We start from the raw sequence: 117,241 nt of genomic DNA, 5'->3' as shown, positions 1-117,241 counted from the left end.
ACTAATGTAACATATGAAATGCGTGAACTTGAAGAAGAAATGATAAAGATTAGGTGTGATGTAGAAACTGGTTAGGAGGAGTTTCCTTACCAATCAGACACAGCCACCTCAGTCTCATTTCAGAAGCCTGCACGTTACAGCAAAACATTTTAGTGCTCCGGACTTTTAATCTCGTGTTTTTTTTTTTTTTTTTTTTGAACTAATGGGGGTACCGTGGTACCACCGGTTACCCCAGTGCGCACGCCACTAATAATCGCCATCATCCGGTGGGGAAACAAAGCGATAAAATTCTCTAGTGGTAATGGGGATCCATTGATAGTGTGCCAGTGCTGAGGCTGAACAAATGCATTTGGGGGAACTCGCATTGGGGTTTGAGGGGAAGAAGAGACTCATCGAAAGGAAATGTGGTTGTGAACCAAATTACACCACTCTTTTCATACTTTTTACTGTAACAAAACTAAACCTTTCGGGGCATGGATCATGGCGTCAAACTTCCCCAACTATAGCACCGGTTGTGTCACAAAAAGGAACGGATGCCAGCCCTTGGAGAAAAAAATAGTTCTTCAAATGTTGAGGAGCCAATACGCAGTTCAATTACAAACAAACGAACTTTTGTACAGAAAAATATCTCGGCATATAACTTGCGGTCTGTGCAGTAACGGTCACTTTACGCAAAATATAAAATTAATATTATACATGAAGTACATGTACTTATGTACTAGATAAATCTTATCTGAGAACTTCTGAACTAGTATGATCTTTCTGAACTAGTATGAAAAGGAATTTATGCATCAAATACACTTTATACTAAGGGCACTGATCCAGCCTCGTTTTAAAGGAGGTTATCATTAAAGTATGAGCGCTCAAATTGGGAACTGGAGGGGGTCATAAAAAGAATATTCGGGTCGGGTACAAATATGGTGCTTGGGACTCTGCCCCGCAATTTTTTGAAGTTGAAATTCCCAAAATCTTTGGTTGCTCTAAGGAGGTCACTACCCACCTCTATATCCGATATTTTCGACCCTGGACTTGAAGAGCGGATACTGGCAGGTAGAGATACACCCTGATGACCGAGAAAAGACGGCGTTTACAACTGGACAAGGTTTATAGCAGTTCAAAGTAATGCCCTTCGTCTTTTGCAATGCACCAGCCATGTTCGAGCGTCTTATGGAGACAGTGTTAAGAGGGCTGTCCTACGAATCCTGTCTGGTCTACTTAGACAATGTCATCATCATGGGATGCAGTTTCGAAGAACATTTGGCTAGAGAGGTGCTGCAAAAACTCAAGGAAGTCAACCTGAAGTTAAGCCCGTCCAAATGTAACTTATTTCGCAGTATCGCAGTGAGGTGGGCGACCTTGGCCACACAATCTCTGCAGGTGTACAAACAGATCCAGAAAAAGTATCTGCAGTCAAGAGTTGGAGTCGTCTCGAAAACATCCATCAGCTGCGAAGTTTCTTGGGACTCTGCACGTACAACGGGAAGTTTGTGAAGGGTTTTTCCAACATTGCAGGACCTTTGCATAAGCTGACGGAGAGCAAGCAAAAGTTTGAATGGTCCAAAGAATGCGAAGATGCATTTCTACGATTGAAGGAGGCTTTAAGATCAACGCCTATCCTCTCATACCCTCAGACCGAAAAATCCTTCATACTTGACACTGATGCGAGCCACGAGGGCATCGGAATTGTTTTATCCCAAGAAATAGACGGCAACGAATATGTCATCGCTTACTAAAGCAAATGCTTATCAAAGTCGGAGCGAAATTATTGCGTCTACAGAAAGGAGTTGCTGGCAATAGTTAAAGCTGTAGAACACTTCCATGATTACCTCTACGGCCGAAAGTTTCTGCTTCGGACAGATCATGCCTCGTTGACTTGACTTTTGACCGTCAAAAATAGCCAGATAGACCGTCAAAAATAGCCACCAACGCATAAAAAAAGTCGCCTACAACTGTATTTTTACGATTTAATTTCCTTTTGTTTTCCCAAGAGGAGAGTCCCTGAACCCTCTCTTCAATTGCCAATGTCATTGAAGATCGTCAAAAATTTTGAACTTTTGAAATTTCAATTTCGAAAAAAATGCCGGGGAAGATTCCTTCAATCCACATTTCCGGGCAGTGGCGCATCCAGAAAAAAATTTCTATGAGGGGTTTTCAAAATCGAAAAATATTTTATAATTTCTTTCTCCTTCATTTTCAATACGAAAATATTTTTTACATTTATTCAAGCAGTTTCTGTGGCTTACTATTTATTCATTTATTTTATTTGTTTAAAAGTTATTTCTAACTCGTATACTGGTATTACAATTGTTATGAAACGAAGAAAGGGGGGGGGATACATGAACAAGCACAATACATTTTTGATGTATTGTGCTTGTGGATCCGCCACTGCATCCAGGTGGCAGTTACTACTTCCCCGATCAAGGATTTCAGATGTTCTGAAAGAACTACGTAGTAGTGCATTTGGAGGACATTTTGGTGTCTTGAAAACCCTCAATAAAGTTCGAGAGCGCTTCTTCTGTGGAGCAAGGCGAAGGATGACGTGGAGAAGTGGCGCTATTCTTGTGACGCCTGTGCAGCCCGTAAAGGACCAAAGAAAACAAGTCGAGGCAAGTTACATCTGTACAACATTGGAGCAGCTTCCGAACGAATCGGGATCAACATCCTAAGTCCTCTACCAAGAACTGCTGACGGGAACAAATACATCCTTGTTTCCATTGACTATTTCTCCAAATGGCCGGAAGCATATCCCATTCCAGATCAAGAAGCTACCACTGCAGCAGAGACTCTAGTCCAGCATTGGATCTCGAGATATGGAACACCTTTGCAGATTCATTCCAATCAAGGAAGGAATTTCATCTCTGCTGTGTTTAAGAGCCTATGTCGAATTCTCAAAATTGAGAAAACTAAGACAACATCCCTACACCTACACCCGCAATCGGACGGCATGGTGGAGACATTTAACCGCACAATCTTAAATAATCTCTCGCTTATGGTCTCCAGAAATCAACAGGATTGGGACAAGAAGCTACCTTTGTTCCTGCTGGCCTACCGCAGTGCTGTCCACGGGGCTACAGGATTTGCCACATCTCAGATGTTCTTCGGAGGAGAGTTTCGGCTACCTTGTGATCTCGTCTTCGGTCGTCCTCCGGATGTGCCTTCATCGGCTGAGGAGTACATCCAGGACCTCCAGGCTCGGCAGGAAGACGTTCATAACTTCGCACGAGAGCGGATCAACATCGCGGCGGAGAACATAAATACCCGTTACGACACAAGGTTCACTGCACATGAATTCCAAGAAAGTGACAAGTTTTGGTTATGGAATTCTATCCGACGGAAAGGTCTTTCTCCCACATTGCAGTCGCATTGAGATGGACCCAATAAAGTCCTTAACCGATTTAATGACGTCGTAGGGAGGATCCAAAAATCACCTAATGCAAAACCTAGGATTGTACATTATGATCGGCTAGCCCCATACTATGGCCATAGTTCATGAGAAATTACGTAAATAACCATGGTCGATGATCTAAAAGCTGTACATAATTTTTGCTTATAATGTTTAAGAAAATATTTCTTGTTATTTTTGTGTTTTCTGTGTCTGATTGGTTATTATTTAATGTGTGTATTTGTAAACTTGTGACATAAGTTTGGCATCCTTTTTGGGGATTGTACTATCCGGGACGTGCAGTCCTTGGGAAGGGGGCAATGTTACGAATTTTGTAAATAGTAATTGTTTTAATGATTAATTTGTTGCAATCTAGTTAAATTTGGCGTTTATTCCATTATTTTTCATCTAAAATTACCTTAGTCACGTAACCTGTAAATAGTTTCGTGTAATGTACATACAACCCCCTAACATTCGACTGAAGTATACGGTCCCCCCCCATTTCTGAATGATATGATTTGTAAAGGGAATAAAAAGAAAATATGAGAAATTGGTAGAACATTGTAGGATTTTCTGGATATTTCTTTGCTGGGTACAAAACGCCGAGCGTCTTGTGAATGGAGAGCTATGATGGAGAGGAGAGTTAGTTTGCTTTCTAACAGTTTAGTTTCGTTTTTCCCTGCTGTCTGTGAATATATTAGCGCTTACGCTGTGATTTTCTTATTACTATCCTACGAACCGAAGGATATTCTGGAACCTTCCAAACAACGGATCATCTTCATTTGGCAATAAGAACGATTGCTGAAAACTTAGAGGCAAATAATCAGAAATAAGTTTCTAAAAAACTGATGGAAACTATTGTTATAAGTATGAAGTAATGAAAATAACAACTCATGGTTTTATTTTTCTTCCCTTTTCCGCAGTTTTTCATATTATCTGAATATTAAAATACTATTTTAATAAAAATGTTTTCTGGCCCACGAGATTCATGTTAAAGCTTGACCACGGAGAGATGGCAGATGACCTTAAAGCGGAAATATTATTTGTGTTATTTATAATAAGTTGTCTGTTATTATATAGTAATAGATAGGATCAGCGACAACTCACCTGTTACTACTCGGTGCTTTCTGGCTGATTCTACCTATTACAATTGATACAAATCATGTTTCCGCTTCAAGGTCATCCGCCATCTGTGTGGTCAAGCTTTAGCATGGGGTGTGACCCTCTGATAAAAAAGGTTGGTACAACACCGCATTAGACTAGTTGTATACCAACCTTTTTCTGAATGAGGGCGGTGATTTATGTTAAAATCATTTTCGCCAGCAAAAACACATACGATCGGCTCCGCTTAATCGAATATTGTCGGTTCTAAGAAATATTATTCGATTAAGCGGGGTATTTGATAAAGCGGGAAAATTTTCTTTACCTTTCTAAATTGACAATATTTGACTTAAAACTTAATAATTATAAATCAATAGCTTTATAAAGGAAACTAGTGGTACCCGTACGGCTTTGCCCGTAATAGAAAAATTAAAAGGTCTTTTGGTTCGCCTGTATATTTACAAATAATGTATGGTGAATTTTCTATCCAATTGGCTTGTACCCATGTTACGGTTCCACGTTATGATAATTTCGTATCTCGCCAATTGGCTGGTGCCCATGTTACGGTTCCACGTTATGATACTTTCGTAATTTACTCGTCCATCTTACGAAAATTTTGTTCTTAAAATTGGAATAGAAAAAGAACCACATCGAATTTTAGAAAAACCGCTTCGAGGTGCACACCCCCATGCTACAAACTAACTTTGTGCCAAATTTCATGAAAATCGGCCGAACGGTCTAGGCGCTATGCGCGTCACAGAGATCTTACAGACATCCAGACTTCCTCCGGACATTCAGACTGAGAGACTTTCAGCTTTATTATTAGTAAAGAAGATAAAGATAAAGATTATAGTACGTTTGAAAATTATCTTTCACGTTGAGTTATGAAATGTTTGTCTTAGCACCTTATTTCAGCACAATATTTTTGAAACAAATTAAATATTAACAAAATAGTGAATTGCTTGCTCCAAGATCATATGGGAACACTTTGCAATAGTTCAGTCAATGAACACATTGTAGCGTGCATGGAATATGCGATAATTTTTGACTTTTGAATATTGTTAGGTGTAGTTAGTAAGTAAACATACTAAAAGTGCACGACTCTGGGGGGGGGAGAGAGCTAAAGGTGGGAGGGAGGGGTGAAGAAAATTCCGGGTTTTTTGAGAAAATGTCGGAAACGGTGGAAAAAATGCTTTTAAAATAAAAATTCAAGCTAAATAAAGTTACTATGAAACTGTTTCTACACATATTTGTCATATTTCCAATAATTTTCTGGGTATATGTTATAAAAAATCGATAATTTTCGGAAAAATTCTCTCTTTTTGTCAAACATTTGCTCCTAGTGCTTTCCAGGATCAGTACTCATGTAACTTGTCAGTGGCAAAGTTGTAGAGCTTTAAATTTCCCTCAATTTGATATGCTATTTTGCTATATTTTATTCAACCAATCAAAAGTTACAGAATTTCAAACACGCACTCTCATGGCAAAAAAATGGAGCACTTGCCATTCACAAATTTCAAACTTACTCGGAAGGATCGCGCACTTCCTCTTTCTTCAATTAATTCGACAATCCTGATGAACAATAAAGAAGTATTTGTGGATTTTACTACAACACAAATGATGTTTAAGGTGTGGGGGAGGGGGGGATCGTGAAATTGCGACTTTATGATGAGGGGGAAGGAAAGAGTAAGAAGTGTGACATCAAGCTTTTTTTTATTATTACGAAAATGTGTATGAAAAGCAGTTTGTAAAACGAACTTTGTGACCAAGAGACGGGGGAGGTGGGTAGAGGGTTAAAAATGTTGAAAAAAAATTTGACATTATTTATATGGACAGCCCTTTACCTAGGAATCGGACGAAGATTTGCAAAATTAAGTATATGCAGTATGAATTGGTGAACTGAGGACGTGCAGAAAATCAGCACTTGAATACTGTTTAAGGAATTTGATGACGACATTGATTTAATTAAATATGAATTGTTGTTATTGAGGATACCTAGTCTACAAAACTGTTAGGCAAAAAGAGACGACTGTATAAACTATATGGACATGAACGTCAGTTAAACGACGGTCAAACAAGAAGGTTTCTGTCCAACTTTCATAATAACAGCTGACAAATCCGCTAATGAGGAAGCCAGTGGCGCCGACTCCATAGGGTTTGAGGGGGCCAGAGCCCCCTCAATAGTTTGTTTTGGGGGGCAGAGCCCCCTCAATAATTTAGGAACATTATTTGTCATATTATGATTTTTAAAATCACAAAATTATGTTGGTATTTTTTACTTTCTTTGTTTGGAAGATAGTTACATAGCAAAATACATTCAGTAATGAGCTAAAACAAATAACTATTGCGGTAGTAAGCAGGTTAATTGAAAACGAGTGGTGTGAATAATGATAGTGTTACGGTGCTGAGAGCACTCATCGAATTTGTCCCAGTGCGTGAACCTTCGAGTGAAATCTGTCGCCGGCGGCGCTCTCATCTAATTGTTGCTGATCTGGAAAAAATGTATTAGGGTTTGATTTGTATATTAAATGGTTTTCTTCTATTATTAGAGTTAATAAAGTAATCTGTATTAACTTTTTAACTCTATTAAAGCATTAATTTTGAGACATTATTTTTATTTAATGAACTCTGAGCCTTATTCAAAGCAAGCTTAAATTAGTTATTTCACTTATAGCAATCAAAGTGCGACAACAATCTTTTATGCTTTATTCTTTTAATGATAGTTTAGATTTATTTAAATATCATTTCAATCTTTTCAGAGCTATATATTCACTGCTTTGTAATAGATTAAAAGCATAATTATTACTGTAAATTAAACTACATTTTAACGAAAATGCCATGCGTGTTTTTTTTTTTTTTTTCAAAGCCAAAAAATGTGTCCGCTTGTCGAGTTTCTCAGAGTGTTGATTTACCGAGAGTCGAGTTTTTGGGGTTCTAATGTTGATCATATGACTCTAAAATGCTTTAAAAACTTTAAAACTCACTATTTTTTTATCTCAAATTTAGAAAATTTCCCCTGGCAAGGCCCCCGTTATGGCACCCTTCCCCCAATAGTTGTTATGAATCGGTGCCACTGGGAGTGCTTTCCATGCAAGTCAAGTGCACTACCTTGTATAGTGCTGTAGCCTAGCTATGGCACTGCACGGCTCCCTACAAAATGGAACTGTAAAATTGTCCCTCACTTAAGGCAAGTGACATGATCTAATTGAAGCAGAAAATTTGTGTACCAATTTTTAGATTGTTTTACTTTGGAAACGCCATGTCACATATTGTTTGTATAAATTATACACACCAGAAAATATGTAAGTTGGCATTTTCAAGGCACTAAAATCTGAATGTTTTTCGGGGGAGGGGGGGGGCTCTGTGCTTTAACATACTCCCTAGACCCCGGTGACATCCGGCCTCCCCAATAATTTTTCCAAGTCGGCGCCCCTGGATGAAGCTGCTGAAAAACGAGACAAATACGCTCCGAGCTTTAGGTGATGTTTACGTTGATATTGCGAAGACAGCTATCATCAGATGGCAAAATTCTTTTCTCAGCTATCATTTGAGAGGAAGTCCTCCTGGTTGTCCTCTTGATAGCTAAATCCTCAACTGATCACAACATTCTGCCAGAAATCTAAAATCATACAACATGTATCTAAGGTATATATCAACAGTTCTTCTTCCCCTGAATCCTTGAGGCTGCTGGGGTCATATCTATCTCTCATGGTATGGTGCTCTAGCCACAGAAAAGTCCCTCAATGCGTTCCGTTACAGATCATTTATCAAAGTAGCTACAAACATCAAGACTGATCTCTAACTCTGCCGTACTACCAAGTTAACCTTAACCTATCGGGTTTGGGAAAAGAGGAATGACTACAACTCGTGCTGAAACTCTCGGAATCAGATGTTGCTCCTGACGGAATCTGGAAGATAATTTTGACAGATTGCTTTTCTACAAGTGACCATAAGGTCACTTGTAGAAAATCATCGTTAGACTACTCTGTCGCAAGCTTGCATTGCAAGGGCAGTTGCAAAACAACAGAATCAAAATAGTTATCCAGGACGAAGGGAACGTCGATGACATCAATACATTACCAATTTCAAAGAACAACTTTTCCACTGCTGGTAACATGACCCTTCCGCCTCAAAATAGAACCAAGATGTCACCTTAAAGACGAAATTTTCATTTTCTAATTACTGTCGGTTCATGTTCCAAATAAACACTTTCAAAATATGATTAATAATAATGTAATAAAAACTATAATTACAAAAAGGTGCTGCCATTCAGCTACATTTACCTTATTTCTATTGTTACAAATTCTGTAAATAGTAATTATTTTTGTGATTAATTTGTCGTAATCTAGCTAAATTTGGCGTTTATTAAATTATCTTTCATCTAAAATTATTGTAATAACGTAACCTGTAAATAGTTTCTTGTAATGAATATACAGCCCCCGTACATTCGGCTGAAGTATACGGTCCTCTCATTGCTGAATGATAAAATTTGTGAATAGAAAGAAATAAGATAACAGTCTACGATTTTCGAGAATCTTGTGGAATATTTGAGAGTTTTCTTTCGATGTCTATAAATAGCCGTCCCGCATGAGAAAAAGTCAGTCTCGAGTTAGTATTTACTTGTGAATCGTTGCAGCGGTACGCTGGAGAGCATGTATTTTCTCTGTTTTGTGAAGCCTTTTGAGCTGTATTTCTTCGCATTTGGCTGAAAATACGTGTGTAACCATTGGGTTTACGGTGTTGATTGATATTTGCTTAATTGCTGATGATTAATTCAGCAGTTGTTAACGATCTTTCCGGTAGATAGTGTAAATAAATCTCCTGTGTTTTTCTCAAGAACTGTGTCGTCTTTTCAAGAAAGTTTGAAGCTGCACCGGAACCTTTAACACTATTATTAAAATTTTCATTATCCTGCTATAGCGTCACATATTCATTTCAATAGTTGAGAGTAATAGTTTTAGAGTAACGAAATTGAGTACATGCTAGAACTTCATAGTTTTTGATTGCTTATCAGCTGGGTGTCGCTGTGATTGGACATAGGCTTCGTATTTCTTTGGTATCAGGTTTGAATCTGCAGTTCAAGTGTTCAGCCAGTGGATTTTCAAGACACAGAAAACGGTCAGGGACCTTGTCACGTAATTGCTGCACAAGATCCCTTGAGCGCCTGCTTGGCACAGGCATCTAAGACAAAAAGAACGAGATAATTTTTTTTTCTCGAAAAGTATTGGTTTTCAAGGACGCGTGCCTAAAATAACACTGAAAATATGACATGTATGTATGAAAAAAATTTTACAATAAATTTAGTTAACTTTTACTTTTATTCGGAACACATATTTCCTGCCGTTTCCGAGATGCAATCGAAAACCACAAAATTTGGCTCCCCCTTCCCACCTTTAACGCCCCCCCCCCCCCAGCGTCGGGGACTTTCAGCATTTTTACTTATTAGTTACTTCTAAGAAATTTCTTACTGAGGAAATGCTGGCTTTCTGCACTTCCTCAGTTTACTTTCGTTAAATAATGCAATGGGTATGGGCCTAATTCATATTGCATAAACGCAGTTCTACAAATCTTCGTCCGATTTCTTGCTCAAGCACTATTTCTCAAAATTTTGTCCCCCTCCCCGTTTGTCACAAAGCATTTTCCATAAACTAATTTTATAAACATATTCGTATTAAAAAATGCTTGATGTCACACTTTTTACTCTTTCCCTCCCCCTTATCACAAAGTCACAATTTTACGACTCTCCCCCCCCCCCCCTCAACCCTTAAACATAATTTGAGTTGTAGTAATCCACAAATACTTCTTTATTGTTCATCAGCATTGTCGAATTCATTGAAGAAAGAGGAAGTGCGCGATCCTTTAGAGTCAGTTTGAAATTTGTGAATGGCAAGTGTTCTATTTTTTACCATGAAAGTGGGTATTTGAAATTCTGTAACGTTTTATTGGTTGAATAAAATATAGCAAAATAGCATATCAAATTGAGGGAAATTTAAAGCTCTACAACTTTGCCACTGACAAGTTACATGAGTACTGATCCTGGAAAGCACTAGGAGCAAATGTTTGACAAAAAGAGAGAATTTTTCCGAAAATCATCGATTTTTTATGACATATACCCAGAAAATTATTGGAAATTTGACACATATGTGTAGAAACAGTTTCATAGTAAATTTATTCGGCTTGAATTTTTATTTTAAACGCATTTTTTACACTGTTTCCGACAGTTTCTCGAAAAACCCAAATTTTTCTTCTTCCCCTTCCCCTTTAGCTCACCCCCCAGAGTCGGGGACTTTTAGTATGTTTACTTACTAACTACCCCTAACAATATTCTGAAGTCAAAAATTATCGCATATTCCATGCACGCTACACCCCTGTTTTGAGCACTCACTGACTGGACTGCAAGCCCTTTTCTCCCTTCTCGTCAGCCTGTTTCACATTTAATATATTTCAAATTATTTTCATCTGAAAAGCGTATAATTCATTGTGCTATTTAATTATCGACTGCGTTGTTTATTGATTTTTGTAATGGCAACGACAAAAGGAATTAGATATAATGGAGTAAATGTTTTGATGAAAAATAGAAGTTTTTTTCAAGCCCGTTGAAGACAAAAAATATTGTTTTATATTTTTACGTCAAGTATTGTTTTTACTTAACTTATTTCTAATTTATTCAAAAAATATATTTGCGAAAGCTGATCAATATTATTAGATTATTCAGGGAAATTATTCGATTAAGATCTTTAACATTGCGTCTATGGGGAAATATTCGATTCCGGGAGGTTTCATTCGTATAAGCGGGGTATTCGTTTATCCGTTACCCGATTAAGCGATGCTGACAGTATATAATTTCAAAATATTTAATTATATTCCAAATGAAATGGGAAACTATTTAAAAGGAAAGAAAAATACAAGTCAATAAGGGTTGTTGACAATGGGGTCGTTTCCAAAATTTTAAAAGTATTTTTTTCTGAAAGAGAACATAGGTTCTGGCCCATTTTTTAAATAATTTGTTTAAATTTAATATTTAAAAAAAAATTCCCTAAATCGTTGCGCTTTTATTGTTTACGCTTCTGCCGATGACCTCACAAATGATGAATTGCCATTCAGTGTTGCCATTCACAGAGCAATATATTTAATTCGCATCTTTACTCACGTGTATTGGCAACGATATGGTTGATAGCAAGCGTAGAGCGCAATTTTAATTCTAGATTATCATAACGTGGAAACACTGTAGAAAGATGCGCCAAAGAGCATCATTTGTTACGTCATCAAGACCCCGCCTTTTTTGCAAAATCGGACATTTTAAAAAATTAATTAAAAAAAATAACTGTTAGGAAAATAAAAGTATTTTCTGGGTCCATGTTCTTTTTTTTTTTTTTTTTTTGCTTATTCTATCAATTTCAGTGACAAAAAGTACTACTTTTGACTGAAGGAAACAACCCCATTGTGCTTTTTTTCGATTAGTAACATTAATCAAAACAACGGGCCCCACGGATCAGCTTCACGGGCCAGATATGGTCCACGGGTTGTAGGTTGGGCATTACTGCATTTGACCATTAGGGCATTATTCATCGGCACTCGAGCCCTCGAACAAATAGGAAAAGGTTGTGTTGTGTGAAATAATATTTTCGCAGACAGGAGTAATAGATACTTCCATGCAATTGTACTTTCTATCCACTTTTCCCTTACCTTTTCATATTTTTGAAAAACACATGAAATCCAAACGTACATAAACGCGTTTAATCTAGCATTGAACTTCTGCATTTATAGCAAAAACTTGCCATCGACAATGTAAAATAAATCACGTTTTACCGGTTTCGTATTATATGTAGAAATATATGCCACGAACATAAATTTTAATATGAGAAATTGAAAAGGAAAGATCTTTTTTTCAAGGAAGCTCCGAAATGCGCAATTTCAAGGGTAAAGGAGAGAGAAATTGAAAAACGTAAGAACGCGTAGCAAAATTGTAATAACTTAGTAACTGCATTACGATGATTTAAGTTTTAAGCAGGCGGTGAGGCGCAAAAATGCTGTTATCGAATATTACATCCACATTCTTTCCCATCACTCAAGCTTGTCGCGTTTCTCGTTTATGGTACTCTTTTGCATAATGACAAAGAAGTAAAAATCCAGCATGCATCATAAGAAAGTATGCCTTAGAGAAAAACGTGTTTTTTATGGTATTCCGAATCTATGCCAAAGTAGCAGCATTCATATTTGTTTGTGTTCCAAAATATTTTTTGTACAAACATTTGCGTCATAATTGAATAATTCATATCAAATATGTGAAGCCTGATCATCTAAATTTCCTTTACTGTTTTTTTATACCAGTAACAGGTTTACATTTTTGAGGACCCCTTTCTCTACATCACAGATAACTATGTAAAAAAAATTAGTCATTATATTTTTAAATCCCTCTTCGGGGCCCCGATGACCATCTGGGTAGCAGAATTTTATTTCAGCAATCTGCGAAGCGGATTGAAAAATCCCAAAAATAGTGTGCAAGGTGAAACATCATTTCATTAATCGTAACCATTGAGAAGGAATACTAATCCTTCTCAATGGTCGTAACATTTATCATCGCCAAGGAATGTCTAAAAATAAAATGCTAAATTTAAAAGCTTTATGACCAAAAGCTAGGCTAAAAAGTTTAAAAATAAAATGGAAAACAGAGGCGTATGTAGTTGCCGGAGAAGATGCTTTTAACCTCTTAGCAACCGAGGACTTCTGCATAGATTCAAGGCACATTGTTTTGTGTGTGCGCGTTCACTTTTTTCCTCTCTTTCACACTGAACTGTATTTTTCAATTTTAATTTCGGCTGATTCGTGCAAAAAAAAAAAAAAAAAAAAGAAAAAATCTAATTCTCACTTCCTCAAGAATCTGTGACGAATATCGTAGCGTCACGCTATTTTTGCTACCGGAATGATCATAAAGGCCCTTCGCAACTCTGACATGGTAAAACTGATTCATAGTTAATCCTTTCAGGCGGTCACAAACTGAATATATTACGGAACAGTAGGGTGGTTTAAAGAAACTTTTTTTTTCAGTTGAAGTCCAGGACAACCGGCCAGAGCCTGATTACCGCAGGAGCACGTGCCCCTTTTCTTAGATTTCAGGGGATCCCAAAACCCAAACTTAAAAAATAACCCAAATCTTAATGAGGCTGCAAAATCTTTGCAAAGTGATTATGCCGAAGATTTAGAACCAGATTTCCCTAATAATGGATTGTTGCAATTGAATAGTTTTATTGAATAGGAAAATAAAGTTATGGACATTTTGAAACAACTACAAGTTAATACATACCTCTCTTCAGGGTTTCCAAATGTTGAGACTATTATACCTATTTTTTTTAACAATGCCAATATTCAATTGCACTGCAAAACGATAATTTTTATTGTTGAAAAGCTTGAAATCTCCTTTGCGATCTTTTTTGCAGCAAGGAAAACTATCATCTTTAGCATTATTATACTTAAATAATGACTTTATTCGGAATCTAGAGTAGAATGTTATCATTGATATTTTTGCAAGTGCCAAGACAAAGAAAGAAACTCTTATTTGATGATAAAAATTCCCCTTGAAAATTTGATCTCTCTTGCAAATCCCAAAACCACTCCCAGTTTTGTTGTTTTTTCAGTTCAATGTATTTTTTTAACCCCTTTTCCCATGTGTATGAAGTTTGGGGGAGGGGGTTGAGCAGCCTCTTTCAGTTGAAATAGGAAGCTTAAACTCTTCCAGTATATTACTATCCACGAGTCTAAAAATATTGAGGGGTAGCCCGTAATCTAGGACAGGGCTTCGCAACCAGTGTGCCGCGGCACACTGGTGCGCCGCGACAAGGAACCCGGTGTGCCGCAGTATTTTCGTAGTTATATAAAAAGAAAGAGCCTGCCTTGATGTATTTTATTTTAAAGTTACGACCGAATAGCGTTTGTATCGTTCTGTAACTTCTCAATTCACCTTGTCGATCATGTGCAATGAGACTTACCTAACAAGGGGAGAGGCGGGATTTGCTGCCCCGATCCTTTTAAACTTCTTGTGATCTTATTACTTTCAGTTTATTAAAACAGGATTCTAATTTCCACGAAGTTTACTAATAACACAGAATTTTTTCTAAATCTTTCGCAAACGGATCGGGAGTATCGCCCCCTCCCCCAGGCAGGGATCGTACCCTCCCGCCCTGAATTTTAGCAGCTACTTTAGCTTTCCTTTTTTCCAGTTTCGATATTAATTTCATCTTATCGTAGTTTCTCAAAGCTCGATTCTGAGACTTTGCAAAGTAGAAATTAAAAGGAAACAAAAAATTAAACTGCAAAAAGATAATCTAGAACAAAAGAATATTTTCGGTTATTGCTGTTTGAACAATTTTGAGAGTAAAGCGAAGAGTGCAACTGTCTTTACTTCTACCTGTTGCATACGTTGGAGCCAACGATCAGACATGTATTAATTGCTTTTGAAGATTTTTTGTTGATCTATAAAAAGCATATCAGCAAAAAAGAAAAATATTTTTTTTTTCAAACTTATTTTCGCTATTGATTTTTTTATTATTATTTTTTATTCGGCTTATTTTAGACACAAATTATTCACGCTCAATTCACCAGCAATGACATTCTGGCTTGTCTTCATACGCTCAGTGTGTTTATTCGGATTGACGCAAAACGTCCACTGTAATTATGATTGTGACATGGAAAAATTCTTGGTTGGAGAAGGCTCACCAGCTGCTAAGTCTGCAACTGAATGTACAGATGCAGATGGACCTCCAAGTAAAAAGGCCGAGTCACCGAGTAGGCAGTACAAGGAAGGATACTTGGCTTTCGGTTTTTCGTGGTCGGAGATGTAAAATTACCAAGACCTGAGTGTCTGAATTGCGGGAGAAACTTTAAAATGAAGCGATGGTCCTTAGCAAATTAAAACGTTACCTGTCTACTAAACATCCTTTTAACCTCGGCAAAGGCATCGGTTACTTCAAGTGAATTGCTGGAAGAGAATTTGAAGCAAAGTTTCTTCGTGAAAGCCAGCGCAAAAGTTTCTGAAAGGGTTCAAGAGGTTAGCTATAAGGTTGCACAGTTAGTTGCTAAAACGAAAAATCCGGAATCCTTAAAACGCTTATTTTACCAGCGTGCAAAGAAATTGTACGGGGAATGCTAGAACCCGGAGCAGAGAAGGAGGTGGTTCGGGTGTCACTTTCTGACGACACTATCAGGAGACTAATTGATGACATGTCGGGTGACATAGAAGCAACATAGGTAGAGAAATTACAAGTAGATAGAAAATTTGCATTACAAGTTGATGAATCAATTGACATCGGAAGTTGTGCACGACTCATAGCCATTGTGCGCTTTGTTGATGAGGGACGCATTAAAGACCTTTATCTTTACTGCAAGAACTTCCTCAACGTGCAACCGGTGATGAGATATTCCCGCGTTACAGATGAATATCTGAAAAGGAACGGGATCCTTTGGCAAAATTGCAAAAGTGTTCGCACAGACGGAGCTGCTGCAATGACAGGACACAGGACCAGGGACTGATTTACGGCAGGGCATTCGGGGCCCAGGCCACCAAAGGAAAGGGGGTACCAAATTTATGTCTTCATTTTTTTTTCTTTCTTTTTTTAGGGACCAGTGTTTCGGGCCTCTAACTAAACGGAAAAAATATTTTTGTCATTTGACAATTTTTTTATTAAATGAAAGCATATATTACAGGCATCACCGCACTAACCATTGACGTCATCATCACGTCGTCAATCAAATAACCGGGTAAACTGGTAGCTCTATTCAAACACAAGCATCATCTGCAAATGCAGGTGAAAAAACGAAGTGAGCTAAAATAATTTTGTTGTGATCAGTGATCTCATGCTTTTCACTAAGATTCAGTGTCAGCCTATGATGGCATATTAAAGAAATTTTCTTGCTTATTTGAATGCGACAAGCAATATATTCGAGAAAGTGAAAAAGATCTTCAAAACTCTTTTACTCCTGTAATTTGGAGGAATATATTCCTGATGAATTTATTCATACTAATTCAATCATTGAAAAAGAAAGTTCAATCACGGAAAAGTTTTAAAAAATCCATAAACTTGGTATAATGGATACTTTTGCCAATGTAGGTACAGCCGACAGCGTTGAAATCGTTTTTGACTTTGCCAATCTCCAATTGTAGTGGAGAAGGATCATTTTCGTTATTGAAGAGAATTAAGTGTCCATTAGTAAATTATCTTCATTAGCTCTGTAATCAATAGAAGAGAGTTTGATCGCAAAACTTGATTATGAGGACATTATAGATGAATTTACTACAAGAAAACAAAGGAGAATATCCAGGGTGATTATAATTAAAGTTCCACTTTCAAAACGCTGTAAAAATTAAACCACTGGTCAGAATGACCTCAAATTTGAACGGAATATTATCGAAGACGGGGGAAAACGTATGGCAGAAGAAAAATAAATAGTTGGAAGTTTTAGCAATAGATGGCACTGAAAGTGTCAGAGTATATAAATCAAAACACCTGTCACGCGCATGACTCATTGAAGTTGTTATAAAAAACGCCAAATACATGTTTTTTTTTCCTCATTTCGCATCTGAGAAGTTCACTATGACTGTCTCAATGAAAGACCTGGCCGTCCCGATCACCTGATCTTAACCCGTGTGGCTTCTAGATATGGGGCTATCTGAAAGCTGTTGTGTTCAGTGCTCCGATTGCAAACTTCGCTGAGTTGAAGTCATGCATCGCGCAACACATTCTAAACGTGACCCGGAAACACTTCAATCAGTCGTAGAACATGCTGTTTCTCGATTTCAACTTGTTACAGAAAACGGAGAACATCATACTGAACATCTTTTACGCCAGTCTCAAGAAAATTAAAGACCGATTTGATTTTTACTGATGCTTTTTATGCAGTTTTCGGCCTCAGGACAATTAAAAACCTATTTTTCCTATCCGATGTGATATGACCTTGCCGTGTAGGATGGGCTTACTTAACTAACAGTATCACACCTGTACCCTCGTGCACGCTAATAGCACGGTGTTTTAACGTATAGTTTAAACCTTAGATAATATTTTATGATTTATTTGTCATTTGTAGTCGACCATTTTTAAATTATGATGTTTACAGCGCCATCTGTTGCTAAAAATTTTAACTATTTATTTTCTTCTGCCATCAAGTTCCTCCCTTCTTCGATAATATTCCGTTGAAGTTTGACGTCATTCTGACCAGTGGTTTTATTTTTACAGCGTTTTGAAAATGGAACTTTAATTATAATCACTCTGTATATAAAGAATCATTGATGCGCAGAAAACACATTTTGATTTTCCTTTACCATTTGTATAATAGTTTTTCCATCTGCGACTGTAAAAAAAATTCCAACATGAAAACCATAAACTCATTTTAGATTTATGTTAAATAATTTCTTTGTAAAAAGTCTTAATTATTAACTTTTTTCGTATGAAATCAATATTATAAAGTTTTCTTTCTATCAAAACAATATCCAACACTTACATTCATATTTTTTTTGTGTAGGGAGGCACCATATTTGTCAGTGCCCCGTGGCACCCAAGTATGTAAATCGGTCCCTGCACAGGACCTATCATAGGGTTCCTGTCGAATGTGGAAAATCGTAACCCAAGTTTTCAAAACCATACACTGTTTCCTCCATCGTGAAGCTCTTCATGGCAAAGAACTTACCAGATGAGCTGAAGTCAGCTTTGGCTGAAATCGTGAAAATCGTGAATTTCATAAAATCGAGGCCGCTTAATTATCGCCTTTTCTCCCTACTTTTGAATTGAGGGAAGAAGTACGACAGTTATTGATGTTAAAAAACGAAATGCAGTACGCCAGTTTGTTTCAAGACAAATATTGGCTGGCAAAACTAGCGTACATGCCTGACGTTTTTGAACACCTTAACGAATTGAATCGGAAAGTGCAAGGACAAGAAAAGAATTTGGTTACATGTATGGACAAGCTGAACGGGTTCAAATCAAAAATTCAGCTGTGAAGAGAAGTATAGCGCGGCTCATAGGACATGTTCAAACGGACCGTCAACATGGTATGTGAAATAAATGTCATGGGAGAAAAGCTGCTGAATGTGGTGACAGAACATTTAGTCATACTTCAGGACAAGTTTAAGCACTATTTCAAGAATACTAACATAGAACAGAATGACTGGATTCGCGATTCATTCTCTCCATCTGCGGGTACATCAGTTAAAGACCTTTCTTTGAAGGCGCGAGAAGAATTTATGGACCTCAAGAGCGAGCGTACTCTTTTAAACTTAAGTTGAAGCGAAGGGCCTCTGAACGAATTTTGGATGCTGGTTAAATACGCGTATCCCACCATCTCTTGTCTTGCTATTGATGTACTGCTGCAATTTTCAACTACATAGCTTTGTGAACTCAATTTCTCAGCCCTGACACTTACAAAAAACAGCAGGAGATCATCTTTAAACAGCCTGGATCTAGAACTTCGTGTAGCTCTTTCCAGCAGAGAGCCGAAGATCAAACGTCTTTGCTTCTCAAAGCAGGCTCAAGTGTCTCATTAGTGTCAAACGAAAGTAAGGTGCTTGGTTTTCACTTCTTGCTTGCTTCTTTCTTGAAACATTTTAGATACATTGTTTCACTGCAGTGAGCACTTTAATGACATGTTTGACAGAAATGCTTTGAATTATATCAAGTATAATTTTCTGTAAAGTCTGATTCAGTAAGTTACCCCCCTATAGCCAGGGCTAAGGCAGAAATACATGAAATACACCTCCAGCTCAGTCAATTCCAGCCGAGGACTGCAGTTTCGTGCTTATTAGCACTCATCAGCCCGGCATAGGACTAACTGAGCTGGAGGTGGATGTTTCGGTCACTCGTCTGGTTAGTGCTAATTCTATATTAGCTACCAGTTTGTTTGGCACTCTTGGCTTCCTTAAGAGGTTTTCCACCTGCAGCTCAGTTAGTCCTATGCCGGGCTGATGAGTGCTAATAAGCACGAAACTGCAGTCCTCGGCTGGAATTGACAGAGCTGGCGGTGTATTTCATGTCTGATATATGTAGTTTTGTTGTTCATATCAACCTCAATACATTCGAAATATTTCTACTTTCGCAAATCAAATTAAAACCGGAACTAAAGATTTTCTCTTTATAGCTCCTATTTTTCAGATAGCAGTTCTTCAAACTCCAACAGCCCAGTCAAATTCTAACTGTTTGTAGCCAGGTTAAAAAAAAATAAAAAATATGCATATATAGATAGAGGTGGGAGGGATTAATCACACTCAGTTGTCATCAATTCCAGTATCTGCGTTCTCCATCTCAAGCTTTTATTCTGAGCATGTGTTCACGTGTGTTTGTGACCCAGAATACGTTTCTGAATTCCTATTTTAAAAAAGAAAACTTAGTTGACAACATTTTTGCGCTATTTCTTATTATTATGCCTCCATGTGCTACAGTTAACCAATAAAGATATCCAATAAGAGGAAAAACACGACTAAGAAAGATCGTCAATTCGTTTATAAAAAGTAAAGCCCTTGAGAACAGACATCACTGCCACACATTTCTTGATCTGTAGTCTTGAATTCTCTGATTTATCGTTTTGGCAGGCGTCGAGTCTAAAAACGCGTCTCTTCATATTTGCAAATAAAACATCCTACTCATCGTATGGGCAAGTGTGGCAAGATTTCATCAACAAGAAGGCGTGAACCTATTTCTTACTTGTGTAATATTATGGTATCCACTGTTTGTGGGCTTCTCGCCCAAAAAAGAGGTAGAAGTGAGGGAGGTGTGTTTGAACAAAGAAGACAGTGATGTGCATTAAATCCATCTTGATTGTGGTTTATGATGTATTGTTCTCAGTTTCACATCAAACAGGGAGAATGGTTCGTGAGCATAATGAGGGTTATTGTCGAAACAAAACTGAATAAAATGGTTTTGGTTGATTATAACAGTTGTACAACAAATTCAATGGAAGTTTTGAAAATTGATAGTATATACTTGACAATTCTCTTCACAAATTCAATGAACTATGCTTGTGTGTTTTTTTTTTTTTTTGCTCTTTACTTGAAATATTCTTACCCAAACGTAGTAGAGCCAGTTGCTATCCATATATGAGAAATACGAAGAATCAAAAGTAAAAAAGTGAAATAAAAAATAAATGGAAAGAAATTTGATATTAATTTATTATTTCCTTGTTTGTTTCATCTGTTTGCTCTCTCGCTTGATATTCTTAACGAAGCTCAAAACCAGAGGCACTGATTCTCAAAACACTCCTCATTTGGCATATTTGGTATTGCAATACTAATATTTTAAACTAGTATGTTGTGGCTATCACGAAACTTTCTTCTATATTTTTTAACCGACTTCAAAAAGGAGGCGGTTATCAGTTCATACCGTATGTATGTTTTTTTTTTTTGTTTGTCCGCTCACAGCGTCTCACCTAGTGGACCGATTTTGATGATTCTTTTTTTAATGGATAGGGGATGGCTCAACTTAGGTCCCATTACTTTGTTTGGCCATATTTGTTCTTTAGAAAAAAAGTTATGGTCAAAAAACAGTAAATTTCATGCAATTTCCCTATTAAATGAGTAAACATAAAACCCATTGTTAGAAAAGTTTGGTGCCATACAACAGTAACATTAATAGTAATTGTAGTGATAATTTTGAATGAAGGCTTCTCTGAAGCAAGCATTAAGTATTTTCAGTGTCATTGCTCTATCGTGGGGGTAAACCTAACCTGGAAGCGAGGTAACGCAGTGATTAGGATCTGCTTAGCCTTCACAATGCTACTAGGTTAGTTTTGCCTCAACTATATATAGTAGTATTTTTATCGTTATTATCTATGCCAATAACAGATGATCTGAGCTAAGTAAGGAGATACAGGTTTGCATAAAAAGCAATTTGTATGCTGTGAAATTTAAATTAGTTACGGAAAACACAATATTGAAAGGGTTGCGATTAAATTAACACACAAATGAATTCCAGGGACAAAGATAAATTTTTAGTGTCAATCGCTTAAAGTTTTAAGCGTGTTTTTAGTTGGGTTTTTTTTTAATATGTAGCATTTTTATGAAAAAATAAGGTGAAGTTTCGTTATGGATAGTAACTTCTTAATATTTCTGAAATACATTTATACTAAAAAGAATGAAATAAAAAAATTTTGAAAAAAAATAGAACCGACTTCAAAATTGCTCTAAAAAGTGAAAAATAATTTTATCCTTTAAACACCAACGATAATACTTTTAAACGTAATTTTTGAAGTTGGCGCAAAAACGATAGATAAAATCAGCCAAAATTCACAGCCATAACTTAACTACAATTATAAATTTAACCAGGCCCAGTTTCTTCACTACCACATACATTATGATTGGTAACAGCATATTTGAGTAACGATATAAATGTTTCGTTCCTAACTTTGGATGATTTTCTGAAGAAAATATAAACGAAGCATGGTTACACTGGATTTTGTTCTTTGTTTTTGCGCCAACTTCAAAAATTACGTTTAAAAATATTATCGTTGGTGTTTAAAGGATAAAATTATTTTTCACTTTTTAGAGCAATTTTGAAGTCGGTTCTATTTTTTTTCAAAATTTTTTTATCTTTTTTCTGATCCCTCCCCATGCTTGACGAGGAAGCAATATTCCCAACAAAAACAAAATTGCACATGCAAAAACTTGACGACCATCCCAATGTCTGAATTATTGCAAAAGCAAAGCAAAGATCGAAAATTGAAAGTTATTTTAAAAGCCTTGCGTGAATTAATTACAAATATTTTATTTGTTAACAAACATAAGATGGCAACAGTTAAAAATTTTAAATCATTGAGATAATATTTCCATAGGCCGTGGTATATATAGGCCGTGGTAGCCTGATCGGTAGGAAAAATGCGATCGTAATCCCTATCCCCAAACCAAATGCTGACCTCTCACAGCCCATCAACTACAGGCCTATCAGCCTCCTCAGCTCCCTTTCTAAGCTCACTGAGCGGATCATCCTAAACCAGATAAAAAACCACATTACTCAGCACCAACTGATTCCTAAATTTCAATTTGGGTTTAAGGAAGCTCATGCCACTACCCACCAATTACTTAGGATGGTTAACTACATCACAAAAAATATGCAAGAAGGAAAAATCACCATCGGCATTTTCTTTGATATCAGTAAGGCATTCGATCGCGTATGGCACGAAGGTCTTATCTACAAACTCATTAAACTAAATTTCCCCAATTACATAATCCAAATTATTCACCACTATCTCCACAAACGCACGTTTCAAGTGCGCATTGGTGATTATCTCTCCAGCAAACACAACATCTTGGCCGGAGTGCCCCAGGGCTCTGCTATTGGCCCAACATTGTATAACATTTATATTAGCGATTTCCCCCATATTGATCCACACTTATTGCTTATTTGCTGATGACACCAGTCTCATGGCTAGTGACTGGAATAGGAACTTTGCCCAGTTAAGATTACAAAAATACGTAAATAATGTCACGTCTTATCTCAACAAATGGAGAATTGCTATCAATCCTAGTAAAACACAGGCCATTTATTTCTCCAAAAATGACCTCAATAATGCTCCCAAACCCCTCTCTGTCAACAATGAAAATATCAAGTACTCTAAATATGTAAAGTACTTGGGCGTGAGCCTAGACAGAAAACTCACTTTCAAATATCACATTCGTGATACCATTAAAAAAGCAAAAACAAAAATCGGCTACATGTACGGTCTATTAAGCAAGACCAACTCTCTAAGCACCAAGAACAAACTCGCCATATATACTACCATCATCCGCCCAGCAATGGTTTACAGCATCCCGGTTTGGGGGCATGCTGCTAAGACCAACATGATGGGGCTCCAAGTCATCCAAAACAAAATACTGAGAAAAGTCTTTAATGCACCTTGGTTTGTCTCCAATGATACGATCCATAATGATTCCCACATTGTGTATCTAACAGATTTCATTATTGACATCGCAACAAATTTCTTCACTCGACTCACCTACCACCCCAACCCACTGATACATGACCAAATACATTACACATATAATGAGGGAAATACAGGTTTCCCTTCGGACACAATGTTCATTACTTACCAACTCAAGGGGAAAAAGCGCCCCAGGCGCATTCCCCCTGCCGTCTCAGACGGCTAAATCTCTTCTCTGCCATTCCGGCAGATGGTTCGGCTCCCGAACCCTCCTTGCGGGTAGGACAGGCCTTACCCGCACTGATCTTCCATTGGATTTTCGATGTACATATTGTAAATAGTCCTTATTTATCCACTTATATTTATCCTTCGTTCTTCATACTTGTCTATTATTTCACATGTGCTTGTAAATATTGTATATACACAAGTGGCCCTGAAAAGATTCCTTTTTTTTTTTACATATTCTTCCCCCTCATACCTTCAATGATCTGTTCCATGCCATGACCCTATACCCTCACACCCGGCAAAAGAGCTCACGCTCTCCACCGAAGAAAAATCATGATCCGTATGATCCGTATCGGTAGGGCATTGGACTCGGGGCCGGAGGGGCTCGGGTTCGATCCCCGCTGGTCGAAGACCCACCGTCGTCATTAAAGGGGACTGGGCGACGTTAAATATGCTCGTGGTCTCAATGTCCTCCAAGTGAAACGATACCTCTGGGGGTGCTAGTACCAGGTAGCTATTAGCTCTTGAACTAGTTCTAAATTCTCATTAACTGTTCGATCCGGTGATGGTGCTGCCATCTATCGGTATATAAAATAATGGAGGCAAGGCACTAGTATGCAGACCTCGACATAAATACAGTTGTAGTCAGTTGTGACTCTTGAATAGAAATATTTCCATAGACTAATAATAAGAATAGACCGAGCTATGGCAACCCTTTTGCTGCTCATAAACCAAACCATGTTGGTGGATATCCTAGCAACAGCGAGCGTTGATCGTAGCAGACGATCAACGAGAAATAAAATAAATTGAATTGATGGAACACGGAATCTTTTATGGAGTCCGATTTGTAAATTTGTTATTCTAAGTTGTAAATATTTTGTTAATATAGTTAGTTTTTCGTTTAGATAGTATTGTGCATTTTCTTTAGTCAATTTCAATAACTCTCTAAGCAATTAAATATGCAAGTGCCCAAAAAGAATCGGCAAACGGTAAGATTTTTACCTACAATTTCAATTTAAGATACCGATTAGTACATTTTTGCGTTAACGCAAAACGTTTACGCCATTACGTTTACGCTAACACTGACGTAGTAGTTCCGAATGAAATAAAAGTTACTGAAAGCTGTGACCAAAAACTATTACTAATGTCAAAATAATGCATAACTAAAAAAAAAAGTTCAATCTCTGCACTTGGAACAAAATTTTTAATGAAAACACATTGTCTTAAAATACATGTCGAGTGTCAAACTATAGATAATGCTGCCATCTAGCAACCATGCTGCCAAAGTCTTCGCGAAGCCCTTCCACTAGTCACGTGATACATCTATGAACCAATTTTCTTCATCAGCAAGAATGAAAAAGCTCGGTCTACTCTTATTATTAGTCTATGAATATTTCCGATCATTTCCATTCAATTAAAATCACGAGAAATACGCAGACGACAATCTATTACGATTTATCTTTCTTATTGTTGCATTAATAAAGCTATTTTTATTCAAAAAAAAAAAAATCAACACCTCTTGGAGCGATTGGCGTCAAAATTGAACCAAAGCCTGTTTACATATGGATTCACATATATTCCAAATTTCAACCAGAACGTAGCATTACTTCTTGAGATAGGGCACTCACAATGGAAAAAAAGAACGGGCGATTGCGCTACCCCCCTTTTTAGCTGTTGACACCAAAATAAAATCAGCTCTTATACCCACTAAGGACTACTTGCCGATAAATTTTTCTTTCATTCCGTTCATTATTTCTTGAGATACAGCAGTCACAATTGACGACAAAAAACGTTCTATAGCTCAACCCCCGTTTGAGTTATTGACACCAAAATTGAATCAGCACCTGTTCCTGTTAGTGGCAACATATAGACCAAATTTTGTTTGATTCCGCCAGTTACTTCCTGAGGAATAGCAATCACGCGTAACTCAAAAAACGTCCCATTGCTCCACCCCTCTTGGAGGAATTCGCGCCAAAAACCAATGGGCACAAGTTCACATAGGGGCACATATGTGTACCAAATTTCGTTCGATTTCATACGGTAGTTTTTGCTGTAGAGCGGCCACAAAAAACTGGTCACACACAGACGTGACACACACACATACACACACACAGACAGACAGACATTTTCCAAAAATAGTCGAAATGGACTCAGCATAACTCAAAACGTTCGAACCCGTCAAAATTCGAAATTCGAAAATTTGCACGAATCCAATACTTTCTTCTATATATTAGATATACTAGAAGAAAGTAAAAACGATGTCTAATGCGTCTTCTCATTAGATGCAGGTAGAGTGAGGGTCAGGGGTGGGCGCAGGGGAGCGGTGGGAGAAGGGACACCTGTTGGCTTGGGCCCGAGATCTTTAAAATGAGGGGTGCAAATATTTGTAGGGACGTAGGGTAAACAATATGGAGGGGGAACCGTAAATGTCAATTGTGACTCCTCTGGTCAGTGCAACTTTGAAAAAGTATTTATTTCTCATTTTCTAGCACCAATTTCTACTATTCTTTTATCTTTTGAAACACCTTGCCTTTGGCAGTATTTTAGACGTCAACGAAGCATTGATATCTTAAAATGAACATTAATAGAATATAATAAGTTTTATGGCTGCTAATTTGCAGGGAGAAAAATATTTATTAATTTATATTATTAGTTTAGCTTATTTAACGGATAGAAGGTCACAACAAAAGGAATATCTGTTTTCTATTTAAAACTCCTTGCATCCTGAGAGCCCGATCATTCTGATTTTGGATATGGGGCACATTTCTGTTTCAAGGTCCGCCCCCCCCCCCCCCCGAACCCGACCAAGATGTTTGAAGACACTGGACACGACATTCCTTTTGCCTCTCCCCCCTATTCAAGCTCATTTTATATAATGAAGCAATAAATATTTCGGTACTTGCGGATTAACACAGCCATACTAAATTTAGTAGTACCTCAAACACAAGAAAGTATATACATTTAAAAAGTAGAAGATGTATAGTATATGATAATTATTTAAGATGTGGTTAAACTTTGCCCGTTGAAGTAAACCTTAAATATCAAAATTATCTATGATATAACTTATTTTTCCCTTGTCTTGGCATTTGCAAAAATATCAATGATATCATTGTATTCTAGATTCAGAGTGAAATCATCATTTTATTTTAATTATTATGATAAATTAAGGGGGATTTCGCCCCCCCCCCCCCCGAAATCTAAGAGGAGGGGTATGTGCTTCTGCGGTAATCAGGCTCTTTTGCATTCCCAAAGATAGTTTAAAACTTTAAAGACTTCGGTTGCAAATAATATCAGGACATCCCCCAACCTCACAAAATATAGCTTAAAATGGGGTTGGTTTGATTAAAACTTCGATTTCGAAAAATTTACATGATCGGTGCCCCTTATTTTCCTCCCCTTTAAGTCACTCAAATATAACCTAAAATAGCATCTTCAGCTGAAAAATGTTGGAGGAAGAACCCCCCCCCCCCCCCTTTTCTTCTGAATTCACTACAGATGATCTATCAAAATTACAGTTTCTGAATTTTTTCTGCAAAGGGAATAAATACCCCTGTTAACAGGACAGCCTAAAAGTGTTTAGATTTAAGTTTCGAAAATTTCTAGGGAGTTCTAGAATGCAGTCCCAGTTGAATCTAACAAGGATAGTTGAAAAAAAAAAAAAAAAATGGCGTTTTAATGCGACTTTAGCTTTAAAAAGCCACGCTTCAGCAGAGTGGGCCAAATTTGTGCTTTTGAAGACAAAAAGTTTCGGAATTTTTCTGGGAATTGAACAATATTTTACACTAGCAAAAATACCCGGCGTTGCCTGGGTCAGTAATAATTATTAGAAAAAATCGTTACTTGCTTTTGCTTTCTGTTTTAAGTGAAAGAATTTAAAACACATCTTTTTGACGTGATTAAAAATTGAGTTTTCTTCCTTACCCATAAAACTAAAATAGCAATAAGTATAAAGAACAAAGTAGTATTGATTTAGAAACGAAAGCACTATATTTAAGCATATACACAAATTTAAAAAACATGAAATTTATCTTCTCATGTTTAAAAAGATTAATCTGTTGATACTTTTTTTTTAACATGGAGTCTAAAACCTTCTCTGTATGGCTAATGAAGTACGAAGTGATTAAAAAAAAGTAGCTGCGCTCGTAATCCCCTTATACTTGCTTTAGTTATTTCGGGAAATTTCAATCATTGTGGCTCTTGGTGCGATTTTACCGAATTTGCGAAAGTCGTTTCGGGATACCTTCGATGATGCTCCCCCATTCTTTCCTTATTTTGTAAAACGATATATTAATTTTCGTTACAGAGATATCGTCGCCAGATGCTGAGATATTTTTGGTCACCATAAAATGGCGTTAAACAGTTTCATCCGAAATGTTACCGAAATAAGTAATAAAATTTGGTGATTGTTTGAAATTGTGCAAAAAGGAAAATTAATGGAAGTTTTTGTGATGTTTATGGATTTGCCTAATTTAGTTGCTGGATTATTTAATACAGTAAAAAAAGTCTTTTGAAAATTTTTTGATTGGCGATATTTTGTTTACATGGTGAAAGCTGAGAAACATTATGACGTAGTCTTCGGCTTCAAAAACAGCAACGTTGAAAAAACTGCCAAATGCATCAGCTACGGAAATCTTTCTGCAAATATTTTGGCGATCTGCTGGTTGTTTGGATAATGAGTAAGTGTTCAATCAGCATAAATAATAATAAAAACCATTAATTACATTAAAGTTCCGTTTAAATGGAAAATCATCAGCCAAATCATGTATTATTTGCCAATCTTGTACAAAAATCTTACTTCAAGATTTGACTTGAGAAAAGCCTTGAACAGTCACGAAAAGCAAAGATAGTCAACAATACAACAATTGTCGCTATCGACAGGGAGTTGAGATGATACACTAAATACTGTATTAAGTTGAGGAAAGCCTTCGAACATGGATCTAAAAAGCTCATAACTCGTTTTTTATTCTACTTAGAAATTTCGAACAGGTGCCATCATCAGCGGAAAAATCAGAGCTTTCGATGGACATATAATGTAAATATGTGCAAGTATTTTTTCATCCCAATATTAGAGAATTTATACAAAAATTGTGTTTTATTGCCCCCCTAAGGGGGTTTTGCCCCCCATAACGGGACGAAAACTACCCTATGTGTTATTCTGATGCATAAGCTATATTATTGTAAAGTTTCATCAAAATCCGTTCAGTAGTTTTTGCGTGAAAGAGTAACAAACATCCATACATCCATCCATACATCCATACATACATCCATACAGACAAACTTTCGCATATATAATATTAGTAAGATTACCAAAAACAGCCTAAAAGCATTAAGACTTTACGTAAAAAAAAATCCTCTAATGCAGCTTTGAAACACTTTCGGGGGGAGAATCCTTAAAGCCTTTCCTCTAGGTTCACTTAAGATAGCGTAGAAGTTTAAGACTAATTTCGAAAATCTTTGGAGGGGAAGTACAGTCACGTTTATATCATTAAAGGTAGCCCAAACTACCGTTTTTAACTCTTCAGCTGTGAAAAATTTTCGGAAGAGAAACATTTCTCCATGATTCATCAAAGATGGCCTAATTTTTTTTTTCAAGACTGAAGTTTAGAAAATATGTTTCAGTAGAGGAATTACCCACAGATATTTCTACCCCCCCCCCCTCCCCTTTTACATCAGCAAACATAGCCGAAAAGTTTTAAAACTTGAACGAAAATTTTTTCATGCCGGGCTTCTGAATATCTTAAGTCACCTGAAGATAAGCTTCAAGCAAAATGTTCGGGATGCTGATATTGCAATTTTGCAGCAAAGTGCTAAAGGTGAGAGAGGTGGAGAAGAGATAAAGATAATAATTAAACCAATGAAAAGGAATAATGCAGCATTTGATACTCTCTCAAAAAAATTCCAATGAGAGTCAAAAAGCTGGGATGTAAATCTAGACAAAGGTGTCGCTGCTACGAGAACAACCTATGTATTTGTGTTCTTCACACTAGAAACATTTTTAACTCAATTTTTTAAAATTAATTTAAATCTCATACGCAAATACACACAGAATTTTTTCACTAGAAATTTGTTTTTGAACTCTGCGACACCTGATAAAGGGACAAAAACATAGAAAATATAATCAAATTATAAAAAAAATTGCAAAAATAAGGGGAGGGGGAAAGACAAAATGGGAAACTTAAAGCACTGGATATATGCTAACCAGTTGTGCTGTATTATTTATTTGAATTCAGAACATAGAGACAGATATGTTCACATTTGCTCTATCAACACTATGCAGAAAGAAAAAAAAAAGAAAACTCTCAAAATGCTTTCAACCCCTTTCTTGCTGATTCTTATTTATGACCAGCGTTTTCCTCAATCATTCATTCCTTTTTTTTCTCAGTTTACTAGTTTCCAGCCCCGGCTCTAGGGGTAGGCGACCTAGGCGGGCCGCCTAGGGTAGCAGATTTTAGGAACGGCAAATTTCGAAACTGATTTTTTTTTTTTTTTTTTTAAGTTTTAATTTTTGTTTCCGTGCCATAAGATACACAGCTTTAATGTTAAAAAATAATAGTTTAGAGTTTGTACCAGAGCTTGAATGTGCAAAACATAGTTCGGAATTCAACTAGAAATTCAGTTTAATTTGAGGGGCGGCAAATTATGTGATTTAAAAGTCTTTTGAAAATATTAAAGGTGGCAAAATACTTGATTTGCTTATGTACTAGCTGCGTTGCTCGGCTTTGCACGGTCTATCTCGAAAATAAAGTTATGCCAAGTGACGTGTGTTCAATAATTGGGCTTAATTATAGAAAAAAAACTATAAAATGTCCCATCAAAATAATGTTTCCTTAATTTTGTTAACGGTAAATCTTTAAATCCTAAATAAATTAAACGCAACCCTCTATTAATACAACTAAGATCCTTAATTATCTTCTGCTGGCAGTACAAAAAAAGGGGGGTGGGGCAAAAAATATGTAAAAGGGGGACAATTTTACCTCAAAGCAAAAGCAAGAATTTTATTTGTTCACAGTCGTGAAAAAAAAGGGCACCAGATCAAAAATTATTTTATTCACATTAATTTAAGCTGAGCTCGAAGGCAAGCAATAAATTTCCGATTTGATATGGATGATCCATCGGTCTTAAAAATGCTTATAACTCTTTTCCCAGTGATTTCAGAGCCTTGGTTTTTTTTGAAATTCGAAGGAAGTAAATAAACTGAAGGAGTATTTTTCGCAGGCCTTCGAATGAGGCTTAAATCAAGAGAATTGGATAATTATTTCGAGTCGAAAGAGCCGGGCCCTAAAATTGAAATTCGAATGGTTTGGCATTTTCTTGGCGTACGACCCCCCCCCCCCCACTGGCATAGCTAAGGAGGAGCAAAGGGGGCAGTCTGTCCTGGGCAGCACTTTTCTAGGGGCGGCAAATTAACCCTTTTGATGTTTAAAAAAAAATTTTTTTTAAACGTATTTTCCATTATGGTTTTAATCTGTCACTGCAGGCAAAAAGAAAATCTTCGAAATGTACGACTTTTGGACCGACTACCAATTTAAAACTACTTTGATGCAAAACAAGAGTCTTTCTTGATAGCATATCAGTACAATTTTTTGTTTTTCTCTGAGGGGGCGGTAGTGGACAGTTTATGGGGTCAATGTGTTTTAGACTGTAGAAGTTAACTGCAAGAGGAAGAACACAATGAAGTTTTCCCAATTTTCGTTATAAGAAAAAGTTAACACTATATTTTAAGAGAGTTTTTTGGATACCTCCTCGTGAAAAAAAAAATCTTTTTTTTAAGTTTAGGAAAATGGCGACAACAGTAAGAAGGGGAGTAGGAGGTGTAAAAATTGAACACAAAACAATTTATTGATTATCACAAGGTAGCTTTATATATTACTGAGTTTGCTTTGATTTCTCATCAGTACAACATTACAGGACTTCTCTACTTTGGAAGAAATAAAAAGGATTTCTGTTTTCTCGCTTTTGAGAGTAGAAAATCGATCCGACAACTTTGTATCACATGTTAGTCTATTTCTTGTGATAGGTAAGCGAATTTCCTTTTTCAACATTTGGTTTGTTTCCTTAACTTGGCCAAACATAGTCTAATATTGCGTTTTAGCGTATAAATTTTCAAATAATTCCAGTTAGGAACCTCTCCCAACTCTACTCTGCAGTCTAGCATGGTGAAAGATATCTTCAAAATGTTTCTAGCAAAAGAGCTCTTGAATCTTTCATCCTTTTTCCTGATATCACCAAAGATAGCTTAGAAATACGTTTTTAGATCTCAATGTTGAAAAATTTCTAGGCAGAGCCCCGAACCCTGTCTTTTCCTCTAACGTAGCAAACACAGCCAAAAAGTACATATTTAGACCTTCAATTCTGAAAACTTTCCCGGATAAAACTCCCACCCTCCTTCTAAACTCTTAACATGTAGCCTAAAACTACGTTTTTGAATTTTTGACACTTCAATATCAATGTGTGAAAACAGTATTTCAACTTTGACTATCACAGATCTCCTAGCGTGATCAAAGATTGCCTAAAATATACGTTTTTAGGACTTCAATTTCGGAATTTTTTCATAAGAGATTCCTTAACCCCCCAATCTTCTATCCTCTTACCTGACGTCTCCAAAGGTTAAAACTGCATTTTGAAAACTTTCGAAGGAAAGAAAGACGAACTACTACTCACCCTTTTTCCTAACGTCATCAAAGATAGCTCAAAATTTCGTTCTTAGAAATTTGTGTTTGTGGGAGAGCTCGCTAACTCTTCCTTCTCAAAGATAGCCTAAAATGAACTCCAGCTGTAAGAAAGATTTTGGGGGTGACACCAGTGGCGGATTGGTTCAAGAAATCGGCCCTGGCATAAAGGACGTCGCAGTCCCATAGCTCCTAATACTAGTTTTTTACCAAACGAATGGGGAAACGATATCCCTTAAATATGAAGAAATCATTCGTAAAAATAAATTCCTAAAAAAAAAAAAATAACGGAACGAATCCTTTCTGTGTTTTAATGGTGCACAATTGATACAAGATAAGCTAAATCTTGGTTTGTAAAAAAAAGGGGGGGAGCGGGGTAAAATAATCTAAATGTTTTTAAATGATTGGAGCTTCATTGATTATTTCCGTAATATTATCTTCTAACATAACTTTTGTTAGAATAGAACGGTTTTTAGGGAGGCGGGATGACCCCTTAACTTTGTTAAACACATGTAGCAATACATAGAGAGAAAGAGAGTAGATTCATTTTCTTGCTTATGGGAGTCATTACATTAAATAATAGCAATATAATTCTAATTGTAAGTTTAACATTAGATCAGAAATAGGGGGGGGGGGGGCCGGGGATCTCTCCCCCGGAAATTTTTTTAAATTGTAGTTCTAAAAATGCAATTTTAGATTATCTCTGGTGATGTAGGGAGAGCGGAAGTTCGAAGACCCTCCTCTAGCAATTTTTTGGAAGTGAAACTCCAAAATTGAATTTTTTATAAGTTTCTCAATTATGTTAGGAAGATGGCCTTCAGGAAAATTTTCAAAATCTTAGCACTGAAAACGCGGTTTTAGAAGATTTTGAGCGATGTTAGTTAAAGGAGAGATTCGAGCGGCATCCACCAAGAATTTGCTTAAAATGAAGTCTTAAAAACGTAATTCTAAGCTTTCTTTGATAAAAACTAGAGCATAAAAAGTTGTGCAAAACTTAAGTTCCATTCGTTATTTCTTGAGATACAGCAATCACAATTGACGAAAAAAAACGTTCTATAACTCAACCCCTGTTTCAGCCAATGACACTAAAATTGAATCAGCACCTGTTCCTGTAAGGGGGTTACATATGGACCAAATTTTGTTTGGTTCCACCAGTTACTTCCTGGGTAATAGAAAGCATGCATCATGCTTAATATGAGGAGTGGCCAGAGGTAAAAATAAAAAAGGTTGGGCACTACTGATGTACAGCATCAATCTCAGTTCTATAGAACTTTTCCTGTTTTACTTTACTCACGATTTGGACTTGAATTTGAAGGGCAAGAACTTAAAATAATTTTTTTAAGGAAATTTTTTATTGACCCCCCCCCCCCCCCAAGCAGTTGGCCCAGTCGGGGATCCCCGACCAGTCGCCCTGGCCAGTCCGCCCCTGCTATAAGGTATTATTTGGGGTTAAGTGCAATAGTCCTCTGGACATGGTACTTGTTTCTATGGCCCTAAATACAATGTTTAATAATTACTAGCTGCATCCCTGGCTTTGCACGGTCAACCTCAAAAAAGTGAACACGTATTCAACAATCAGGCTTGAACAAAAAAAGAAAAAAAGCAGTGAAATTTTGAGGCAGATTGCGGAAAAAATAACCAAAACGGAAACATTTTAAATCCCCCGATTACAGGAAAAGCCTCAAAACAAAAGCCAGAATTTTATTTGTTCATGTTCAAGAAAAAAGTGGCAACAGATTTCTTTTCAACGATTTTCTTCACGCTACAAATTTTTAGTAAAAGCATTGTTACGGAAAGTTGAGATGAAGCACTGAAAAATAATTTGAATAGAGAAAAGCCTTCGAAAAATAGGGATTTTATGTTGAAATCTAAGTATCATAATTAATAGTTTCTAACTGATATCTCTGCCAATTATTATTGGAGGATTATGTTAAATAGCCAAACATAAAGACGGGAAAATTAAGAATCTATCGATACCTGGTTCGATGGTCAATTCACTGGCATTCAGAAGTAACTCGGACATAGATACATACTAGGTACATACGCTCAGTTTTTAATTATATAAGATTTTCAAATAGTGGTTTATGGACACTTTAACCAATAAGTCATAAAAATGCAGGAAGCTATAAAGGAGTTCATGTATGCATAAATGTACATACAAACTAAGCAGTTAAATAAGTTCATTTACAGAATACTATTCGCATTTTAGATGCAAGATGAAACTATACTCCAAATAAAACTACAAAATACAAGCGATAAAAATGTCCAAGAAGTGTAACAAAAAACTTTTATTTCACTATCTTTTCACAACCTGAATAAAAATAAAAGAATTCTCCCACAAAGAGCACATGTACGAACTAGTCTTATCACAAATGCAGGTCTATTTGCAGACTAGAATCATCATCAGATCTATAGACGTACGTGAACTGCATGAAAAGAAATGTAAATTTTTTTTTTTCTAAATGGCAAACGAGACAGTGTCCATCTTAATATGAACGAAGAGCCGGGGGGTACTTGCTTGCATTCATCAACATTTAAAGTATTATCGATGACAGGCCTGTACTGAAGTGTTACCTGCAAAAAATAAATGAGATTTTCATTGTTTAACACACTTACACACATACACACACACACTCTGATGTAACGATTAAACATACTTTTCCATTATTTTTATCAACCCAAGACAAAGTATGCTTCCGCCAATGTTCTTCTAAAGGTTTTCTTTTTTTGTCCTTCAACTGGTTTCGAATAATCATACTCATCCATTCGGTCCTAAAAAACAAAAATATCAAATTGAATGATAGTTTTGGTTTTTATTTATAAGTTTGTGTTATTTTGAAAAATCTACATAGTAAAATTTGAAGTTTATAGTACACCCCCCCCCCCCCGAAAAAAAAACAGTAAAGCTTAGAAATATAGAATTTGAAATGTAGTTTTGCACCTTGGAGTCAAAATTTTGACTATTTTTTTTTTATAAATATTATTTTATGATTTCGGTGAAAACAACTTTCTAATGCTATTATAGTGAATAGCTCCGATATTTTAGCCATCATATCAAGCAAAAGAGTCAGTTTGAATAATTTTGGGACACTTCAATATTCTTTACGAGTATATTTTAAAATTACAAACAACTGAAATCTTATTTTATGAACTAGCTAGTAAGAATGCATCACTGGTGCTTCCAGTTAATTTTTTTCTAAGTCAAAAAAATTTTTTAAAAATGAGATTTTGAAAACGTTATCTGTACTGGTTTAAAGAAATCCTGAATGGCAGTAATGGAAACATACATAAATCACTATTGTAACTACCTACTTATCTACATTCTTAGTTTTGTAAATAATATTGAAATTGTATTTTAAAATGTTATGTTCTTTAGCTTCCTCAGATAGTAGTTTTCTTCACACAGGTTAAAACCAATCAGCTATTCAAAAAAAAAAAAAAAAAAAACTTTCAAAACCCAAATTTTTAAGCTGGGAAACAAATCTTTTCGAAGTTATAAATTCAATTTTTTTTTTTTTTTTTTTTTTGTACACTTGTATAAACCAAAAAAGCTAATGAAAGCCAGGATAAGAGTGGAACTGTTATGTTATAATGTCATGGCTCATTTTCAAATTTTTAGCCAAACTGATCAAAACAACGAGATAATTAGCTCATCAAACATTGCCAAAATCAATATTGTTGAACATTAAAGATTTTATGTTTAGTTCTTAAATGAACCAAGAACCAATCCATTAAATAAAACTAATAGTTACATTAAAATAAAAGAAAAATCCACCAAAATGAACTAAGCCATTAAATATATCAACTTTGGATGCATCTTTAGGTCTGTAGATCTGTAACTACATAAGAATGGGGGAGGGGGATTATACTATGCGTGCAAGTTTGATGATGTGTTCAAGACGGATTTTTTTTTTTTTTTTTTTTTTTGAATTTTTTTCTAAATTGTTTTTATTTGCTTGCTACTTGTTTAAAACAAAGTACTTTCAACTTATTTTACTGTTTCTTTGAGGCCACATGTCATGCATATTAGCGTTTTGCTGAAATCGTGTAGCAATCTTCTTCTCCGCTTTTTTTTTACAATTCTTCTTTTTATTTTCTTACTAGCCGCATTGCGTTCTGCATTAAAAAAGTTGTAAAAAAAAAAAAAAAAAAAACTATTGCATATTTTTAAAAACTTTTTTCTTCTGAAGGGGGAGGAATGTTTTTACTATTACCAACTAAAATTTTAGAATTGAGGGTTCGATACTTTTTGCAGGATGGGTTTCAAACAGGGTTGGCCAGATTGGACCCAAAGGGTTTTTTTGAAAAAACCCATTTTAAAAAAACCCATTATTTAGCCCACTTTTGGGTTTTTTAAAATTTTCCGAGAAGTTTCCAAAAAAATTAATTAATTTAAATACTTTCACAATTTTAAACTTCTTTTTTATTTGTTCTTCACCACAGACAATGGACATAAAAAATGAATTTTGAACTTTAATAGTATTTCTTAACTCTAAATGACATTAAAAAAATATTTCAAAAATTTTAAATAAATATATTTAACTTTTTTCTTTAACTGGTCAATAAATAAATCAAATTATCTTGACTAAATCCTGTCACGTCTAGTTTTCTCAATGTTTGTAGATTGTACAGAGGAAACCACTCTAGCTAAAAGGCTTTCATTTGAATTCTTTTCTGCAAGCCAACACGTCACAAATTTCGAATAAACAAGGTATATTTTTTAGAAATTAACAGGTGTTACAAACGGTCGGAGAGAAAACAGAATAGGATGTACAGTATTTTCATTATCTTACGAAAAAGTTTAATATTTCTTACTCTGTACACAGAAATAGAAAAACGGGCAAATAAAATTCAGAGAAATGTCTTGATTAAGCGGGAATTCAGTAGAAAGGGATTTAAACTACTTGAGGTTCTACAGTAGTTTTGCATAACAAAATGAAATACAATAAAGTAGAATTCAAAAAAAAAAAGTGTAGTAATGAAAAACAAACTAACGAACAATAGATTTTATCACTCGAGAAGTAACTTTGCCTTAACTGCTGATAATCATGGAAACTAAAAAATCTGAAACTTCACCATTCTTGGGTTTTGTCGTCTTTCATACTTTTTTCAGAAAATGCTGAATTTTCGAGCTTTTTTTCTCCCCAAGACAATTTTTGTGCTTTGTTCATATACTTTCGCTACAATATATTACAAGTATCTATATTTTCCCTAAAAAAAGACAAAAAAAACCCACATTTCTTTTAAAAACCCAGCTTTAGTTGAGTTTTATTTTTAAAAATAACCTGGATCCATGGGCTTTTTAAAAACAACCCGGATTTTTGCCAACTCTGCTTGAGGTTCTACAGTAGTTTTGCATAACAAAATTAAATACAATAAAGCAAAACGCAAAAAAAAAAAAAAAAAAAAAAAATGTAGTAATTAAAAACGAACAATAGATTTTATCACTCAAGAAGTATTTTTGCCTTAACTGTTAATAAGCAGGGAAACAAAAAAATCTGAAACTTCACCATTCTTGGGTTTCATCGTCTTTTATACTTATCTTCAGAAAACGCTCAATTTTAAATAGTTTTCCAGCTTTTTTTACCCCAAGACATTTTTTGCGCTTTGTCCATATACTTACGCTACTATTAGGCTGTGGGACGAAGGCATAAAAGATGCTTAAAAACATGGTTTCGTTTGCCAACTTCGGGAAACTACGAAAAGTGCAGGGATAGAAGTGACATTTGCCAACAAAAATATAGGAAAATATAGGAATTTTCTGAAAAAAATATAGGAATTGGATAGAAAATATAGGAATTTTCTGAAAAAAATATAGGAATTCGATGGAAAATATAGGAATTTTTTGCAAACAATATAGGAATTTTTCGAAATAATATAGGAACATTTTGAAAATAAAAAAAAGAGGACATACAGGAATTTTTATAACGAGGCAGGCCAGTAGGACATTTTTTTTTTTTAATGCAATATAGTCGAACCTGTCTATCTCGAATTTTTACGGCACATAAGAAAAATTCGAGATATGGAGGCTTCGAGATACAGAAGTTTTGAAAAAAGTTCTAAAAATAAGTAATTGGAGCAATGACTCGAAAGTAAAACTTTGGGAGCAATTTTACTAATCAACAATGTCCCCTTCCTCTCAGTTTCAGAATGGATTTAATTGCTGGAAAACTTGCTTTTTGTACATAAAGTTTTAATTCTGGAGGATTATGTGACTGCTAATATTAAGAAAAGTGATTTCTGTCTCCAAATTCCAGTCAATAAAGATTGTTGTGGATGGAATTCAAGAAAGACACTTAAGTCGAAATTCGAGTTATGCAGGTTTTCAGAAAATTTCATTCAAGACAAACATGGGGGAAAACATTGAATTAATACTTTATGTGCAGGGAAAATGAAAAACTTCGACACAGAGAGGTTTTCGAGATAGGCAGGTTCGAGATAAACAGGTTCGACTGCACTACTATTTGATTAAATACATGTAATAACACTACCTGACATAAGTGCAATACATACGCATAAATAAGTCTAAAAATACAATTCTGCTTTGTTCTTAGAATTTTAAGCACTTAAGCATCTTGTCTGATTCCATCCCGTGAATGACCAAATATGGCGACTATGTTTCACACGTAGCTGCTGGTCCAATAGCTTTCCTGTTGGAAAAAAAAATGATAGCTCCAGATTTACCCTATTATGTTGTTTGTATATTTATTTTGTGAATGAGCTGCTTTTGAATGTGGAATTTTGTGAATGGGGCTGCTTTTACGATGCGTAAATTTGTGAAGGGGCCGCAAAGCGGACCCAATTTGTGTCTGGAACGACCCCAAAGTGTGCATGTCTTTCCGACTTCCTCAATTCTTTTAAAATTGAGAACAGCTTTGCGTATTCTTTTTTGAAAACTTGGCTGTGCGGCCTCTTCGGAGGCATTATTATTAAAATGAACGTTTAGTTGATACGCGAACAGCAGCACCTACATTCCACACAATTAAAACCAAAACAATCGAAGTTGAGATGAGCTATCCTGCAAGTAGCAATAATTGCAACCGTAGCCAAACGCAAAGTTCCGAAAAAAGAAAAAAATCGTGCGTGTGGAGACCTGAAACGGTAAGTGGCCGGAGAGCCCTTCCTAGAATGACATCATCAAAACCTACACAGCCCATGCGCCCATCATGATCGCCCAAGTTCATCGACGCCGAGTTCGAAAGTGAAGTTTTGAGGACTTGCGCAGGAGCTTCATGGGCTCAGAATTGAGCTGCAGAGACGAGCTAAAGTCAAACGCTGCTCCACTCAGGAAGAAACACGGTACAGGGCACTCAACACATTTTAGCTTTAGAAAAGGAAGGAGACCATTTTCAATTAAAAAGAGGACTAAAGAGGACCAGTTAGGATTAAAAAGATGACCTTGGGAGGACCATTCATTTGATTTCAAGGAAGCACCAAAAGGCAAATTAGCTGCCTGCTGCTAAATCCATGAAGATAATTTGTTAATTAACCATAATACTGAGATTTTTAATGATACAATTCCTTTATCTTCTGCACAACTGTTCTTTTTATCCATTGAATAATAATATTATTTACACAATCATTTGGATGGGAGGGGGGGGGTTGCTGGTAGTCCTACAGAAGGACAGATGAAGCTATGCTTCATCTTTTCCTTAGTTTAAAATTATTTTTGTGTTTTTCTGTCTTGTAATGCTTCTTAATAGCATTATACCCTCCACAAACCGATATGAATCTATCACACACCAAACAGATCTATTGTATTCAAAGTTTTCCTAAAAATGTCTGAAATGCTAAATCACAAAGGGAAGCAGATCACATGAGGCTCAATTTTGCAATTTTCATATTCAAAGTATATTTTTCAAGAATCATAAAGCTTACATTAAAAAAATTACTCCATGATTGCAGGGCCATGAGTGCTTTGAACTTTTATGGGGGGGGGGGGACAAATCCCCCCTTAGCAGGCATCATGCCGCCTGCCTTGTCTACTGGTCAGAGAAGTCTGACTGCGACAGGAAGGTCTGGGTTCGAATCCCGGCTCGGGCATGGACGTACTTTCTTTTGTCCTTTCTTTGTGTGAATCTAATGTTATGCTGTGAATAATTGCCTACCCTATACACTGTATCCTTATGACATGTGTGTACTGTGGAAGTCGGACTTCACACCAAATGACAGTGCGGTTGGAAAAATGAAGCAGCGCACCCCAAATTGCCAGCCTAGCTGGCACATGAGAACAACAGCAGGCATCATGACAATGAAATGATGTACACAAATTCAACTTGATGAAATTACATACTTCAACTTTGTTTCATATACAAATGCTACTTTAAAATGCTATGTACTCAATTATTTAAATTTAATATCCCCCCCCCCACACAAAAAACAGTAATAAACGAAAATAAAGCAAAGAATAATCAAAATTAAGTTTGAAAAACTAAATAAACTCGAATTAAACACAAAAATTATTAATTTTTTTAGTTATTTAAATAAAAATTAAAACGTATCATGTCAAAATAACTTCTAATTGTCATAAATATAAAAATATTTATAAGATGCAAAACTATTGAAAGCTCACAGAAGCATATTTTCACGAACCAAGTTCAATGTTGGCATGTTTCCCATAAAACATTTATTTTCTACTAAATTAAACATAAAACATGCTAATCAAAGGTGGCATATGGGAAAATAACATTCAATTGGGAAAAATATTTCAACATTTACATGATTCAAAAAGATTGAAATTTCAAACACAAAAAGCAATTTTCCACGAAGTCCGAGTAAGTTCAATGTTACCGTGGTTTCCACAATAATTCCTTCGTTAATTATTGAAATTAAATGAAAAATAAGCTAATCTAAAGTAGCATATGTCAAAATAACTTCCAATTGTGGAACACATCAAAATATTTATAAGATGCAAAAGGATTGAAATTTCAAACGCGAGATGCAATTTTCCGTGAAGTCCGAATAAGCTCAATGTTGTCATGGTTTCCAAATTTTTTCCTTCTTTAATTACCAAAATTAAACGAAAAATAAACTAAACTAAGGTAGCATATGTTAAAATAACTTCCAATTGTGGAACACATCAAAATATTTACAAGATGCAAAAGGATTGAAATTTCAAACGCGAGAAGCATTTTTCCGCGAAATCCGAGTAAGTTCAATGTTGCCATGGTTTCAAAAATAATTCCTTCATTAATTATTGAAATTAAAGGAAAAATAAGCTAAGCTGAGGTCATGTCAAAATCACTTTGGATTGTAAAAAGCATCAAAATATTAACAAGATGCAAAAGGATTGAAATTTCAAACGCGAGAAGCAATTTTCTGCAAAGTCCGAATAAGCTCAATGTTACCATGGTTTCCGAAGTAATTCCTTCGTTAATTATTGAAATTAAATGAAAAATAAGCTAATCTATAGCAGCATATGTCAAAATAACTTCCAATTGTCAAAAACATCAAAATGTTTACAAGATGCAAAAGGATTGAAATTTCAAACGCGAGAAGCAATTTTCCGCGAAGTCCGAATAAGCTCAATGTTACCGTGGTTTTTAAAATAATTCCTTCGTTAATTATTGAAATTAAACGAAAAATACGCTAAACTAACGTAGCATATGTCAAAATAACTTCCAATTGTGAAACACATTAAAATATTTACAAGATGCAAAAGGATTGAAATTTCAAACGCGAGAAGCATTTTTCCGCGAAATCCGAGTAAGTACAATGTTGCCATGGCTTCCAAAATAATTCCTCCGTTAATTATTGAAATTAAATGAAAAATAAGCTAATCTTTATCAGCATATGTCAAAATAACTTCCAATTGTCAAAAACATCAAAATGTTCACAAGATGCAAAAGGATTGAAATTTCAAACGCGAGATGCAATTTTCCGCGAAGTACAAATAAGTTCAATGTTGTCATGGTTTCCAAATTTTTCCCTTCTTTAATTACCAAAATTAAACGAAAAATAAACTAAACTAAGGTAGCATATGTCAAAATAACTTCCAATTGTCAAAAACATCAAAATGTTTACAAGATGCAAAAGGATTGAAATTTCAAACGCGAGAAGCAATTTTCCCGCGAAGTCCGAATAAGCTCAATGTTACCGTGGTTTCTAAAATAATTCCTTCGTTAATTATTGAAATTAAACGAAAAATACGCTAAACTAACGTAGCATATGTCAAAATAACTTCCAATTGTGAAACACATTAAAATATTTACAAGATGCAAAAGGATTGAAATTTCAAACGCGAGAAGCATTTTTTCCGCGAAATCCGAGTAAGTACAATGTTGCCATGGCTTCCAAAATAATTCCTCCGTTAATTATTGAAATTAAATGAAAAATAAGCTAATCTTTATCAGCATATGTCAAAATAACTTCCAATTGTCAAAAACATCAAAATGTTCACAAGATGCAAAAGGATTGAAATTTCAAACGCGAGATGCAATTTTCCGCGAAGTACAAATAAGTTCAATGTTGTCATGGTTTCCAAATTTTTCCCTTCTTTAATTACCAAAATTAAACGAAAAATAAACTAAACTAAGGTAGCATATGTTAAAATAACTTCCAATTGTGGAACACATCAAAATATTTACAAGATGCAAAAGGATTGAAATTTCAAACGCGAGAAGCATTTTTCCGCGAAATCCGAGTAAGTTCAATGTTGCCATAGTTTCCAAAATAATTCCTTCGTTAATTATTGAAATTAAACGAAAAATAAGCTAAGCTAAGGTCATGTCAAAATCACTTTGGATTGTAAAAACATCAAAATATTAACAAGATGCAAAGGGATTGAAACCTTAAACACGAAAGCAATTTTTCGCGATAAATCAAACCGAATATATATATGTTCAGAAAATTGCACTATTGAAACACAATCCAATGATTTTTGAAAGAATTCAAGCAATAAAGAAACTTTTCATACATTTTCAATTTTTTCAAGCACTAGAAAAAAAAAGACCTTTTTTTTCCAATAACCTTTCAAGGTTGTTTTAATGGGCGTACGAACTTGGTTTAACACGCGCTGCGGCGGCGTGTTTGGGTGTACAGTAACTTTTAACGAAATGAAAAAACTTTTAAAATGTGATATTTAAGTAAAAACTATGTAAAAGCGGACTAATCAGACTGAAATGTTAAAAAGCGGTCTAAAGCGGACTTTACCATAAAAAACGAACTTTGGCGGGAAAAGCGGACCATTTGGGAGCCCTGCTTAGATAAAATGGCGTCTGCGCGTCGATCGCGGAAATGCAGTAGCAAAAAGTCGGGGGAAAAGTAAAAAAAAAAAAAAAAAGGAAGCGGAAACTGAAAATATAGGAAAATATAGGAATTATAGGAAAATAGGAACCTTTTTCAGAAATATAGGAAAATATAGGAATATAGGAACGCTGCGATGCCTGAAAGTGATATTTTTCTGAATCCTTAGTGTCTACAGAAGAAAAAAACCTAATGTTCACAAAAAAATAGTGTCTCATAATTTTTTTACAGACCATTAAAGATACATGAAAAGGAGTGAAACTGTCAAGCAAGAGGCAGACAAATTTTAAATACATAAAAAATATTATACATGTACATTTAAAATATTATGCATGTACGTTTAAAACATTATGTATGTACATCAGAAAATAGTTTTTTTCAAGAAGCAAACTCTTTATTCTGAAGTATCATCGTCAGAATCACTGAATTCGTTTATCCAATTTTTGCGTATGGAGTTATTTTCCTCCTGAGAGTTTATACAGCTACAGTCACTAGAGGAAAATTATGTGCATGAACAATTTTACGTCTTGCATGTAGTACATCTCTTCGAAGAACACCGAGTTTTCGGGCATGTACAGGAGACTAGTTTTTGAACATTATCTGATGCAATGGAAATAGTGCTAAATTGTATTTCAATACTGCCCGCATTTATAGTCCATCCAATGTTTTGATGAACTGGGAGCATTGATTAAATCAGTGGTGCTCAACCTACAGCCCGCGGATCAAATGATGACCCATGTGCTCCGTCGTTGTATCAGTGTTAAAAAACGAAAAATATATTCTAAAACCTTCCAAAAATACTAGTAATCTTCTTTCAGTGTTATGAATTTTGAAGTCAAGTAGTCATAAATTGATTTCTGAAACACAGATGCAATAAAATAAGCATGTAGTAATTAAACTTAAATCATATAAATAAATTTGATATTTGTTCTGGTCCGCGAGATTCCTATTAATGTGAGTTGTCGCTCGCAGGTAAAAAAAAAAGGTTATTCACCACTGGATTAAATTATTCAAGCATCAGCAATGAATATTTGCTTGATAGTTAGTGCACAAACTAGGGGATAGGGTATAAGAGTCACAGTTCGGAATTGGTTCTTTTTCACTTCAGCTCCGCAGTCCTGGTAAAAACATTTGCGCTTTAAATTCATTTCATTTTGATTCAGTCATATTAATCTCTGACTTTCATCAATGTTAAGTCTATGAGATATGATATTTCTACATTTATTAATAACTTTCATTTTTATTTCTTGTCACCAAAAATTGAGAATGTATTCAGAATCTACTCCATTTTTTCAGTTTTTGGTGACATAAAATAATTTTTTGCATTGTCATTAATGTTTAAAAAAAAAATTTAATTGTCGAAAAATTGCCCTTAAATGGCTAATTAAAAAAAAATTTGTAAAAATATTCTCATCAAGAGCTTTTTCCAACAAAGTTTTTCTTAAACAAATCCGTCTTTAAGTTCGCATTTTATATTTGCCTTAAATTTTTCCCGCAAGCGCTAATATAAAGTGCTTTGAACTGTTCAAAATTGAACGAAAAAATATTCAAATCAAAAATGAAATACTGGAATGAGGTGTCATCGGGAAGATCTTTAAAAAAACGACTTCCTTTTACTCCAATTTAATGTAATTTTCCCATTATTGGCATTACTCTCTGAATATCACCAACAGTGGCGAAAGAAACCAGATTAAAAAAAACAAAAAATCGCCAAATTTGTAAACTTGGCGTCCAAAAGACTGGCGATATATTGCCAAGTGTCCTCCAAATTATAACACCACTTGAGTTTACATCGAAATTAACAATGATTTCCTCCAAAAAAAGTGGCAAAAGACCCCTTTAGAAACACCCGAATGCAACCAAAAGGGAAGGTGCACAACTAGACCCCACTAGGAGTCTACGTACCGAAGTTCAACTTTCTAGGACATACCGTTCTTGAGTTATGTGACATACATACGCACATCCGCACATACATACTACGGACGTCACGAGAAAACTCGCTGTAATTAACTTGGGAATCGTCAAAATGGGTGTCAAAATGGGTCGTGTGTCTAGGCACTTTCCACGTGAGGTAGAGTCGAAAAAAAAAAACTCAACATTCATTCGGGGCTGAGCAAAATGGAAATTGAGGTAATTTTTGAGTGAAAATTTTTTTCGCGAATACAATACTTCCTTTTTTGTAAAAGGAAGTAAAAAAGTTCGTTTGAATCGAACGATTTGTTAATTTTTTTTTTGGGGGGGGGAGGGCACATAGGTCGACCGACAGACACATATTTTCCCCATCTCAAACCCCTACTTTTGAATTTGATATTTATTTAATTATTTTATCTATTTCTTTGACTTATTTTGTGTACTAAGCAATATTTTTACGATACATTAACCTTAGCACAGTAAACCACCTTTTATGTCCTTTTTTATTTTATTTTACTTTGACGAGAAAGTAGGCTAAAAATGAGCTCAAAATATCGTCTGTAATCAAAAAGCAATATATTAAAAACGGAAAAGATAAAGCATCGTGATATGAAATATACTTTTTAGTTTTTAATTTATCGTCTGCTAATGTTTAATTTTATAATATTTTTAAACACCGATGGCATCTGTTAGAGATGTTTATGTTCTTAAGATTTTGTAGGTCAATTATTGCTATTCGGTGATTCATTAATATCTTTTTTGTGAAATAAAGTGCCTTCTAATTTTTGTACTTAACAATGTCTATGTGCGCTTGCTCTAGTGTAATAAACGAAATCTTGAAATGAAGATCATGCAGAGCTGCGGATTGATACAATTTTTGATTTCCTTTTAGTTACAAAATTACGAAGCGAAAGTAAGTAATTTAAAACGTATTAATATATTTTGCAACGAAAAACTGAGCAAAACAGTAAAATTTCGGTTGGAAAACTATTTATTAAATTTTTACATTATAACTATTGTGTTTAATAGCGCCATCTAGAGACAATTTTTTTTGTGTAAGTGCTAACAGTCCACGGAACCTAGTTCCTACTTCAATTACTAATTAAAACTTAATGAGACAATTGCAGCTTGTGAACATTGTATTTTTCTATTGAGTTCATCATTTATAATAGATTTTAAGCAAGTTCACGTAGTCCCTAAGATTGGTAAATGAACTTGAACGATATTTGCACTCGGCCCATAGACTATATATGCTACAAGTACCCCACATTTTCCTTAAAAAAATACAAAAAAAAACCACATTTCTTTTAAAAAACCCAGCTTTAGTTGGGTTTTATTTAAAAAAACCCAAAAAACCCTGGGTCCATGGGCTTTTTTAAAAAAACCCGGGTTTTTGCCAACCCTGGTTTCAAAAAAAACTAAATTCAGAAAAAAGTGCAAAATAAAGGTTTTTTCAAAAATTACTAAAAAATACAAAAATTGCTCTATCTTCAAAATTTTTTCATTCATCATATTTAAAATTAAATTTCCTACACTATAGTACAAAAATTATTTGTGTGTTGCGATTAGTTCCAGGTTTGAGAGGTAAAAAGTACTAAAAAGTGCAAAAAAAACACATAAAACATTAAATAACTTTTTTTCTAATTAAAATATCAAAAATCGAAGCCCGAGGTGCACATTTTCGGCAAAAACTGCACCTGTGTACCACATTTCATCTTTCTAGGCCTTACCGTTTTCCCAGGATGCATGCCACAAACACACACACACAAACATTTTATTTTATTATATGTATAGAATAAGTATGTAACACAAAACATATTGAACAAAGTACAAAGCCATTTTTTAGTATAAATATGATTAACTTGTTGCATTGATGGGCATACCATATAATGCATAATAACAAAAATCGACATCCGTCGATCATAGTCCGATGCCAATAATCATCAGTTTTTATTTTCTTTTGCAGATAAAGGATGCTTACATTTAAAAATTTTCTTTTCAATAAAATAATTTATTTTTAAAAATTCGTAATTAATTGCACATTTACTTTCAATAGTTTACATTGAGATAAACATCCAATTATGCTTTGTAAATTTATGTCTACTTCCATCATGCAAACGACCAAATATGGCGACAAAGTAAAAAATTTAAGATAATAAGTAGATTTTTGCATAAAAGTAAAATAATTAATAATTTTTAAAAACCTACAAAAACGCTTCAGTGAAGGAGATATATTTTAGAAACAACGTACACTTACCAATACTCATTAATTAAAAAAAGCAGTAGGGGGAGCTGAATACTCATCCCAGGGAGAGTCCTCAAATAACATCCCTCTTAAGGCACTCAAATATAGCCTAAAGTGGCGTTTTTAATATTTCAGCATTGAAAAATTTTCGGAACAGAACTATCAAACCTCTTCCTCTGAGTTCATCACAAATGTCCTAAATTTGAATTTTTAAGGCTTCAGTTTCTAAATTTCTTTTCTAGGAACAGTACCCTCCTTATCTATATACATGACTTATGACTGCCTAAAAGTTTTAATACTTTAATTTCGGAAACTTTTTGAAAGAAGCTTCCTGCACCCTTCCCCCTTAAGTCATCCAAACATAGCCCAAAACAGAGCTCTTAAAATTTCAGAAACGGAAATATTTTGGGTTAGGCGGCAGAATATCCCCCCTTCCTCCTCTCTTTGTGTTTACTAAAGGTAGTGTAAGTTTGTGCTTAAGATTTATTCTTCTATTGAAAGACAACTCAAAATTTTAAGACTTCAATTCTGAAAATGTTTCAAGAAATACCCTTGACAAATTCCCTAACTCTGAACTCACTCAAAAATAGCCCAAATACAATTTCAATACTTCAGCATGGAAAAATTTTCAAGGGAGAGAGTCCCCCCCCTGAACTCCTTCCCCTAAGTTCACTAAATTTAGCTTAAATTTGCGGTTCTCCCTTTTCATCACCGAAGTTTCAAGAATTTAAGTTCTAAAATTCATTGAGAGAAAGCTATCGCGCAAATTCCCTTTTCTTAAGTCCCCCAAAGATTACCTAAAGCTGAGTTCTGAATACTTCAGCTTTGAATATTTTTCCGGGAAGGGAGACCCCGAACCCAAGATGGTCTAAAGGCGCTTTTAAGACTCCAGTTTCGGAATTTCGCCTAAAGAGAGCCTATACCCCCCCCCCCTCTTGACACTGCCAAAGACAGCCTAAAAGTTTTAAGACTTCAATTACAAACACTTTTCGGGAGATTGTACCAAATTCCCTTTCTCTTAAGTAACTTAAATATAGCCTCTAGTTTTTAATACATCAGCTACAAAACATTTTCAGGTTAGAACACCAAAACCATCTCTCATAAATTCACTAAAGATTGCCTAAATTAGTGTTGTTAAATATTCCAGTTTCCCTTTTTTTTTTTTTTAAACCTTCCCCTCTTCACTTTTACATTATTAAAGACAGCCTAAACTTTTTCGACTTTTAAAGTTTAAAAGTTTGCAGAAGAAAAATCCTGAACCACTCCTAGCTTCAAAAATGGCTTTCAATTCAGTTTTTCAATATTTTATTCTGGAGCCCTTGAGTAGCCCCCCCCCCTCTCTTAGATTGTCCAAGATATAAACATTTCAAGACCTCAGTATCGTGGGTTAAATTGCGGATTTACCTTATTTGAAAGAGCAGCGTTTTTAAAAACACGTGCTGCCGTTATTTTTCTAGTTTCCTTTCTCCCCCCTCCCCCAAATTTCCATTCAAGCAAGTGTTAGATTGAATGACATTGGAATTTAGTGATTCCTCAAATCTTAGAATATTTTACCAGAAACATGTCAAGAATGCAGAAACAGTTGCCCATCGGTGTTTCAAACCAGCTTGAAAATTCCCCCCCATTCTATCCAAAATTCCCATTTTTACTAAAATCTTCAAGATCCCTGAATGTTTCCTGTTTTACCTGGTAGTGGACGCTCTTTGCAGTGGCGTAAACATTTCAACCCATCAGCAATCACTCTCATTCGGTGATTCAGATTCAACTCTAAGACATTTTAAAAGCTCTCATAATTTCCATTTATGCGTGTTAAGTTAGCAAAAAAAAAAAAACCCCCCGCAAATGGAAAAAAAAAAGAAAGAACGATCGAAAATAGTAAGCGAAAAGGCTAAATTTTCAATTAGAGATGATTGATTCGAAAAATCAGGGAGAATAGGGAGCAACTCCGTGATCTGCAATGCTAACAGAGCTACCTAAAAAAGTCGAACGGCGCCAGTTTAGAAGCCACTCCTCCAAAAACACGTAGCAAACAAAACAAGCACATGGCGGAAAAATCGAGAGAATGTCGATGTAAATTCGTGATTATGGAAAGGTCCAGTAATTAAAGCATACTTTTCAAACAATCAATTTTTCTTTTTTAAGTAAAAACTGAAGAAAGTCAACAAATTTCTTTCCGTCAAGACCTCCATCTAAAAAATTTTTGTCCAAGATGGAAATCCGTCCTGGGACAGAAGGTCTTGCACCCAAGGATTATACATCATCACCACAATCAAACCTTACATTTGAAATACTTTTCCATACACCTTTATTTATTCCAATATTTATAATTTAGAGAAAAAATGAATTTAACAATCTTAACCTTAAAATCTTCCCGAGCATGTGCTCCTCGACTTTCCTTCCTTGCTTCGGCAGAAACCATGGTTTGTACAGCATTTAACATTAAGTTTTGAAGTTCCAAAGTCTCAACAAGGTCTGAATTCCAAACCATTCCTCTGTCACAAACCTACACAAAATAAAGCATATAAAATATTTTAAAGAAGCAGGGTATATGAAAAGTATATTACACAATGGATTAACATTTAATAATTACGAAAAACATTGAAGCTACACTACCTAATATTGAAAATTATAACAATATACATTTAATGATTTAATTCAAAGTAATATGTCAATAATCTACAATATAACTTTTTGGGAGAAAAACCTGGTAGCATTACTAAATTAGCAAAGGAGTTGCTGAACACTGTTACTGTATTGCATAAAAACTTATAAATTGATAAAGATGGTAAAAATTCTCAAATTCTGTTGCAAAACTGCTAGTAATAAAGTCACAAATTTTAAACTTGAAAGCTAAAGATAAGATAAAGCTAAAGATAAAGATGATAAAAATCATAATAAAACATGTTAAAACATGCAAATGACTCGCATTAAGAACGGTAATAGTACTAAGTTTAGAACCTAAATTTCTATAAACAGGTTAAAGTTAATAGACATTAATAGTCATAGAATATATGACTTACTGCCTTACATTTCCTCCTCTATTTCAAAGGGGAAAGGTTTTTTTTTCTTTAACTTCAATCAATTGAAAAGAAATCATACACATAAAAAGAGAGAAAAAAGTAATAATAGTAAACAATTTAAAGAATTTACTTTAAGGTCTTCTTGGCCGCTGAAGCATTCAGTTATTCTCTTAACACCTTCTTTCAAGCTCTCACCAGTTCTGAAAACTGCAGCATGTGATTGCATTATCTATACAAATGATAAAGAAAACAGACTACTTTAACATATTTTCACTGTTTGTAACAATAATGTAAAAGAACCATTAAAAATAGAAGCAAATATAAAGCTTTTTATTTAAAATTTGGTTTAATTTTTAATTGAAAGCTTTGGATTTATATTTGCTGTAAATTTCCTTATAGGTGTTAATGTTAAATTTTCGAAATGTTCATTTAGAATAAGTTCTTCGTCAAGAGCTTTTTCCAACAAAGTTTGTTGGAAGCAAATCCACCTTTCAGTTCAGGATCTACATTTCATAAATTTACTTGAATATTCATATAATGGTTTTTAATAATTAGGTTTAGCTTATTAGTAAGTTTAAAATATGTTTTAACTTGAAGACAGTGATAAAACTACATACAAAATACCTGCTAAAACAAAGAAATTGTCACTACAGAAAAATAAACTGGATCATTGCTCTAAAAGTTTAGTTAAGAAGTAGAACTGGTACTTCCATTGTGTGAGAATTTCTCAAGATTTTTTGCTTGTCGTTATCCTAGTAAAACATACCATGTTCGCATCCTCCTCGAGCTCACATGTGGGCCCCCCTTTCCCATATATAAATAATATATTTCCCATATATATATATATATATATTTCCCATATATATATATGTGTATATATATATATATATATATATATATATATATATATATATATATTTCCCATATATATATATGTGTATATATATATATATATATATATATATATATATATATATATATATATATATATATCCCATATATATATATGTATATATATATATTTATATTTGTACCTTGTGTAATGTATAACAAGGTTAATTCGTTCCATGTAGTATCGAAACCGTGCATATAAATTTCCTTATAGGGGGTATTAATGTTAAATTTTAGAAATGTTCATTTAGAACAAGTTCTTCGTCAAGAGCTTTTTCCAACAAAGTTTGCTGGAAGCAAATCCACCTTTCAGTTCAGGATCTACATTTGCCTTGAATTTCCCTGTATACTCACTCTAATGTTCAGTTTTTTATAACTTTTAAAATTGAACAAAAAATGAAATATAGGAATGACTTGCCCTTGTCAAGGGTTTTGAACAAAACACATTTGTTAGAATCAGAGTATTCCCCCAAAAGTAATTACAGGTACACAATAGACAGACCAACAGACAAAAACTTTCTCCAGCTCAGAACTATATTTTCCAATTTTTAATTTTTCAATATTTATTTAACTATTTCACTTATTTTTGATTTTTTTTTTTTTTTTTTGCTATCTTGGATGTTTTTATGGTGTAACATGTCACCTTTCATGTCTTTATTCCTTTTATAAAAACATTTATGGGGAAGTAAGCTTAAAAGAGGGCTTAAAAAATCTATTGAGCACTGGTTGAAAATTAGTTTTCAAGCCCATATTTTATCGTTTCTTACGCTGATTCAATTCTACTGAAACTGCATCAAATAATAACATTTTTTGACCCACAAATGCTACCACACAAGCAGCACAGCACAGGCTTCGAAACATAGGATCTGACCACTTTTTAAATAATTTATTTTAGTTTAATATTTTTAAAAACTTACTTAAATCGGTGCGCTTTCATTGTTTACACTTCTGTCATGCGACATCACAAATGATGAAATGCCATTCAATGTTGCCATTCACAGAACAAAATATTTAATTTGCATCTTTACTCACATGCATTGGCAACGATATGGTTGATAGCAAGCGTAGAGCGCAATTTTAATTTGCTGCTTGATTATCATAACGTGGAAACGTAGCAGAAAGATGCACCAAAACGCATCATTTCTGATGTCATAAAGACCACGCCTTATTTCCAAAATCGGACATTTATCAAATTTAATAAAAAATAACTGTTGGGAAAATGAAAACATTTTCTTGGTCCATGTTTTTTTTTTTTTTTTTTTGCTCATTCTATCCATTTCAATGACTAAAAGTAGTACTTTTGACTGAAGGAAACCACCTCATTGCGAAATGTAAGCAATATAAGTGAACAACACTGGTAAAAAAATATGAATCAATTTCAAAAAGATTCTTTATTTTTATTTTTTTGAAAAAATAAGAGATAAAATAATGAAAATTTTAGGGCATTTAGGATAACATTAAAAATTTTAGGATTTTTTGGACAGCTTTTAAAAAATTAGAACTGTAGGAATATTAGGACAACTCTGACCCCTGAATTTATGTGTTTGGTGACTTCTTAATATCTTCGCTCCAGAAGAGCAATATTGTTTGATGTAACAACATATTAGGTCATAAAAGGAAAATAGATTTTAGTTATGACACCAACATTGGTTTATTTATCTGGTACAATACAGGATTTAAAAAACCATTACACATAATTTCTGAAATAAAAAGTATCTATAACAGAATCACAAATGAGAAGAGTAAATAAAACAAGCCATTTTCTTACAGTACAAACAGGCAATATTGGCTAACAGCTTTCAAGCAAAATTGTATTGAGTGATGACCAAATATTGTGCAAAGTAAGTGTCGCCATAAATTTGTAATCTCATCTTTGAGTTGCCTTATTAAAACATTATCGCTATCTCGGAGGGGTGAAAAACAACCAAAATGCACTATTATTATACACAATGCGTAAAAGTTGGCAATTTTGGATAATATGCATTAGCCATAGTGTTTTCTTTTAAACTGTCAAAAATGTATAAAAAGCTGGAGAAATTAGGGTTTTATTTTATGGCAGATAAACTAAACTAAAAAAAAATCAATCCCTCATTTATAATATCTAAATTTGTATTTGTTTATATTTATTTTTTTAATACCTTTTCTTCAAGCTTTACTTTTTGATATACAGTCAAACCTCCCAATAGTGGACACCGTCTGGTCCAAAGTTGATGTCTGTTAACGGGGAGTGTCAGCTATTGGGGAGTCTGAATTGCAATGACATTTTAACTTTGTATTTTAAAACTACATGTAGGATGGGGGACTCAAAAGTAACCGGATTTTTGTTCTAAAATATTTATATATTAGTTTATTCACAAAATTTCTTTTGTCTCTTTCAAAGTGTTCACCCTTAGATGAAATACACTTGTTCTTTTTTTTCACTGTTGGAAGCTCCCCTGGAACTCTTTAGTTTTGACCATGTTCAATGCATGTTGCGAAGCAGTTTTTACAGCCTCTACATCATCAAAACGCTTCAATTTCAGAATTTTTTCATCCTCGGCAACAGAAAAAGATCACAGGGGGCTAGGTCAGGCAAATACGGGGGTCAAGGAACGACTAGTAACCCCATAGATGCCAAGAAGCGGTTAATAGTGAAGGCTAAGTGTACTGGAGCGTTATCATGGTGAAAGAACCATTCTTCTGATCGCCCGCGCGAGCATCAACTCACTCGTTTCTTCTAAAGTTTCGTCAATCGTAAAACGATGACTCTCGTTGATTTTTTGGCGGATTTTTTCAACGTTTTCATCATTTTGAGACGTTGAAGGGCGCTCAGAACGAGCATGATCTTCGACACTTATGCTACCACGTTTAAAGCGCCCAAACCACTCGAAAACTTGTGTACGGCTCGTAGCATTCTCCTTGAAAGCTTGTTGAAGAATTTGGTAAGCTATTCCATTGCCGACTCTTCAAACAGGAAGCAAAATTTCTAGCTTACAGTTTGTTCTTTCAAATTTGCCATAATGAATTTGCAGGCGGACAGCAAAAACACCTGAGAAAACCAACACTACAATCTGATGTTATCAACTACACTGATGCCACTTGCACAGCTGGTTTGTAAAGGTCTCTACTTGAGCCATCTAGGTGGAGAACACTCGATTACATCTAGGATTGGCATTGCACCATTAGTCCGTTTTCTTTTGGGTCCCCCCTCATACAGTGTATAATTCTAAATTAAATTAATGAGTAGTGCTTATATAAGTACACTTATGCACTAAATAAATAATTCACTGAACCTTTAGGGAAAATAAAATAGGAAGGCTTTTTTGGTTACATCATTTATTTGAAAAAATATGTTAAAACTGTTTGCTTTGCATGGTTAGAGGTATAATCAACTTTTCTCTCCAAATGAATTTTTTGTTTGTTGGCTAGTTCCAATCCTTCATAATCAACCATCTTCCATGGAAAATTGTGCTAAACCTTGAGTGTAATCCAGGACATCTTTATTATTGGCTACTGTATAGCGAAATGTCCTTTCTATTTCGTCATAATAGTCTTCTTCTTTATCTTCCCCTTCTGTTCCTTCGTTCAGTTCCGAAAGACATACATCTTCAGTACCCAAATTACTGTCAGCACACAAATACTCTTCAATTTCCATGGAAGAAACACTCAGCTACTTTTTACTTAATCTGGCAATACTGCGCTGATTTCTCATCAACGTCTGGAGAAAAAGGACACTGCGCCAATGCTCATCTTCCAATACCGTTAAGTTGCACAAGAGTTTTTTTTTTTTTTTTTTAATGAATTCCCCTCTCATGCAAACTGATAAAGGAAAGTACTGTGTAAAAGGAGAAAGATTTTTTTTCTTGTTTTTTGAAGGAATTTCGTGTATGAAACGAAAACAAAATTTTCATAAGCTTCGACTTAAAAGGCACCTGTTTTTGGAGAAAGAGAGATGTTAATCCTCTTATCGGTACTGGTTAGTCCCAGAACATCATAAAGGAGTAGAAAAAATGCTTGCCACAAAAGCAGTGCTGAGCAAAATCTTTCTAGACACAGAAAAATAAAACGAAACTCAGCTGATTTAATGTCTGTTAATGAGGAGTGAAATACATTATACGCCTATCTCGAGGGTCTCGGGATTCAGAAACTGTCTGCTAATGGGGAGTGTCTGTTAAGGGAGGTTTGACTGTGGTTCTTCTACACAATCATAACATTGGATTATATTTTTCTAGCTATTGTTGCATTTGATGTTTACTGTTAACTCTCAATTGCCTTAATATCAAATTTTTTAGCATGTGGAATTCAATTTGGGTTGTAATTTTCTTTCAATGAGTTTTTTAGAATAAAAAATAAAAGTGTGGTTTTAAAAAATAAGCACAAACATTCTACAACAGACATAATAACAAAAGTTACTTTTTGCATTTGAAGTCTAAGTTCTGAAGTTAAAGTTGATCCATCAGCATGTCTCATTTTGTCTAAATTAGCAACAGATTCTTCCCCATCAGTCTGAAATACAGATTGACATTTAACCATCAAATTGAACAGTTGAGTGTCATTGGATAATTTTTGAACATTCAAAGAATGAAAATACAGTAGCCCCTCTTTATACCGCTCCTCGTTATATCACTCATTCGGATATATCGCTCCTTTCTTCTGTCTACCGAAACATTAAAGTCTGAAAAAAAAAAAAACTTCGCTTTAAGTTTGAAACCATTTCTGAAAACATATGGTATTGCTCAGAGAAGGTCTCTTTCTTCTTTATTTTGTCAATGAACAAAAGGAAGCTATTCTTCTGAATTCACTGGAAAAGCAGCAGCAATACCTGTCATCCAAATGTACTATACTGGCGCGGTATATTTCAGATAGTCTGTAAACTACATGACATCTTCTTTTGTATTGATACATTGCCTTTACAATGAGTGAGAGACATCAAGCAGGTGTCATGTCATACTAGCAGAGAACCTACGCCCTTCTTTTAGTACAGAGAAGATTTGTGCTTGGTTGCACAAACCGGGATTTGCATCAAAGAAAGGAAGATTGATCTGGACGGGTGAAAGAGTTTTCTGTTAACAATGTGATGATTTTTACTTTTCACATCCTTTCTACAGCAAGTCAAACGGAGTGAGAAGTCTATTGGGAATAAGAGGGTATTGGAATGCACACTCTTATCTCGCGGCAGCTCAAAAAGATCGTCTTCATTTGCCATTTGATGTTTTTAACTTTCTGACGGTGAAAATTTACTTAAATTTCAATCTTATTTAAATTTCAATATGTGTAATGATACATTCGTGAACTACATCGAAACCATTAGAAACTCATGTCTAAAAGAACGAATGCTAATTTACTTATGTATTGGACTTATAACTATTTTTAATGACCTCTCATCACGCTTTCGGATATATTGCTCTTTTTCTTTGTCCCCCGAAAAGCGCGGTATAACGAGGGGTTACTGTAATAAATAATAACAAGAAACAAATTTACATAAGCAAATAAATATATACTGGAATTAATCTGGCAAAAATAGTAATAAAAATAAATCATTACATAAAATTTTTTATTTCTCTAGGACTCCTATGTATTATATATGAAACTGAAAACATTGATATTCTAGAAAAATACAGTCGGACTAAAAAGTAAAAATATAATTGATAGCATCAAAAAAGCACAATTTCGTAAAAATTGCAATCACATGCTTTGGAGTTCCAAGGAACCCTTTTCCTTTTTTATTGCCAAAAGGAAAAAAAAAATATGATTGAGCTGATGTTTGTAAAAACATCCAACATTTTACACCGAAAAAGGGGTTTCTTGCAACCAAAGCTATACTTATTTGAGGTAATTGCAATACTTAGTCAATTTCCAATTTAAAAGGGGATGTTTGTTTTAAAAAATATGGTTTGAGACCAACTTATATTATTTTTTCAATGAGAAACTATATTCAGTTTATTATTGTAAAAATAATAATGTCTTTCAGTAGTAGCATTCTCCTCTCTTCCCAACTACAGCACTGGGTATAGTACTAAAACATGTAATTTTCTTTTGCGAAATTTACGCATTTTTTAAAAACATTCTTAATTATATCTTTTCATTGAAATTCACAAAAATTGTATTAGAAGCATAATCTAAAATTACTAAAATACAGTTTGTATTCAAAGATGAAAATGACCTGTAATCGTCATCAAAACTCAATTTTCTTTATGTATATAAATATAGCTATGCACACATAGTCGAGCTTGTGCATTGCATATTTACGGATATAACATACTGGCTTCCATTCCCTTTTATGTTTTACTGCATAAAACTTTACTTTTCATAATGAAATTTTTATTTGGTCCCATCGACTGTTCTATTAATGTGTGTGACTACATACATTTGTGCATGCAAACAATTTCTGCCTGTGTACCCTACCCTTTTTAGAACTGAATGCCGAAGAAAAAGTTAACTTCAGGGACCAAAACTAAAAAATAGGAAATATCAGTTTTATGTTACTTATATATATTTTAAAACACCTCCACCATGTGCGAAACACATGTATGCATCTACAGTCAGACCTTGATATTAAGGTCACCCCACAAAAAAGGTCACTTTTCTAAAGTTCCAACTCATTGAATAGGGATTCTGTGTTGAGGATTATCGGGTATATGGTCAGGTCTCAAATACCGCCATCGCTTATAAGGTCAGTTTCTTTGACTGACTTTAATACCTCACTGATTCAGTTCCACGAATTTTCTCTAGTACATGATCTTTTATCGACAAAATGTCATCTGCGCAACGAATGTAAGAAAAACTTCTCCATGAAACCCTTTATCCCCTGAAATTCTAGGAAAAAGGTGTGTAGAGACACTGGAATGGTGTAGAGAGAAGATGACTGGAGTGAGTAGGAGGGATCATTCACCCCCCCCCCCCTTAATGCAGTTAAAAAGAGAGTTTTCTTTTCCCTTACTGTTGGTACCTATCCATGCTTTGTGGACTGAGGGTGTCAGCTTTTAGATAAGGGTCAAGGTCAACAGAGATGTCTTTAAGCAATGCATACTAATTTCGAAGGCAGTTCCCCCACAGTGTCACGTGTCCATCCTAAGCACATTTGTGACGGACATGTTTAATTTGTACACAATTTTATTCTCCATTAAAAGTTTAACAAATAATTTCCTAATTTCAAACTAATTGCATTAATTTTAATTGACTCAACTTAACTGAAACATCATAACTTAATCAAAAATATAGTTTTGAAAACATATTTTAGAATTTGTTTTCTTTTTTGATAAAAGTTTATGAACCAGTTATAAGGTCACTCCGCTTATAAGGCCACATTCTCGAAGTCTCGAGGGGTGACCTTATATCAAGGTCAGACTGTATATATATGTAAAGCAGATGGTGTTTCTTTTCTTTGTATCAGATGGCCAGAAGCCCCCATAGCACTTACAGCTCTGAAAATTGGCACATAATTCAAACGTACCCGGGGATGTGCAACTTGAAGCCCAAATTCTAAATTTCTAATTAGTTTTTTCTTAAATAAATGTTTTATGTATTTCTTAGGCCTTTTTTTGTGTTTATTTTGTCACAGAGCCCCAACCAATCATGCCAGGAAAAATTTTTTTGTACCATATAGGGAATTTAATTTTAAATATCCTGACCAAAAAGTTTGAAGATTGATCAATTTTTGAATTTTTTATGAATTTTTGAAAAAACCTTTATTTTGCATTTTTTCCAGGGTTAAACATTTATCTAAATCCATCCCGCCAAAAATATGAGAGATTTCTTTCTGAAAATTTAGTGTGTAGTAATCAAAACATTTCATCCTCTTCAGAATTTTTTTTTTTTTTTCAAAAATACCCAATAGCTTTTTTTTTTACAATTTCTTACAACACATCGTATCTTCTAGCATTGGCCCATGGGAGAAAAACGATTTCTTCCATATCAAACTGTGAGGTCATGATAGAGCGAAAAAGTTCCTTCAAAATTGCTGTGACATCATTTCTGGATTTTGATTCAATATTGAGGAATCGAATCTAATTCGCAACAATGCTTTTTTTTTTGGTATGTGGATTTTTTTTTTAAATCAACGGAGTTTCACTGCATCTATTTTACGTTACAAATTATAATTAAAATAGTGAGTTGTTTTTTGCAAATGCTACTTTTTGCACTTCACAACCTTTTTTTTTTTTTGTTTTTGTTTTTGTTTTTGCTCTTGCTAACGCTAGCACTTGCTTTTTTCTTTAATTTTTCCTATGTATGAATTCCCTTTCTTTGTTTTTTCAATTTTCCCTCTCCCGCCGGCGGACATTTTGCAGTATCTATTTTAAGTTACATATTTGTGCATACTTAATTTAATAAAAATAGTTTTTTTTTTTTTTTTTTTTTTTTGCAAACGTTACATTTGCACGCTACAGGGAACAAGGAGAGAGCTTTTTTTGTGCTATTTAATGTTACGAAAGGAAGTAAATTATTTTCCAAAAGTGTTGGCAACCTTAATTTGCATTAGGTTTTTCATTCGTTCATTCCTTCTTGCAACGAGATCGCGTCAGCAGAATATGCAAATTGCCGGTAGCATTTAAGCTCCCGGCACTTTGCTTCATTCTCTTCCTCTTTCAATTTCAACCCAAGTCAGACTTGGTTGTTTCTTTCGGCAGCTCAGTTGAGTTTGTCCGTTTTTGCCGATAGTTTCGGCTTACTGCTCTTGATATGAATATCATAGCTCATTATGTTTAACGTTTCATACTTTGACTTAGAAAGTTAGATTCAGAAGTCATTTAAAGTATTATGAGCTACTTAATAATGTAAAGAGCGTATTCTCAATATTCCCTTTAACATGTCATTGTATATATCATAGCCATAATAAATAAGTTACTTTTTAAATTTGGCTTTTCATGATGTTGCACAAGATAAATATGTTTTTACATGAAGTATCATACGTCCTGGTTGAGCTTCCACTTAAAGTTAATAAGCTGAGCACTTTTAAAAGCTCACAGTTTAACAAATCGGTTATGGGCCTTTTGCCCAACCTGACGAGATGGTATGCGTAAATCCTTAAATTTTTTTTTCAACATCGAACGTGATACAGAAGTCTATCAGACGGCGGGCCAGATAAATTTTTTTCTCAACATGGAAATCTCGAAATTAAATAGGGAAAATTATTCCACATGGCTAAACGATATGAAAGCCTTGTTAATGAGCAAAAATTGCTGGAGATTAGTTACCGAAGTCGAAAAAGAGCCAGGTAAAGATTCACCGCAAACTTCAGACTTTTGTAAACGCAGAGACAAAGCATATAGTTTAATCTATTTGCACATATCTGATGAATACAAGAATTTGATAAATCAGATTGATGATCCTTCTCAAGCATGGAAGAAATTAGAACTGCATTTCCGACCAGACTCTCGTGCACGAATTATTGATTTGACAGACCAGTTTTTCAATTGTCACATTGAGTTAGGTGAAGAGGTTGATATCTATGCAAGTCGACTAAAAACTCTTATCAAACAGTTAGAGGATTTGGGAAAACCTATCCCGTCATATTATCAGTCTTTCCAGTTGATTCGTTACTTGCCTGCTGAATTTGGGCAGATTGTACAGTCAATTTACAGATGGAAAGAAGATGAATTTACGTTTGATAAAATTTTGACTGAATTACTTGCTGAAGAATCTCGTTTAAAATTAGTGCAAAAGGACTCTGAGTCATCGGCTATAGCTTTTCAAACTTCCATTAAAGCGGGACAGAAAAACAAAATAAAATGTAGTTTTTGCGGGAAATGCGGCCATACGAAAGCGAAATGCTTCAAAAGAAAGAAGCAAGAATCGAATTTTGTTTGCAGTGTCAACTCCACAGAAGAAGTATCCAATGACTGGTACGTGGACTGTGCGTCGACCCATCATTGTTGCAATGACCTAAAACTCTTTGTGCATTATATTCCAAATAATGCATCCAGCCTTACAACAGCTATTAAAGGGCCAAGCTGTCCGGTTGAAGGAACTGGTAGAATTGTGCTACTTTTGGACTCTAAAGGTAATAAAGACAAATTAGTTTTAAATAATGTTCTTTATTCTCCAAACTTACGGAGAAATGTTTTGTCTGGTTCACAATTAGATAAAAATGGTTATTCATTTGAATGTAAAAATGGAGTTTTAAATGTAAAATCTAAAGATCAAAGTAGAATTATAATATCTGCAAAATGTAAAGACGGGCTTTATTCTTTCTTGCCCAAATACCCTAGAAGCGTAAATGCAAAAACTAAAAATAATAAAATCTATAAATGTAAAAATGTAAAGGAACTTAACAGTATTAAAGAACGCGAAACTGATGATTTATCGGCAAAGCCGAAAAATCAGATTCTTTTTTCTGAAAATGATGTAAAAGTAGAGTCTAAGTCCGGAAATTCTAATTCTAGTCGGAACTCCAACTCCGGCGATTTAAAATCTAAATCTAATAGTGTTTTTTCTAGTAGAAAATTTGATAACAATTTAAATGTATGGCATAAACGTTTTTGTCACATTAATTTTAAATATATTGTTAACACTAGTAAAAATAATGCTGTAAATGGTTTAGGTGATTTTAAGAAAACTGAATTAAATTGTGAATCCTGTAAAATAGCTAAATCTAGACGTGTCTCTTTCAAACCGTTGAATAAGATCAGATCAGAAAAGCCCCTACAACTAGTACATATGGATCTTTGTGGAAAACTTCCACATGTCGCAATTGGGGGATTTAAATATTTTCTGTCTATAACTGATGATTATTCTCGTAAAGTCACTGTTTTTCCGCTAAAGGAAAAGAGTCAGGCACTAGAATGTTTTAAAAAGTATCAAAAAAGGGCTGAAAGGTTTTTGAATACGAAAATTGTAAATGTCCGAACTGATAATGGACTAGAATTCTGCAGTGCCGAATTTGAGACCTATTTAGATGAACAAGGTATAAGACCAGAACGTACAAATACGTATACTCCAATGCAAAACGGGGTAAGCGAGAGATTCAATTACACAGCTCTAGACGCTGTAAAGGCAATTTTACATTCCAGTAAATTAGGAAATCAGTTCTGGGCTGAGGCATTACTATGTTTCACGTATGTGTGGAATCGTGTTTGTCATGAAGGTCAAACTTTAACACCTTTTGAACTTTATTCTGGGCGAAAACCTTCGGTCAGGCATTTGAAAATTTTCGGTAATCCTGTTTTTCTTGGAACCCCCCAAAAATTTAAGAAGGAAACTAGATATGCGGGCCAAAAAGGGTATTTTCGTCGGGTATGCTTTAAAAACAAGGGGATATAGAATTTGGCTGCCTACAGAACGGAAAATTGTGGAATCGATTAATGTTAGATTTGAAGCAGAATCTAAGTGCAGTGGAGCCTCACTGGACCCAACTAAGTTTCTGGATTCGTCAGATTCCGACAATGATTCTGATCGGGAAAGTTTAAGTGAGGGGGAAAATGATGTTGTACCAGTGTCCGTACTGGAACACGATGAACAAAGTACTAGTCAAACCCTAATTCCAGATAAAATTGTTTGGATTCGGAAAGCTGTTCTCCGTCCTGACAAATCACGAACTGATATCTATTATTCAATTGAAGGTGCAAACGCAAGACTGCGGTCTTATAATGATGTTGAAGCATTTTGCAGATCTCACAAAATAGAATATTTAAAAGAAAATTTTGATTTCAGTGGGAAAAATAAATTTTCAGGGAAAGTAAATTTTACAGACATGAGTAATTCAAAAACATGACTAGATGTTCGTATACCAAAATCTTTCAATGATGCTTTAAAAACACCAGAGGCAGACCAATGGTACAATTCAATGTCGGATGAAATTCATACTATGCAAACCCGGAACGTTTGGAGTCTTGTGCCTAAACCGGCTGATTCCAAAGTAATTGGCAATCGTTGGGTTTTTACTGTGAAAAGAAACGATAAAAATGAAATTGTTCGTTTCAGAAGTCGCCTGGTAATTCAAGGTCATAGACAATTAAAAGGTATTCACTATGACCAGGTATTTAGTCCAGTCATTGAATTTTCATTGGTACGATTATTTTTTTCTATCTTTGTGTGTAAACTGAATTGGATTCATCATCAATTTGATATAAAATGTGCTTATTTATATGCTCCGCTAAAGGAAAACATATACATGTCACAACCCCAGGGATTTCAAGATCCTGAGAAAATTGGTTATGTTTGTAAATTAAATCGCGCAATTTATGGACTTCATCAATCGGGTCGTGAATGGTTTTTGGAAATACATAATGTTCTTATTGGTTTAAATTTTAAGAAATTATCATGGGCAAATTGTGTTTATATTTTTGAATCAAGTGTAATTTTAATACTTTATGTTGATGATATAGTAGTATTTTGTAAAAATAACAAATGTCTGAATGATGTTATTATTAGTCTCAAATCTAAATTTGATATCAAAGTACTCGGAAAAACGCAAAAACTTTTAGGCGTTGAATTTGAGGAAATAGACAATGCATTATTTATTCATCAACAAAGCTATATCAATAAAGTATGCAAATCATATCAAAAATACAATTTTCCAATTGTTTCTTTGCCGATTGGTGTAGGAACTGTACTTTCCAAAGATCAATGTCCGAATTCTAAAGAAGAAATTGAAATGATGTCTAAATTGCCTTACCGTAACATTTTAGGTTGCATTTCCTTCATTGCAAGTAGAACGCGACCAGATTTAAGTTACGCTGTAAACATATTATCTCAATTTCAATCTAACCCAGGTTTGAATCACTGGAATATTCTACTGAAACTTCTTGGCTATTTAAGTTACACAAAATCTCTGAAATTATGTTTGTCTAACGTTTCAAATTTAAAAGTTGAATGTTATAGTGATGCAAGTTTTGCAGCAAGTCGCGATGATAGAATTTCGATTGGCGGAATGATTTTATTCATTGATCAATCGCCTATCATTTGGAAAACTTTTAAACAGAAATGTGTTAGCTTATCAACAATGGAATCAGAATATGTGTCACTAACTGAAGCTGCAAAGGAATTAGTTTGGATTGTTCGCATAATAAATGAACTTGTAAAGTTTGAATTTATTCAGATCAAACCACAGTTTAACTTACTTTGCGACAATCAAGCAGCAATTAATTTTTCAAATTCGCCAATAGAAAACAGTAGAACAAAACATATAGACATCAGACTTCATTTTTTAAGAAATTTAATATTAGAAAATTTGTTTGATTTAAATTATGTGAATACAAAAGAAAATTTCGCGGATATTTTTACAAAACCTTTGAACAAAATTAAATTAAACTTTTTCATAAGAAATTTTTTAAAATGAAAAGAAAAAAAAAAAAAATATCGAAGTCCAATTACATTTCCATGTGTACTTTGGCAAATTTTTTTGTAAAAATGTTCATATTATGTTATTGACTGTTGTCATTTGTTTTCATGTATCTGGAAATTCTGGAGCGTTTAAACGCAACAGCACGAGTAGGACTTTTGATGTTGTCATTCCCAATATAATATTGATGTCCTCTGGATCCTTCAAAGTTCGCTGGAGCCGATGCGGGTCAACAGATCAACTCATCAACTCGTTTGATTTTTTGAAAAAAAAAAAAAAAAAAGTGCTGTTTTATGGACTTAATTTTTGCAGTGCCAGAATTTCAAGTCAAGATGCTGAAATGAAATGTTTCAATTTAAATTGTTATTTTTATTGCATTTATGTTCTGATGCGATCTTGATTGCAAGAGGCGGGCCATTGTTACGAAAGGAAGTAAATTATTTTCCAAAAGTGTTGGCAACCTTAATTTGCATTAGGTTTTTCATTCGTTCATTCCTTCTTGCAACGAGATCGCGTCAGCAGAATATGCAAATTGCCACTTTGCTTCATTCTCTTCCTCTTTCAATTTCAACCCAAGTCAGACTTGGTTGTTTCTTTCGGCAGCTCAGTTGAGTTTGTCCGTTTTTGCCGATAGTTTCGGCTTACTGCTCTTGATATGAATATCATAGCTCATTATGTTTAACGTTTCATACTTTGACTTAGAAAGTTAGATTCAGAAGTCATTTAAAGTATTATGAGCTACTTAATAATGTAAAGAGCGTATTCTCAATATTCCCTTTAACATGTCATTGTATATATCATAGCCATAATAAATAAGTTACTTTTTAAATTTGGCTTTTCATGATGTTGCACAAGATAAATATGTTTTTACATGAAGTATCATACGTCCTGGTTGAGCTTCCACTTAAAGTTAATAAGCTGAGCACTTTTAAAAGCTCACAGTTTAACATTTAATTAAAAGAATAAAGCCCACAGTTTTTTGAATGATCTTTGTAAAGATTAGGAATTGAGCGGGGAGGTTAAAATAAATTAGAGATAGATTGTATAGGTAGATAGCCGCCAAAGGCAGCAATTTTAGCTTAAAAAGGTGAATGACACAAAATGCAACTGGAAATAGGTATAAAAAATACAAAAAAGATAGATATAGATTAATTAATGCCTCTGCCAAATTTATTTAAACAGCCGACATAGGCAGCTATCTTGGCATAAAAACAGGGGTGGATTTTGTTTTTTATTCAACAGACTTCCTTTAATATCTTAGCATGGGCATCAAAGTGCAGGCACTGCCAGTATAATATATATATTTATAGGATTCAATTTTTTTATTTTAGAAATCATGTTGTTTAGTTATTTTTTGAAGATAAAGGCAAAACTCAATTTTAAAAATGTATCTTTAACATAAGGAATTTTCAAAACACTGATAGGTTTAAGTTTTCATTCTACGATCAAAATACAAACACACATACCGGAGAAAGCTCAAGAACAGAATCTCCAGGCTTGTTTACTTCGGAAATTGTGTGCGCACAAGCTCTTCCAAACACCACCAAGTCAAGAAGAGAATTTGCCCCTAGGCGATTAGCTCCATGAACTGAAGCACAAGCTGCTTCACCACAAGCGTAGAGCCCTGGAACAACTTGATCACCTTTCTTCTCATCAAATGTTATTACCTAAATTGGTTTCAATTTTGCAAAATATATTAGAGTTTGATTTAATATAGATTTATTTAAAAGAAAAAATATATATTTTATGTTTTAGAAATGCTTTCACGAATTTTATGCACTGTTAAGAAATACAAAATCAAAACTTAATAAAGCCAATAAAAATGAATTATCAATTAATAAATGTGAAAAAAAAATCAAATTTTCTAAAATTAAGTATTAAAGCAGATCAAGGCTTTCTAAAATTTACTGGGGTGAAAAACTTTCTTCATTCTTTTTTAAAAGCTTGTAAATAATGAAAATAGATTTCAGGCAAAAAAAAAAAAACTATTTTAATACTTTATTTACATTTTTATTTTAGAACACAAAGGATCTCATGAGGCATTATTGATGCAATCGACAGTAAATCTAAATTACTATAACTTAAACCAAAAACTTTATCTCCCCTACTGCTTACTTTTTCTTCAATTCATTATGTCCCCTTCCCCCCTCAAGATAAATACTACTGAGATGAAGAACTTATCAAACTATTTTATAATTTTTACTTTCTGATCTTTGCTTTTATGCACAATGTTTATTAATTGGTTTTGGCTATGTTGTTAGGAACTATCAACCCCCCCTCCCCCCCCAAAAAAGAAAAAAATCCAGAAAGAAAACCTGTGGATCAATGATTTCATTTTATGACATTTGAAAGCCCATGATTAAATAACTTGGGGAACTGTTTAATATTTAAAAAAATATTGTTTGAAGAATTAAAAAATAAATGAATTTCATTTTACATACAGAACAAATTCAATTAAAAATTAAGGAGAAAAAAAAATTGGGATTTAGTATGGAATGCAGAAGGATTGCAATATATATATGTTGTTTGGATTGTACATTAAAATCAGTCATAAGAAGTTTTAAAGGTTTACAGAACAGGAGCAGCAACCTTTTAACATCTATTTCAATTAAAATTTACAAAAAATGAAACACATGAATAACTGCACGACCATGATTATTCCTCCCAACACATCACGTTTTCAAACCTACTTTCCCTTCCACCACTTATTATTTAACAGATTAAGGAGGTTAATATTTTTTTATAAACTACTTTCAAGCCAAAAACTAGTGTATTTGGGGAAAATAATAAATGATCCTGATTTTGATACAAAATAAGAAATGTCTAAAAGTCATCCACTTCAATTGTGCAATAGAAATTGAAATTTGCTAAGAAATTTCCAAAATAAGCATGCATTATTCTGGCACAGTAGCGGAAATACTGCATGTAGCTATAGAAATTAGTTTGAGACATATTAGCAAAATAACTTAATCAAAAGCAGTTTTGTCTTTTTCTGGACTTTTCAGCTAGTGTTGTTTCATACTAAAATGACAAAAAATTAAAAAAAAAAAAAATACCTGTCCTCTATAATTAGTAGGGACACCACCCATATTATAGTGTACAGTAGGCAGCACCGGAATAGGTTCACGTGTAACATCAACTCCAGCAAATATCATTGCCGTCTCAGAAATACCAGGCAATCGGGAAGCAAGTTGCTCGGGAGGTAAATGATGAAGTTGGAGGTAAACATGATCTTTTTCTGGTCCACATCCTCTATTTAAAATATAGCAAGTAATAAAAAAGGTCATTTTTTTCCAGAAGCAACACATGAATAGTTAATAAAATTGTCATAGATGAAGAAGTAAAGTATATTATGTAATACAAGCAATTTGTAAACAAAGCTGTAGAAGTTTTAGATGAAAAGGTTAATAGATATTTATAAAAATTAATTAATACTAAATTGCAGTGCACAATATTTTGAAAGTATCAATATTTTGAAGTTAATAACTTTCTTTTTACATTACAGCAGAGTTTTGGTTTGGAAAGGAAACAATCCGAAGCTCTTCAGCGCATCACAGGAGCTGGGAAACAATTAGAATTTCTGTTATGCAAAACTACAGTTCCAGCCCACCAATTGCCACTGAAATAAAGAAACTTGCAGTAGGTGCATTCGTTAAAATGAAAGCTTCACATAGAGCGAAATGCATGAACCAAAGCAAACCAGGTATTTTGAAGACTGTTGTTCTTCCCCTAAACCTTTGAGAGAAATTACTAAAAGAATTAGACAAAAACAAACCAATGAATTGTAACAAAATCATGTCTAATCTCCTTGAATATATAGATATCATTTACCAGGTATATACAAAAGACTTGGGTAAGAAAAACATTCTGGACACAATTTTGAAAGCAAATACACTATGGATGTTACGTGAAGGATACCCAGAATCAGAATGGACAAGAGTGTACACTGATAGCTCAAAAATACAAGATAGATCTGGGGTTGGTGTACACAGTTAACTCTTGTTTCTCAAAGATAGTTATTCTATTCAATTCTAAAGCAGCCATCAGGTGGTTGTTAAATATGACACAAAAACTCAGATCATCTCAGAAATTAGACAAAGTTTAAACTTTTGTTTTAATTATAACAAAACAATCATTTTTGAATGGATTCCTTTACATGTGGGAGCTTATGGAGATGAAAAGGCAGACTCATTGGCCAAGAGAAGACATTAGACAAAGACATAGAAGAAGACATTAGAGCCACAAGAGAACAAACCAATTCTTCCAAAGCTATTTGAAAAGCTTGTTTTTGACAAAGTAAAGGAGACTTAAATCTGATCAGGCAACAGAATCAACAAGTAAATCCTGGGCTAACATCCAACCCCATAAAGAGGCTGTGGCAAACTTTAGACTAAAAACTGGCTATGATTGCATGGCAAAACATCTCAAAAACATATGCATTAAGGGTGATACAAAATTTCGAAGCTGAAAATTTTTTGAGTCTTACCCTCCTATTTGGTTCCAATACATAAGAAAATAAGTAGGAGAAAATGTTATGACATTTGAATAACATTTAGAGATGATGATGCATTCGGCAATGATGCAAAGCAGATGAAGTTTGCATCATTGCCGAATATAAGTGTATTGACAGAAGACCAAACTAATCATAAATATGATTGCTATTTCCATTAAGAGAATTTATTACATTGCAAAATAGTTATTTTATGTACACTGTTTCAATATTAGCCATGGAAAATATTCTGTAAACATACAAATGTTTTTGTAAGATGTTGCAGTTTATGCCACTCTGCACAATTCTTTGTACATCAACAAAGTGTTGGGCTTTGACCGAAGAAGCATCAATACTGGCAAAAGTAAAAACATCTGTTTTACTGGTGCAAAGCAAAAGAAATAATTAATTCTGGAATGTGAACACCACATTTTGGAAATTATGGTGCCATTTTCAACAAATGCAAAAGGTTCTCTTCTGCACCAAAAGTACTTCTTGTAACAGATTCTAGGCCTTTTGGGAGTTCATTGATACGGATAATTGCATTACAAGACTCAAAAATAAAAAAAAGTGGCTGATGTAAAGGATTGTAGAATACAATCTATGAAAAACGTTGCTCTATGAATCTTACTCAAGAGAGAATTATCGAGAATTTCTTTAAATGGTTTTAATAGTTCAGCATAAAACCCCTTCTCCTAGAATCTGATTTATTGCAATATTACTTTTGCATTGTATTGGAGCTCACATCATAGCACCATATTCAATGAATGTTAAATACTTTGTACTATTTTAAAATATAAATGTTTATCCACTAGTTTACCATCACTTCAGTGGAAGACATTGGACTGCAAGTATATTTGCGGAATGTGTTTATTTAAAACCTTGGATGACAGCTGCTATACTTCAGAAAGCAGTATGTAATGATTTCAATTTAATGAAATCTAAATTTCATTATTGTAACATAAAAATATTGATGAAGAAGTAAGTAAAATTGCATGGCTCTTTTTGACAGTCAAGTGACACAGTTGAATAGAAGATAATTGTGCAAGAAGTGAATGAAAAAAGTGCTGCAAAAAATACCTGAGATTATACTGAAAACTATAAAATTTGAGAACTTCCTAACTACATGATCAGCTTCATTAACTGAAAAAATTAAATTACCTGAGACGTTTTATCAAGTAAAACATGGGAGATCAAACAAATCTGCGAGTTTTGGGAGAATTATCACAAAGCACTAAAATTTAGTGAATGAAGCCAGTAATAATATTCTTTGAAAAGAGTTTAATGAAAATATAAAAATCAATGAAGATAAGTTTAAATTTTTGTGGCAGGTTGTCAAAAAACATTGCCCCGCTCTACTGATAGCAAAATATAGTTTGGTAGTTAATAGCACAATCACATCCATAATGATTTAAATATAATTGTTGTATTGCAATTTTCAACTTAAAAAATGCTAAAGAATGAAATGAAACAAAGTTGTATTGCTTTCTTAGCCTTTTTCTTTCATTCTGCATTTATTGCAGAAAATCAAATATTATTGAATTTTAAAAATGTTGAGCTACCTCTAAAAAAAAAAAGAGCTTAAACTTTACAGTAGTTATTTTTTACATAAATGGAACCAAATAGGAGGGTAAGACCTGTAAAAATCAGAAATTTTTAAAAAGGCCTTTTTGAACCACGCGTCCTTTCATCCTAGTTTATGCCAAATGTGTAATTCAGGCACCATGAACTAAGAACATGTTTTTACATGTCCAAACTTGACAAAGAGTGCCAGAAACAAGGAAAGATGAGCAAATTATACTGGTAAGTCAGAATTTATAGGAACTCTTTGTAAAGACTACATTTCTTATACTCCTTTGTTTATTTGATCTAGTTCCTGTTTTAATTTCTTGTGTATTTTGTAATCTTATTTACTTTTATGTGATACTAGAGCTGTCTTAAATATATGGATTTTTTTTTTTTTTTAATTAAGTCATATGTAACAACACATTACAACAGACAATATTTTGATATTTATACTCATATGTTTTCATAAAATATAAGAAAATTTGTAATTTCTCATGATTTAATCTGTAGGTTTTGGAAATCTTTTATATTGCAGCAAAACCAACTTCATATTAATTTGAATCATGTCTATAGTAACTATTGAACTATACATAGAAGCAAATGTACATATTTGCTACTTGTGAAGTTTTACGTGAATTTTTTTAGACTTCTTTGTCGTTAATCAACAAAAACTAATAAATAACGTTATATAAATAAACAGACTGATTAAAATATTAATGAGATATTACCTTCCTTCCCTGATTTCAATTGTCATTGCTCTAGATACAACATCCCTAGATGCAAGATCTTTTGCAACAGGTGCATAACGTTCCATAAACCTTTCACCTTCACTGTTAATTAAAAATCCACCTTCACCTCTGCAGCCTAAATTGTTTATAAATAAAATTTCCATTAATCAAGATGCAATTTTATTGTTTTGTAAATAGCACAAAATAGCTACAATTAAAGACTTTTTTAAAATACACAAATATTTGCAGCACGTAAGTGTCTTCAAAAATATTGGATGATTTTTCAGTAAAAAACTGAGCAACTTAAAATTGAGAGAGAGAGAAAAAAAAAAGCTTCAAATTGCACATTTTTGTAACTACATAACTTAAACAAGCATACATTAACAGAAAAAATTTTTACGGCTTCATTTTCATTAAGTCAGCAAACTTTCATGCCTTTATGTTATGTTTAAATTTTTGTTTTAAATAGTTTTTTACAGAGAAATTAACATTTAACATCTTTTGTATGACGTTTGACTCAAGCCAAACGTCATCATCTAGCGAACAATCGCTGGTGAGATAAATTCACTTTACTTCCAGTTTGTTGGCACTCTCAGCTTCAATGAGATGACACCTGCCTCTAGCTTGGTTATTCTTATTACAGACTGAGGAGTTCTAATAAGAATGAAACTGCAGTCTCTAGATGTGATAACCAGGCTGTCTGGTACATTGCATGTATTGCATATATAGTTCTTTTTGGACATAAATCGCAAATTTAAATTACTCTATTTTAATGCAAAAAAATGGCTTCTTTACCAAGCGCTCTTTCAGCTTTTGTTCAATTTTACCTAAATAACAGCATGCAACTGAGAGCATACCAAGTTTTAAGAAATGATATTGTCTGAAGAAAACCATAATTCTGTTATAGGACTAATAACATGCAAAAGTTTGTTAATTCTCAAATTTTCTAATGTTTCTCTAAGTTCTAGGTTTGTTTTTATAGTTTAAAATCTGTTGTTGTTTTGCGGCTTTTTTTTTTTTTGCACGGTGCAGTCCTGAAACTGCAGAGATCATTTATCACTTCGCCAAAACTCCACCATCCTATTAAGTTCACAGGGAATGGAAGGTTTCTTCTCTGAGTTAATACTAATTCACGCAAATAATTTTAAATAATGAATCTTCCAAAACTTTCAACACATTTAATAAGCCATTTTGTCATAAGCAACACTATTCTATTGTAGATTCTACAGGCTACAGTACCATACTTTTAGTACAGTAAACTTGAAATGAATCAATGAGGGGAAGTTTATTTCCAGGCACAGCTGAAACAGAAGTTTTATTAGCAATCAGAACACAAAAGTTCACCAATCAGAACGACAGAAGAAAAAAAAAGCAAAATTTTTTTAAGTATTAACTTTAGTAGTCGTGTAAAAGTATATTTTTGCTTCAGGGGAAAAAAAAAACATTTTGAGATAAGGATCAAAATGAAAAAAGAATAAAGTTTAAATCTAAAATAGTTTTCTTACTTTTTTTTAAAAATGAATTTCCTTTAGTAGTGCAAGACGTTATAAGCACCATCTATTTCACTTGCACTCAAAATAGTATAAACAATCTGATTTCGGTTTTAATTCATGTATCGAAAGTTTTAAGTCTATTCCAAAAGTAATGGAATTAAATTTCCCAGGTTGCTTTTATTTGTCGGAGTGAAATAAAACACTTTGGGTTGGATAGGGGGGGGGAGGGCCTTAAGGTTTTACCGAAAATCGATCTCAGTCAGTGTTCTTAGAGCTGTGGAAGTGGCTGGACGTCAGGTAATGTTAATCTCTGTGCTCCGACCGTGTCACGGAAGAAATGGAACGTGATTGAGTTTTGTTGCTAAACCAACAAAATCTCTACAGGAGAGTAACAAAATGATTCGTGAGGCTTACGGGGACTCCTCTCTGTCCTACTCACAAGTTTTGAGGAGGTTAAAGACCTGTAAAGAGGGCCGGGAAGAGGTTCAAGATGAACAACGATCTGGGTGGCCGTCAACCAGCAAAACCAACAACAATGTGGCTTGAGTTCATCAATTGTTGGACTTAGACCGTTGATTGGCCACCATGATGGTGGCCAATGAACTGAGCGTGTTGTCTGTTGCTGTGTTTCGCATTGTTACTCAAGATTTAGCGATGAGGAAAGATTATTCCGAAGCGCCTTGCCACAACGCGCTGTGAGTCCGCGAGTTCCTGGCTAAACACCAGGTGAAAACACCATCCTGAACCCCTATAGTCTTGATGTCGCCCCGGCAGACTTCTTTTTGTTCTCTCGGATTAAGGCAAACCTGAAGGAACCCGTATTTCATCCATAGAAGAGATCCAATCAGCCGTGACAAAGATCTTGGGAGAGGTCCCCAAAAACGCCTTTCAGAGCACTTACCAGTGATGGCAGAGGCGCTGGAAAAAATGTGTAGAGGCCCAAGGACATTACTTTGAATAATTTTAGGTGTTTTTGCAAATCTGTTCAATAAATTACTTTAAAAAAATAATCGCATTACTTTTGGAATAGACCTTGTATACCAAGCAAAAAATTATATATTTTGATAAATATTACCAGCACTTAATGTTTATCGTAAAACATTGGATTGGTTACCCTTTATTAGAAAAGAATTTTATAAACATGAACAAAAACAAAAGTGACTTTTCTTAAACTATGCAAGACTATTAATATAAAATATGAACTTAATTAAAACATAGTTAATGAAAAATTGAAACTATCACAGTAAATACGATTTTAAAAAAGTAAAAAATTGAAAAATATTGATCCATGAAGAATTTAACCTTCTGTTATAAGGCATCCAGCTCCATAAATGCCAGTTGGGTGAAACTGAACAAATTCCAAGTCCTGGTTAGGAAGTCCAGCACGAGCGACTAATGCCATACCATCTCCAGTAGATGTGTGTGCTGAGGTACAAGAAAAATAAGCTCGGCCATAACCCCTTTAGAAAAATTTAAAGGAAACATTTATATAGCGTTAAATAATTACATTTACAAACATGATTCTTCCATTCAAAAAAAAAAAAGTCCTTAATACTTAATGCAATCAAAACTTTTGTGTTTATATTCTTTAAACAAAGAATCACTCAAAGTATGAACATTGTATTCAGTAGCGTCACTACCGGGGGCAGAGAAGGCCGTCCGCTCAGGGTATCAACCATCTGGGGAGGGGGATGACACCCTAAGACGAATTGCAAAGTTTTGAAAAATATAAATATTTAAATTCAGAAATTTCTTCCCTTTTTATAACTATATTTACTCTATCAAATGCAGTTGCATAACCACGGGGAGAGGGGAGCGCTAGCATTGTGATACCCTTTGGAGGGGGCTAAAATAAAATTAAATTTAAGAATTTCATTTTTTCATGTATAATTATTATTATTTTTTTTTAATTTATTTTTTTTTTATTTTTATTTTATTTATTTATCTTTTTGCATTTGTAGAAGGGGGTGGAGTGATATACCATAAACAGGACTCCCAACACATTTTAGCTTTGGAAAAGGGCAAAAGAGGACCATATTGAATCAAAAAGGGGACTAAGGAGGACCAGTTAGGATTAAAAAGAGGACTTTGGGAGGACCATATTGAATCAAAAAGGGGACTAAGGAGGACCAGTTAGGATTAATAAGAGAACTTTGGGAGGACCACTCATAGTTAAACAAAGGGAAGCACCAAAAGGCAAATTAGCTGCCTGCTGCTAAATCAGTGAAGATAATTTGTTAATTAACCATCATATAGATTTTTACCGATACTATATTATTCACTGTATTATATACAATTTCTTTATCACCTTCTGTACAACTGGACTTTTTATCCATTTTTTTTATATTATTTTATATATCCAGTGTTTTGTATTTATTTTTTTACAGCAAAATTCGAATGCAATTTTCTTATTTTTTGCGTTGCTTTCGACGGAAAAAAACCCTTACACTTCCTCTGTTTTTTCCCCCCATAAAGTTAAAAAGCACTGAACTTCGTTGTTTGGTTAAAGTGATAAGTTTTTTTTCGGTCGAGTGTTCGGCTATAAACTATCTGAACTTTGGGCCTGCCTGGGCTGTCTGCTATTACAGCTAATTTAGATTAATATTAAGCATTACATGCACTCATAATATACAACAGATAACACACGTAAGGCAATAAAATAAATGTGACGGGAATGCTCTTTGTGTTTCCATTTCTTAGTGCAGGCTACAGTTATTATTAAGATAAGTTGACTATTAATCAAAGGGTGTTCTTTCTTTTTTTTTAAGCTTCGACTCCGTTCAGATAACTGAGCATAACGTAAGCATAAAAAAAAGGATTAGATTAAAAATTTCAGACCTCAAGGAAATCCTTTTTGTGCAGAAAAACTTTTTCACTCTATGGTGAAATGTAGATTTTTCTAATATAGCAGAGTGTTCAACCTTTTGTATAAATCAAAAATATTATGCCAAATTGAAATCATGTTTCACCCAGTAAACCTTTATTATTTATTTGAATATGATGTAATATATTAAAACTATTATCAACTTCACAAGTAAGAAATAATTTTCTACTCCTCTGCTTACGGCGGAAAAAAAAAAGCATTTTGTCTACGTTTGAAAAATTATACTTAAAAAACGGACTCAGTTCAACTGGTTTTGGTTTCGAATTTTAAGATTGATTAAAAGAAAAATATGTGCAGGCATTCAAACAGAATGGTTACAGCTTGATATGGGAAATTGTACCAAATTTCAAAAATAAAAACATTTATTTTCGGTCTAATTTATTGTTTCTCTAGAATGTATGTTTCAATCGCTACGCGAGATCTTCCTCATTACTTAATCAAATTCCATGTTTTACAAATAATTTTAAAGCGCATCATGCCAGCAAAACATAGAAGCATGTGGTTTTTTTTGAGCCAAAAGCTTTTTTGCTGTTTTTTATTACAAATTGCTTCAATGAATAGCATTCGAAAATGAAGGCGCAATTGCTTGTTTGGTTGGAGTATTGTGCTGATAATCTGAATGGCGCCAGTTTGAATCCGTGCCAATAAATATCTGTTTAATGTTTCTTTTTTTTTCGTCAGAGGCTCTCATAGGCAGGATTGTCTTTGCCACAACCCGTTTTTTCACATCCAAAATTACTGCTTTTTCACAAGTCACTCAGTCAAACTTTTAATGATATTTATGTTTGTATTGAAAATACATACAACCAAAAAGTGAGTGATGATTACATTATCACAATGTTGTATTGAGGCTTTGTTGCTGATGTCATCAAATTACATGCCTTCTGTTGTGCGTTTATTTTTTCTGTTTACTCTAATCCATTTACTTTTTTCCGTTTACTTTAAACCGTTTACTTTTATCAATTCTTCTTCATGATGTTTTTTCTTTTAAATTTTAAAAGAGTGAAATGCCACATGAAACAGTTCGAAGCACAGTGCAGAGTTCTGCATGGGTCGACTAGTTACTTCTAATTATGGAAAACATCAAAATATTTACAAGATGCAAAAGGATTGAAATTTCAAACGCGAGAAGCAATTTTGGGCGAAGTCCCTGTAAACTCAGCGTCGTTATGGTTTTCAAAATATTTCCTTTGTTAATTATTGAAATATGAAAAATAAGCTAAACTAAGGTAGCATATGTCAAAATCACTTCTTATTGTGGAAAACATCAAAACATTTACGAGATGCAAAATGATTGAAATTTCAAAAGCGAGAAGCAATTTTTCACGAAGTCTGAGTAAGCACAATGCTGTTATGGTTTCCAAAATATTTTCTTCGTTAATTACTGAAATTAAACGAAAAACTAAACTAAGGTAGCACGTGTCAAAATCACTTCCGATTGTAAAAACCATCAAAATATTTACAAGATGCAAAAGGATTGAAGCCTCAAACACAAAAGCAATTTTTCGCGATACTGCATATGGAACATACAGGGTGGTTATAAAATAAGGTGAGGTGTTCAGAGCCCTCTAGCAAGTGAAGTATTGGACAAAACATCGCCAAATTTCATGAGCGACATAGCAGACCATGGGATTTTGATTTCTACAGTTAAAAAAATTAGTACCAAAAGTCACCACCAGGGGGAATTTTGGCACTGCAAAAGTGTATTACTTGAGAATACTGAAGAATTAAGTGCCAAAAAATGCCAATTAAAAGCACACATCAAGTTTTTAACTACAAATAATTGTTGCTTACAAATGAGGTTCAATAAAACCAATAAGAAATTTCAATTTGTAACAAGAAAAATTTTTTACCAAAAGTCCTCAGTAAGAAATTTCGCCGAGACAGCAAGGATTTCTTTCTGAATAATATTCATGTAAGATAGTGCACTACCCCATGTTGGGCTTTAGGTACTGAGAGTATGGCGGCAACATTTCTTTGATAACAGTTTTATTAGTCATGCATTTCCTACAGTATGTAGACCGTGGTTGCACAATCTTTCACCTTGTGATTTTTAACCATAGGGATTTCGTAATGGCGTTGTGTATCTGCAACATGTTCCCAATATCTCAACTTTCTAAACTATAAAAATGTTACATATAGGCGAAATTAATCCCCCCTCCCCTCAGAGGTGTTCAATTTATTGTGCATTGTATGCAGTACTTGGAAAATCTCGATGCTGGTCATATTGAACCTCACTTGTTGCTAAAAACCATATTTTGTGAATAAAATTGATGCATATTTTATCAGTTAGCATTTAATCTTTCAATAGTCACAGTAATACACCTTTTCAATGGCAAACTTTCCCTTGGTGGCGATTTTTGGATCTAATTTTTTTTATTTCAGTAATCGAAATCCCATGGTCTATTGTGTATGCCCATGAAATTTGGCAATGTTTTGTCCAATACTTCACTTGCTAGAGGATTTCTGAACACCTGTTATTTTATAACCACCCTGTATATGTTCAGAAAATTGCAGATAAAATATTTTTTAAAGAATTACAAGCACAATCCAATGATTTTTTAAAGAATTCAAGCAATAAAGAAACTTTTCACTTTTCCAAGGTTTTCAGGCACTTGAAAATGTGTAACCTCTTTTTTTTCCCAAGAACTTTTCAAGGTTTTTCATGAGCGTACCAACCTTGTTTAACCAACGCCTCCTAGGCGTTGGTTTAACACATGCTGGGCCGCGTCTTTGGGTGTACAGTATCTTTTAACAAAATGAAAAACTTTTAGTCTGATTTTTAAGTAAAAACAATATAAAAGCGGACTAATCGGATCAAAATGTTAAAAAGCGGTCTAAAGCGAACATAACCATAAAAAATGGACTTTGGCGGAAAAAGCGGACCATTTGGGAGCCCTGTTTAAATTGCCGCCCTGGGTGTCACCCATGCTAGGTATGCCACTTTTGTATTGTTATACTTGACAAGACATGGAAATACTTTAAGAAATAAGGACTCATCACAGAATATATGTGTACTCAGGATTACCCTTCAACTTTATTCGAAATTTTAAAGTTCTAATCAATAATACTTATAGTCAGGGTCCAACAAAAATTGCAAAATCTTAGCGCCAGGCGAAATTTTTAGGTGCCAGTCAAACCATTAACTCCCAGAAATTAATAATAATTTTGAATAACTGTTGTAAGAAGAAAATTATATTGTTTATGCAAATCCTTTTACAAACTGAATATTTGATATGAGTAAATAATAATTTGAACTAAGTTCATTCAAATAGATCTTTGATTCTTTTCTTAGAATACCTTACACATTGAAAAATAAATAAAGAAGATAAAATTACCCTGTGGCCAATATAGTATTTTTAGCTCTAAAACGATGCAATGATCCATCTTCAAGACATAAGGCAATCACACCTTTACATACACCTTTTTCCATCAACAGATCCAATGCAAAATATTCTACAAAGAAGTTACAGTCATATCGCAAAGACTGCAAAAATGAAACTTATCAAAAGTGGCTCAGTTAAACAAATAGAAAAATGAGTATTAGAGTAATTATATTTGTTATGGGAAAGCAAGAAATTTTTTTGATACCTGGCCATACAAGGTATGTAACAGAGAATGACCCGTTCGGTCAGCAACACAACAGCAACGATGTGCTTGACCACCTTTGCCAAAGTTATAAGATTGTCCACCAAAAGCCCTTTGGTATATTTTTCCATCCTGGGTTCGACTAAATGGCATTCCATAATTTTCAAGCTGAAAAAAACAGGAAAGAACAATGTATTTGACAAAATTATTCTCAGCAATTTAATAACTCCCTGGAAAAAGTTTTTTCCCCTTTCTTATTGGCTTTTTAATGTAATAAACCATTTAACGTACTGCTTTATAAATTATTTATAAATTTTAACATAATTAGTTATTCAGAATTTGAAATTTTATCAGGGGTAGAAGTGGTTAATTTGTAATATACAGGCCATTTTTCACGAAACATATAGGAAGGACACCTTTTACGAATAATTTTGTTATGAAAAAATAAACAATATATATTTTATATTATCTAGTTATTTCTGCACCAATTATTGCTCAATGACTCAATTAATCATACTGCATACAGTTAAAAAATTCCAATAAAAATTATAACATATATCTAGAATGAGTTTCCTAAGATCTTGGTAGAAAAACCTATGAAAAAACAGTTTACTCATGTAAAAACTTTTTTTAACAAAATTTTTAAAATGTGGCATCTATTTATATTTTATACAAGTATTTACATGCATTAAATGTAAATTTATTTATATTTTTGAATAGCATTTGTCAAACCTTTTTTCTTCATTTCATCTTTTGCAAGTTTAATACTTTTATTACCAGCATCAATAAGAGTTTGCAAAGTTTCTATTTTATATATGTAAAATATTTATATTTATGTTTAAAGCCATTTTTCTTTCTTCAACTGCCTAACAGAATCAATGTTTTCACCATGTTTTCCTTTTTTGAAGGTACACCAACCTTTTCTTTTGCCTCTGATTATTATGTGTCTTTATAAAATTTTTCCATTACTTTTGAATTTGGCATTTGGAGCATAAGATGTGATAAAACGGAATTAATCCCTTGGTGATTCACGCTCCTATTGCTTTCCCAATTGCAGCATCTTATTTAACCTTAAAAATCCCATTAAAGCGACAATGTTTAAGAGGATTTTTATTATGTAAGTATCTTTGTAAATTAGTTGTTTAGAAAAAAACTCTTTCAACTGATGCTACACTCTAAGAAAAAGCCAAAATGACTTTCACTGCTAAAAACCCTAAGTACTTGTATTTAGACTTGTATTAGGTGACCACTATTTACAATTGCAAAACATTTTTCAAAAGTAAATTAATTGAATTCCAAGTACCATTGAATCTCCATTCCTCAAAAATTTTTATATTATTTACGTAAAGATTTGACTCCATCTGTTAGTTTTGCCTGGAATTTTCCGTTAATACTCCCGGTATCAGAAATTGCTTGACGCACGTCGCAGATTATTCAGCGGCTTGCAGATAATTTTACAAAAGTACAAAAAGAAAGAAAGCAATGAAATAAAAATTGTTTTTTTTTTTTTTTTTTTTTTTGACCAGAAAGGTGATGCTTCAGCATTTCCTCTAGAAACATAGTTGCCATATTTGGTCATTCACAATATTGAAGTAGACAAGGATACATAAAATACACCACCAGCTCAGTTATTCCATTCAAAGACTGCAGTTTCGTGCCTTTTAGCACTCATCAGCCCGGAACAGGAAGTAACTTGGCTTAAGGCGGTAACTTACTGTAAAACAGACAAGGATGCTTGAGCGCCTAAGTTTTCAAAAACAAAGAAGAATTAGATGTTTTATTAAACTGCAAACTAATGAAAATAATGCGAAATGTGCTGCAAATCTTTTTTTTTTTAAGATTTTTTAACAAATTTTCTTGAGAAATGAAAAATTTTTTATATTTAAAATTTCATCTTATCCTCATTGCTTTGGGCAAAAAATTGAAAAACTTTTCAACTTAAGTGTAGTTTATGAGGATTTTTATTTTTCCATTATTTTTTTGCAACAAATTCAGAAATTTATGTCAATGTTTGGCATAGTCACCATGTCTGGTCATACGCAAACATAGGCGGATTTAGTACCGAGTTCCTGGGGGGGGGGCAGGATTTTTTTTTTTTTAGCAACATTTTTATTGCTCCCTACTGCCTTGTTTTTGTCTGTTTCCTGTGCTGCATAAGTGCATGCTTTTTTTTTTTTTTTTTTTTTTTTGTGTCGTTTTCATCAATGTGTGTTTTCATGCTGTCCTTTTTGAATTAATCTTAAGAGAGGGAGCTGGTATCAAGAGAGTGACGCATTTCTCCCTTTTAAGTGGGAAATAGAGTATTCCCAATTTTGGGGGGCCGGGGGTTTCTCCCCTGGAGGAAATTTTGCAAAATGGATATAAAATTCTGCATTTTGAAGCCAGGTTAACTGGATAGGCATAGAAATGGATAACTAGATTATACAGTTGTACAGTATATTATTCAAACTTTGTAAGAAACAACCATTTTAAGTTTGAAAGAAAAAATAAACTATAGATTTCTCATTACAACAACATTTTTTTAATCATAAGTAGTGCAGAAAACGAAAAGGAATAGAGGTAGTGTATCATTTTTTTTTCCCTGGCTAAACAGATTAACAATATGCAGTAGAAGAAATTGGAGTCCACTTTGCTTAGGATTTTCAAAGACTTATCTAATTATTTTCAAGGACTCTAGAATAAATAAAATTATTTAACGCACTTCATTTGTACTTTCCAGTCTCTGATATTTTAGTACTTGATTGTAAATTTTTACAGTCCTGTTCTAACTTTGTGAGAAATAGCTGTTTTAAATTTAAAAGAAAAAAGAAACCATAGATTTCTCATGACAACAACTTTTCTTCAGTTGCAAGTGGGGCAGAAAACGAAAAGAAATAGAAGTAGTGTGTATTTGTTTCCGTGCTAAACAGATAGGCAATATGCAGAAGAAGTAAGACAAAAGAATTTCCAAAATACTGCATTCGGGATTGAATAAATAGCAAGATATGAAACATGTGTCACAAAAATTTATTTCAAATAATATGTTACAAACGTGAGAACCATGATTTTTACATTTTTAATACAGGATGTGACAAGGAGCTGAATTTGACATATTTTGGCATTCCTCCCCCTATACTATTTGTTAGAAATTTTAAAATTTAAGGTTTGTAGCTACACGTTTCCAAATATTCAAGGTTTTCAAGCACTTAAAAATAAAAATAGTTTTTTAAAGCAATTACCATTTTTTAAGGAACGAATCATGAATTTTTTTTTGGGAGTTAGGGACCCACTTCAAAGCAGGGGCTCTAAGTAATAGCTTGTTTATCTTATAGGCGAATTTGGCCCTGTTTGTAATTCACTCTTACCTGCAAATTTTGGCTTGATTTTTTGTAATTTTTACGAAAATTCGTCAGTTTTTACGGTTAAGGGATTTTTACGATTTTACCAATCTTTGTTAGGTTTTTATAGACTTTTATAAAATTTCAGTAAATTTTTCCAAAACTTTTGAGGACTCAATTATTTAGATTTCAATAATCACAAGGACTGACTCACTTTGACTTAGATCAGGGCTTCGCAACCAGTGTGCCGCGGCACATTGGTGCGCCGCGACAAGGAACACGGTGTGCCGCGGAATTTTCAAAGTTATATAAAAAGAAAGAGCCTTGATGTATTTTATTTTAAAGTAACGACCGAATAGCGTTTGTATCTGTAACTTCTCAATTCACCCTGTCGATCATGTGCAATCAGACATCTAATAAGGGGAGAGGGGGGATTTGCTGCCCCACCTCTTTAAAACTTCTTGATCCTATTACTTTCAATTTTTTAAAACGGCTTCTAATTTCCACGAAATCAGCTAATTACACAGAATTTTTTCTAAATTCTTTTGCAAAAGGGAGTATTGTCCCCTTCTCCAGTCAGGGGTTGTGCCCTCCCACCCAAAATTTAAGCCCAGCTTTAGTTTTTGTTTTCCTCTTTACCAGTTCTGATACTAATTTCATTTGATCGTAGTTTCTCAAAGCTCGGTTCTGAGACTTAGTAAAATAGAAATTAAAAGAAAAAAAAAATCAAACTGAAAAAATAAAATCTAGGACGAATGAATATTTTCGGTAATTGCTGTTTGAACAATTCAGAGAGTAAAGCGAAGAGTGCAGCTGCCTTTACTTAACCTGTTGCATATGTTGGCGCCAATGATCAGACACGTATTGCTTTTGAAGATTTTTTTTTTGTTAATCCATAAGAAGCAAATTAGCAAAAATGTTTGCTATTGGCTAAATTATTACTATTTATTCAGCTTATTTTAGACACAAATTATTCACGCTCAATTCACCAGCAATGACATTCTGGATTGTCTGCATACGCTCTATGTGTTATTAGGATTGGCGCAAAGCCTCCGCTTTAATAACGAATGTGATATAGAAAAATTCTTGATTAGAGAAGGCTCATCAGCTGCTAAATCTGCGACTGAATGTACTGATACAGAGGACCTCCAAGTAAAAAGGCTAAGTCGCTGAGTAGGCAGTCCAGGGAAGGATACCTGGCGTTCGGTTTTTCGTGGATCGGAGATGTAAAATCACCAAGACCCGAGTGCCTTATTTACAGGAAAATCTTTCAAATAAGCAAAGTTCTTTCACAGGGTGGCGACAGGAACTGTGAAAAAAAGTTCCCTGACTTCTCCCTGATTTCCCTGATTTAAGTTCACCAAATTTCCCTGATTTACGTTACCAATAATAATGGTTTTCTTTCTTTGCTCTACTTGAAATCCATTGTATGTTTGTATAAAATGCAGTATTTTAAATGTTTTAAGTTGTGTAAAGTTGTTGAACTAAAGATATATTTTTAAAAGATGCTACTTTTTTAAATAAAATGATTAAAAAAAAACATATCAAGTCAATTTTTTGGGTGAAAAAAAGCCTACAAAGCAGCATATTAAATTTTTCTACATGGAAAGATAATAGAAAATTAAAAAAAAAAAAAAAATACTTGACTTCCAGAAACCACTTAGCATAAGAATTTTAAGAAACTATTAAAATTACTCTTAAAAACATATGTGTATTTATGATAGAACTAAAAAGCAATTGAAATTATTTTGAACTAAGTTTTCAAACAGTATAATAATTGTAGCAAGAATAACAAGTAATAGTGAAATAATAGAAGTAATGTAGTTATTCTTATATAACTAAATGACATATTTATGCAAAACAGATGAAACCATTTGACATCCATTCATGGGGAGCTTTTCTCTAATCAAGAACATGGGTTTTAATGAATGAATACAACATTTTAACAATAAAAAAAATAAAGATATTTACTTAAGTGCACAAGTTAACTCTATTTCAAATGATTTCAGTATGTAACGAAAAAAAAATCTTAAGATTCCTTTTGTAACAAACAACTTTAAAATGCAAGAAAAAAAAGCAATTAGTTAATTTCAAAATATATAAAAGAAGAATACAACTTGGTTATAAAATTTAAGAATCACTTAAGCTGAAGAAATGAAAACCTTTATAATCTGCGGTGACAACTAATAGTATAACGGCAAAAAACAAAGTTTTTTATTAAAAGTTCAATTTTAGAAATTAAATTTAAAATGCAAAGAAGTAATAACTTTTAAGCCTTTATAGTATTAATTCAAAAATCAAATATTTCTTCTTGAAATCGTGATTACAGTACGCTAATTACTTCGAGACAATGGAATAAAGGCAAAGGAGCTAAGGCATTAATGAAGGCTTCCTCTTTGCATGCATGGTTGTTTATTTTACGTAAACGGAAATTTCAAGCTAGATAAAATAAACAACCTAACAGACACAGAAGCAATCTTAGGAAGTTCATCCTGTGGTTAATAAGTAAGATTCAATACTTTGACGCTGAGGAAAAAAGATGCACAAATATGCGGCAGCGTATAATCGCACCTCATTAATTTTTTTTTTTATTTATTTTTTTTTTGAACAGATGATTGGCGGAAAATGCGTAGGGAATTAGAGTACTTAATTTTGTAAAGCAAAAAAAAAAAATTTTTTTTTCTTCATAAAATCAATTTTCCCTGATTTTTTGTTATTTTTTCAAAAATCCCTGATATTTCCCTGACTTTTCCCTGATTAAGAAAGTTCCCTGACTTTTCCCTGATCTCCCTGATCTGTCGCCACCCTGTTTCATGAAAGCCAGTGCAAAAGTTTCTAAAAGGGCTCAAGAGGTTAGCTATAATGTTGCACAGTTAATTGCCAAAACGAAAAATCCGGAATCCTTAAAACGCTTATTTCACCAGCATGCAAAGAAATCGTATGGGGAATGTTAGGGTCCGGAGCAGAGGAGGTGGTCCAAGTGCCACCTTTTGACGACACTATCAGGAAACGAATTGATGACATGTCGGGTGACATAGAAGCAACATTGGTAGAGAAATTACGAGTAGCTGGAAAATTTGCATGTCAAGTTGATGAATCAACAGACATCGAAAGCTGTGCATAACTCATAACCATTGTGTGCTTTGATGATGAGGGACGCATTAAAGTTCATTATCTTTTCTGCAAAGAACTTCCTCCATGTGCAACCGGTGATGAGATATTCCGCGTTACAGAGGAATATCTGAAAAGCAACTGGATCCTTTGGCAAAATTGCAAAAGTGTTCGCACCGACAGAGCTGCTGCAATGACAGGACCTATCATAGGGCTCCTGTCGAATCTGAAAAATTGTAACCCAAGTGTTCAAACCATACACTGTATCCTCCATCGTGAATCTCTCATGGCAAAGAACTTACAAGATGAGCTGAAGTCAGCTTTGGCTGACGTCGTGAAAATCGTGAACTTCATAAAATCGAGGCGGCTAAATTCTCGAATTTCGCCTTACTTTGCGACTTCTACATACAGAGATTCGTTGACTTTCACGTGGTAAGGTACTATCAAGAATTTTTGGATTGAGGGACGAGGTACGACAGTTTTTGATTTTAAAAACCGAAATGCAGAACGTCAGTTTATTCCAAGTCAAATATTGGCTGGCAAAACTCGCGTACATGGCTGACAATTGTGAACATCTTAAAGAAATGAATCGGTAAATGCAAGGACAAGGAGAGAATTTGGTTACATGTGTGATGGACAAGCTAAACGGGTTCAAATCAAAAATTCAGCTGTGGAGATAAGAAGTAGATCGTAGTCATTGGACATGTGCAAACGGACCATCAACATAGTGTGAGAAGGAAATGGCATGGAAGAAAAGCTGCTTAATGAGGTGGAAGAACATTTACTCATACTTCAGGACAAAATTAAATACTATTTCAAGAATACTAACATAGAGCAGTATGACTGAATTCGCGATCCATTCTCTTCCTGCGGATACATCTGTTAAAGACCTTTCTTTGAAGATGCGAGAAGAATTTATGGAGCTCAAGAGCGAACGCTCTTAAACTTAAGTTGAACGAAATGCCTCTGGACGAATTTTGGTTGCTGGTTAAAAATCAGTATCCCACCATCTCTGGTCTTGCTATTGATGTATTACTACCATTTTCCACTACATATCTTTGCGAACTCAGCTTCTCAGCCATCACACTTATTAAAATCAGCAAGAGATCATCTCAAAAAAGCCTGGATCAAGAACTTCGTGTAGATCTTTCCAACATAGAGTCGAACATCCAAGGCAGGCTCAAGTGTCTCATTAGTGTCAAACGGAAGTTAGGTGCTTCGTTTTAATTTTTTGCTTGCTTCTTTCTTGAAACATTTTTTGATAAACTGTTTAACTGCAGTGTGTACTTTAATGACATGTTTGATAGAAATGCTTTGAAACACATCAAGCATAATTTTCTGTGAAGTCTGATATAGGTAGTTTTGTCGTTCATTATCAACCTCAATACATTCGAAATATTTCTACTTTCTAAATAAATTTAAATACACTATGATAGTTGTTATTGTTTTATTCATATGAAAAAAGCCCCCATCTCCTGTCTTCTTACTAGTGAATGATAAAAACATTTCTATATTACCATTGCGAAATTAAGTTCAGTGTGCCCCGTTGATCTAGAAATTTCTTAAGTGTGCCGCAAAGTAAAAAAGGTTGAGAAGCACTGACTTAGATGATTATGACTTACCTTACTTTTTAAACAGTATTTATAAAGTAAGTAAAATTGTACTCTCTCACTAAGTAAAAATATTCATTTAATCAGAACACTCAGATAACTGAAATTTATTGAGTTTGTGGTAGTATTTATTTTCTCTCTCTCTCTCTCCCTTAAAAAAAGAGAGAGAGAGAGAGAAGGAAAAAAAACTATGTTTTTTAGAATTTCTCAAAAGATCAATTAATCTACTAAGAACATAAATATGATGCACAAATATACTTGAAATGTGGACACAAATTATAAGGAGTAGATCGTTCTGTTAGCAAGAATGGGGGGAAGGAGTTAATTCCCCTTTGCTTTAGGTTCTAATATGTTAAAATAATCGTCAATTATAAGTATTAGCTCGTTTAGCCTATATTTTCATTCATATACTTTGCCCAAATGGTTTTCAGTCCAAAATAGTGAATTTAGACACATTTTCAGCATCCCAGTGACCAGCTGTACTATTTGTATTTAATGTTCGTTTCCCCCCCCCCTTTTCTTTTCTCCCATCAGAGAAGGACATTCGCTTTTCTCTTCATTTTCATTGAACTATTCAAAAAAGAAAAAGTCATGATTTTTTTGTTTTAAGATTTTGGAAGATTTGTTGTTACTATATAAAGTCTTCCCAAAACTGGGGGGCATTGCCTCCTTCCCCCTATAAATCCACCCATGTCCTTCTAAACTATTTAAAAAAGGAAAAAAAATAATATATATTTTTTTAATTTTTGGAAGATGTGTTGTTACTACATAAAGTCCTTTTAAAACTGGGGGGGCATTGCCCCCTCTGCCCCCCCCCCCCCATAAATCCGCCCATGTACCCAAAATGTTGGTATCTAAGACTCTTTAAGTGCCTTTGTTTTCATTAACAGAATTGGATGTTTATTACAATGCCAACTATTGAAAAATATGCAAAAGGTGCCATTTTTTCCGGATAATTCTTATTTATTATCTTGAAACATGCAACATTATTGCTTCAGAATATTATCTTATCTCCAATGCAGCTAATGTGCTAAAAACTTACTATTTCATCTAGATTGTAGTTTTTTTTACAATTTTGAATTTATAACTACTTTTATGTAACAATTTCAAAAATCTATTTACAATCATGAATTTTTCTCGTAGATGCCATGTTTGGTCATTCGCAAAATGCAAATACGTAAGACTATTTCATTTTAGCAAAAATTTCATTTTGAGTCGACATTTTATTCAGGATATTGAATTTAGTGACAACAAGAGGCCACTGTGCTGAACTATTCTTTTGATGCTACGCTGAAAAGTTGCGTCTGGAAATGCAGCGATTCGGCTGGAGACTGCATTCTTGCATTAAAAAAAAAAAAGAAATCCTGGATAAAGTGGAGACTCAAAATTATTTCATATGGAAAAGTAATGATTTGTGCTGCCTGCCTATGTCTTCATAAATCTTAGTACTCGTCTTGATTGGAGAAAATGATATTTGACAAAATAAATTATTTCTGAAGCTTCATCAAGAACTTTCTTCAAGTCTTGAAACACCTACTTCAAAATATATGCAACATTTTGAAATAGGTGTTTCAGTTTTCTTTTCCCAATTTTTTGAAAAAAAAAAAGCTTTAATATTTCTTTTAATTTTTCTCAAATGCCAATTTTTCTTTTTCTTTTTTCCCTTTTTTTTTTTTTTACTGTTTATTAGTACCACTAAGTTCTACATTCCCTGAAAAAGAGAGCTTCCACTTTTTCATTTTTTATTTTTGATATTTACTTGGTTATGTTGGCGTAGCGTTGCAAAGAATTGTAACGACCTACTTCAACTTGGAGCGACACTTTAGATCATTGATATTGATTACTTCATTTTTCTGGAAACTAAAGGAAAATAAACTTAAGCAAAGGCCAACTTGCAGTGGAACCCTTCTTATACTTCGGCGGAACCCAAGGGTTCCGCGGAACACACTTTGGGAAACGATGCCTTACAGTAAAACTCCTCTAATGGGAACACTATCAGGACAATTTGTCCACAATAGAGGGGTGTCCAAAGGAGAGGGGTTTAATAATGTTATTTGACATGGAATCGGGGAATTAAAAATTGTCTGCATAAGAGGGGTGTCCTTTAAGAAGGATTTACTGTATTTAAATATATATGTATAGAATAATTGCTTTTCATAGTGTGCAGACTTCTATTTATATTTATGAAAGTAGTGAAAACTGCCCCCCCCCCTTTTAAAACTCATCGACAGAGATGGCCACTAAGTTTTTCATGCTTAGTGGCCACTGCCCAGTTAGAAAATTTCTAAGTCTTGACCTTTACAAGGAACTGTGTATTTTGCGAAAACTTAAACTGAAACTAATAATAATGCTGCGGATTATTTTCAACTGCCCAAAATAGTGTCGCAGACTTGTTAGAAAATTTATGCAAATTGCATAAAATGTATGCAATTAGAGACAACCTAAAAAAATGAATCTGCATATAAAGTTTCATACTCATAAGCAGGGGCGTACACAGGGGGAGGAGGACATGAATCAAACATGATTCATGTTATAAGCGGTGGTTACTATACCTTCCAACCTTTCAATATAGCTCAAACAAGTTACACAACTTTTGGTGATTTTTGTATTTGATGTTGGCAAGTGTCTAAAACATAGGTTTTTGCTATACATGCTACATTATGAAATTTCAATTTCTAGAAGTGTTCTTCGAAAGTTAATGAAAATTATGACAAATTTCCAAAAAAAAAAAGACTATTTAAAATTCCTTTTTTCAATTTAAAATGTTTAAAACCCAGAAATTTCAGAAAAAGTAAAAACTTCAAAACTTTCTGCATTCTTTACCATTTTTAAAAACATAATTTTAAAGCATATTATCTCAATTTCATTACTGAAAACTCATTTGTCAAAATTTAGGAAATTAAAAGAGGTCTTTATCATTAAAAATACATTTGCAAACTACACACATGCTTGAATAACTCGTTCATTGGCATTAATTTTCAGCACTGAAAAGTTTAGGTTAATAATGCATATTTTGTATTTGGTATTGGAAAATTTCAAAGGACCTGAACCAGCAACAAAAGGAACCCTTTAACCATTGTAAGCAGTAATTTCAACAAATTTTGGTTTTACTTTTACAAAAGATGGCTTTTAAAATAAACCTTCATTAATATATAACACTTTAATTAGATTCTTATACGATTATTTTCAACAAAGTACCTCAATAACAGCTTGTGGAGCTTCCCGAGTCATATAATGAATGGCATCTTGGTCTCCTAACCAATCTGAGCCTTTAACTGTATCATACCTGAAAGATACGTGAAATAGGTAATAAAATCAATCTTACACTTGATAAAATTTCATCAAAACAAATTTAATTGCTGACACAATAAAATGAATTGAAACAAATTCAATAAATTTTTAGACCAGTCTTAAATCAAGAATCTTAGAAAAAAAGATTTTCCACACTACAAAGTATAACTGGCAGGGGTTAACAAAGGTTAAAATATTTCAAAAGCTAAATACATATGGACTTTGGAGGGCACAAGCAATTACAAAAACATAAGTTCTATTTATTTGCTGTTGTCAGAACATCATAATTGCTGGGGTACAGAATATGTCTGATCCAGCGATCTAGAATCGGGGGAAATTTTGCAGATTCGATTTTTTTTTAATTCCAATTTTTTTTCCTGCAGGTGTCATTTGAATGCATTTCCTTTTACATCACCACTCTTTATATTTTCATCAACCATTTGTTGGATAATAATTTACATTTAATAATAAATATAATAAATATTATCTATGAGATTTTCATCGAAATTTACATGTATTTACTTAATTTACTTTTTAGATACTTACGAGTTCTATAAGCTACTAGTTCATTCTATTAGTTTTAAAGATGCAATTGCTTTTTTTTCGAAACCATCTCTACCTATAGTAATAGGAATGAATTTTTATCTGAAACATAAAGCATATTGTAAAATTTTAGGAAAATTTTCATATAGACTGGGGCAGGGGCGGACTGGCTGACTTTGGCCCAGTTGGAAAAAGGATATTTTGGCCCACCTCTGTAAATTAAAAAAAAATCAATTAACGGTGCCAGATCTCGATTCTTCCGAAGTCAAGCAAAAACATTAAGCTACCACTAGTTCCTATTTTCCTTAAAGTTTTAAAATCAAGATTTAAAGATCTAAAAAAAGAAAACTGAAACGAAAAATAAAGCCAACATTGACACATTTTTTGTGTGCCTTGAAAGAAGTATACTAGTGATTACAAATCTCAAAAGCACATCTTTAGGCTTCTATACTGGAAAGTACACGAGAAAAGGGAGGAATCTGATAAATTCTTCCAAAAAAATTTCGAAATTGGTCTATTTATATCTGTTTAAGGAGGGGGGGGGGTAGTTCACTTCCAAGCAATAGTTTCAAAATTGTTGTCGAACACCGCAATTTTAGTTTTTGGTAACGTTAGAGAAGAGGGGAAAGAAGAGGTTCCTCCACGATTTTTTTCTGTTTTTTTTTTTTTTCAAAATCGAAGGGGATCTGGCGACTCACCTTTGGAATTTTTCGACATTGAAATTTTAAAAACCTAATCTTATAATTTGTTTGGAAATATTAAAAAGAAAGGTGCCAGGCTTCCATAGTGTTTACCCCAAGATTTTTTAGGAGAGCACTGGAACCTTCCGTCTTAAGATAACTTTTGACCCCTAACTTAATCAACCCTCCTTGCCCCTTAAAAATTCCAACAAAATTTCCCAAAAGCAAAAGTTTTTTCAAGCCTATTCATGAAACGTCACTCCCTCATTTCAATCATTTAAAGAATCTGATTAGAATATCTCTGAATATTTTTAGCATTATTTTTAAAAACTGAAACTTTATCTGAAAGCACATTGCCCCTCTTTTGGCCTGTGGCATTTTTTCTGAAACTGAAGTCAATTTTAGGCTGTAGTGCAGATAAAAGGGGTACGGAGCTCTCCCACGGAAATTTCTAAAAGTGAAATATTAAGCTATCTTTAATGACTTTAAAGGCATGGGGAAGGTTCGGAGACTCAGGGTGAAAATTTTTCGATAAGTAAGTCTAAAAAGCACAATTGAGAGCCTTGATGCAAGAACCAGGAAAGTCCAAGCTCAATTATTTTTAGTAAGACCCACAAATAACATCAATGTCCAATATAAACTCTATTATCTTTCCCATATTATTTACTACAAAGCAGAGGTCTGATCGTACATTTGTGTCCCGTTGTTACACCAATCGGAATATCTACATTGTCTACACGCAAAAATAAATTTAAAAAAGGAAAAAAATTGAAAAATTTAGACCCTTCCTGGTTTTTGCATCAAAGCTCTCAATTGTAGACTATCGTTGGAGACTTAAGGAGAAAGCTTTAACATTATCTAAAGTAGAGAGTCAGGAGACTTCTCCGAAGTTTTTGGAGTTTGACATTATGAAAACGCGACTTGAGGCTTTGATTCGAAACGATATAAGAGAAATGAGGGGTTCAGGCTTCTCGAATCTTTAATCATAAAATAGTTCTTGAATTTAAGTCAATTTCAAATCTTTTAGGTTTTATAGGGTTCAAAGGTATTTTTACTGAGATTGGAACCCTTTATAAGCTGTCTTTAGGGCTGCAAAAGAGTCAAGATATCCCAGAGCTTTTTTGTCATTGAAAATTAAAAAATGCAATTTTTGGCTGCATAGGGAAACGTTACGAGTGTGTGTACGTTAAAGTATTTAGTCTTGAGTTAAGTACGCGTACTTTCCCTAGGAAATATTTTTGAAGGTCTAAACAAACTTCTATGCGTGTTTTTGCTGACATAAGGGGGAGGACTCTGAGGTTTTCCTAGGAATTTTTCAACTCTGCAGTTTCAACATATAAGGGTAGTGATGAGAGATTTAAGAGCTCTCCCTTCTAAGTTGAAATTTTGTCCTGTTTCAGATTCAGTTTATCCCAGTCCAGACTTGCTTTCTCGTATGCGATTCTGAGATGAAAGTACTTGTAGTGAATTTTTACAATAGAACACAGAAATTTCTTGCCAATTTACTGCATTTAGTTGAATCTGTCTCAACCAGCTGAGTACATAGTGAATGTTACGGTTGTCTTTTTCCAATTGGGCCAGCAATCCAGGACATTGTCCTTTCATATTTGTTGCCCCAATTTTAAATGGGCAATCAGCAGTTTTCCAGGCTGCAGAAAGCAAATTTTCGATTTATCTCAAAAGTTGTTCCCTTATCCCAAGTGCTTCGATTGTTCTCTTCTCGGCTATTAGCCTCTTTAATAGCCTTAAATTTATTTCCCCATGGAATGGATGCATAAAGATATCTGGTCTACTACTGAAATATCATGTAAAGCAGTGGTGCCCAACCTACGGCCTGTGGAACTCATGGGGCCCGCGAAGCTGATCTATATGTGGCCCTTTGTTTTGTTCAATTTTATGGAACGCAAAATATATTCTGAAGCATTTCAAACCTACTAATCATCTTCATTTGGTCTTATAAATGATAGTTGCAAAATTTGAAGCCAAGTAGTCATGCATTGGTTTCTAAAAAACAGACCCAAAGTTCGTATCATTAAAATAACCATGGAGCCATTCCATTTCAGATCAGGCAGGGTCTGTCACATGACCATCCCCGATTTTTTTGAAAAAATTACAGTAGTTACAACTAAAGGACATATGAAATATCCCAAAAGGATTTTGCAAGAAAAAAATTTTTTCTTCAGTTACAGCCTATTAAAATTCTGAACAAAATCCGCCATTTTGGGAAAAACCGGCAAAACACTCCATTTAAAATGGACACTATTTCAAAAGTATTTAACCTACTTGAATTATTCTTTTTTCTAAAAATAAATAAGGACCCATATATCTTCTAGACATCGTTTTTGAAAGTTTAGTTAGGTTTTTTGATAAAGAAAAAAAATCATTTTTGCGGCAAAAAAACTGCATTTTTACCGATTTAATGATTTTTTTTCTCCATGAAAAAAAGTTTTTTTTACTAAACGGAGATGGCAGTCTAAAGCCCTTATATGATAGTTTCATAACATATTTTATTATAATCCTTGGATGCATACAGCCACGGAAATAAAATTTAAAATTTTGAAAATTTTCAAAAATTAGCGATTTTTGAAGTGATTTTACTCAAAAAACCCATTTTTTAAAAATCTAAAAATTGGCTCATTTGTACCCCATATAATGCTTAACAAGTGGATAAGCACCACATCCCGTATTTTTTCCCATAAAATGTTTTATGATTTTTTGAAAGTGACCTTATCGCCCATGGCATGCATGTAAAATAAAAATTTCTAATAATTTCAGTCACAGAAAATCTGATTATATTAATGCCTAATAGCTACTATAATGGTGCACTTTATCAGCAGCAAATAAAATTTTACTGACTTTTAAATATATAGCAGAATCAAACCGCTTCTGATGACCCAGTCAATTCGTCTTTTTGTGCCTCGTTATATGAATAAATTTTTCTGCTGATCAGCGCCTAATTGTTATGGGAGCTGAGCTCCCATACTTTCTTATTTGTTTCACTCAAATTTTTGTATTTTTGACCGAATTCAGGCCACTTAAGCATTAAAATAAGTTTTGAAGACCATAGGGACAGGGTTGGCAAAAACCCGGGTTTTTTTAAAAAAGCCCATGGACCCAGGGTTTTTTGGGTTTTTTTAAATAAAACCCAAAAAAAACCCAACTAAAACTGGGTTTTTTTAAAAGAAATGTGGGTTTTTTTGTCTTTTTTTAGGGAAAATGTAGGGTACTTGTAGCACATTGTAGCGTAAGTATATGAACAATGCACAAGAATTGTCTTGGGGTAAAAAAAGCTGGAAAACTAGTTAAAATTCAGCGTTTTCTGAAGAAGAGAATGAAAGACAACGAAACCCAAGAATGGTGAAGTTTCAGATTTTTTAGTTTCCATGATTACCAACAGTTAAGGCAAAATTACTTCTTGAGTGATAAAATCTATTGTTCGTTTTTAATTACTACTATTTTTTTTTGCATTTTACTTTATTGTATTTCATTTTTTTATGCAAAACTACTGTAGAACCTCAAGTAGTTTAAATCCCTATTTACTGAATTCCAGCTTAATCAAGACATTTCTTTGAATTTTATGTTGCCTGTTTTTCTATTTCTGTGTACAGATTAAGAAATATTAAACTTTTTTGTAAGATAATGAAAATACTGTACCTGTTCTGTTTTCTGTCGACCGTTTGTAAAATCTGTTTATTTCTAAAAAATATACCTTGTGTTTATTCGAGATTTGTGACGTGTTGGTTAGCAGAAAATAATTCACATGAAAGCCTTTTAACTAGATTAGTTTCCTCTGTACAATCTACAAATATTGAGAAAATCAGACATGACAGGACTTGGTCAAGATAATTTGATTTATTTATTAACCAGTTAAAGAAAAAAGTTAAATATATTTATTTAAAATCTTTGAAGTATTTTTTTTTATGCCGTTAAGAGTTAAGAAATACTATTAAAGTTCAAAATTCATTTTTTATGTTAATTGTCTGTGGTGAAGAACAAATAAAATAGAAGTTTAAATTGTAAAAGTATTTAAATTAATTACTTTTTTTAAAAACTTCTCAAAAAATTTAAAAAAACCCAAAAGTGGGCTAAATAATGGGTTTTTTTAAATGGGTTTTTTCAAAAAAACCCATTGGGTCCAATCCGGCCAACCCTGCATAGGGATCCTGCATTTCTTTTGTTAAAAATTGGATCCCTGGCTATAATAGCTACCTTTGGTGATCTGTTTGGTTACCTCAACTTACAACCATGTTCAATTGATTACTTCTCTCATAAAACAGGTGGGCTTTTTAAATTCTTAAACTACAAGTGAGTTTTGCGGTTTGAATTTAGTATACATATTCTTACGTATAAAAGTAATCATACGAGGTAGGATCCAAAAATTATGTGACAACATTCGCCAATGACAACCAAAGCACGAAATTAAAATTAATCGTTTTAAATGCATTGTATTGTTCTTCCCTTTGATGGTTTCCCCTGTTGCATAATTGAGTTGAAGAGAAAGAGAATTGAAAGAGAAAAATATGATTCGTTGATGAATATGAAAGTAACGGTGAATGCATAGCTTTGGAGACAAAATAAACTAATATTTATAAAAAAAAAGGAAAGATTTTAACTGTTACTGATAAAGTACATCATTATCGTAGCTATTAGTCATTAATATAATCATCAAAGGCTCTTCTATCTAAAGGCTATACACAGAGTCTTACAAAAAGACGAATTGACTGGGTCATCAAAAGCGGTTTGTTACTGATATATTATTAAAAGTCGGTAAGATTTTAGTTGTTCCTGATAAAGTGCACCATTATTGTAGCTATTAGGCATTAATATAGTCAGAATTTCAGTTACTGAAATTATTAGATATTTTTATTTTACATGCATGCAATAGGCGATAAGGTCACTTTCAAAAAATCATAAAACATTTTATGGGAAAAAATACGGGATGCGGTGTCTATCCACTTGTTAAGCATTATATGAGTTTCAAATGAGCCAATTTTTAGATTTTTAAAAAATGGGTTTTTTGAATAAAATCACTTCAAAAATCGCTAATTTTTGAAAATTTTCAAAATTTCAAATTTTATTTCCGAGGCTGTATGCATCCAAGGATTATAATAAAATATGTTATGAAACTATCATATAAGGGCTTTAGACTGCCATCTCCGTTTAGTAAAAAAACTTTTTTTTTCATGGAGAAAAAAAATCATAAAATCGGTAAAAATGCAGTTTTTTCACGGCAAAAATGAATTTTTTTCTTTATCAAAAATCCTAACTAAACTTTCAAAAACGATGTCTAGAGAATATATGGGTCCTTATTTATTTTTAGAAAAAAGAATTATTCAAATAGGTTAAATACTTTTGAAATAGTGTCCATTTCAAATGGAGTGTTTTGCCGGTTTTTTCCAAAATGGCAGATTTTGTGCAGAATTTTAATAGGCTGTAACTGAAGAAAAAAAAATTTTTCTTGCAAAATTCTTTTGGGATATTTCATATGTCCCTTAGCTGTAACTACTGTATTTTTTTCAAAAAAATCGGTGATGGTCATATGACACTTTTCATACCTGCCTGCCTGATTTGAAATGGAATGACTCCATGCAGTAATAATGTAAGCAAGTTTTGGTTTGTAATTGTCTTCCATTTTCCTTGTTTTCCCAAGAAAAAAATTTTTTTTATGTTTGTTCTAGCCTGTGACATACCTCTTAATATGCAGTGTGCCCGAGGTAAAAATAAAAAAGGCTGGACACCACTGATGTATAGCATCAATCTCACTTCTATAGAACTTTTTCCGTTTTATATACACAATATCGACTTAAATTTGAAGGACAAGAGCTCAATAATTTTCTTCAGAGAAATTTGTTTGCCAAAAAAGGGTCAACTATTTAAGTTGGCCCTCTAAGCAGTTGGCCCAGTCAGGGATCCCCGAATAGCCGACCTAGCCAGTCCGCCCCTGGACTGGGGGAAATGTTAGTGTTAAAATATTTTCTGCACCCCTGCATAATCGAATAAAAAGATTCAAAGACGATGAATTATTACTGTCTTTGTTTTTAAAACATTAAATTCATCCATGACCAATTGTTAGTCTCCATGATTTTTGAGCATTTTTTGCTTAAAATCACGACTTTCCATGACCACTTTTGATCATGGGCAAAAACCATAACTTTCCATGATTTCCCCGGACTTTTCTGGTGCACGGATACACTGCATATACATAATTTATATATTTGCATCTATCAAGCTACACAACAACACAGCAAATAGAAAATTAAGTAAAACAACTTTTATAAGTTTCATAAAAGCACATAAAGAGTAGACAAAAATAAAATTACATGTGCCATTTCCAATCATCTGGTTCCATATTTCCTAAAGCAGCATTGATTCCACCCTGAAAAGAAAAATTAATAAAATGCATCAATATATATACATTTATTTATTTACATATCAGGGGTAAAGATGAAAACAGTCAAGAAAAAAAACCCCAGAAAATTTCCAAAAAAAAAAACGTTTTTTCCCCCGAAGGTGTTTATTTAAACTTTTCAGGAGGTTTTAATTGAAATGTTCAGCAAAAAGTGATAAAATTAGAAATTTTTCATACTTAAACTATGATGCTATTTCCTTCTCCCCCACCCCTTCCTTGTATGTTAAAATACTGACGAATTTAGATAATGCAAGTTGTTTTATGATAATATCATTTGCATATAGTTATAAAACATTTAATATTTTTTGCACAAAAAAGGGAGTTTTTTTCACAAAATTATCTCAATAATATCAATTAGGGGAACTGTTAGAGGTGAAAGCATATTTATATCTATTAGGGCTGCACAATGATTCTCCTACATCATGATGCATTGACAACCTTACATCACAATGTAAGCAGTGATGTTCCCATCCATTTTTCTGAGGGTATACTCCCAGTTATTCATTATGCACAATATGTATATGCGATCATATGCATAATATGTTATAATGTGAAAATTTTTGAAGCTTGAGGGTATACGATATATGTCTAAAAAATGTTTGAGAGTATACAGCGATGGCGTATATGGAGGACGCTTTATGGGACCACTGGATGTAAGCATTATTATTTTTATTTTTTAATAGCTTTACTTATAACTGCTTGCTTAAATTTTTAATTTTACATATTATATTAAAGATGAAAAAAAAATTATACCCGATACCATAAACAGATCATTGAGAAATAGTCAAAAATAAATAAATAAATAAATAACAGCATTGAAAGTGCAAGACAACAGAAAATAATTACAGACATGTGTTTTGAGATTACAATGAAACCAATTTTTCAACGCAAAAAGATGTGAGCTCATGGAAACAGTATCATTTGCATGCATTTAAAATGAGATTCCTCGAAGCACTAAAATATGTGTGTTTTGGTGAATGATTATATAAGATCATGCCTGGATTTACATACAAGCTGAGCAAGCTATAGCTTAGGGTCCCCGCTTTGCTAGGGGCTCCCAACTCCGAGAAATTAGTATGATTTATTCGAAAAAAAGAAAAGTACTTGCAAAAATAAATTTCATTTTCTAGTTCTTGAAAACCTTGAAAATTGGAAAAGTGTGGCTACAAACCACAAATGGGAGGGAGTAGGGAGAAGGAATGCTAATATATGTCAAATTCAGCTCCTTGCTTTATCCTGCACCAAAAATGTAAAGAATAGTTCTTATGTTTCTGAAACATATTACAAATGTTCTTGACTCACATGTTTCATGCCTTGCTCTTTATATGAATGCAGCATTTTGGAAATTATTTTAAAATTGCTTGCTTTTATCTTACTTTCTGCAACTGATGAAAAGTTGTCGTCATAATAAATCAATAGCTTATTTTTTCTTTTAAATTTAGAATAGCTGCTTCTAACAAAGTTGGAACAGGAATGTAGAAATTTACAATCAATTACTAAACTATCAGAGACTGGAAAGTACAAATTAAGTGAATTAAGTAATTTTTTGAAAATAATTAAATAAGTCTTTGAAAATCTTAAGCAAAGTGGGCTCCAAATTTATTTCTTATTGAGTGTATAAATTATGAATTGTTCAAATGGGCAGAATGTTACTCTCTTGTTAACTACTTTCTAAATCTGTAAACTATTTCTTTTAAATTATTTTTAACTATTGATCATTTTATATTTGATTCATTGTTGTATTTGTCGGTGGGTTAGAGGGGTGATCAAAAACTAATTGTACGGAAAGTTAATGTGAGCAAGTAACAATGCACATTGTCTTTTCTCTTCTCGTCCTCTTCTTTTCTGTCAACTGCTGCTATTAATTTGTCGAATCAAAAACAATTTGTACTGTGTATTATCCTAATTTGCGAAAGAGTCTAGAACTTTAAAATATTTTGTTTACCTACTTTTGTCCTGATATTTTTGCAGTTCAAACTACATCTTATAAGGCTTCAAAATGCAGAATTTTATATCTATTTTTCAAATTTTCTTTGGGGGGGGGGGGACTTCCGGGCCCACTCTCTCGATACCATTTATTCTTAAGGTCAATTTCAAAAAAGACATCAGGGACAAGACATTAAAATACAATCAAAAAAAGTAAAAATATTGCTGCATGTATCAGAGGAAAGAGACATACTTAATAAAAGGGAAATTTTTTTTAAAAAATTGCCTCTTACACCACTGAGAGAAAATCTTAACTACAAAAGGGGCCCCATACCTAAGGTAGCTTAGGGCCCTGTTAAGTCCAAATCCGGCCCTGTATATGATAAAGCTTTGTTCATCAATTTTTTTCAAGTTTTTGTCAAAACTTGAAAAAAATTGCATTCCCTGCAAGTTTTGAGAAAAATGGAGGTCTTGGTTTGCTAATGATACTTCCACACAGAGAACTTCTACACACTGAACATTATTTAGCAAAACCAATAACCTTAGTGAAAATTTTATTTTTCTTCTTCATGTAACAAACAAGCATAACTTTAAATCACAGAACTATGTTTCTGTTGACTGTGTGAACCAAATGTATAACTGTCATGCTAAGCACAAAAGTGGAATCTACAGTTGAACTCAAACTGAAAAATTGCATTTTAAAGTTTGGTTTATCCATATATTTGATTCAGATATCCTTTTTATTTCAGATGTTTCTTAAAAAACAGTTCCTGATCAAATCACCCTAGAACATTTTATTAAGTAAAATACCAAAGGAAGAACAACTTGGTTACAATAACTCATTTTTGTTCAAAAGTGCAGGCATGACTACTTTTATTACTGTGCTTAGCAAGGCCGTATAGTTAACTGGAACTCCGGTTTAAATTTTAGTTCACCATTACGCAGTTTTGGTTTGGGGTTTCTGTTGGAGAGATAAAAATCAATTTAGTTTTGATTTGGATTTAGACAGGATTGGAAAAAATCATAAGTCAATAGCCTTCATTTTCAAACAGTAAAGTTACGTTGCAAAGAAGAGAAATTGTACTTATTTTCTTTTCAAAAAATATCAATCATGTTTGAAAGTCAATAATTAATATTACTTCAAGTTTCAAATGCAATCTAAAACAGAATATGTAATTGTTAAGATTAGACACGCCTTTCCCAATATTATCGGTTGAATGACGATTTGACTTATTTCTGGTGTTTGACCAAGAAAGTTCTAAGGCTATTTTTTTCTAATTAAACATACTTGTATGTGTATTTCTGTCAAGCAGAGAAAGAAAATGTGTGGATTGCATGTATTTTTTAATGCTTAACCCTGTATATGTTCCAAGAAAAACAATACTATTAAGAAACCCTATTTTTATTCATAAAAAAAAAACTTTTCCATTTTTTCCAGAAAGAACTGGTAAAAAACCGTTTTTTTTTGCCACCAGTTAAAAATTTCTGGAAATTTTACATTTCTAATCAGGGGTGAATTGGTGCCAGAGCGCTGTTGCGGAATATAACTACGGCAGTCGGCAGCACACCAATCACAGACTTGAGTCAACTACTATACCAGTCTACAGCAATGAAAGGATTAAGAATGTATGAACTGCAAATTATGCACCAATTCCTTCACAATTATGAGCTTTTTACAAAATCCAATTACCTGCTTATATTCTACACTACAGAACATTTTCAACTAGCTGAAGGTCTGTTGCAAAACTTGGTAAAATGTTCTGCAGCAGGTGTAACAATAAGGCAAGAAGGTTAAACACAAATAATAAATTCAGGAATTTAGTCATATATTTCAATTTATAAAAATTATATCTTCTTCTGATGAATATTTGTTTCACCTGTCTTTTGCAAAACAAACTTTATTGACTCTAAACAGCATCAACAAACATGTAGCGGTTTAGTTTGTTTTGTTTTTTCATCATACCTTCTTGTAGCACTAATATGTGTTAGCAGAAAACCGCAATGTTATTTTTAAGGAGAAAAAAAAGATTTTCCAATGTAATCAGTGCTGGTACTAAAGGATTATGCAATGGCTTACCACGTTAAGGTTAGCCACTTAACCAACAGTTTCAAGTATTAGGTAATTATCAACTTTTCCCCCTCTTAAGCTACAAAAGATTAACTTTGCTAACTGAAACTGTAATAGTACTGAACATTTGAGGAGTTTTTAAGGAGTAGATCATTAATTTGAAAAATTCTAAGCATGTTGGTAATAGTTTTCTGCAACTTAGGAATTATAAGGAATATAAGAAGTCTGGCTGTATTCTGGCAACATAGTTCAAGAATAATTTGTTTATAATGCACATTAACTTTCGATTCTTATGTTGTGAGTATCAAACATATGAAACAGTTGTCAGGAGCAAAGTATCAGTATTACACTTTTTCAAAATGATCAGTCTATAGCCACAAAATGAACTTGTAACTACTCAAAGACACTAAGATAACTTAAAAATTACTAATAAATGTTTAGAAATAAGGTCTATTTTAAAAAATCCAAGTAAAAATTTGATCTCTTACTTGTGCTGCCACAGTGTGTGATCTTGTTGGAAATAATTTTGTAATACAAGCTGTCTTAAAACCTTCTTGAACTAAACCAAAGGCTGCCCTAAGGCCAGCCCCACCAGCTCCAACTACTATGGCATCATAAGTATGATCCACTACAGGATAATCATGCGAAATCTAAAGTAAATGAGAAAAAAAAAGAAGAAAAGACAACCTTAGCCTCATGCTCATACATATAACATTTATCTTTAAAAATAGGAAAATTTCTAGTGCAGCATGTTTTGGCTATAACTGTATACTCACTCAAATAGCTTTATAATTTTAAAAGTAGGGAAACCCTTAATGCAGTATGAATAAATATATAGAATGCTTAAAATCAAAGTTTAAAAAAAATTTTTTTTTTTAAAAGTTGAACCCACTTAGATGTTTGGGAAAAACACCGAAGTGGCCGGTCTTTTTCGGATTTTTTAAGAAACTGAATAATTTTCAATTATATTTCAATATTGTACAAAACCACTATTAGGTTGTTTGTACATTTCATAGAGTTATGTACAATTCTTGAATTATGCATCTATTTTTAACTCAAATATAATGACAAAAATGTTAAAGAAAAGAAATTCATATAAAAATTTTAAAACTATTGAATATTTATATGACGTAGTGTCAAAAACTCTTTTTGAAAACATGACTATTTTAGATGTACACATTTACCGCTATTTCGAAAAACATTATATGCTTTACTTTAATACTTTAGAAAAAATGCTCCTAAGTACAGATCTAATTTCTGGTTTTGAAGAGGTTATTATTAAATTATGAGCATACAAAACAGAAAAGGGAGTCATTTGTATAATATGCAGGCAAACATAGGGCATTGCAGATCTTTCCTCATTGATTTCTCAAAACTGAAGATCCTAGAAAACTTTAGATGCCCTTTAATTGCGCTGAAAGGGTCATGCCCGTATGACCCACCCGGTGATCAGTGCTAGGGAGCTTTTTGCAATCCTGAAATTAATTTTGTAATAATATATATTTTGCAATTTGTTCTTTACTTTCTGCATTTTCCATTGGTAAATTCCGTGAACATGAAGCACAGACTCATATTTTTTTAATTTGAACGGGGTTTTTTTTCAGTTCCAGTTCATAAAAAATAATTTACATTTTATAAAAATAACAAGATTTAAACTGTAAATATTTTACCACAGCTAATTACTCTAAAAAACTACCTTTAACCATAATATGAGGCAGTGAGAAGCAAAGGGATGTAAGTGACAAAATTAAAAATTTGGAGACATCTAGTACAAATGGTAGGTAAACCTCCTCTGTCTGTTCACCAGATAAAAAAATCAGCTATTCAGGATGAATGTCATTTTAAGCAATGAATGTCTTGCATGCCAGTTTGTAAAAGTTATAATTACCTGTTTTTTAGTTGTAGATGCAGTTTGCCTGCCCTTGATTGAAAAATGAAACTGCCTTAACTGAAAATATAGACATTCATTTTAAAATACTGTAAATATTTTAAAAGCACAAGATGCACAGAAAAATAGTATACACTTACTAGTGATAATGATGGAATAAATAGAGGTTTTTTTACCAAATAATTGATAACTTAGAAAATTTCTAAACTGATCTATTTAGCCAGGGATGCCAGATTTTAGTCAAACAGAAAAAAAAGCAGGCAGGTACAGATGAACACTGGGAAATTTGGTTAGTAGTTATTGGCCAATTGATTCAGTTTTGTAAGTGGCTACTGTTACAGTTAAAATGTTTTTTTTTTTTTAATAGTGAATATGATGTTTCCGACTTCCTCGCTGCTTAAAATAACTAATAGTGGAGGAGCAAGCGGTCAAATTTTGGCTACCGTGCGATTTTTGCGATACAATTATGAGAGTTAGTTTTTCTGAAAGGTATTGGTCCGAGAAAAACAAATTCGGATGCTGACCCTTCCAAAAATGGTGCAGGGGGCGGTTATAAGTGAGCTGGGTGGCAAGTGGTTTTCCGTTCAATTTCTGTGTACAATTACGGGAGTTAGTTCTTCTGAAAGTTATTAGTACGAGAAAATCGAATTTGGACGTTGCCAACCCCGAAAAAGGTGCAGGGGGGCTGGTTATAACTGCGTTGGGGGGGCAAGTTGTTTTCCATTCAATTTTTGTAAAACAGTTATGGGAGTTAGTTTTTCTGAAAAGTATTGGCACGAGGAAAACAAATTTAGATGCTGCTACCCCCGAAAATGCTGCAGGGGGGCAAGTGGTTTTCCATTCAATTTTTGACATACAATTATGGGAGTTAGTTCTTCTGAAAGGTATGGGTCGGTGGAAAATGAATTTGGATGTCGCCAGCCCCCAAAATGGTGCAGGGAGGCAGTTGTAATAACTGGGTTGGGGGCTAGTGGCTTTCCGCTATATTTTTATGATACAATTATGGAAGTTAGTTTTTCTGAAAGGTATTGGCAGGAGGAAAACGAATTCGGATGTTGGCACCCCTGAAAATGGTACAGGGGGCAGGGGGGCTGGTTATAACTGCGTTGGAGGGCAAGTTGTTCTCTGTTCAATTTTTGTGATACAATTATGGGAGTTAGTTTTTCTAAAGGGTATTGGCACAAGGAAAACGAATTTGGATGCTGCAACCCCCGAAAATTCTGCAGGGGACAGAGAAGGTAGAGATCATAACTTCGCTATGGTGCTAGTGGTTTTCTGTTTAATTTTTGTGATACAATTATGGGACTTAGTTTTTCTGAATGATATTGGCACAAGAAAAACAAATTTAAATATTGCTACCTCCAAAAATGTTGTAGGGGGGGGGTATAACTGCAAACATAAAATAGTTATATATTCATGATTAGTCGGTTTAAAACAAATTTTCATAGCTGAAAATGCTTAGATCTACTAACTGTATAATGCCTAAAAATCCAAATCCATTTACTGGATGAGACACTACTGGAGCATTTGCTAGGAAAGGTAAACTATCTTGTTGGAAAGCCTTGCAGTAATGTGATTCAAAAATTTTGCAAGCTTTTGGAAATTTAGGATTGCATTCTATGCCCTCCGACAATATGCTTGAGGCTGCATTAGAGTGGTATGTTTGTAAACTTTATATCCCAAATTGCTCTAAATTGGATGTTTGGCTCTGTTCGGTTCATTTTATTTCAAAAGAAAATTGCCAAATCAGAGAAAATGCCCCCAACACAATCCGCTCTTCGCTATGCTATCATGTTATGAAAGCACACCATCAAGCCATGATTTGGCAAAATGATGTCATTGCATGTCCAATGATTCCACAGCCAGATGCTGGTTATGGTTGGGAAAAGAAGAACAACAGATTTGTACCCCAGATGACTAGAATGGAACTTGCTCCACAGGCAATTTTAAAACTGGTAAAATGCTCATGCAAAAAAAGTAAATGCTCAACACTTTTATGCAAATGCAGACGCAGAGGATTTCCGTGCACGGACATGCGTGAATGTTTGTATCTGGATGATGCAAATTACTGTTTTAACTGGAAAATGGATAGCAGTTTCGATGAATCTGACAGTGAAACAGATTTTTAATTGGTGTTATTCATTAGTATTGCTTTGTTCAAAATTCTTGATAACTACATTGTTGTAAAAATGGTCAAGCACATAAAAAAACTTATTTAAATGGTTAATCTAAATGCATATTTTCTTTCAAACATTGTTAATTAAGTGTCTATGTGTTGATATCTATAAATATAATTCCATAATCTTGTTTTGGCTCCCAGTCTATAATATTACTTTCACATTTGTTTACAAATCAGTTCCATACATCTGCAACTACTCATGAAAATGTAAGTGGAAGATGCAAGCAAAAAAATACTTATTTCATAACTATACAGTACACAGCATCAAAAATCTTTAATGCAGGTCTGCCATTTAGAATTTTTTCAAGGTTATATTTGAACTCTCTCAAGGTCAAAGGGTAGATACTTAATGTAAATTACTCCAAAAAATAACCAAAATCACATCTTCTTGCAAATAAATACATCCCTAAGGCCAGTAGCACAAATGGCTTTGCCCCTCCCCCCCTTAATGCTGCTTGAATGATCCATAAATTAGAACTTGGACATACTAACTACTAAGATCTGCCAAAATTTGAAGGAAAAAAAGAAAACTATTAGGCGTTAACGGGATTTTTTTATTTAAGTTTAAAATCACATCTGTGTACTCTGGATTAAACCAAATAGTTTTCTTAAAAATGGATTTTTATGAAATCATTTTCCCCCAAATATTTTCATGAATTTCACATTATTGCAAAATGTAAAACCCAATTCATACAAAGTTTTAAAGATAATTAACCAGGGTTGGCAAAAACCCGGGTTTTTTTAAAAAAGCCCATGGACCCAGGGTTTTTTGGGTTTTTTTAAATAAAACCCAAAAAAAACCCAACTAAAGCTGGGTTTTTTAAAAGAAATGTGGGTTTTTTTGTCTTTTTTTAGGGAAAATGTGGGGTACTTGTAGCATATTGTAGCGTAAGTATATGGACAAAGTGCAAAAATTGTCTTGGGGTAAAAAAGCTGGAAAACTAGTTAAAATTCAGCGTTTTCTGAAGAAAAGTATAAAAGACAACAAAACCCAAGAATGGCGAAGTTTCAGATTTTTTAGTTTTCATGATTGCCAACAGTTAAGGCAAAGTTACTTCTCGAGTGAGAAAATCTATTGTTCGTTTTTAATTGCTACTACTTTTTTTTGCATTTTACTTTCCTGTATTTCATTTTGTTATGCAAAACTACTGTAGAACCTCAAGTAGTTTTTACTCCCTTTTTACTGAATTCCAGCTTAATCAAGATATTTCTTTCAATTTTATGTTGCCAGTTTTTCTATTTCTGTGTACAAACTAAGAAATATTAAACTTTTTTGTAAGATAATGAAAATACTGTACATCCTGTTCTGTTTTCTGCCCGACCGTTTGAAAAACCTGTCAATTTCTAAAAAATATACCTTGTGTTTATTCGAGATTGCGACGTGTTTGTTTGCAGGAAATAATTCACATGAAAGCCTTTTAGCTAGAGTAGTTTCCTCTGTACAATCTGCAAGTATTGGGAAAATCAGACGTGACAGGACTTAGTCAAAATAATTTGAGTCCATTTATTTATCAGTTAAAGAAAAAAGTTAAATATATTTATTTAAAATCTTTGAAACATTTTTTTAATGCTGTTAAGAGTTGAGAAATACTATTTCAAAAAATTCATTTTTTATGTCCAATGTCTGTGGTGAAGAAGAAATGAAAAAGAAGTTTAAATTGTGAAAGTATTTAAATTAATTTTTTTAAAAACTTCTAAGAAAATTTAAAAAACCCAAAAGTGGGCTAAATAGTGGGTTTTTTTAAATGGGTTTTTTCAAAAAAACCCATTGGGTCCGACCCAATTGGGTCCAATCCGGCCAACCCTGTAATTAACAGATTAATAAATTTGCAGTATATGTATTTTTCTTAGTGTGTGGAATTTTCCCAAATTATTTTCTTTTCTTAAGCAATGCAACTTTACTAGGGACATTAGGATGAACCAAAAATAAAAAATTTTGGAATTGTATGAAATTACAAGATTTGGCTCTTAATTACCCTAATTACAAAGAAATTAGATACAAATATTAATATTAAACATTCCTTAACAATTACCTCATAAAATCTTCATGATTTTTCTAAAATACAATTGTTTTTCTAACAAATAGTAATAAAAACCAAATAAACTCGGTTTAAACTAAAAAAAACCTGGTTTATACCAGTAAAAAGTTTTTTTTTTTTTTGGTTTTTTTCAAAAAAAAAAAACGGTTTTTATACTAACCCTGCTCTGAACAGATGACCCATCAATGATTTTTTCTGCAATTAATTCATAAAATCTTCAAAACGTCATTTTCTTACAAAGAGTATTTAAACCACATAAACCTGGTTTCAAAAACTTTTTTTTCTTTGTCTATTCAAAAAAAAAGGGGGGGAAGGGGTATAACCCAAAACTGGGAGTTTAGTTAGGAATTTGGAGAGCATAAACAAAAAGTAAAAACGCAAACTAGTTTTACATTATGCAAAATTAGACCAAAACGAGACGTTACGTAACAGTTACCAGTTGCGTAATGAGTACCTACTGTTAAGAAGAAACAACAAAAATTTATTCCTTCAAAAAAATTGAACTGAGATTCTGAACTATTAGTGTGATCAATATTCTTTGCTTTAGGTAAACTGTTATTTGTCGAACTTATGCAAATTAAATAAACAGAAATCATTAAAAAAAAACTTACGGAATATTTTGCAATATATACCAAAAAAAACAAAAGATCAAACTAAATTTTTAAATAAAATTACTTAAAAAAATTAATTGTGAAACATTTTTAAAAACTACTTAAATAATCTAATGTCAGAAGAAAGGTCAGCTACTTAAAAAATGTAGGAAACTTACAGATTTTCCGCCCCGTAACAAGTTGAAAATACCGCATCCGCACAAACTTCGCACCATAATGTAGGTCAAAATTGTATTCAAAGGGTAATTTCTAATGCATAGGAAAGTAAAACTTTCAGATTATTATAAAAACCATCGGCGATATACTTCACAACGTAAACATTCGAAGATGCGAAGAGCCTTAATTTTGTCTTGGAAGTCGAAGTATTTATTGAAATTGAATCGGTTTGGATGCGTGCGTTCGCATAACTTGACTGGTCTACAGGAGGACAGGAGACTAACCGAAGACTAAACGCAGCGTTTTATGATTTTATGATGATTTACCGGTCGACATTAACAGGGTTGCCAACTCGGGGGTTTTTCCCTTAAATTTAGGGGGAAAATTTTAGAATGGGATTTTTTTCGGGGGGATAAAATTTTAGGGGTAAATTTTACCAGTCCAAGAAAATTGGGCGCCGTCGATTGGGCCGCCGAGAACTTTGGGCGCCAGGAACTTTGGGCGCCAGGAACTTTGGGCGCCGAGCACTTTGGGCACCGAGAATTTTGGGCGCCGAGAACATTGGACGCCAAGCATTTTGGGCGCCGAGCAGATTGTGCCCAATGTTCCCGTCACCCAATGTTCCCGGGGGTGCACCCAATGTCTGCGGCGTCCAATCGACGGCGCCCAGTCCTCATTCGGCATTCCCATTTCGGCATTCAGAAAACTCAGAAAAAACTCAACTTACTTTATTATCCACAATTTGTACACTTACAATCAATGCAAAAGTACAAATACACTTGAGGTAACTCATGATGAAGGTGTCCATTTAACATCAGCATTAAACTTCAGAAGTCCGAATTTAAGATGAACAGGAACAAGTCTCTAATGAAAGTGAACGTTTTAAAGTTACTTTTTGTCTTCCACAATTTCATTCAAAGGAGTGGTACGGTGTTCATTTCCACAAAAACGATAGCACATCCCCTCGAATGCAGCGGAACCCCCCCCCCCCTCCATAAGAAAAGAAAAGAGACTCCACAAATCATCAGGGGTCATCACGACAGTTTCGTTCATGAAAATTTTAATGGTACGATCTGCGCTAATAACCCCACCCCTCTCTCGTGGGTACACCTGACATGTATAACTATCTGAAAAGGCATAAACAATTATTGCTTGTAGTATGGCTCTGATAAAAAGATGTATGACCTTGAGAGAATTGATTTCAGTGCGGACAGAAGAAGATAGGGACACTCGAGGGGGGGGGGGGAGTCCTGACGCAAACTAGAGCATTGATATATTTTAGGAGAGGGGAATAATTTTAGAATTTTTTTTTTTGTCTCATTTATGGTGATGCTGTGCACCATTTAAAGGGAGCTTCCTGATCCTTGGGGGCTGGGCATTTTTGACTAGGTGGTGCGCATGAGTGGGGGAGATGGTGCTGTCTGTGCATTGAAATGGTTATAGGTGGAATAATTTTTCAGGGTTCCTGATATCATTTTGAGGGGGGTTGTGATTGGAGGATAAACGAAGCATTTGAAGGGTTGCTACTCTGCATATCCTCCCAAGAACGAGATCCCCGAAAGTGAGATCAAAAATCCTCTAAAATACCCCCCCCCCCCCACCCTATTAAATTTTCAATGGTGTAGTCTACGCCATGAACCCTCTTCCCCTCGTGAGCTCCCCTTCCATATATTTGTATGAAAAAGCTTAATCAAGCAATCGTACAGTATGGCTCTGATAAAAAGATATTTGACCTTGCATGAGAGAGTTCATTTCCATTTTGAAAGAAAGAAAGTGTTAATGAGTGAGCGACGGCGCAGATTGCGCCATTGACATTTAAAGAGTTGAGGAGGAGGGTAACTTGAGAGGATTTTTGCTCTTATTTGAGGAGGTCTCGGAATTAGAGATTTTTCCCGTAGCATTTGAGGGTAGAATTACCCTTGGAGGATGGGCGCATTTAGCAGGGGTACCTGCGATGGGCACAGTCTGCGTCATTAAGAAATTTTAGGCGAGTATTAATTTCAGAGACTTTTTCATCTCGCTTTTTTAGGAGACGGGGCTCATTTTATTGATGTGTGTTCCGCAGTAATTGACGGGTTGCGCCGGCACCCCTGTCCCCTGTGCAGGCCCACGGTTTCGACGTTTCCCAGGGAGTGGGTAAAGAGTTGTTCTCAAAGAAAATTGCATCGAAAAAGAAAGACACGGCTACTAAGTAAATGCATTAATTTTCTAACGTCAAGGGAAAACCCGCCCTCCTAACCAGGGGCGGTCTGGCCCGTCCTCCCGCCCATATGTGCCATTGTGCCCTCAAGTCTGACATCTTTTTTCTTTACTTGTTGAATTCCCCCCCCCCCTTTTTTTGCGTCTTTTTTTCTTCTTCCAAGGTTGGTGCCGAGGGGGCCCAGTCCGCCCCTGCTCCTGACCACCCTCTCTTCTCTAATTGACGGAAATGCCTACGGTCAGATTAAAATAAAGGAGGACTCTAGGCCAATTTTTTTTGGACCTCTGGTATCAAGTCTTACATTTTAACCACTGGCGGCCCCTAAAAAACTGGAGCCATTGGCCACGGACTATATTCTAGGCAGAGAATGCGAAACATTTACGGTTGCAATTTTAGATGTCGTTTTGGTATTATTTCTAATTGGGGGGGGGGGATTTCACAGCATTTGAGAGGAGATGCCAGCTTTTCCCTTTCGCCCTTGGAAAGCCCCCCCCCCCCGGGTGGACTACATACAAGCTTTTTTTTCTTTTCATGCGTCAAAAATTCAGTAAGTAGGGTATGGTGGGGGAAAGTGGTCAATGGGGTAAAGTGGTCAGTCGTCAAATAAATGGCTATAGCTTGGAAATAAATGTTCGAATGATTGTGAAAATTTTATTATAGAGTAGGGTAGTTAGAAACTACATTTTGAGTACAAAATTTTACAACTGGCAAAATGTCATTCGGTAAAAAAAAATATTTTCTGTCAATATGAAAAGTTTTTAAATCTAAAGACCTCTTTTAACTTCCTTGGAAATTTTTTTTGTTAGAATTATGAACAGATTGACTGCATAGGAAGCTTCCTACATGTCTCAAGAACTCTTATTCATAGCAGTTAGCTGAATCTATTTTAGATAATGTTTTAGAACAATTTTAGTAAGATGGGGTAAAGTGGTCATAATATTAGGCTTAACATGTATTGTTCTTCTAATGTCACTTAATCATTAAGTATAAGGCAGATATAAATTAAATACTAATTTCACTTAATATGTGCTGTTTTTTCAGTAAATGGTGTTAAATATACGAGTATATGCGTAAGTATACGCATATACTCGTGTAGGCACGTATATAGACGTATTCACATAAATGCACCAATAAATACATACATGGGTATCTGCAAGTATTTTTAATCTATACAGATATACATTCGGCTATAACGTATATACTCGTTTGTATATATAAACACTTATATACTCAGGTAGACACTTACATACAAGCATATGATATACAAGTATACAGGGTGAGTTTAAACTTTTAAGCAAATTCTTAAAAATGTTAGAGGGGAGGATAAGAAGCAAGAAGCACATAAGGAAACAAACGCAATACTGACGCGCTACATGCACGCAAAGCCAAAAACTGATGGATGCAAAACTGGTCAAAATTTTATTACACAAAGACAATTTTACACAACATTTTAGGTTTCAAGAAAATTTTAAAGCGATTGATGAAATTTGCGGCCTGCAGCTGTGATATATGTGCGTCACAATCACAAAGCACGCTCTGTTACAATAACGAGACTTTTGAAAAACTTTCATCAGCCGATATGCGCCTTTGTTGCGATGCTTGTATTAGAGCTACAGGCCGTAACTTTTAAGAACTGCTCTAAATATTTCTTAAAAACTAAAATCTTGGGCAAAATCGTCTTTGTGTAACAAATTGGTGATTTGTTTTGCATCCATCAGTTTCTGGCATTGTGTGCATGTAGCGCGTCAGCGAACGTAAGTTCCTTATAATTCTTTGCTTCTTATCCTCCCCCTCTCACATCCCTTAGATTTTTGCCCAAGAGCTTGTTTTCACTCTGTAGGCACACATATATATAAGCTTGTATACTTGTGTATACATACATGTACTTATGTCTACACGTAAATGTACGTATATACATCTATACAGGTATATAATCATGTTTGCACGTATACATACGTATACGCGTGCTTCACAATGTGATAGACACGTACCCCCAAACATACACTGGATGTATCCACGAATTAACTCGTATATATCCGTTTGTGTATGTACACTTATATATGCGTGTATACGTCTACTGTACACGTATATACTCATGTATGCACGTATATACTCAAGATACAAGTGAATACACTCATATGATGTTCGTTTACACACATATATACCCGTACATATATGTGACACGTATATACTCGTGTATACACGCATACACTCCTGTAGCCAATCACGTATAAAAACTTATATACACGTATATGCTTGAGTAGGCACGTGCATGCATGTATCTGATGCGTACATGCATCTACTCATAAATGAACGTGCTTACTAATGTTTACACGACACGTATATACTCGTGTATGCTCACATATGATTTTGCGTTATACTTGTAACTATAAAAATAAGCGAAATATACAAATATTATGGTTGTTTATAATGGTTTTGCATCTATTTTTAACTATGACCATTTTATCCCATGCTATGACCACTTTCCCCCACCCCATGGGGTAAAGTGGTCATAAATACAAAGGGAAAAGAAAGTGTTATAATGCTACTTAAATCAATATTTATTTTCCTAAAACTCAAGGTACCGTGTTCTTTAATAATGCAATGTAAAATAAAAACAAAAAAACTTTTAGTGTTTAAAGAATTTATTGTATTTTATTATTCACCTAAGTTGAAAACCTACGATTTTATGACCACTTTACCCCACCAAACCCTACTAAAATACATACAGCAATGACAATGCAAGAAAAAAGTTTAAATTGAAAAAAATTTGGACGTTTTTTTCCATTTGTGATTGTTCAAAATGATTTCTTAACAGGAAGGGAACTTTATAGTCGCGGCACCTTGGATCTTCTAGCAATTAGTAATTGGTGGGTAAATAATATTTTCTTTTCCGTTGTTTGCAGAGATTAATAAAACTCTTGTTTATTAGTTCAAAATTTAAAAAATTTGCATATATGTTATAATATTATTGGAGATCTAAGAACTAATAAGTATGACACTCAACCGCACTGTGTTTTTCGGTAAAAGCAGGGTGATCTAGGAAGATTGGGCGCAGAGCATTTTGGGCACCGGAAGCTTTGGGCGCCGAGTACTTTGGGCGTCGGGAACTTTGGGCTCCGAGCACTTTGGCATTGAGAACATTGGGCGCCGAGAAGTTTTGGCGCCGAGTACATTGTGCCTAATGTACCCGGTGCCCAAAATGCTCGGCACCATAGTGGCGGCTCGTGCCTTTTTATTTTACATAGCCTGAATCGCGTAAAAAGAACATTCAAGCTATGTAAAATAAACAGCATACCAGGCAGAGTACGGTGGTACGGTCTCTGCAAATCCTGCTGTAAATATTGTTCTTTTTTTCTCTGGAGTCAAACAGTCCAATAATTGTTCTGTGTAAAATTTTTACTACTTGTATAAAATTAATTTGTAAATATTTCTGTAATTACATATTTGTGTTTGTACTCCATACTAAATCAATTAAAAAACACTGCGGACAGTGCCTTTGGCGCTCTTTAGTGTTAAGTTTAATACTAACTCGTGTTGAACTATAGTCAAGATTTTCTTAATGTTTTGTTATGAAGTTTGTAATTTATGTTTTATAATTTGTACTTTCCTTTTTTAAATTTTGCTTACTGTTATGTATGTGTATTTTGTTTGTTAATAAATTTTATCTTATCTTAAAAAATTTTATCTTATCTTAAATATTGAGGTTCAATGCGTTGTGTTGAGGGAGGAAAAAAAAAAATTAATAATCTGCGGTACTGTATAATCCGCATCTCATTAATTTTACATTTTAACAGATAATCCGCGGATTATGCGCAGGAAAAGATTACAATCAATTTTTTTTTAAATTTCAAGCAGATACGCACAAAAAAAGGAAAATACATAAAAAAAATAACTATTGTCAGAAAATAGTGAGGGGGCCCAGGCCCATTCCCACGAGCGGCCACTTTCGGCACCCAAAGTTCCCGGCGCCCAATCTTCCCATTTCGAAATTCAGAGGTTTAAATTTCAGGCTTTTATTAGATAAAAATGTTTTTCTTCTCACTATAAAAATGCTATTTTTCGATGGTTTCATACATAAAAATGATAAAAATGTCTTTACTCCACTCAGCAACGTAAAATAGCAATGGTCACGTGACCTTTAAAACCCATGTGTGACGTCACAGTCAAAAGATCACATGACTTTTTTGAGTTGGCATAAAGTTGCCAACTTGGGGGTTTTTCCCCCTAAAATTTAGGGGGAAAATTTCAGAATGGGATTTTTTTAGGGGGATAAAATTTTAAGGGGTAAATTTAGGGGTTTTAATATTAGGGTTTTATCAGGTAAAACTGCTTTTCTTTTACCTTTGGAAACGTAATTTTTCGATTGTTTCATTCATTTTTTTACTTACATAGTCTTTTTTTGAGCCTTTATATTCCATGGTTTTGATCAGAAATGTCATAAAAATGATACAAATTCGCAACTCCAGCGCTCGAATACGCTACCTTGCGGTGATTTACAAAACTGCCGAAAAAACTAACACATTGCCACATTGCGTTCCACGTATGTCTGTTGACTTAAACATAGGCATCAGTTTGTTCTGAGTATTTATTAACGCATTCGATGTGTCTTGGATTGCTTTCAGCAACAAAAAGTGTTCGAGCTCCTCAAAATAATGTTAGTTTTCATCATTTCCCTCTAAAAAGTGATTTGATTGAGAAATGGTGAAAGCGCGTTAACACCAGAAAAACTCTGGATTAGCAAACTTGGATAACGTTATACCAGGTAAAAAATTTTATTGTTTTGTGTGAATTTGTAAGAATATGGGTTTTTTTTTATCTTAAATTAATTAAACTTACCATATTTTACAGCAGCATTTAGTTGGAATGGACAGTATGCAAAATATTTTCTTGAATATATTATCGTAGAACAAAATGAATAACCGAGAAAGAATTTACTTTATTCCTTTTATTCTCAGCTGAAAGGTTTCGCCAAATTTGTTTAGGGTTATAGTTTTAGTATTGTGCGAGCAAAGTTGCCTTGGCGAGATTTCGCGTTTTTAGTTAAACCATTTTTAATTTTTATCATGAGTGGAATAAAATGGTAGAAAGATTACAGAATTCTATAAGTGAAAAGAAATAATGGTAGATCAAATTGAAAAGAAAACAACCACCATATATCCGTGAGAATTTTGTTGATGATTTGTATAGCATGACATAATTAAATCAAACTCAGAAATTAGAAACATACCAAACAGAAAAATTTAAAATAAACCGATTCGGCAATTTGAGAAAAATAACTCAGCTACAAATGCAAAACATTTAGCGCTAGCCAAGCAAGGCAAAGAAGTATCATCTTCTTTTGACAATAATTCGAAATGTCATATAATTAAATTTTCTAGCATTAAATGTTATTCTTGTCAGGCTACAATTATTATTTAGTTTTATCAAGTATTGATAAATATCGAATTCAACATCGTGGAAATAGCTGCTTAGAACTACGAACTGCGTAGTTTGCATTAACTTTTAACGTTTAGTAATGCTTCTCATTTCTTTCTACGTGGGCCAGAATATCAACAAGACTTTGAAAATAAATTTAAAAAGAATAAAGCGAAAAAATCATGCAGACGAACAAAAATTTACTCGACT

The 117,241-nt window shown here is 33.9% G+C and overlaps 1 protein-coding gene across 1 annotated transcript; it reads right to left on the bottom strand.

Annotated features, from left to right (window-relative positions):
• Window positions 1–34,541: 34,541 nt before the first annotated feature.
• LOC129233512 (succinate dehydrogenase [ubiquinone] flavoprotein subunit, mitochondrial-like) lies at window positions 34,542–109,605 on the bottom strand. The gene is given in 17 exon segments (XM_054867532.1): window positions 34,542–34,842; window positions 34,926–34,988; window positions 34,990–35,040; window positions 50,028–50,171; window positions 50,819–50,917; window positions 55,972–56,064; window positions 66,304–66,504; window positions 67,894–68,089; window positions 71,621–71,756; window positions 74,416–74,573; window positions 79,336–79,484; window positions 79,589–79,753; window positions 90,822–90,909; window positions 98,458–98,513; window positions 103,029–103,190; window positions 104,429–104,488; window positions 109,416–109,605. Coding segments are annotated over 17 exon segments (2,043 nt in total). The 5' UTR covers window positions 109,473–109,605; the 3' UTR covers window positions 34,542–34,677.
• Between the last annotated feature and the right edge of the window lie 7,636 nt (window positions 109,606–117,241).

The sequence above is a fragment of the Uloborus diversus genome, chromosome 1 (genome assembly GCF_026930045.1).
Source record: "Uloborus diversus isolate 005 chromosome 1, Udiv.v.3.1, whole genome shotgun sequence".
NCBI lineage: Eukaryota > Metazoa > Arthropoda > Arachnida > Araneae > Uloboridae > Uloborus > Uloborus diversus.
The sequence above is the reverse complement of the archived record's forward strand: the minus strand, read 5'-3'. Positions and strand labels throughout refer to the sequence as shown.